The 144,179-nt window shown below is 40.4% G+C and overlaps 5 protein-coding genes across 12 annotated transcripts in view; 3 read left to right on the top strand and 2 right to left on the bottom strand.

The window, feature by feature from the left end:
* The first annotated feature begins 26,760 nt into the window (after positions 1-26,760).
* On the top strand, positions 26,761-85,788 carry LOC109412350 (pinin). Of its 8 annotated transcripts, none has more exons than XM_029856901.2 (6): positions 26,761-26,819; positions 41,284-41,828; positions 74,505-74,766; positions 83,629-83,771; positions 83,999-84,149; positions 84,211-85,788. In XM_029856901.2, exons 2-6 carry the CDS (start codon positions 41,620-41,622, stop codon positions 85,573-85,575), a joined length of 2,130 nt encoding a protein of 709 aa, XP_029712761.2. In that variant the 5' UTR covers positions 26,761-26,819; positions 41,284-41,619; the 3' UTR covers positions 85,576-85,788. The 8 variants fall into 8 exon arrangements, with proteins under 8 accessions (XP_029712761.2, XP_029712774.2, XP_029712777.2 ...); XM_029856914.2 differs by having other exon boundaries at positions 26,771-26,882; XM_029856917.2 differs by having other exon boundaries at positions 26,774-26,844.
* Positions 53,280-53,839, bottom strand: LOC109416192 (endocuticle structural glycoprotein SgAbd-2). The gene has a single exon (XM_019690180.3). The coding sequence runs from the start codon at positions 53,743-53,745 to the stop codon at positions 53,383-53,385; it is 363 nt and encodes a 120-aa protein (XP_019545725.3). The 5' UTR covers positions 53,746-53,839; the 3' UTR covers positions 53,280-53,382.
* LOC134287967 (endocuticle structural glycoprotein ABD-4-like) lies at positions 63,751-64,560 on the top strand. Its single transcript, XM_062851331.1, has one exon. It carries the CDS (start codon positions 63,985-63,987, stop codon positions 64,519-64,521), a length of 537 nt encoding a protein of 178 aa, XP_062707315.1. The 5' UTR covers positions 63,751-63,984; the 3' UTR covers positions 64,522-64,560.
* Positions 85,789-103,850: 18,062 nt separating the features above from the next.
* On the top strand, positions 103,851-122,674 carry LOC115257373 (HEAT repeat-containing protein 3-like). Its single transcript, XM_029856890.2, has 3 exons — positions 103,851-104,585; positions 108,439-109,241; positions 121,927-122,674. Exons 1-3 carry the CDS (start codon positions 103,985-103,987, stop codon positions 122,482-122,484), a joined length of 1,962 nt encoding a protein of 653 aa, XP_029712750.2. The 5' UTR covers positions 103,851-103,984; the 3' UTR covers positions 122,485-122,674.
* A 12,607-nt stretch (positions 122,675-135,281) lies between these two features.
* Positions 135,282-144,179, bottom strand: part of LOC109412353 (carbonic anhydrase) — a 105,086-nt gene continuing 96,188 nt past the window's right edge. Inside the window, exon 4 of the mRNA XM_062851333.1 lies at positions 135,282-136,707. Within this exon, the coding sequence (XP_062707317.1) occupies positions 136,399-136,707 (309 nt within the window). The 3' untranslated portion in view covers positions 135,282-136,398. The remainder of the gene's footprint in view (positions 136,708-144,179) is intronic.

The raw sequence follows: 144,179 nt of genomic DNA, 5'->3' as shown, positions 1-144,179 counted from the left end.
AATCTAGTAACCAATTATAATAAAATATAGCCTGAAGTGTGCAGGAAAAAGTTTATCGAAGACTGTAAAGTGATGTTTGGTTGTGAAATAAATTATATTTAAGCTTGTTATTATCTTGGTATTGATGGTATTCCAGTAATAGTAAAGGTGGTCACGCAGTCAACTAAGAGGTCTGACATTTTTCAGCTCTGCCTATACATTGAACATAACACCGGAAATTTGTGCCATCAGTAACTCGATGATGGCTTGGATTCTTGCTTTTATAAATAAATTGTTCACAGGATTCAGGATGCTTACGTCGACGGAAAGATCATGAGTACATATTCGACGAGAAAGGCACTATCACCACTAGGTGGATTAATCCGGGTTTTTTTACTCAGCTTTGGCGAGGAGCTGACGGTGGTGGTCAACCGCGCGAGTGATGGAAGGTTAACATCATGTGTCAAAAGTACAGGGGATGGCCAAAATGTTTGGGATAGGCAACTTTTTTTCTCCAACAAAAAAATTCAACATGCTGTAACTTTTCATAGAGTGCATCAAAAAATCTCAAATTTTGACTGTTTGTCAACCTATTATATGTGCATCTATGGTACAAAATTGGGCTCGATTGAATAATTTTTCGCGAAGTAAGAACCGTTCGGGTAAAACACTATTATTGAGACAACTAGTTTTTGAACTGTCATATCTCAGAAACCAGGGAACCGAATTTAATGATTTTTTTAACGTTCATCAACTATATATTGATACTTAATACGACGTAATAAAATGTAACATTTTCTCACGGCGAATTAAGTTACACCGGGTTGAAAATTTTACCCATATAGAGGAAAATAAGTCAAATTTACAATACCACACAAAAATTACTAAATGTGTTCTTCCTTCAATCTTAATGGGCTCCAATATATCTAATTAGAGATAACTTGAGAACAGAAGTGGAAAATCTTTGGATATCAACACTAAAATTTATTGACATTGATGTAAAAAAATACATTTTTTCGAAACAAATCTGAAAAAAATGAATCCATAACTTTTTTCTACGTCCAAAAAGTACCAATGTTTTAATAGTTTGTGAAGCATTTACATAGTGTTAGTGTACGTTCAAAATTTCATTCAATTCGGTTCACTAGTTTCCGAGATATGACAGCTCAAAAATGAGTTGTCTAAAAAATAGTGTTTTACCCAAACGGTTCTAAGTTTGTGAAACATTAATCAATCGAGCCCAAATTTGTACCATAGATGCACATATAATTGGTTGAAAAACAGTCAAAATTTGAGATTTTTTGATGCACTCTATGAAAAGTTATGGTATGTTGAACTTTTTTGTGAGAGAAAAAAAAGTTGCCTATCCCAAACATTTTGGCCATCCCCTGTATTTCGCTTTATTCAAATAAATTAACAGTTAAGAGAGCGTTTATAAATGACGTAGCATTTTAGGGGTGGGGGGGGTCTGGGATTAAGTGACGAGCCATGTATTAGGTATGAAAAAATATACTACAAGGAGGGAGGGGGAGTAAAAAGTCGGCCAAAAATGCTGCGTCATTTATGGGCGCCCTCTAATAATCATTGTATTGAGTTCATAAAGGAAGGAAAATGATCTGTAGGCAATGAAGTAAACCCCGATATTGTGCTCTTAATATGAGTAGTATCATTTTTCTTCTCAAGTTGATGTTCCAAACATGAAAGGCCCAAGGATGGGCCATGCTTCCTTGTTTGTTCATTATGTACTTTCAAAGAGAAATTTCCTTCGCCAATAGGACCACTTTTCATTCATAAATCATGCTACTGGTGCAATGATACCCGTAACTCAAGGAAGCCAAAAATGTGTCCATTAAGATAAGGTTTTGAACCCGCCATCTTCAAAATCGTCTAAATGAATACCCGCGTTTCTACCGCTTCGACTTTATCAGGCCAAACATGTCTAAAGGTCCTATCTGCAGCAGAGAGGCTCTCTTTTGTTTCTCTCTCTTTCGTTAATAGCTCAGCTGTTTATTTGAATTATGATTGTCTCCTTGCAAAGAACGATGGTCAAAACAATCGTCTTTTGATTTGTACTGCAAAAGTAGTGCAAAAAGTGCAAAAGTGCAAAAAGTGTACCATTACATTGCATTGCAATAAATAAAAGAGAAAGTGAACAAAGAGAGCCTCTCAAATGCAGATAGGACCTATTGAAATGTTTGTCCTGAATATGGACTCTCGAAAAGAAAATGGGTAAAATAATAACAATAAATGTTCCTTTAAATTGTTATTCTTTGAGATAAAATAAGATTCTCTTCCCTGACTACTATTATTAGGGGGTTGATTTATTACATTTGATGAGCTTCACTATTTCAACCACTGAGCTGTGTGTCATTACATACATTACAAATGATGAGCTCAAAATCTTTTATTACCTAAAGCTGTGTAACAGAACAAAACCGATATCGAATCACCACCCACTTACTCATACAGTATTCATTTATCAGTTTTGCCGCAACAACGCATGAACCCGTTACACCTAGTTAGTATTTGAGTATTGATTGATAAATGTATCACACAGAGCGATGTCTTTCTCTTGAAGGTGCACCACCGAGCTTCTTCAGTTACCCGAAAGCGTGCTGTCAGTCAGTGTGTACCTGATACTCATTAAAACTTGATCACCCACTACATACTAACTTCGATGAATCTCGCGTGCCTCGGTCTTCGGGTAGTACTTGCTGTTATTGCCACGAGCCAATAAGTTACTCGCTAGCAATTCTCAACGCCTTAGTTTACTCTTTCTGTTTTCGCTCTCTCTCGTGAATTGAACCTAAATATTTCTTTATATCAGTGGTTTTCAGAACACGTGTTGGAGCAGCAGAAACAATTATGTAAACAAGAGTTTGTTTATTGACTGAATTTTTTAAAAACAGTTCACATGTAAAAATATACTTTTCAAATGGAGTAACAATTAAACAGAACTGCTCACCAGCACAAGTGTGATGGTTTGCCCCGAAAGGGCTATAAATCTTCTGAATCAGCTGATTTGGACTCTCAGAATCAACTTTCAACAAATAAGCGAAAACGATTAAGTCTAAGAGAGCGCTCAAGTTTGTATGAGAAAACATGGCCAAATGTATGCAGACATCTAAGTTTTCAATTTTTGCCGTTAGGTTGAGTTGTAAGCGTTCAATAATTAAAACTTGCGATACTCTTGTAGCAGGCTGTATGCTAAACAACTTTGTTGAAGACCGCAAAGCGATCCGTCGCCTGTGAAAAAAGTTACTCTGGAACCTCCTTTTATGCACGATTTGGGTGGGGTGCATAAAATCAAAATGTGCCTAAATAAAGTTTGGGCTTTAAGAACAGACTTGTTTTAATCTCAAATTCCCCGACTTTGACGCCTTCTCACGATTTTGAACGCACAAATCTCTTCGTAGACAAAACTAGCGCATCTGATATTTCTATTTTAAGCTTCTAACAAGTGAGCAGGAACAAAATAAAAAATGCACAAAAAACATTTTAATAGCGTTTCTAGAAGTTTTGAAGGCATTTCAGGGGCGTTTCAATGGATTTTGAGGCGCGTTTCAGAGGGTTCCGGGAGTCTATTAACCCTAGTAGGATTTTGGGGTCAATACGACCCAGACAGCCACGCTGAACGTGCACTACGCCATTGTAGTGCGAAAAACCTAATATCTTAGGAGGGTTAACGGCTTCCAAAGAGATTTCGGAGGCATTTAAAATTGATTATGATAATTTCAAGGGCGTTTCAATGGGATTACGGAGGTTAAGAGCATTTCGAGTCATTTTAGGTCAAGACCGTATCAGGGTTTTCAAGAACACCCTTAAATTATAGGCCATTTCAGGGGCGTTTCAAAAGATTGTGATGGGCTCTGAAATCCTCTGAAACTTCCTGAAATGCCTCACTAATCCCCCTAAAACCCACATGAACCCCATGCAACGCACTTGCGACACTCCGAAACCACCAAAAACGCCTCCGTAACACCTCTGAAACCCGCCGAAAATGCACAGAAACTTCCTGAAATGGTTCTGAAGTCACACTCAGCCCACCTTGGACCGCATGCAACGTACCTGATACCCGCCGAAACCCACGAAAATGCCTCCGTAACGTCTCTGAATCACGCCAATAATGCTCTGAAACTTCATGAAATGCCTCTAAAATCCCCCCTTAACCCACTCAGACCCTATGTAACGCATCTGAGAGCTTATGAAACCCCCGAAAATGCCATAATCCCTCCAAAAATGCTCTGAAACTTCCTGAAATACATCCGGAGTCCCCCAAAAACTCCCTCGGATCCTATGTTACGCACCGAAGACCCTCCGAAACCCCCAAAAACGCCTCTGAAACCAGACCAAAATGCTATGAGACTTCCTGAAATACCTTCGAAACTTCCATAAGACCCACTTGGACCCCATATAACGCACGTAAGAACCCCGGAAACCCCCAAAAACGTACCTGTAATGCCTTCAAAACCAAACGAAAATTTTCTGAAACTCTCTGCTGTGCTTTCGAAAACCCCCTCCGAATCCTTCTAAAACCTCTTGGGACCTCCTGAAACGTCCCTTCAACCTCCCTTTACTCTCCCCTATAAACACCCCTGGCCACCGTTGCAATAGTTACCGTCATTATTAAATTTTCTTATGCACAATATTGGTTCTGAGAAATTTTCTCTCTTTTTGTGCAGGGCACATGCATAAATTAAAAGTGTTAAAAAATAACATGCATAGAAAGAGGTTTTTGTGTATACCCTAGGCAATAAATTTCAGGTGTGCTTCAGAAGCATTAAAGGAAGAATTCAGGGAGCTTCAGGTGAAATTTATTTTGGAGGGATTAAAGCTCAGAGGCCTTAATAGAAGTATAAGGAGCATTTCAGAGAGCTCAGGGAGCTCCAGAGCAGTGTCTGTAGCCCCCTGAAACAATTCTGAAAAAAAACCTGTAAAAGCTCTGTATAGCACTTAAACACTCTTCTTGTTCCACTCGTCCGTGGGAGACTTTTCCCAGAAGAACACAAGCTTTCTTTCCCACTCCGATTTTAATTCTTGCACAAATTACTTCCCCCAGGCAATGCACAATCGGGCGGGTATAATCGAGTGGAATCGTCGCGATTTGGTAGCTTTCGGACACCACAAAACCGAAACAAGACCGGGATAGGTGTAAACGCGACGAGATGCACAATTCAATTCATTAAATTTATTTACATTTCTTATGCTACTATTTACATGTGATGTGTGTTCGGTATGCGGTATTTTGCGTGAGTCAAATTCAATAATTATTCTACATGGAAGTATTTAACAAGCTCCTAAATCCCACTGAGACCTAGACCTGTGCGCCGCCGCGCCACGCCGCCGCCGCCGACACTTTTTGCCCCACGCCGACGCCGACCGCGGTATCGGCAGCACGCCATACGCCGATGTTTGTCACGCCGCCGATTTTCATTTTTCACGCCGGTGATCAGCGCACGAACAAAATTTTGTTTACATAAAGTTGAGATAAAATACTAATTTTCTTTCGAAGATTCCTCTAAAATTCCAATCAAAGAATTCTTCAGAAGTTCCTTTAGAGATCTCTTCAGCAGTTTCTTCAAAGATGTCTCTAGTAGTTCCTTCAGAGATTCAGGTATGCCTCTAGGAGTTTCAACATGCATTTTTTTTTTCAGAAGACCTCTCAGGAAGATCTCGGCAGAAGTACCTTCAGATTTTTTTTTTCAGGAGGATTCAAGGATGCCTCCTAGCAATACATCCGAGATTCATCCAGAAGATTCATCAGGTGTTCCCATAGCAGATCGTTCAGAGATAAGTTAGAGAGTTTCTCCAGAGATTTTTTTTCCTGAAATTCCATCAGGAATTCATTCAGGAGTTCCTTCAGGAAATAGTCCAGGAGTTTCTTCAGAGATTACTCTAGGAGATCTCTCAGGAATTCCTCTAGAATTCCAACAACGGGTTCCTCCTGGCGTTCTGTGTTCTTCAGAAATCACTCCAAAAGTTCCATCAAAGGTACCTTCAGGAAATCCTAGGAGTTCCTTCAGATATTCCTACAGAAGTCCCTTACAAGGAATGATCCAGAAGTTCCTTCGGTAACCTCTTCAGGAGTTCCTTCAGGAGTTTATTAGGAATTCCTTCAGAGGTTCTCTGAGCTATTTCAACAGGAGTTCGCTCGGGTATTCTTTCAGACGTCCCTTCAGAGATTCTTTCAGGAGGATTCATAGATGCCTCCTGGAGATCCATCAAGAGTTCCGTTAGAAGTTCTTTCAGGAATTCTAACAAACGGTCCTGGATATTAGTATAGGAGTTCCTGCCGGGATTCCTTCTGAAGTTCATTTGACTTTTCCAGTCTTGACAAATTTCAAATTCAGCTATTTAATCTTGTCCGACGTTTCGATTACATTTGGTATCTTCCTCAGGGACTCAATTATTGCCGATTTTTCGTTCATTGTTGTTCTGTCGAACAATGATTGTCGAACGGACTGAGTTTTCTCTCACAGCAGTTAACGATTTTTGGATTCGACTGCGATAGAATTTAACTTTGAAATGGCTTTTCTAGTCTTGACAAAATTCGAATACAGCTATTTCATAACGTTATTTTAGAAATTCATACAGATGTTTCTTCAGAGGTTCCTCCTGCATTTCTTCAGGGATTCCTTCAGAAGTTCAGAAATCTCTCCAGGATTCCAGGAGTCCAGGAGTCCAGGAGTCTCTTCCGAGAGATCCAGGAGTTCCTTCTGAGGAGGATCTAAGGATTTCCCTAAAAGTTTGTTCAGGGATTCCTACAGAAATCCATTCAAAAATTAGTATAAGAGTTCCTTTTAAGAATTCTTCAGGATATCCAAAAGGGTTTTCTTGGAGAAGTTCATTTAGGAATTCATCCATGAGTTCTTCAAGGTATCGCTCTTGGGATTCTTTCTTAGATTTTTCCAGGAGGACTCACGGATGCTCCAGGAGTAAAATCAGAGATTTCCTACAGGAGTTCTTTCAGGGAATCTTGTTAAAGTTCCTTCAAGAATTTCCTCAGGAATATAATCAGGCATATCTCCAGGATATTATTGTGGGATCTCTTATGGAGTTTCTACAAGAATTCCACAAGCATTTCCTTCTGGAATTCCTCCAGGAATTCTTTTGGGGACTCCTCCTGACAATCTGTCGGGGATTCCTCCTGGAAATCCTGCAGGGATCCCTCTATCCAGAAAGATTCCCTCGGGAGATTCCGCTAAAAATCCTTCAAGAATTCCACCTGGAAATCGTTCGGAGATTGCTACCGGAATTCTTTCGGGGATTCCCCCTGGGATTCCTGCATCGATTTCTCCTGTAATTTCTTTGGGGATTCCTCTTGGACTTCCTTCAGAGGTTCCTCATGGGATTCCTTCGAGTATTCATCCTGAACTTCCTCCTGGAATTTATTAGGAAATTCTTCAAAGAAATCATACGGAAATTTCTCCTGGAATTATTTCGAGGATTACTCTTGGAATTCCTACGGGGACTCTTCCTAGATTTCCTTCAGAGTTTCCTCCTAGACTTCCTTGAAGAATTCCTCCTGAATTTTTTTCAAGGTTTCCTCCTGATATTCCGTCGTGGATTCTTCCTGGACTTCCTTTGGGGATTCCTCCTGAAATTCCTTCGAAAATTTCTTCGAATATACAACTTAACTTCCTTCTTGGAATTCCTCCGGGGATTCCTCGTACAATTTCTTCGTAGGTCTCTGCTAGAGTTCCTTCAGGAAATCTTCCTGAATTTCCTTTGGAGATCTTTTCTGGAATTCTGTCGAGACTTACTAGACTTACTTCATGGATTCCACCAGAAACTCTTTCAGAGATTTCATTTGATACTCGGTCGTAGATTTCTCCTGGAATTTCTTTGATGATTCCTCTTAGAACTCCTTTGGATTTACTCATGGAATTCCTTCGATAATTTCTCCTAAAATTCATTCGGGATTCCTCCTGGAATTAATTTGGAAGTAAAAAGAAAATCATGTTAAGTACTGTTTCTTTGAATTCCACTATCGAGGATTTCGGTTTGAAATCCTTTGGAGATTCCTTCTGGAGTTCTTCGGAAATTCCTCCTGGACTTTTTTCAGGGATTTCTCGTTGAAATCCTCCGGGGATTTCTCTTGCACTTCCTTTGGAGATTCCATCTAAAGTAGTTTCTGGGCTTCCTCCTGTAATTTCTTCGGCGTTTCCTCTTGAAAATCCTTTGGAGCTTTCCCTTCCAATTTCTCCGGAGATTCCTCATGGAATTCCTCCTAGAATTTCTTCAGGGTTTCCTTCTTGAATTCCTTCGGTGAGTCCTCCTATAATTCCTTCGGGGATTCCTCTTTCCTGAGTTCTTTCGGGAATTCCTCTTGTAATTACTTCGGTCCTATTAGATTTTCCCCCGGAATTTATGCAAAGATTCCTCCTGTCGAGCCTCATGTATATATTTCGTTAATTCGTCCTCAAAATTCTTTGGGGATTATTTCTAGAATTCTCCTTGGAATTCTCACTGAAATTATTTTAAGGATTTTTGATGAAATTTCTTTGGTGTGCCGCTTGAGTTCCTTTGAGATACGCGCTGGTATTCTTTCGTGATTTTCTCTTGGAATTGCTGCGGGAATTCCTTACAGAGTTCTTTCGGGGATGTTGTCACGTCGGAGTAGCAGTAAAGAAATCACGATTCTTTCAGCAGTTCTGTTTATTCGAAAACGCTATAAAGCTAGAAAAACAAATGTAACTTTAGTCTAGAATACAAAATCCGCAATCTATAGTGTTCTTACATTATCGGTGAACTTTCTCACTCTCTGCTACCCCTGGTCGATCAACAAATGGGCAAATATTATTATACTCCTAGAAACATGGTCGAATTCATTATGTTTGTTGTAAATATAATGTAGAAACTACTCACTCTATCCACGATTTTATGAACAGAGGATAATTACAATTAACGGTGCAATGAGCAATTATTTTCGTAACCTATAAGTGATACATAACGCGTTAGAGTATTATATTTCATGTTTCAAACTAAATATTATAAGAAACTCACTATACAAGTATGCGAACTACAATTATGTGTTAAAGAAATTCTATTAATTGCCCAATATGTCCGTAAATATAATGATTTTACTAAATTCAACAAGCTAAGGTGGTTCACTGTTCAACTGTTATGCTTTCCCGTTTGTGCCAAATCATCGCTGTCATTCCCATCACCTCTCATTGTTCGATGCTGTTTGGAACAGTTTAGCCTTCTCGCAACCGGGTGACCGTTTCTCCACACATCGTGTTAAGCAGGGTATAGCACGTTCGGGTTAACATTCCCCGCCCCGTAAAGCTGCCCTGAATCTGCAGCATTACTCTTCGGAAGAACGTCCATGACTGCTAACTTTGCGACTGATCTTCGTAGCGTTCCAGAAGTAGTTCGGACCTCCGCTCGCCTAATACGCCCGTCCTTCCCTGGGAACACTGCTGTCACCACTCCTCGAGTCCAGCTATTCCTAACATTTCCGTCCACAATGAAAACTACATCACCTACCTCTATCGTCTTCGTTTCCGTAAACCATTTGGTTCTTCGCGTTAATGTAGGCAGATACTCACGGATCCATCTGCGCCAGAATTGATCCAAAATGTGCTGACAGAGTTTCCAGTTGCAGCGTAGAGTTTCTCTTTCCTCCGTTGACGATTTCTCAGTCTGCGTCACTCCCACTGAATTCAGAAGGAGAAAATGGTTTGGTGTAAGAGCCTCCTGATCCGAACCTTCCAGCGGCATGTATGTTAATGGTCTCGAGTTGACCATAGATTCGGCTTCGCATAAAACGGTGTGAAACACTTCCTCTGTAGGAGTCCGGGGGTGGTTCATGGTGCTCATAGCCGTTTTTACAGCCCTGACCATCCTCTCCCACGCACCGCCCATGTGCGGAGAGGCTGGTGGAATGAAATTCCACCTGGTGTTTGCGTTCGTGAAGCTCTCAGACATCTTCTGGTTCACGTCCTGTAATTGCCTCGCCAACTCCCTTTCGGTACCGACGAAGTTGGTCCCGTTGTCGGTGTAAATCTGCTGCGGCGCTCCACGTCTGGCTATGAATCTGCGAAGCGCCAGCATACACGACTCGGTTGATAAGGATGCTGCTATCTCTAAGTGGACCGCCCTTATAGTGAGACAAGTATATAGGACAACCCACCGTTTCACCAAACTTCTGCCAATTTTGATCAAATAAGGACCAAAATAATCTATCCCGATCATCGTGAACGGTCTGACAAACGGTGTCACGCGCTCTTCCGGCAGTGGCGCCATCCTTGGAATCTGCGGTTGAACTTTGTAGGTGCGGCACCATTGGCAACGTTTAGCAGCCTTGCGCACTTCCGCTCGCATGTTGGAGATGTAATATTTTTGTCTCAATTCGTTTACCACAGTTTCTCCGTTCTGGTGCCCAAACAATCTGTGGTAGCTGTCGATGACAAGTTCGGTAATACGGTGTCCTTTCGGCAGGATCACTGGATACTTCGCATCGTACGCAGTGAAGGGTGAAGCACCGATGCGACCTCCCAAGCGAAGTTCTCCATGTTCTCCGATAAACGGAGACAGCTTCCTTAAGGGACTGTTCCTTTTTACTTCACTTTCGTTTTCAGCTCTTATTTGCTTCAGCTCTTCTGCGTATTCGTCCTCTTGCGCCAATCGCCACAAGGCGCATTCCGCACGTTTGAAATCTTGCTGATCCAATCCTTCTGACATCTGAGATGATCCCGGTATGTTGCGACATCGCCTAATGAACTTAAAGATGAACGAAGCCGACCGTAAGAGACGTTCCCATTTAGAAAACCGTTGAACATCGATGAAGCTGACACTAGTAATTTCTCGGTGAAAATGAACTGCGCGTAATTCTTCTGGAATTTCGACGTACTGCACTTTCTGCTGTGGCCACTGATTCTCCGGTTCATACAAAAAATCTGGACCAGAGAACCAACGGTTGGTTGGCCGTAGATCCGGAGCTCCCTTCCATTTGGTCGCATCGTCCGCCACATTTAGCCCCGACGGCACGTATCTCCATTCCTGCACCTTGGTCTCGTCCAGAATTTCGCCTACACGCACAGCAACGTATTGTCGGTACTTTCTAGCGTCCGACCGAATCCACAGTAGAACAGTGTTGGAATCGGTCCAGATGAATCTCCTCTGGATTTTTATCGAATGACTGTCGGCAATGGTCTTCATTAAGCGGCTTCCCATAACAGCCGCTTGCAACTCTAAACGCGGAACTGACAGTGGTTTCAACGGAGCAACCTTCGCTTTCGAAGCCACCAACGCACATCGTGCTTGTCCACGGTCGATTACACGGAAGAAAGCCGCACAAGCCATAGCAGACAAGCTCGCATCCACAAACATGTGCAGCTCCAACGTTTCATAGATGCCATTTTCGTAGTCTGGAAAGTAGCAGCGGGGTACTTGAACCTGATGCAGCTCGCCGAACACGCTGACAAATCTTCTCCATGTTTCGTTGACTTCTTCGGGGATTGGATCGTCCCATCCAACTCCACATCTCCACAGATCTTGAATGATGGTTTTCCCATGTATCAGCACATGAGAGATTAGTCCAATCGGATCATATAGGCTCATAATAAACCGCAAGATCTTCCTCTTCGTAGGCACTGAATCTCCTGATACTAATCGCTGCAGATCCTCCGACACAGATATTCTGAAGGTGAATACATCTTCCTTGGGAAGCCAGGCCATCCCTAGCACACGTTCAATGAGACTAGCTTTATCGCTAGTGAACTCCTTACTTTGAGATGTATGCTGTTCCCCAAGATGCGCCAACACCTGTCCCGAATTCGACTGCCAATTTCTTATTTCGAACCGTGCTTTCGCGTGCACCGTTCGAACATCTGTCGCCAATTTTGCCATTTCTTCTGCTGTGTCCCTGCTATCTAAGTAGTCATCCACGTAGTGGTTTTCTACTAGTGCTACTGCTGCTTCCGGAAATTCATTCGCCCAGCTTTTCGCATTCATGTTCTTAATGAACTGTGCCTGACACGGAGAACAGGTGGAGCCGAAGGTCGCTGCATCCATGATGAATACTTCCGGCGGTTGAGAGGGCTCCGGGCTCCACAGGAAGCATTGAGCGGAACGATCTGCGTCACGGATGAAGAACTGGTGGTACATTTCACGCACATCTCCAACAACTGCAATTTGTCGCTGGCGAAACTGAAACAATACCTTCGGCAATGGCGTCAACAGGTCCGGCCCCTTCAACATCATGCTATTAAACGATACGCTGTTGACTTTCGCAGCGGCGTCCCAAATCATGCGGACCTTTCCAGGTTTTCTTGGATTGGTCACAACCCCTAACGGTAAAAACCATGTCTGCTTGGGATTGAATTCCTCGATCTCTTGCTTTGTAGCCTTGTGCGCATATCCTTTGATCTGGTATTCAGCTATTTGGGTTTCCAGGTTCGCTAGCAGCTCCGGGTTGGCTTTCAGTCGACGATGAAGGCAAGCTAGTCTCCTTTCAGCCATAGCGTAGCTTGGAGGAAACTCCACGACGTCGTTGCGCCACAGTAAACCAGTCTCAAAACGCCCATCTTCTCGCTGTACGGTGGTAGTTTCTAGGATCTCTCTTGCGCGGCGATCTTCGTTTCCTTCCAGCGTACGTGCTGCTGCAATACCCAGACATTCCTCGGAGAAAAAACTTTCAACCAGCTGATGGATTCCATTCAGCTCCACGCATTCGCAAATGTGAAACGAAGGTGAAACAGAGACTTTCGAAGGATCACCAACGCAGCCGAACACCGTCCAACCTAATCTTGTCTTCGCTGCAATTGGTTCTCGTGTTCCTCGTTCCCTTCTTCTCAACGGAACAGACAAATGAACGTTGTCCATGCCTATCAAAATCCTCGGAACCGCTTGCTCGTAGTCCTTGATCGGAAGTCCTTCCAAGTGTGGGTACCGTCTGGCTAGTTCTCCATACTGAAGAGTTTGCGTTGGGAGAGCTAAGCCTTCCACTGTGCGAACGTCGCCCAATACGAATTTGGTGTCGTTCGATGAACCCGAGATTTGCAGACTAACTTGTCGTGATGTTGCCTCCCGCCGCTCAATGTTCGCTGTCCATGTAAGACACAATGGATGCACTTCGCCGCTGATGTTCAGTTGATCCGCGATATCGGCGTCCATCAGAGTCAAGGATGACCCCTCATCCAGAAAGGCGAAGGTTGTTATCTGCGTCCCTTTCCCATAGAGCGTCACTGGGATAATGCGGAACAAAATGGGATTCTGAAGCTGGCGATGCACAGAAACGACTGCCGGCGCACTGGTTCCGGAACGTGGAAACTCGTCAGGATGGCCCGGGTGGAGTAACGTGTTATGCCCCTTAGAACAGCCCCCCACTTCACACACTTTATTGGATTTACATGGCCACTTACCGTGCGGCACCAAACAAATTTTACACAGTTGGTGTGCACTAACTGCTTTCCAGCGATCTCCCATAGGCAATGTCTTAAATCTAGAGCAATCTCTTATTCTATGCTTTAGACTTTGGCAAATATAGCACGGTCTTGCTAAACTTTCTGGCTTACCTCTAAAACTATCAGACTTACGAACATCTGCCGAAGAGTGGGTGTTCATATACGCCTTCTCCTTGGGACGCTGTCTCTCGATGCGGTTGGCTCGATGGGCATCGTGGTCGCTGAACTGCGTGACATCACTGGCCGCCGAAGTTATCGCCATCATATACTCGCTGAAGGTGCCCAAGTCGACGAAGCCGGCGCGCTGCTTGTGTAGTGCCCAGTCCAATCGAATATTAGCCGGTAGCTTTTCCACCAGTTCGCTCAGCAACGATGGATTCATCAGATGTGCCTGCTGGTTTGCGCCTTTCAGATGCCCCACGAGGTTCTGAACGGTGATGCCAAAATTGACCAAAGTCTCCAGCCGGTCTGCTTTTGGCGCTGGAACATTACGGACCTTGTTCAACATGGTCTGTAGCAGTCGATCTGGACTGCCAAAGAGCGTTTCTAACGTAGCCAGCACTTGAGGAACGGACGACGGCAGCAGTAGGTTGCTGCGGACAGCTTCCAACGCGCTGCCTCTGAGGCACCTCTGCAGCCTCATGAGGTTTTCCGCATCTGAGTAGCCGCACATCACTGTCGAATTCCTGTAGCTACTCACGAATAATGGCCAGTCCTCCGGGTTCCCGGTAAACACCGGAAGTTCCTTTGGGACCACCTGTCTGGCGGCCAGCTGCTGCTGAAACTGACCCCACGCTGCTTGAGATTGATCGGGTTGGAACGATTGCGTACCGTTTAGTTGGTTTGGATTAATCGTGGAATGGTGAAACCCCGGTGGCGGTCGAGAATGATTCACCGCTGGTGCACGCTGGTGATCGGGCCGTGGGCCAAACGCAGGATTCTGCATTTGCGGACACACTTGTTGTTGCTCCGTCGGAAACGAACCAGAATGGTGATTCGGTGGCCAGACTGTCGGCAACGGAACCTGCTGCTGGATCTCTCGAGGTACCGTTAGCCCTCTGACAACTGGTTGGGAAGTCGATTGACGGGGTTGATCGAAAACCAGTTTTGAGTTTGGTCGCTCGGCTATCGTTTGCATCTGCAAAAACGATTCTGGTGGTCCTACATGGTCTTTCTGGGTCGGAGTCGACGTCTGTGTGGCCGGTTTGATCGAAACGACTTCTTTTGGTACTGCGCCTAGTGGTTTACCAACTTTGTCGCCCAACGATGTTAGTGGTGTTTCGTGATTCTTCGCGCCATTCGCATTCACATCCGATGATGGCTTAGCGGGAAGCTCTTCAACCAGATCAGGCTGACCGTCTCCCTCGGACAGAATACCTGCGTGGTCCTTTATCCACCTATTGACCTTGTCCTTGCTGCTCACTCGACTCCTACGGCTTTTGACGCTTTCACCGTCGTCTTCGCTCGCTTCCGCCATCAACAGCGCGTACTTTTCTTCACGGTACCTCTTCTCCATGGACGCTTTCTCGAGCAGAGCTTTTTCCTGGCGCTCCTTTTCAAGCTCTTGCCGTTGCAACATGAGCTTCTCTTCGGCCTTACGCTCCTCCTCAATCTTCATTAGCTGAAGCTTAATCCTCAACGACCGACTGCTTTTACTGGACTTGCTGGATTGACCGGATCTCGACACTTCATCCACGAGTATGGCAGAAGCACACCTGCTGCATGACCAGCATCTATCTCGGACGCCGTCGTCCACCGAAGCGCATGAGAAATGGTACCGATCCTTACAGGCATCACAGGCTACCAAATTCTCTTCCCGATCCGGCTTGTTACAGGCAATGCAGTTCTGCCAATCCGTGCTGGTTGCCATCGTGAACTATCTCTCCAGTGTTCGTTCTGAAGCCTGGACACAATCGATGTTTTGACGATAATCTTTATAGATTTTGTTGTCACGTCGGAGTAGCAGTAAAGAAATCACGATTCTTTCAGCAGTTCTGTTTATTCGAAAACGCTATAAAGCTAGAAAAACAAATGTAACTTTAGTCTAGAATACAAAATCCGCAATCTATAGTGTTCTTACATTATCGGTGAACTTTCTCACTCTCTGCTACCCCTGGTCGATCAACAAATGGGCAAATATTATTATACTCCTAGAAACATGGTCGAATTCATTATGTTTGTTGTAAATATAATGTAGAAACTACTCACTCTATCCACGATTTTATGAACAGAGGATAATTACAATTAACGGTGCAATGAGCAATTATTTTCGTAACCTATAAGTGATACATAACGCGTTAGAGTATTATATTTCATGTTTCAAACTAAATATTATAAGAAACTCACTATACAAGTATGCGAACTACAATTATGTGTTAAAGAAATTCTATTAATTGCCCAATATGTCCGTAAATATAATGATTTTACTAAATTCAACAAGCTAAGGTGGTTCACTGTTCAACTGTTATGCTTTCCCGTTTGTGCCAAATCATCGCTGTCATTCCCATCACCTCTCATTGTTCGATGCTGTTTGGAACAGTTTAGCCTTCTCGCAACCGGGTGACCGTTTCTCCACACATCGTGTTAAGCAGGGTATAGCACGTTCGGGTTAACAGGGGATTTCTTCAGGGATTCCTCCTCTTGAAACTCGTTCCAGCATTCAGCTTGGAGTTCTTTCGGAGATTCCTCCCGGAATTCCTTAAGGGGGTTCCCCCCTGGAATTTCTGCAGGGATTTCTTCTGGAATTCCGTCGGGTATACCTCCTGAACTTCGTTCGGGGATTTCTTCTGGCATTCCTTCTGGAAATGCTTCGGGGATTTCTCCTGAATTTCCTTCGAGTATTCCTCCTGGAGATCCTGGACTTTTTTCAGGAATTCCTCCTGGACTTCAACGAGGATTCCTCCTGATTTTTTTTCCAGAGATTTCTTCTGGAATTCTTTTGAGGTTTCCTCCTAGAATTCCTTTTGGGGTCTCACTTCAAATTTCTTCGGGAATCCTCCTAGAATTCCTTCTAGGATTCCTCTTGGAATTCTTTCGGTAATTCATCCAAGAAATCCCTCAGGTTTTTCTCCTGGAATTCCTTCCGAGATTCCTCTTGGATATTTTTCGTTGATTCCTCCTAGAAATCCTTAGGGGATTCTTTCTCGAATTCACTTTGAAATTCCCACTTGAATACTTTCGAGGATTCTTTCTGAAATTCTTTGGAGATTACTGCTGGAAATTGCTTGGAACTCGTGCTGGAATTCTTTTGGGATTTCCTTGTGCAAATTCTGCGGGAATTTCATTTGGACTTCTTTCACGGCTCCCTCATGGAATTCCTACGAGCATTCCTCCTGGAACTCCTTCCGGGATTACTCCTAAAATTTCATTGGGGATTCCTTCTGAAATTCCTCCCGAGATTCCTGTTGGAATTCTCTTGAGGAATCCTTTAGGAATTCCTTAGGGAATTCTTCATAAGTTTTTCCAGGGATCTCTCTAAAAGAAATTCTTGAACTACATATGAGTGATTCCAGCAGAAGTTCTTTAAGGGTTTCATACAGCAGTTCTTGCAGGAATTATTCCAGAAGTTTCTTCATGGATTCCTCCAAGCTCCTTCTGGAATTCTTTTGAAGAATATTCCCGGAAACCTAAGGTTCTAAGAAAACAAAACGAAAACTGTAGCAAAACTATATTTTTGCCCTTAACCTTCCAGGACGCGTGCCATCAAGCAACCGAAACTGCACCGCGCTCACGCTGTATATGAAAAGCGAGGTTTTTTGGTAGTGTTGTACTTTTTACAACAGCGCGCGCGCTGCTGAAGGGTTAATTTGCAATGGAGTAATGCAACATGCACTAATACGGATACGGGCATAGGTCTAATTACTGGCCACAGTGACGGACCCGAACAGGAATAAAACGGTGTTCATTCAATCGTAAGGGTTATAAGTACACAGGCTCAAATATTTGACAAATGAACTGAAGAAAAAACATCTGAAAAAAAAACTAATGAAAATTAGATCGAGTCAAACAAGATGTTTGAGCATTGGTTTCTTTTTGGTCAAATACTTCATCCTGTGTACTGACACAATAATAATTCATGTCATCAATGGTTATGAAAAAGCAAAGATTGGACTACAAATTCTACAGCGTAAAGACAACTTCTTCGTTTCGCCAATGTTGACATTACGGTCAAATTTTGGTCACGCCGATTCACGCCGCCGCCGCCGCCGCCGAAAGCTGCCACCGGCGTGACGCCGATGACGCCGCCGCCGCCGGCCAGAAATGGCCCTCACGCCGCCGCCGAGCAAAATAAAGTCGGCGCACAGGTCTACTGAGACCTCCTGAAACGCCTCTGAAAGCCACTGAGAAATGCCCCTCAGACTCCCTGAAACACCCCTGAAACCCTTTGGTACGTCGTGAGATTCCTTGAAACGCCTCTGAAACCCCCTAATACCTCTCTGAAACCCAGAGACTCCCTGAAATACCCATGAGACCAAACTGCTCCTGAGACTCCCTGAACCCCCTGGAATTCCTTGAGACTGAAACGCTTCTGATGTTCCCTAAAATGCCCGGAAACTCCCTGCTGGAACTTCCAAACATCCTCTGAACTATCCATCAAACGCCTCTGAGATCGCCTGGAATCACCTAAGTTCTTGTGCGACCTCCTGAAACGCACCTGCGACCCCAAGGGCGCGTAGCCCGTCATCAGCATCATTGAAATCTCGCTTGAAATTTCAAAGTGATAAAACTCAGTCACCAAAGCACATATTTGTATGAAAATGTATCATCCCATATGCTCACTCGTGGTGAATGTGATGATACCTTTTCAGTTGCTAGATTGCAGAATTGCCCGTTTTTTTATCACTTCAAAAACGCGAGGAGAACAATCATTGAAATCCGATAAGTCGATGATTCCTATGAAAATTCTGTGATGCACCAAGTCACCTTAAAACACCTCTGATCCACCTAAAATCCCCCAAAACACCCTTGAATCTCCTTGATATCTCCCTGAATTGCTCTTGAAACCCCTCTGGAATTTTTCGGTACTCCTGAAACGCCTATAAGACCCCCTGGAATGCGTTGGAATCCTCTGGAATCTTCTGAGTCCTCCTGAAACGCCCCTGAGATCCCCTTAACCCATCTTTAGAGCTTCTGAGACCCTTTCAAACGCCCCTGAATATTCCTGAGACCCCATAAAACTCTCTGAATCCTGAAATCTCCCGAAAGCAATGTAAAATCCTATCTAAAACACTCTATTACTCCTCTTTAAGATCCACGTGCCCCATTCTCCCTTAGATTTTCCTGATGCCTGTTTCGCTCTCCCCTATAAACTCCCCCAACCGCCTTTACTATAGATACCGTCATTGAAGAGACCTCACTTTTTTTATTCCCTTAAAAGGTGCGAAAATTAGGTTTACATAAAAATCATCTTTATACAGGGTTTTTGTGTTTTCGGGAACATGCTTCAGCATTAATATCGCCAAATTTTGAGCGGTAGAGTAATTCGCCTAATTCTTCAGCAGTTAGGCAGCATTTTTTTGTTTTTATTTCTTTTTCAGGGAAATAAAACAAAATAATAATGAAGCAAAGCATTTCAAGGACGTAACTAGGCGTTTCAGGAGCTGCAGAGTATTGTGTTGTTCCTTGCTGTGCATGCATCGCTCCTGTATGGGGTGAGTATCTTAGCATTTTCGATCGCGTTCGCTATTGTCTCGCGCGAAAATGAAAACAATAGATGCGCAGACGTTTAGTGTTTAGTATTGTGTTGTCCCATGTTGAATATGTATGGTTTGGATTATTAATGTGACCTTTGTTGCGTTCAGTTTATTCCTGCGTGGAATGGGCTAAAAGTTTCTGCTCCCAGATGGGGCGGAGACGCGTGACAGGATTGCTTTTATTAGATATGTTTCGTATATAAAAGTGGTCTATTGTGCGCGAAATTTAGTGTTTATTGATCCGTTGTCAAATCATATCACCAATCATAGGTGACTCCCAGACTAACAATGTACCCTACCCGATTAACAAAAAATCCTTCCTGAGACAAACGTGGAGATGCAGCGATTCGCGGTCTTTATAACAACGCTTGTCTTACTTACATTCCTTCCCTTCCTCGATGGCCGTAAGGACGTGGCCGGCGCCGTTATTGACCTTACTAAAGTTGAGAGCTCTCGAACTGTGTACATTGAGAATAGTAAGCTAGTCCCAAGCCCTATTCATTGGTTCCTTGTGCAATTTTGATTACTCTGGTCAATCACGGAGTAGCAACTACGAATTGTGCGGTCATGTATGTATGCTCATTAGGCCGTCCCTTAGTTTGCAAAAAATGGAAATGTTATAAGTTCGTTAGTGGAAAATGATCGTTTTAGCTAAGAAATGATCGTGTCAAAATTTGAAGTCTATATCTCAAGGCTAAGTGGTCCCTGAAGGGGCCTAAATTTGTCAAAAATGGTATGGGACCAAAAAAACATTGAACAAAATAGGGTGGGTTTCCTTCGGGATCTAAAAAAATGGTCAAAAATGCTGATCGTTCGGTTGTTTTTTGTCAATAACTCAGAAACGAGTAAAGATATCGCAATTCTAAGCATATTTTCGGCCCTTTGGGGTCCTAAAATGGTCCTAAAATCACCGGTTTTAGTAGAATAGCGTATTTTTTCGTCGAAAAAAAATTCATGTTTTTTGGTCCCATACAATTTTTTGACAACTTTAGGCCCCTTGAGGGACCACTCAGCCTTGAGATATGGACTTCAAATTTCGACACGATCATTTCTTAGCTAAAACGATCATTTTCCACTAACGAACTTATAACATTTCTATTTTTTGCAAAATAAGGGGCGGCCTTATGCTCATGCTCATGCTCTGGATGTTTCAGGAGCTGCAGGAACTTATAGGCCACTTGGGGACTCAAGGGGGCTTCAGTGATTCCAGGTTACTCCAGTGAGGGCGTTCCATGGGGTTTGGTTAGATAACTGTGCGATTCATGCTGGAAAAAATCTACTTTCTGCAAATCGTCACATTAATACACGGAAACAAATCTGATCCTGATGATTCAAGTCGAGTCAAGTACAAGACACTGAAGACGACCTTACAGTTGAGGTCGAAATACGTATCTGTCAAAGGATGCAAATTCTTAGTGGAATTCAAAGGAACAGTACTTAACGCGATTTTCTTTTATTTAAATCTGATCCTGTTTTTATAATTCACAAATCATAAAACATAAAGATTTGTCATTTTATGAAATCATGATCACGAATCATAATTTCATAATCTGAGCAACTAATATCATGAATCGTTGCAACCATATTTATGAGCTTAAACTCATGAAAATTATCAAGCGTTACACACTTAATTCAGATTGCCGGGATATCAGCATTTTTCCATTCTTTTGCCGAGATTTGCACAGCCGAGTAATCAGCAAACAACAATTTTGCTGAGATCTCAGCAACTTTGACAGCTCATTGCTGAGCTTCGGCAATTGTTTTGCTGAGAGTCAGCTAACAAATGTCACTTTTTGCTGGGATATCAGCTGATAGTTTTAGGTGCCAGCCAGAGTGGACGCGTCACGCGGCGCGGCGCGGTGCAATGCGGCATTTGACAGGTCGCACGTCGACGCGCGGCAGAACTCCGTTCATTAGAATATAGGGAAAACAATCATAACATGCCAGAGTGCGCGCGGAACGATGCGAAGCGGAAAGCGTTTAGCCGCGCGACGCACGACAAAACAGTGCATGCACTGTTTTTGATGCGGAAGTCACGCGGTTCGCGCGGAGAATTTTGTATTTTTGTGTGAATTTCGTTCGTTTTTATCAAATCATGGCGCTAATTTCACGAAATTGTTTTTCAAATGCATTCAAATGTGAATGTAAAAAATATTAACATGAATAATACCACATGTTTATTATCCGGTGGCGTATCGTAACCTCACTTTTCACCTATTCTGCGAATCAAAATCAGTAATTCTTTCAAATTTATGACTAAAGAATTAACGGAAATAATCAAAATCTCTGTCATTCTACATCCATTACAAGCAGAGCTTTCACATTACCCTTATCCATGTTTCATGCACAAAAACGTTTGGCACCCTCTCGTTTATTTTACTTTCTCAAAGTATTCTACTATAGCCTCTATAGGGCTATTCTACTATAGCCCTATAGGGCTGTAAGCATAAAAAAGTTTCAAAATAAAAATATACTATTTTTGAGTTAACAAACTTGTTCCATTGCATTGCTGTTTAAAAATAAACGAAGGGGTGCCATTTTTTTACGTATACAACCCTGTGGTAGCTCTGACTACAAGCTCACTTGTCCACAAAATTTCAAAATTTGTACCTGCAGGACGGGTAGATTTGAGGTTTGGGAATCATCATTGTCACAAATGTATACCTCTTCCGAATCATCTGAAATAAATAGCTGTTGAAGGTAAATTTAGATAAATGGTTCATTTTTAATTTTAGGTTGAGCACAATAATCACATATCTCCTAGAAATTTTTCATCAGATAACTCTAGACAACTGTTGAAATGTTATGGCTTTTAAACCGATAGAGAGGAGACAGTTATTGACAGTTATTGACGCTTTGATTGTGTGCTACTGGTTGTCAAGGCAAACCTGTCACAAACTATCTCTGCAACCCGAGTTGGAAATTATACATTGATGGTGTGAAGTGATCCAATATACAAAAAATCTTATCAAAACTTCTCACCGTGTGTTGTAATTTGAAAGATAAAATAATTATGGTGAATTTAATAAAATAATTAATAAATAAAATAGTTATGGTCAGTATTCATGTGCAACGATGGAGGAAATTATGAAAACTTTTAAGTTTGCTTTACGAATAGACGCGTTGCACCGCGTTCACTGTGGCTATCAAGCCGCGTTGGAAGCCGCGTCAAAAACGCGCCGCACCGCGTCGCGTCGCGCGACGCGTCCACTCTGGCCGCAGCCTTACTGAGCAGACGGCTGTGCGCGTTTTTGCCGAGCCCGCAAATCTGTTTTGAGTGTGTACGCGCACTCCGTACACCTGTCGAAACGTGGTAATTCAGTGTGTGGTATTGTTGGTGATTGGTAGAAAAAATAAAGAAAGCCGTTATTTTAATTGAAATATAGTTTTAAATACGATAATTTTGTCACTTTTTTGTGTTATTAGTTGTTTTAGTGTGTTCTTCGTGAAACTTAAAGAAACTGGTAAGTAAAATGTACCGAAAATGTTTTCTTACGTTGTTTTTACTACGTTTGTTTGTTCCAGTTCCGGCACCGTCAAACGACACCAGCCCCATCCCGACTGCATAGTTTCGGCTGCATAAAAAACGACGCAGGAACCGTCCCGGCAGTGTCCGATATTCCTGTACCGGCTCCGTTTAGCGACGCGTGAGTAAAAAAAAGCGTGTTGAAATTTCTTCCTAATGATTGAAAAAATAATTTCTAAGTAACATCCGATTGCACACCATCATTCTCATTCCAGCTCAACCGGCTGCGGCTGTCATTCATCGCCCCGGATCCATTCGATCCCGTTATGGCTTCGTTCCTGTTCCGGTCAAATGACACCAGCACCATCCCAATCGCATCTTTCTGTGCTATTGAAAATGCTTCATAGTATTTACTACAGAAACATATTTTGCTTTTGGGCCATCATTAAATGACCTCAGAAATGGCTGCAAATGTTTTTATTTAAATACACCAGACTCATAAGCGATGCGCACCCGGAACCATGATTCGAAATCTCAATAACATGATATAGCTTCATGGTCCTCAGATTCATAAGCGATGCGCACCCGAAACCATGATTCGAAATTTCCAAAACATGATTTAGCTTCATGGTCCTAAAGAATCTATGAGATTCATAAACGATGCGCACCCAAAACCATGATTCGAAATCTCAATGTCATGATTTAGCTTAATGGTCCTAGAAAACCTGTCAGATTCATAAGCGATGCGCACCCGAAACCATGATTCGAAATCTCCAAAACATGCTTTAGCTTCATGGTCCAAGAAAATCTATGAGATTCATAAACGATGCGCACCCGAAACTATGATTCGAAAACTCAATATCATGATTTAGCTTCATGGTCCTCAGATTCATAAGCGATGCGCACCCTAAACCATGATTCGAAACCTCCAAAACATGATTTAGCTTCATGGTCCTTGAAAATCTGTCAGATCCATAAGCGATGCGCACCAGAAAACAATGTTTCGAAATCTCAATAACATGATTTAGCTTCATGGTCCTCAGATTCATAAGTGATGCGCACCCGAAACCATGATTCAAAATATCAAAAATATGATTCACCTTTATGATTTCAGGAAAAAAGTAACGCATTGGTAGCGTTACGAGACAATGGATCATACTATCATGATTATAAATCATGGTGTATTTTTATAAAACGAAAATGTACTAGGCTCATGAAATCATGAGTGGTTTTTATGATTTTTGGGAACAGAATTATACCCGTGTAACTATTATGCAATGATTTTTTTATTATACAATTCATTTGAGTTGCATAATGTCCATAATGCAACTCAAATGAGTTGCGCAATGAGTATTGTGCAACTATTTTGCATTATGTAACAATTTCAGTTGCATAATATACCAGTTCAGTAAAAATAATCATTATGATACCGAAATAAGTCATATAAAACAGAAATTAAGATACCGTAAACCGGTGACAAATTGATCTCATAGTTGAAATTGATCAGTCGTTAGATAAAGTATGTTAAGTATGTGTATGTGTAAGTTAGTGTTTAGTTTGGTTCCGTTCTACATTTGACCACTTCCGGCGGAGCACCTGGAACCGGTTTCGGCACGGTATTGGTTTTTCAAAGTGTGGTCTATGATTGTTTCTCTTATTAACCGTTCATCAGGTTACCAAAACAGCTATTTATGGGGTTGGTTCTCCTTTACATTTGACCACTTCCGATGGGGCACCCTTAATCGGTGAGCAATACTACCGGTTGTTCCAAATATGGCCGGAAACTTTTTTTTTTTGCCAAATCAAGATACCTAAAAATCCGCGATTTGATTTGTCGCATGGGTTTGGTTCACTTTTTTGTTTGGCCATTTCCGGTGGGACACCCGGAACCGGATCCGGATCACTACCGGTTCAGATACATATGGTCTGAGAATATTTTCCTGCTGACTGTTCATCAGGATATCGAAAAAGCCACTATTGGATATGTCGCATGTATGGGTTTGCTTAACTTTTAAACTTGGCCACCTCTGGCGGGACATCTGGAACCGGTTCCGGAACACTACTAGTTCCTATATGTTCTGAGAATGCTTTCCTGCATACTTTTCATCAGGTTATCAAAAAAGCCGCGGTTTGATAAGTCGCATGCATGGTTTTAGTTCAAATTTATATTTGGCCACTTCCGGCGGGACACCCAGAACCGGTCCCGGAACACAACCGGTTCAAATATGGTCTGAGAATATTTTCCTGCTTACCTTTCATCAGGATGTCAAAAAAGCCACTATTTGATATGTCGCATTGGTTAACTTTTATACTTGGCCACCTCTAGTGGGACATCTGGAACCGGTTCCGGAATACTACCGGTTCCGATATGGTCTGAGAATGTATTCCTTCTTACTGTTCATCAGGGTATCGAAAAAGCTGCGGTTTGATATGTCGCATGCATGGGTTTGGTTCACTTTTATATTTGGCCACTTTTGGCGGGACACCCGGAACCGGTTCCGGAACACTACTGGTTCAGATATGGTCTGAGACTATTTTCCTGCTTACCGTTCATCAGGTTATCGAAAATCCCGTGGTTTGATGTGTCGCATGCATGTGTTAAATGCATTTTCATATCTGGCCCCTTCCTGTGGTACCTGTCCGGAACACCTAAATGGCCATAATTCCGGAACGGCTGGACCGATCCAAACCATTTTCAATAGGAAACAATGGGACCAGATTCCCCGTCGAATGAACCGTCGGTCATTAAAATCGGTTCAGGTTTACTTAGCTTAGCTTAGCTTAGACTGACTGCACATATCTATGGTTGCTACTCTGTGATTGACCCGAGCCAATGACAGTTGCACAATGAATCAACTGAATAATTGACTGGGAGTGGTCAAAATTCTCACTGTGCACGCTTCAGAGACTCTATTTAACGGTACAATAACGGCGCCGGCCACGTCCTTGCAGTCAGGTTGGAAGAGAGAAGGAATATTAGTATCAACCTTTGTTATGTGAAAGTTGGCGTTTACCGCACGTCTCCACCAAAGGTTAAAGTAAGGAAGGTATCGTTGGGTCTGGATTCACTTTGATAAGTAATATGACCTTTTGTATTTGAATCATGCCATGCAGACTGTCGCGCTATTGTTCGCTTTACGCGGAAAGCAAACAATCGACTACCCACGTCAGGTGGTCTCATAATAAATTTATACTACACAAAACGGGACAAAATATGCAATCTGACGCGCTATAGTTTGCTTCACGCCATAAGCAAACAATCAATAATTCACGTTGGGTGATTGTTCAATATATACTACAAACCACGCGACAAAACATACAAACTGATTCGCTATTGTTCGCTTCACGCGGGAAACAAACAATCAACCACCCGTACGGGTGGTCGCTCAATGTTTACTACATGAGATGTAACAAAACTACTCCGGCACACGCGAATGACATTACGACGAAAAACAACAACAAAAACTCATTAAAATCGGTTCAGGTTTACTGCCAAAAAGTGATGTGAGTTTTTTTGTACACACACATACACACACAATACACACACACTCACACACACACACACACACACACACACACACACACACACACACACACACACACACACACACACACACACACACACACACACACACACACACACACACACACACACCCACACACACACACACACACACACACACACACACACACACACACACACACACACACACACACACACGCACACACACACACACACACACACACACACACACACACACACACACACACACACACACACACACACACACACACACACACACATACATCACCTCAATTCGTCGAGCTGAGTTGATTGGTATATGTGACTCGACCCTCCGGGCCTTCTATCGAAAAGTCATTTTTGGAGTGAACATATAGCCTTTCCAGTACACTTAGTGTACGAGAAAGGCAAAAACATGGGAAGTTCAATAACTACGTAACGGTTGAGATTTGACCATATGCGTAGAACATTTTTTTCACCATTTATGGTCCTGTATCACCCTTTGAAAAGTTTGCACTCACGAACCTAACACCCTGTATATCAAATAAAACACTTAATCCTCCGCCGAAAAAAGTCGCACAGAGAGCTATTTTGCTCCATCACTCAAACAGCATGGCAACCTCTGTCCAATACGATTTACAGTTCTCGATTGAGCCAACTTAATACCGTTTCGCATCCACCCAGCCAGTCGACTTGAGAACGCGAAACGATCGAGTTTGACCAATCCATCGGACCGGACTAACGAGGTAGTTACCCGAACGAGCTAACTGGGTGAGGGTTCGAACGCGAACGCGTGAAGCTGCTCTGTAGTGAGTCACGAGGCTTCCCAAATTATCCGCCTGCGCCTCGCTTTCTTTGCAGTTTTGTCGAACGGGCGCTGTTCAGAATTTGTGTTTTGCAGTGTGGCGATGGTGATCGGATATTGTGTACGTCGCCGAGCGCGCGGGTGTTATGACGCGTCCACATAACCGTGTCACAATCACACAACATTAATTGACCGATGATGACGGAGCGGTGTGAGGCGTGATGCGCGCCGCTAAAATAACACCTCCAGCGCGGTAGCTGCTAAGTGAATGGGCAAACAGGGAAGAAATTTGATTTCGAGACCGTCGTCGATGGAAAGGCTCTCGGAAATTGCAAATGCAAATCGTTTGTGGCGAAAAATAGCAGTGACGTGAGATGGTGAAAAATTTTCCTGTGGCCGGCCAGTCAGTGGAAAGCCGATCTCCGAGTGGCGCGGAAAAATCGTGCAATGAGAGCGAGAGTGAGCACGGCTCAAGCAGCGAAAATTATAAAGCTAAACAGATTTCAGTGCCCGCTAAAAATAAATATTCTATATTTTGCGTAGACTTTTTTCGTTGATTTTGGGTATGAAAACAACTTTCCGTCTTCGCGCGCGTACAGATGTTTCCAGTCGAGGCGAGGCGTATACAGGAAAAGTACAATCCACACGTACCGACGAAAGTGTTCGAACGTGACTGCGATTGTGTCCTCCAGTATCAAACCACAATGTCAATATAATTAAAATTTAAAATTCTTATAAGTGCACCGGCGCGACACGGCGCGGCAATGTTCGTAGCAGACGGGGCCTGACAAAATGACCTCCCACCTGATCGCGCGCCCGCTAGCGAGGCGGTTGGGTTAGAAGGCGCAATATGGATATGATCCGGCGAAATCACGAGGCGGTACCGGTTTCACCGAACAACGAAACGCAAGCTGGTGATGACAAACTGTGACAACGACGAACTCTTTGAGTTGGCGGTGTTTGAATCACAAGAATGGAACAATGATCTGTGTTATGGATGGGTGTTTATTTATTCGTTAGAAATGATGCCAACGGTTGTGCCTTTTCTTGACTTATTTTTGTTATTTCTGTACAAAGTGAAGCTGTCTAGCGTATATACAAGGATAGGAGGATAGGAACACAAGGATAGCTGCATATTAGATGAAAATACTCGTTTGTCTAAGAACGCTGTTGCAAACTTTTGCTTATATTTCTGAAGATTGAATTAGCACGCGTGAGCCAAGACTTTTCTTAATTGAGGGGGTTAGAAGCAAAGGGGTGTAAGTGACAAAAACCCACTTTCGAGTAAATTAGGTTTAAAGTTTTTGACCAATTTTTCATGCCATACAAAATGTATGGAGTTTCAAAATCAACCTAATTTTCTCTGATTTATTGTAATTTTTCGAATCATCGTAGAAACAATCTTAAAAAAGTTCCTGAAAGCTTGAAATCTGAAGAATTTTATGATATGCTCAGCTCAAAATCGACAAAATGGTCACTTACACCCCTTTGATTCTGGGCCCCTCAATTACCAACTCCCATTCCAGCATTAGAATATTCACTGAATCACTATAATTTGTGAATTTTTAAACAGTAAATGAATAATAGGAATAAAACCCAAAATAAACAGATGTTTGGATCCAGAGCCAAAGTGAAATAACAGTTCTCAGGTAACTTTGTCTAGGGTGTATTTTTTCCCAAGCGTAGATCACTTTGCGGTCTTCAACAATGTTGTTTGGCACATAGCCACCAACAAGACCAAAGGTTTTGATCATTGAACGCTTACAGTGCCACCTTTCAGCAAAAATCAAAAACTTAAGATTTCTGCGTATAATTCGTCAAGTTTTGCCATACAAACTTCAAGCTCGTTGAGCGGCCCCTTAGACTTGTTTGATTTCACTCAAATTTTCCAAGGTATCCAAAACAAATGATTCAGGAAGTAAAGAATTATATGTTAAATATCGCGATGGGATTGGATGGGATAGATTTCACTCGCTCGCTCTTTGGTAGCATTTTTTTTTACTCAACCGTAGGTTGCAAACAATCAACTTTGGCGTATTACGCCATCTTACTCAACTTTGGCTTTCTGTCACAAATTTTCAGTTTTGGACTTCCTTCCATATGCAAATGCCGGGAATATCCAGAGGATTAGTCACCGGATGTCATTTACCGTGGCACCGCTCCATAAAATCTTCATCTTTCGGTATAATCGTTAAGCAAATCAATGCAACCAATCCAGCGTACGACACCATATAATCCCAGCTATGAGAAGAAATATTAAGAATTTTGAGCATTCCATCTGAATGGTGGCTTTTTTTTAGTAGTGGGGTTTCCCGTGGATGTTGGATTTGTTGTGGTCAAACTGTTAGTGGATGATGTCATATGCGGCCCAGAGATACATCCGACATGGAGTAGTTTAAACTGATTGCAACTCGATAACACATGCTTCAGGTATTTTTATATGGTAATTTTTTTAATACTTTGTGCTCAAGTAGCTCGTGTCTCTGTATATCGTCACTTGGACGATGTCCCGAATAGTTTTAGTTTCTTGTGCATTTTAATGGAAATTGTGTTTGTAAACTATTGTTGTAAACTAGAAGTTTTCTGGAACTAACAATAGGGGATCATTTTAAAGTCTATACAGTAGCTATTGAACATTAGTAAACACGAATAAATTTGATTAACCCGTTTAAAAAATTTACTAAATTAACCATGAATTGGGCTCAATTTCTGACACAGAGCTACCAATATACTGAATTCTTCGTATACGAAGTACCAAATTTGTTCGGGCAGTGGTACCCCTTTGATTTACACGTGTGACACCTTTCAAACACTTCTGCACATTTTGAACGCCTTTTCACGCCCAGACCTGTGAACGGAAATATTTGATACTTCGTTTACGCAAAATTCATCATATTTTTAGTACCGTGTCAAAAATTGAGGTCAATACATGTCGAAGCAAACCATTTTTTTTTTCTCTCTCTCTCGCTCTCTTTATTTAAAGAGATTTTCAGCCCAAGTCTGGTTCATCTTCGAAAATCAAACCACAGTCACAGCATCTCAAAGTTGATCATTTTGTATGAAAATCATTTGTCCGATCAATTATGCACCACAGTATGCATATAAAAATACCTAAAGCAAGTTTCATTGAGTTGCAATCAACTTAAACTACTTCAAGTCAAATGGATCTCTTGAGTGCGTCTGACAACATCCACTAACAATTTGATCGCAGCAAATCTAGCAGCCACCTACAGTGACAGGCTCAAAAAAAGATCCACCATAATTGCATAAAAATTGGGTATGACAGAAAAAAAGATCCACTCACCATTTAACTCTGAAACTACAAAATTTCAAAAGTTCAAAAGTTTTGCTTCTTGGTGTATGTTATTGTGATGTTTTCGACATATGAAATTTATTTTGACATGAGTTTTATCAATTTTAGGGTGATATGGGTCGAGTTTATTTTTCATGGTTAATACAGTGCGAGAAATAAGTAGGGGTGGTGTGGGTAAAATGGGCAGGGTACAGCTTCATGACTTTTATTGTTTTTCAAAATGTTTCAACGATTGAAGCTGCCTACCCAAGCAACACACATGTCATATTAAAGTTACGGCAGCGCAACTTTTGGTTGTATAAAAGTTATTTTGACGTTATTTTAACATTATGTTAAAATTACGTCAAATTTACTTCTATACATCCAAAACTTGCGCTGCCGTAACTATTATATGACATGTGTGTTACTTGGGCAAGCATGAATCATTATACTTTTGCTGATCTTGAACATTAAAATCAAATATACCTCTTCAAGATGTCAAAAACTTTAAAAATCACGTGAAAAATTGGAAATGATGTAAAATTTGCTTATAATTGCTAAGGTTTTTTCGTAAGTTTTTTTCAAATTATTACAAGTTTTACACCCTATAAAGTCCACGTAGAAGAATATATTTGATCAGAAAAAAATTTAAGTTTTATAAAAAAAAAAGTTTTGGAAATAATTTTGAATCATCAGCCATCATACCTATCGTGAGAAATTCGAAGTGAAAAGATATAAAAAAATATTTTATATCAACAAAATATAATTTTCATCCAAAACAGTGCTTGTTTTTTTTACACTATTTTTACAATAATTATTAAGGTGTGTTTCAAAGTTTGTATTAAAAGTTTGAAAAGAACAAAATAAAGGAATCGTATGAAATTTGATAGTTTGTATTTAAAAACATAGAAACAAAATGCTGTTATATAACTTTTAACGACTTGTTCATCGATGACCCCATCGATTGTCCATTTTACCCCCACCAATTTTTTTCACGCTATTTTGAAGCACGATTTGATGGAGAAAATAATCAAAGAAAACAATATTTTTTAAATGCATCCCCTTACAAGATTTGCAGAGTATATCATTACCTTCCATGTTACTCGGAAAAGCAGATGGATTTGACCGCACTTCCGCGGGAAACGACCAAAATGCTTAAGTTGTCCACTTTACCCCCACCACCCCCATTAGTCTGGCCCATATACAAAAATGTCGAAAAATTCCACGGGGCACCCTCTAGAATCGTGCTTTTGGATGAGAAGAACAATCTGTGAAAGATTCAGCGCAATCGGTTAAAAACTGAGCTGGCGCAAATGAGTTGAAGGTTTGTATGGGATGTTCAGTCAAAATATATGGGAAATTGGATGACCTCCAGTCTCTCATTCAGCACGCCGGTTGGCGAGTTTGATTTGGCTCAGAATTGAAAAAATGGTAGTTGAGACCCTAAGGAACATCTTTGTAGAAGACCATATCATGATAAAACTTAATTTAAATAGTTGTGGTTTCAGCTAACGAAAGCAGGGTGATGACATCTTCCCCCGTTTAACCTCGGTTGTTATATACTGCACGTGTTTGTCGGTCGAAGCTTGCGCGCTACATCATAGGCAGCTATGTAATTCTTCAGTGTCTCGATACCCACCCACGTTCGTGAGCAATGGAAATAATGAAGGACAACATAGCCGCCTATGATGTAGTGTGCAGGTTTCGAATGGCAAACACATGCTACATCTAGTGCTGCATCTAACATCCGAAGAGTAAACGGGAGAAGATGTCCTTACCCTGCTTTCGTTAGCTGCAACCGTAACTAAATTAAGCTTTATCATTGTATGGTCTTCTGCAAAGTTGATCCTTAGGGTCTCAACTACCATTCTTTCAATTCCAAGTCAAATCGAACTCGCCAAACCGGCGTGCTGAATGAGAGACTGAAGCTCATCCAATTTCCCATATATTTCGACTGAACATTCCATACAAACCTTCAACTCATTTGCGCCAGCTCAGTTTTTAACCGATTCCACTGAATCTTTCACAGAGTGTTCTTCTCATCCAAAAGCACGATTCTAGAGGGTGCCCCGTGAATTTTGAAAACTTTTTTTCATCTCATACAAATGTGGGCCGGTCTAACCCCCATAAAGACTGAGCCGTTTTCCATACAAAATAATCATGTTTAGGTATCAAAATCTCTTTTTCTAGCGATTCGATTGTTATTGAATTTTGGCTGCAACCTCAAAATAACTAGAATTTTGGCTAGAAATATAAATCATCATCCAGGAAATCGTTTATATCGACTTTTCAGATTCAAATAAATATAAAGACACTATTTCCATATAAAAATGTGTCTTCATATTTATTAGAATCTGAATAGTCGATATAAACGTTTTCATGGATGATGATTTATATTCTATTTATAATTCTAGTTATTTTAAGGTTGCAGTAAAAATTCCATAACAATCGAATCGCTAGAAGAAGAGATTTTGATCTCTTAACATGATTATTTTGTATGGAAAACGGCTCTGTCTTTATACGTATTTTTCGCACTGTATAAAGGGTAAAATTTCCCTAAACTGTAGAAACTATCTTTAAGCAAGAAATAATGCTATTTATCTACAATATAACGATAATTCAGCTTGCAGACATACACGGATGAGTTTTTTTTGGACAATTTTTATGAGTTTTCGTCGATTAATGCAATGAAATGCAAATGTTGTGAAGATTATTAAGGATTTTTTTTATATTATTTGATAACTTAAAACACTCTCACGTTTGTGTATCGCAACGATCGTCTCCATCTGCTTATACTAAAGCTTGCTGGAGGTATATTCTATCAGATGCGCTTTAATAATTACAAATGTTCAATATACTACAAGTGGTACACATGGTGCTCACTTATAATGTAAACTTGCAAAATAAAATCACACTGGTGTTAGATTATGGGCACGCATGATATGAATGATTGCAAGATAGATTTACGTTAAATCACGATGATGCCTTCAGCACATATATTCTTTGCATTCCAACAGCAGAAGAAAGCTAGATGATCTGACGCTTTATTTTTTGTAAACTTTTGATTCTAAGAATGAGTGTATTGCAACGACAGTGGAATTTGATGTTAATAGTTAACATTATGCACATAATATAAGTGGAACTCTGGCTCAAAAAGTTGATGCCTTTTCGAGTTCGTACGCTGGTATACAGGGCATCGAAATGTCAAATGCATTATAACATTATTGCCATACCATTTTTCAGCATGTATACCATTTTTCATTGCTGTGAAGTAAAACAAAGACTTCATAGATCTAGACTGGCAGCACGTGGAGATCTAAAATAGGGCATAAATAGTGATGAAACTTTGTAAATTCAAGTCAAACATACATTTTCTAGCTTTAAATATAAAAGGAGATCGATATGTGAAACAGGGATGTGCTATTTCTAAGATTTCAATTATTTTTGATTAAATGAATAAGTAGATTTCCAGCAGCTAGTTTTGCGCATATCTCAAGTGGAAATCTTCGTTTCTGCATTCTTTGCCAAAACTGGAATACTTGTTGGATCAGATGTTTTTTGTTTACCAAAATAAATGACAGTTCGACGCCTTTTCTAAAAGATATAACAGTTTCGCGTGTTGGAAAAGGATACAACTTTTTCCTTCGCTCTGACTATGGAGTTCCACTTACGTTATGTGCATTATGGTTGAACACCCGTGTGTACCACTTAAAATACACTGAAATTTTGTAATTATCCAAGTGTTTATGATAGAATATACCTCCATCAAGCTTAAGTACAAGCAGATGGAGATGATCGTTGCGATACACAAACATGAGAGTGTTTTGAGTTATCAAATAATATCAAATAATCCTTAATAATTTTCAATACATCTGGATTTCTTTGAATTAGTCGAAAAAACTCATAAAAATGCCTAAAAAGCTCATCCCTGTATATCTGCAAGCTGAGTTATCGTTACATTGTAGATTAATAGCATTCATGCTTGCTTACAGATAATTTCTCTAGTTTAGGGAAAATATTACCCAGTATATTAAATATGGAAAATAAACTCGCCCCATATCACCCTAAAATTGATAAAACTCATGTCAAAATAAATTTCACGTGTCGAAAACATCGCAATAACATACACCAAGAAACAACACTTTTGAAAATCTGGTGAAATTTTGGAAGTTTCGGAACTAATTGGTAAGTGGATCTTTTTTTCTGTCACACCCAATTTTTAAGCAATTTTCACAATCTTATCAGAAATCACTTTTTTCCTCAAAAACCAAATATTTTTTCAACAGAGATTACTAAAACAATGGATGTAGTGCATCCATTGAAAGGTATATTTTATAATTTTTGCATGTAGTTTTCATTAGAATCTGAAACCACCATATGGATCTTTTTTTGTGCTGGTCACTGTAAAGACCCACTGCTAAAACAAAACACTATTCAGACGGAATTCCCAAATTTTATAATATGTATTCTCATGACTGGGGTTATATGTTGCCGTACGCTGGATTGGTTGCATTCATTTGCATATCGATGACGCCAAAAGATGAAGATATCATGGAGCGGCACCACGGTAAATGTCAGACGATGACTAATTCTCTGGATGTTTCCTACATTTGAACAAGGAAGCAGTCCAAAGCTGGAAATTTGGGGCAGGAAGTCAAAGATGAGCGAGATGGCGTAATACTAAAAAGTTGAATGTTCGAAACCTACGATTGAGTAAAAAAAAACTTGTTCGAAAAATAAGAGCTAGTGGAATCCATCCCACTCAAATCCATCTTTGGTTTAATTAGACACTCATTAGAATAACAATGTTTCAAGCTGTCTTGAAAAGCAACAAAACCTACCTTACTCAAAGTGAAAAGTTTTGGTATAGCAATCCGTGTGATCAATTATAACTTTTAATTAACTCAACGTACGTAGTGCAGATCGATAAAATGTGGGTGAATATATGAAAAAAAAACATCCACAGTTCAGCCGAGATTTGTACTCACGGCCTCATCTGCGAGAAGACTTTCGCGATGAGCAAATAAAAGGTTAGAGTTTTACACTATTTTCGTTTAAGATCAGTAGGGTTCAGAGATCCGTAACTATTTTCCTTTGGACAAATTGCATTCAACTTCTGCTGCTCAAAATTGATCGATGAATCATGTCTGACATCATCCGGTCATCAGAAAACTCCACCATTCAAATAGAAATCCCAAATGGCATGATAATATTCGTATGGTACGGATTATGGCTTTTATTGGCCGCATTCGACGTTCTTATTTCCATATTGATGATACCGAACGATGAAGATGTTACGTAGTGGCCACCGAAGTAGAAAGAATGCCAAGTGACGCCGATCGTCAAATATTCGGCATTTACGGTACTGTTTATTCAGGGCTCGTGCTATTTAGCTAGTGATCGATATATAAGATCGATGCCGTGGGTCTCTTTACTTATTGATACCTGAATGAATGTTATTATTATTATTGATTTTTAATTAAAAATTTAGAAAGAGGGAAAACCCCCTTGAGCGATTCTGAATGAATGTTAAGTTTTGTGATGTATTTTATCAAATTGCAATTACATGTAATGATTATAAATAATTTCTTGCAGAATTCCAGCAGACAAGCCCCTTCACGAATCAAAAAGAAATTTAGTAAATTGTTGGTATTTTTGTTTTTTTTTTTTTGAAATTCTAAATGCTGAACTTGGTGTGTAAATCTAGTTGAAACTGTAAGTGCAAACGGCAAGCAACAACTTGAACTCATTTTTCTAAGAACGCAAGAAAAATTTAAAATTTAACTAGATCCTTACCTTCAGAATCGATTTCAGAACGCAGACTGTAGTTCGAATATACAATATACTCCAGATCAAGACTTCAATACAAAAGTTTGAAAATAATTAAAGAGTAATCTCATTACTATTTTGTAGCGACTGATAGTTTGAGAAATGCTTTTCTTAGAATATCAGGAAAAAATCACGCTGGATTCTCTCAGGAATTCCTATCAGGATTTCTTCAAGAATTCTAGCTGGTATCTGTTAAGCATTTCCATTTCGGATTTCTCCAGTAATTATTCTTGGGAGTCATCCAAGGCTTCCTGGTGTATTCCACCAGATATTCCTTAATGTATCTTAACAGTATTCCTAGAGTTCTTTAAAGAATCTCATGGGGATTTTCAGCAGGATTTATTACTTGGAAATTTGCAAAAAAAAAATTCTGGTTGCATCCCTATTAAATTCCTGAACGAACCGCAGCTGGAATTTTTACTGTAATCTCAACTGTAATTGCAAGGGAAGTCCAAGCAATAGTTTGTGCAAGAGTCCTTGGATCCATACAGGCATTCCAAAAAAACCTCCTGTGATTCGGTTCTCTCAGGGATTTCTCCATGAACTCCACCAATAATATATGTTTAGTCAGTAAAATTGAGATTGACACGCTGTTCCACTTGGAATTTCATCTCAAGAAGATAATAATAAAACAGAAGAAGGTATAAGTATTCCTCACAAGGAACAACTTTGTAAAACACACGAAAAGCGCCAAAAATCCTTAAAACAGTTATAATGAAAAAAAAATTCTCAACGATACATTTTCAAAAACAAACAAAAAGTCACCGATTCTCTAGAGGCACCAGAACATCCCTGAAAGTGGCCAGTTTTCATATGTTCACATATGTCATAAAAGATTATATTTGTTGCAAGCTAGGATTAAAAACCGGTAAACAAGTGGCCCCTGAGAGCACCAGGCTTTCGGAACATCCTGGAGAAGTGGACAGTGTACTCAAAATCTCTTGAAACACGTACATATCAGTAGTATTGTTTTTAAAATCATGAAGTTTAATATGTCGCTAGCTATGTTTCAGAACCGGTAAAAAAAGTGGCCAAATGTGGGCAACAGGTTTCCGGAACATCCCGGAGAAGTGCTCAGTGTACTCAAAGTCTCTTGAAACATGTATCAACAGTTTTGTTTTGCAAAATCACGAAGTTTGAAGTTTGATTTGCAACTCTCTGTATATATAGCCGATAGATTTGGGCGAATTTACGATATCTCGAACATATGTTGACATCTGGAAATTTAGTATTGAATTTCTAACGTCAAGAACTCGATGATAGATATTAAGAACCCTTAACTACTCCAAATCAGTTCATTCTACTGACTAATTAAACTAAAATAAAGCATCGAGTTTCAGGAGCCAGCAGGTTCAATCGAGTTACTTACTATTATCAGTATTATTCATATTATGGCAGCAGAACCAGCGGCCAAAAGTAAATATTGTCTGTACGTCGTTTGACAGGAGAAAACGTAAGCAGCGTCTGACGTTAGCTCAAAGTAGTCGAACAAAATAAACCAATGTTACCTTTGCTGACTGGGGCAAAACTAAACATAGATTAATTATATTGAAACGCCTCTATATTGAGTCTGGATGCCACATGTATGCAGGGCTTTTCTTTACAGAAGTGAGAAGTTGTTAACCAAACCTCGACTGTGAAGAGTGATGAAATAAAAAAAGACCTAGCGTACCGAGCCATTTGTCCAGTGTCTGGTATTTTGGTTAGTTTTCCGCTGTAGCTCAGCCAATTTAAAACCAATTGACTTAAATTTTGGTACACGGCTAGATACTCTACGTATCCCATTGCGTTCCAAAAATTGTGTCAATTGGTTCAAAATTAACTGAGTTTCAACAAAAAAATTTTCAAAGTAGAAGCCCTGCCGAAATGATTCCACTTCCATAGTTAAATTCGGCAGACAATTAAACGTTCCATAATAAAAACACAATTTACCATAAATAATTCGAAAAGTCCCAGTGAAGAAACAGGGGTGTAAGCAGTAATAAATAACAAAAGTTCCATAAACAAATAAAAAATAAAAAAAAATGCATGAATAAATCAAAAGTTTCCATAAATAATTGATTTTTGAGCAATTAAAAACGTCAAAAATGCAATGAATAAATCAACTGTTGCGATAAAAAAAAGCCATTTTTCCCACCAAATAACTCCGAATTTTCCATAAATAAATCCGATTTTTCCATAATAAATTAGAAAATTCACAATAAAAAAATATCGAAAAAGCAATAAAAAATTCAAAAATGCAATAAAAAATGACTAAATTACCCATACAAAACAAATGCAGGAAAGTATGAGACAGTGAAACGCTGAATCGCACTTATATGACGGAAACGACTGAAAAGCCTGCGTAACTATGATTGCAATTTACCGAGCAATTGCTTGCTGTCCGAACTCGCTATCGCTCGTCGGACCTAACAAAAGGTATAACATCTATGTTTGCATTATACCGGGCAAATTCTTGGATCTGTGGTTTGCCTAGAACCGAAACGATGCAGTTGCGGTGCATCGGATATCGGAAACTTCGGCGGCCTTCTGCCGTCTCAGTTCCTCCATCCTCTATGCGGCTTCGCCGCATGGTCTATCTAATTTTATGGCTCAAAATGCATTTACGTTTATTGCTCGTTTTTTGACATTTATTGATAATTTATATTTTCGTTTATTGTACTTTTTGAATTATTTACTGCTTTTTGGATATTTTTTATTGTCAATTTTCTAATTTATTATGGAAAAAATCGGATTTATTTATGGAAAAATCGAAGTTTTTTGGTGGGGAAAATGGCTTTTTTATTGCAACAGTTGATTTATTCGTTGCATTTTTGACGTTTTTAATTGCTCAAAAATCAATTATTTATGGAAACTTTTGTTTTAATTATGCATTTTTTATGTTTATTTGTTTATGGAACTTTTATAATTTATTACTGCTTACACCCCTGTTTCTTCACTGGGACTTTTGAAATTATTTATAGAGAATGACCACTTTCTTATGTGTCGTTAATATTTCAGCCGTTAAATTCAAATAATTTCAAACCATTGATTTATTGTCGCTAATTGTGATTCAGTAAGAAATGCGGAGTGCGTAGGTGCACGGAACAGTTGAAGCTCCGTTCAATAAGATTGTAACTAAAATGCATTTTTCTCGGTATCTTGAAACTCCAAAATTTCCACAGAAAATATTATAATCTGCATAGAATCTAAAGCAAGGAAATTGGCGATTTAGGTCCATTTACTTTTTATAATGCTGGTTTCAAAGACAGCGTCTTACAAACTTAAACTTTGTCAAAAGCAAATCATTACTATGCGTATAGTAAATGGCAAACAAATCGCAACCAACTTGAAGCACTGCAAACCACCTTCAAGTTTACAGACCCCTTCGAAGCACTTCCAGCCAGTCATTGCGCGAACGGCGCGGCGTGCACGCGTCATTCATCCGCAGCCTCAAGGTCGATGACGAAGCGAGGGTGAAGCCCCCTGTTGATTCAGTTTGCCAACTAACTTTGTGATGATGTATTGAGCAGAAAAAAATATCGCAAATTAAGTCACGAGAGAAAGAGAAGCACGATGCACCTGGCCTAAGTTAACGAGACCAACATCAACACCGCGCGGTTGAACTACTAGGTAGATCTGCTCGAGTGGAACACTGAATGTGAAATGAGCTGAGGTGAAATAAAATAACAAATTGCATTTAGGTATCTGTGTTACTGAGAAACGAGCTAAGAAAAAAATCTCATCACTACACGTGTGTTGTTGTGAGGCGGCGGCAGGTTAGCGTAAAGTTAATTGCCGATGAAACCGGTGAAGATGTTGCTCGTGAGGTGATCTGCTTTAAGTTATTCGAAGGCTTAGTGCGCTTTCGATGCAAGTCGATTATTCAATAAGTGAGGCGAGGAACTATCACACCATTATGAAAGATTTGCAAAATACATATTGACATGCATGAGTTTATCTTCTATAAATATTTGAATTTTGACTTAGATCTTCTGGTTTCAGCATTCCAGCGTGCTTTTGCAAAGTTTGTGTGGTGTTGTAGTTTGCGATTGAAAGTCAAGATTTTCATATTCTTACACTGAACATTTGCAGAATTCTATTGGGAGAACAGTTTCAGTGTAGCTAAATCCTCTACCTACCGTGATACCTCATTGGCTTCAAAGTAACTACTCCAGCACGAAGCGTATGGTAGTGCAGCATTTTCGTCGGTCCCCGAGCAAAAGGCAATACCTTACAAATACCATGCAAAGAACAATCTATAGTTTAAGGCGTGAAATTATTATTGCTTTGTTGTTCTAAGAAATGTTAGAAGAACATCACAATAATATTTGGTAGTAATTGTGCTGTTTGGTATTGATGTGGCATTTGTTGATTTGCAGTGAAAATAACTGAAGAACAAGTTTTGGTATTACATCATAAAACTTTCGAACAAAGATACAGTTGCATAACAAGACAGCCCTTCAAATTTTCGGTATGCATAAATTATTGAAATAACAAGACTTGTTATTTAAAAAGTGTTTTTAATACAAAGTTATGGTATTTGTTTTTATTATTTTGCCTCTTATTACCACCTAACGAAGGGCATATCGACGTATAACGGTATTTATACTTATACTTTTGTTATACTTTTCTGCTCAGGCGATGTTCCTCAAGTCATGTGTAGAGTTCCCAGATCTCCTTCAACCACATGCAGCCAACGCATTCGCGGCCACCCACGAAGTTGCCGACCACTACTTTGTTCCCTGCTGAATATTGGTTTCGCAATTCTTTCTTCCGAAATTCGCACAACGTGTCCAGCCCACAGAAGTCTTCCGTGTATTATTCGTAGCATAATCTTCATTTCTTTTTAAGGGTATGCGGTATGGGATGTTTTCTTCTGTATTCTTATGTTTAATATAATAAACACTATTTTGCCTTTCTAAACTTGATACAAAGGCGATAAACGACGGGAACTTATACATATTTCAGAAAATTGAATCAGCTCGTTCAAGAATAGCATCCCCTCCACTCAGTGACAGACATTTTCCAGAAACAGACATCGCAGGAAAAAAAATAACAGTACAAAGCTCATCGTCAGCAAGCAACCCATTCAAACATCGCCCAAACTTAGATAAGATAAAACTAACCGACTGATAGCAGATAACAACGATGGTGTTACATCGGAACGCAGGTACTGCCTCGTGATTTCGATTCGCGAATTCCATCGTATAGTGAAAGCTAGACTGGTGATCATCTTTGTTCGGCATTCGAATCAGATTCAAAAGTGTAGTTTTTTAATGCTTCCTTGTTATTATCCCCCTAGTGCTTCAGAATGTTCCGTAAATGATGACAACAGCGCCGTGCGGAGCAAATTTCGACGAATTATCATCCTGATGTTAATAAGTTGATCAGAAAACAACGGCGAAGCTCCAACCAAGATACACACGCCTCATGAGTGCAATTTAAACATCACAACCGTTCGCCAGTGTGGTAGCGAGAACAGATTAAGAAAAAAAAATAACCTGTACGGATACACCCATCTCGACGGTGTGGGGTTTCGTAACGGAGTGCGCAGCAAGAAGAAAAAGTGCAAACTGGTGACCTAAAGTTTTTTTTTGAAAGGTGGTGAAGTCATTGGCTATAAGTGCTTACGGTGAAGATGTCTTACGGCGCCGGGTACGCCACAACCGGTCGAACGGCCAGTACCAGTTCGATCTACGACTATCCGGAACATCTGAATCCGTTCTACGAAGATGAGAACCACAAGCGATTACGGTTCTGGAACTTTGGCAGTATGCGGCGCGATAAGCCCCGCTCGGAACGGCGCGGCAGTTTGGTCAGCTTGAGAGATGGCCTCCGAAATATGTGGTAAGTGCACTTGAAGATCAAACCGCGAGCAAGTACATACGGCGGGCGTATAGAGGAAGCTCGCTAATTGGGTTATTTATTGTGGACTTTTGTCATGAGCAAACTTATTCATGGCACGTTTCGTTGCCGGCTTCGTGTTAAGTGAGACGAATTACCGTGGAACGTGTCTGTTTGGGATCGGCGGCGCAAGTACCTAAGCCTGGTGGAGCGAAAAGGCAATGATAGAGATGTAGACACAGACTGCCGAATTCAATGAAACAGTACACAGCACATCGCGTCATGCTGTATTTGACACCCACGGCTGCATTAGTGGGAAGGGAAATAGTGAATAAATAGTTCAACTAGATGCAAAATGGGAACTGTACTTCAAATTTGGAAAGTTGTTCGACTATTGATTGTGAATATCAATGACAGATCGGTTTCCAGCTGAGAAATAACCATTTATAAACAAACTCAAAATTGGAGACGGTTTCCGCTCACACCTGTAGATCATTAGACGTTGAATAATAATCTGACCAATTATTTAAATTATTTTTGTTGGTCACATGTTTTGCTTGTTCAGGTATTCCAGATATTCAGATTTGGTTTAGAAAAAATATATGAAGCTTGAGAACATCAAATCTATCATAAATCTATAAAAATCATATATCTTTGGACCTGACATAAAGTCCCTGGAGAACATAATGCGATACAGTTATAAAAAACTCAAAGTTGGAAAAGAAACAATTCGCAGTAAAATTCGAAACATTGAAAACATCAAGTTTTAATCCATGCTCCCACTTTAGGCAGTAAGATTGAAACTTGATGTAGTAGATCTTACGCCGTAACGCACCGTTCTAAGGTGATCTGCCACAAAAATTCAGCTTATTGGACGCAGCGGCTTAATTTCCCCAACAAAGGAGGGAAAAAAAGGTGATCTATCCACATTACGGGACATGTTTTGCTTCCCCATATTGTTAGAAAAACCTCTTTTTTCAGTATGCAGAAAATTTGTATTCCACCCTCCTGGATATAATGAAATGGTTCTACGAACTATTCTTCGCTCTCTCTAATGCTGAGTAATAATATGACAATGATTTTTCATTAGGGCCTAACTGATTTGATCAATTTTTCTTCGTCGATTCTCTATTTCGCTAAAAGCTTGAACAGAATAAACTAAATCGACATTCTTCTTGCTTCCATTGCAAGAGGACTACTTCCAAGGACTTCAACAGAAACATATTCGAATAAAATAAATGTTCAAGGGATTCAAAAGTTCATCGTACTTTGTCTTCAGAAATACTTCTTGATATTTTTTTTAGAAATTCCTTCGATTGTTTTTTCATAGTTTCCCCCATGTATGTTTAAGAAAATCATGCAAGGTTGCTTTGGAATATCCTCCATGAATTTTATCAGAAATCGTTTGATTTTTTTTCTATTTGTTTATCTTAATAGACGGGCTTAGTGGTCTAGTGGCTACCGCTTCTGATTCGCATGCAGAAGATCTTGTGTTCAATCCCTGGTCAGTACTTTCTCCCTCCCCGCTACATATACAACTCATGTACATTCATATGTTCGTTCATTGCCATTGCCAGAACCAGAAACGGGTTGAAAAAAATTCGTTACTCTTCCTTCCAACTTTCACTGTACAGTAGGTAACCTGTACAGTAAGGTAACCTGGGGTAATACGCACCCCCGGGGCAAAACGCCCTCACGCTATTTCATTATATAAGTAAAGTTCCATTTGATGCAAGCAAACTAAATGCAAAACTGAGCCGGACAAGCCCAAGAATGCAAAGAATATTCGAATGAAAAGCGTGGAAAACGATGATTTTCCACATTTGGAAAGATTGTCTAATTTGTAGCGCACGCAATTTAAGCAATTGCACGCTGATTATATGAAATCAACCTATTAACTACCATCCGCCTCCTACTCCTTCCATTTGCTACCGTAAATAGTAAGATGGAGACGCCTGGTATATCATTAGAATTCAAAGCGGAAAATGCCAGAGGTCGTATTGCCCCACCACAAGGTGCGTTTTACCCCCAATAGTTTTTCAGCACCCAAAACGTAACACTTTTTTAAATTGTTAATTTGATTCGATAAAATTGATGTCACGCGGACCAAAAGTTGGCGTCTCTTAGTAAAATAAGTAAACTAGCTTTCAAAACGCAAGACACCCATAAAATCATCTTAATCTTTGTTATAGGGCCACGTTTGCTTAGGGGGTGCATATTACCCCACCTTCCCCTATCTATCAGATAACGCCTACGAGTTATGCAATCATGCAAACTGTTCCCCACATCTTCAGAATAATAAAACACACAGTTCTATCACCTTACGTCTGGCATCCACGCATAATTGGCCATGCATCGGAAACCTAGCATCACCCTTGTTTACCGCTAAATTCTCTCCAGTAAGAGGATCCGGGTTTTAACATTAACAACAATACCATTACAATAATGGAACATGAGTTCAGTAATAAGGATTCTAGCATGTTCCTTGCGTACTAGCACTTTCCTCGAAGAGTTAGTACATACATGGATCCCTAACCCAATTTGATTTCCTTTGCATTGAGTTTAGCCTCAGATGGCGAGGTTTTTAACTATATGCAAAGTAAAGTTGGTAAACTTAGTTTTATTCAAAGACTGGAAGTCATCACAACACCAGTAGCAAGGACTAAATACTATAATGCCTACCAGAACACATATTCCAAAATTGAAAAATTGGACGACACTAGATTTCGGTTTGGTAGATCTTTCACCGCAACGCAACTCAAAAAGGCGATCTACTCACGCTACGGGCTCCGTTAAAGATCAAGCATATTTTAAACCCCCTCAACCATTCATCCCTCAGCACGGGTCGCCTGACACCTTGAATTGGGGTTTCCTGTTTGGTGGACTTTTACCCCCGGAACAGATGGTCCGTAGTGCGTCCCTTATGTGGCCGACAGGGTACCCGGGTACCCAGTGCCCATTTTAAAAGCACGGTGTAGAAAAAAGCAACTACACGGACTACGAATTAGTTTGAGAACTAAAATCGTGCTTTTTTGCATTTGGTTCAATCAGAAAATTTAAACAAAATATTAAGTACGATCCCACATACCGCAAGTGTTGAAAACATATCTATTCAGCAAGATCTTGATAGTAGGTCCAAGATATGAAATATATTCGAGATTGCTTCTGCCTTTATTATAGAACCAGAGAGAGGTTTGTCGAGATGTTTTTAAACACTTTTCAGAAACTTGAGATTACCAAGATCTTTGATAGATGATATGGTCATTTACACTATTTAGGTATTTGTTTTCGAAATTTATTAGTCATTCCGCAGAATTCCGTTTGATTTCGTCAAAATCCATTTTCGATCACGATCAAAGATCATCAAATGATCAAATCTGACTATACATGTCAATGGTTGCATCTCCGTGATTGATCTGAGCTGGTACCAATGGCACTGAGATCCAAATGAATAAGGGCTGGGACACTCCACTTATTCTCAAAGATTCTATAAGCATTTTTTTTTTTGTTTTTTTTTGTGTATTTTAACTTATGCTAATTCTACACTCATTCTATAAGCAGCTCATACATTCATGATCAATAACGACGCCGGCCACGTCCCAATAATCAGTTGGGAAGGGAAAGGAATGTTAGAGTATACAGGTTGTTGCCACTAAAGATCGAGAGCACCTCTGCATCCCCAGAACCAGCACGGACTGTGGTATTTGTTAGACGGAAAGGATGGGAGATCTGCGTGTCGTTGGGTTGGTGATGCGATCCATGGATTGTAATTATTTATAGTGTTCGTGATAGATTGTGTGGTGAATAAGGTGAATAAGGTCAAGCGGCACAGCACGCTTTTCTTGCATGAGGGGCTGCCCATAAACCACGTGGTCTATTTTTCCGGAACTTTAGACCCCCCCTCCCCCACCGTAGTCTTGCGTGGTTTCAGGCTGTCAGAATGTCTTGGAAAATTTTCATTATCCTGTATTTTGCACAACCCGTTGACAAAACCTCGTTTTTTGTACTCAGCATTAGCCTGGTGCTGGCGTTGGTCGACAACCGCACGACTGTCGGAAGTTTAACGAGCAGTAAATATCTTTGTTCTCAATGCTTGACCTTTTCTTATGTTATTTATTTTCCAAGATACAGGTTGTTTGTATGGACTCTAAAGGTACATCATAATTTTTCATGCTGTGGACAGAAAAAATCTATTTAGTCAGTTGAATCAAAATTATTTTTATGCTTTGGAACAGACAGAAAAAAAAACAATCAAATAAAAAAACACGTGGTATGGTCGTAGCCACCAAACGCAAACCCCCTCCCCCCCAACACACCCCTCGGTGGCTTTTCGTGGTCTTTTGCCAGAACACCCCCCCCCCCTCCCTTAGTGACCACGTGGTTTATGGATGGCCCCTAACTTGTAGGCGTTATATATACACTGTGCTGTGAGTAGAATTTGGAAGGGAGGGAAACGACTTGTTTTTTCAATTCGTTTCTGGTTCTAGCGATGGCTATGAGCATACAGGGGATGGCCAAAATGTTTGGGATAGGCAACTTTTTTTTCTCTCACAAAAATGTTCAACATGCTGTAACTTCATAGAGTGCATTAAAAATTTTCAAATTTTGACTGTTTGTTCACCTACTATATGTGCATGATTGGTACAAATTTGAGCTCGATTGGTTAAGCTTTCGCGAAGTTAGAATCGTTCTGGCAAAACACTATTTTTCACACAACTAATTTTTGAACGGTCATATCTCGGAAACCAGTGAACCGAATTGAATGAAATTTTTAACGTTTATCAACATTATATTGATACTCGATGTGACGCTATAAAATGTATTATTTTCTCAAGATGAATAAAATTATACCGGTTTGATATTTTCACCCATATGGAGGAAAATAAGTCAAATTTACAATATCATACAAAAATTACTAAATGTGTTATTCTTTCAATCCAAATAGGCTCTAAAACATCTTTTCAGAGAAACCTTGAGAACAGAAGCAGAAAATTTTTGAACATCAACACTAAAATTTAATGACAATGATGTAAAAAAATTACATTTTTTTCAAGAAAGATCCAAAAAGTTTCAATCCATGATAACTTTTTTCAACGTTCAAAAAGTACCTATGTTTAAGGACATGAGAAGCATCAATGTATTGTTGATAAACGTTCAAAAGTTCATTAAATTCGGTTCACTGGTTTCCGAGATATGACAGTTAAAAAAAAAGTTGTCTAAAAAATAGTGCTTTACGAAGACGATTCTAGCTCCGCGAAAGATCAACAAATCGAGCTTAAAATTGTACCAATGATGCACTTACAGTAGGTCAACAAACAGTCAAAATTTGAGAATTTTTAATGCACTCTATGAAAAGTTACATCGTTTTGAAATTTTCTGTGAGAGAAAAAAAAGTTGCCTATCCCCTAACATTTTGGCCATCCCCTGTATGAATATACATGAGTTGTATATGTAGAGAGAAGAGAGAGCGAGAGTAAGTGGATAGAAAGATACAAAGTAGGATGAAAGGGACGGGCCTGGGATTGAACACATGACCTTCTGCATACGCATCAGAAGCGGTAGCCACTAGACCACCAAGCCCGTCTTAGATGTCGTCAAAATCTATTTTTTGGAGACGAAATTTTAAGAATTTGGCGAAACGAAACGAAATACAAAATCATAAATTTCGCCTAGCTGAATTCCGTGGAATTTCGCGGAATTTCGTTTCGAGGTGCATTTGGTGAAGTCATTCAGTATACCGCATACCCTTATACATTTTCCCAGAAGAATACCTGTAGGGTTTTTTTCCACGGGCTCAGGCAGTTCTCCAGAAATGTTTCTTAGGTTTTTTTACAGCAATGCAATCGAAAATTTCACAAGAAATTTTTCGGATTCCTCTAAGATTTCTTTAAGAAAATCCTCCTGGTTGTTCCTGGTTGTAGCCCAAAATGCCAAGATGGGGTAAAATGGCCCGACTCATAAAATCATTCCTGAATGTGATTTGATCAGTACTATAGGTGAATGGTGTCAGGATATGTTGTCATAAAACATTTTTCTAGAAGTCTGGCCGCCAAACCCACCGAAAATCTTTTAATTTCCATTAAAAATTGGCAACTTCCGGTTTTTTGTGCTTGCAGTTAAGCTTTTTGGTGATTTTATTACCTGCCATGTGTTTCCAAGGAGATTGAGACACACATGGAGGCGCATGGTTGTTGATGTCTACGCTATCCATGTTAGGGGTCATTCAAATATGATGACCATCGTTCCACGGGAAAAGGGGTATCGCTCCATGTATTGAGTATATGATAAAAGTGGACAGAAGGGGGAAAAGGAGTCGGAAATGCTCGAAAAATGTAGGGCGTAATTTTTGAATGCTTTCATGAAGTGGCATCTTACCCCATGGCAGGCGGCTTTTTTGCACCACTTCCGTTTTACGAACCAGTATTTCAAATAGCTGAAAATTGATGAAAATGCACTATTTTAGTGAATATTTTTGCTTAAATATCAAGCAAATTTTGTCTAGTTGCTGTTACCACTTTGAATGCTTACGAAATAAGGCTATTTGTCATTGAAAACGATGAAAGTTTGAAAAATGGCATATTGCCCCACTTTCCCCTACTTTGAAAGATTTTGCCTGGAACTCTGGTAAAGTTTCCCAATAACTTTTCTCACCCAGACAACCAGTAATCGAGTAAGATGTTGCATAAGATGATAAAATGGAGGCCATATGCGAGCATGCCTTCATTTAGGAGCAAGTGAAATGTACGCATGTCGCATCCACTTTAACATCTTATTCAACATCTTATACGATGACTGGTTGACTGGGTGGAGCTCCGTCAATCGTTTCCCAAAAAGTTTACATTTTTTTCAGAAATTCTTTTTTATCTTTATTAATGAGAGTTTTAACCCGGAACTATTTCATCTCGGGACGCACGCTTTTCTTCCCTTCCGAAGGAAAAACTCACACTCATCTCCCAGGAAGTATCAATGACTTTTTTCGGAAATTCCTTCTGAGATTCCTAACGGAATTTCCCTAGGATTCCTTCAAAAACACCTTCAGAGATGTTTACAGAAATAAGACTGGAGGTTTCTTTTGAAAAAAAAAAATAGGAATTCTTCCATGAATAAATTCTATTTTTTATTTCACTGATTTCTCTAGAAATATCCTCATGGACCCTTTTAGCATTTTAAGGATTTTTAGGAATTTCAGAAGCTCTTCCATGGATTTTTTTAAATACCTTTAAAAATGCTGCGAAATTTTTCCAAATGCTCCACCAGGAATTCTTTAAGGAAATCTTTCGGGGATTCCTGCAGGAATTTCTACGAAAACTATTCTTGAAATTGCTCCAGGGATTTTTTCAAAGATTCCACCACTTTTTCAGCAGTTCTTCCAGAAATTGACCAAAAAATACTGGAGACGTTTAAGAATTTCCTAAGAAATTCCTTAACCCTCTAATACCCAACCCCGCCTTTAGACGGGGAATAGTTTGAGCATTTTTGTAATTTTTGTTTCGTGGACAATCAAATTTTTCATATTTGTGGCTGATATTTAGGACTGTTCTGTATATCTCAAAATAGTTTTTGATGTCTTTTAAAGCGTATTTAATTTTTTTTAAAACTTTGAAAAAATGATGTTTTAGTCACCTTTCAGAAGTCATTGTTTATTTTGTATTAAATCGCTACAATTAACATATTTAAAAATTTTCTCAAATCAGCATATCATAGTGTTATAGTTTAAGGGAGTCGAAGGCACTCTAAAAAATTTTTTCTCAAAATTACACTGAAAATAAAATATTCCATGTAAAACAATAAAAATAAAAATATTTCAACAACAATCATAAACTCTCAAAATGTTTTCGTCTCAAAAAATCTGTTTCCCATCCAGGCTTCCAGGAAAAATATAAAAGTGTGGAGGTATTCAAAAATAAAAATAAGAAAAATCAAAAACCAAAATTCATAAAATCGAGAATTAAAAACAATCATCATCCAAAACATGTTTGAATCGATTTTAGAAGACGAAAAATGATATTAAGATCAATATTAAAAATTTGGGTATTAGAGGGTAAAAGATTTTCTGAATGAATCTCTGGAAAAGCTGCTGAAGATTTCTAGGAGAAATTCTAGAAAAAAAAGGATTGCTGGACCAAAATTTCTGAAGCAATTTCTTAAGTGAGAAATTCACAATCCTTGGCAAAATTTCATGAGGAATTTGAAAAAAAAATCATGAAAACTTCTTTAATTTCAAGAAAAAAAAATCGTGGAGAATTTCTGAAGCAATTTTTTAAAGGTATTTCTTGAGTAGCTACTGAGGAAATTCCCGAAGAGAATGCTTACGAACACCTTTCGAACATTTTGGGGAGCTATGCTTCGAGAAAATGCTCAGGAGAAATACTTCGAAGAAATTTTCGTAATCCTAAAGTTAAGAAAACATAAGTTTTACAAAAATTCTTCAAGAAATCACGAAGGAAACTTCTGAAGGTGAGGATTTTTTTGAAGGAATCTTCGATAGCTTACTTGGAAGAACAAATGAGAGGCACAGGCCCTGCTAAAGGCCCGTTTAGACTATCTGATTTGTCGGTCTGATTTGAGTGACTGCTCGAAAAAAATGTATGAAATCGTAAACAAAGGTCACTCAAATCGCTCGAATCAGACCGAAAAATCAGATAGTCTAAACGGGCCTTAAAACTATTTCTTGAAAACATCCTTGAAAAATGTCAGGCTCTAAAACAACACCAGCAGGACCAGCAATAACATGTCTGAAAGAATTCCTGAAGAAAAGTCTAAACATTTCCTCAAATGAACGTTTGAGTCAGTCCTTGAACGAATACTTGGATGAATTTTCGGAGAAATCCCTGGAGATTCTACAAGATTTTTTCTAGAGAAATGCCAAGAATATTTTGTAGAGGATTGTTAGAAGGAATGCTCGAAAAAAATCTCTGGATGGTATCCTAGGAGAATATATGGACCTGAAAGAAAAACCTCTGGAGAGATTCCAGTAAGAATTTCCGAAATAGTTCCCAACAAAAAATCTAAAGGAATTCATAGATGAATTCTTGCAAGAATCTCTGAATGAATCTCTCAAGAAATTGCTCCCACATCAACATTTTCAAGGAATCTCTGGAGGAACACCTAGAGGAATTCCAACAAGAATTTCTCGAGAACTTTCTAGAAAGATTTCTGGAGAAATCCCTGGTGGAGGAAATTTTAACAGAATCCCTTAACCCTAGTAGGATTTTGGGATCAATATGCCCCAGATCGGCTTGCTGTACGCGCACTAGCGCCACATCTTATGAGAGTTAAACAAATCCTTCCGGAATTGCTGATGCAATCTATGAAGAAATTTCTGAAAAACCTCTGAGAGAACTCTTAAAGGAGGACATGGAAAAAAATCCTGGAGCAATCCGTTAACTACACAGTGCGAAAAAAAACCTGTAAAATTATGATGGATCGAATGTAACAAATGGACCCGACCCCGTCATATATGATGGGAATTTTTGTGCGATCTTAAAATTACATTGCAGATATTTGTTAGAAAATATAAAGTAAAATTGTGCTCCGAGCGAGAATTGAACTCAGATGCATGGAAGGTGTGAGTAGCACGGCCGAGCTCTCTCGGCTATCTCAGCTCGTTGATTAGCAGGCAGCCAAACTTAAACTGCTTCTACCATAATGCACGCATTCCCGACATGCTCCGGCTGCTGCAGAGAGTACTGAGAGAGACAACGGGGAAACCGCCACAGCTGCGAGCAGCCGTTCATTTAGCTGATGACGAAGAGTGGCTGGCATGATTTATAGCAGATGCATGTAAATTTTAAGCGAATATGCTTCAAAATCTGTAAACAAGCCGTCTGACCAGCAGCGGGCTGCTCGGCTGACGTTAGCTGTTGGTGATTTACATTTTTCTGCCGCAAATTTCAGTTGATCTTAAATTTACGTGCTGTTTAACTTTCATATTTTCTTGCTGTGTAGTTTCAAGAAAAATGTATTTAGAAATTCCTTGTGAAACTTCCTGGAGGAGTCCCTGGATGAACATAACGCGTAATATTGAAGTAATTTCAACGACTACGTACCAGTGTAGGTGGCGCTGAAATTCGGAGACCATGAGTAACCATGGTTCCTTCCGAAGCATTGATTTAACCATGACAGGGCTGAACCAATCATTTTTAAGTCGAGAGTAATTGCTATTTTGTATGACGATAAATGTCAATGTCATCAAGTTCAATAGCTTTAACATTAGTCTCGTGAAAAAAATAAGTTTAGCTTTAGAAGAATTTCATGGTAATATTTTTAGCTTTATCTTAAACCATTGCCATAAGGGAGGGAAATTCATCTGTTATCGAATAAACAATAATATGATGCAATTAGTTGAAATTTTATGTGTGACCTTTCAAATATTTTTGATGACAAACTCAAAGTCACACATCTTTCAAAAACAGGATAAATATTAAAACCAATTGAAATGATTCGAAACATATGTTTTATGCAATTCAGTATCATGGCCGGAACAAATCTCATTTTCTTCTTTTGTCACTTTACTCATAGACTCGTCAAGGGGGAGGAGAGGGTGATAAATAATAAATGTTTTTGGTGAAAAAATACCCAAACAATTAGGCAAAATCATTAAACTCACCGGATTTGTTAAGAAATTTTCTCGATAACTCTAATTTCACTTTAAATTTTTAATTTTTTTGAATAATTTATTTTTGTCCCCCCTCAAAAAGTGGAATTCTGACCAAAATTTTCCAAGAGACATAAGAAAAAATCGAAATTTGTGTCAGCCTAATTTCAACTTCATATTACTCGTTTCAGTATCATAATGGCCTACTTATCCGTATTAGATAATTATGCAACTGAAATGAGCTGCAGAAAGAAAAATAGTTGGATAATGTTCATAATGCAGCCCATTTGAGTTGCATTATGAACATTATGCAACTCAAATGAGTTGTATAATGAAAAAATCATTGCATAAAACTTTGTATTCAACTCGTTGCAAAACTCGATTTTTTGAGCACTTTTCGTATTTATCCAACTCGGCAAGCCTCGTTGGTTAAATGTACGACTCGTGCTGAAAAAAATCATCTTTTTGCAACTCATTGCATAATTAACTAGGTTTTTTTATAATAATAAAACACCCTTCTTTGAAATCAAATCGACTACCAGTGTTTTAAAATAACGCTCCTATTAGAATTTTCATAGAGCTAGTAGCTCTACTAATTGAAGGGATTTTAGTACTAAATGTTCCTTGAATTTAAATAATAGTCTTTTTAAAGACGAGCATAATGATGTTTTAGAGTAGACTAAAAATGCACCCGGAAAGATCTTCAATTCAATCGCAAGTCAAATACGCCAACTTCGAATTGATCACTATTGTCTTTTCAAAAATGGCATTCTAAGTAATCGTATAAGTACCACTGCAACTTGGTGTTTCTTTCCATTGCTTTGTTGATTTAAAAGATTTCTCAAAATATAACACTTTCAATCATATTAGGAAACATCCAGTTTTATTTGCATTCAAAACTTAACATAACAATATCATTTCCAATCATCACACCCTTCGCAATCAACCTCGAACTACCTCCTAAGGGTTAGCAACCGGGGCAACTGGCAAATGATCACCAGTGGCGTGGAATCCATTCTCATCGGCCGTCCACTGCAGCGTAATTGGCGTTCCATCGGGAGCGTTGTACGAGTAGCTTCCCTTCTGGACCGAAACCTGAGCCTGCTGGGTTCCCGTACCGTCCTCCTTGGGCACTTCAACGACCTTCAGCTCACCCTGGTCTTCCACCTTGATGCCGTTGCCCGATTCGTAGGAATACTGGAAACTGCCATCCGGGTTCAGGTTCGAGGTCTGCGACACAATCGGAACCGGCGTTGCGTTCGGATCCTGAGGGGCACATGACACGGCGGCCACCAAAAGAACTACTGCGAAGAACACTTTCATTTTGACTAGATGGGTGGGAGTGATTGTCTCCTGCGCTGACTTGGCACTGTCTGACTCGAGTTAGAAACGAATATGTTAGACTTTTGAGTATCAAATCATCTCTTTATACGGGAGTCCCCACCCAAAACTTTGCCTACCCTTCTGTGTGGATCTAGCTCTGGAGGCGCTAATTGCCCGTAGAGGTTACCATGATCGTTGAACGATGACACCATGAAAGTGATGGGCGTTAGTTGGGATGCAGCTAAAAAGCAATGATGCGATCTGCCGGCCGGTGGCCTTGAGGACTCGTTAGATCAGCTGTGGTTAGCAAGTCCGACGGCGGCGGTTGCTGCAGTTGATAAGGTGTAACGCGAATGTGTTAAAAATAAGATATCCTTGGCTCCCGTTAGTTTTCTGTGAATGTATCAATGTAAATACATGTACTAAGGGGTAGGATGATTTATTTTTATTGGCAAACAGGTTTATCATAAATACATGAATTAGGTAACAAGCTGCTTGGTAAGACAGAAATTAATCAACCATATGTCTGTTTTAGTGATTTAACCCTTTAAAGCCTATTTTTGATGCCTTTTATTAAACATTTCTATTTGGTGTTTGAAAATATAAAAATGGCAAAATATTGCTGACTGCACCCCAAATTGGACTGACACAATAGTGTGCACACACCTTCAAAGTGTGATTGCAGCGCAGGGCCACGTCGGATCGAGTTGAGGTATTCGGTGCACTTATTCCTTGTAAATGGAGGAATAAGTGCACCGAAGACGTCGAGACGACCCGAGGCAAATGTGCACTTTTATCACACTTTTAAGGCGTGCCAATAAAAGTGTGACAGTCCAATTTGAGATGTAGTCTGCAATATAATGAAACATATTCTTTTCGAATGAGTTAGGTCATCCAAACTGCCTTGAGTTTCCATAATGAAATCTACGAGCATAATTGCATCTTTTAACATCTTACCAAGCTGCGATATGTAATTTACCATGTCCAGAGATTCTCAGAAAGTTAACATTTAAAAGATCAGTTGGGATGTGGGGATTTTTTTATTACCGTACGGGTTTGGGCTGAAGGGTCTCAGATTTTCATGAAACTTTTTCCACAGGCAGGATTTATGGATATATGAATAAAAAAAAAGAGAAAAATTCAGGGTCATCTATTTTCCCGGAAAACTCAGGTAAAATTTTTGTGTTTTCCCCTGAAACTACTTACATATATGGCACATTTGGACATTTTTCACAAAATTGGCCATAACTCAAAAACGAAAAATAAGTGCATTCCAAAAATTTCAGCGATAAAAGCTTATGAAATTACCTCCTCAAAAATATTTTTCTGAAAATTTTCCACGAGTTCGGGCATAGTTTTTCCGGTTTTTCTTTACAAATTTTCTCAACGGTGAAAAAAGTGGAAAAAGTTTCTTGAAAATCTGAGACCCTTCGGCCCAAACCCGTACGGTAATAAACGAGCGACGTTTTACCTTATCTGCATGTATATGCAGATTTAACAATGGATAAAGTATTTAATTTTTGTTCACAATTTACTAAAATTTTGATGTTGATGTCGCTTAGGGGTGGAATGAACACCTGTAACTACAAGAGGGTGTAAACGCATTGCAAACTGTTAGGCGTTTTAGAAAGTTTTGAAAAAACAAATTTAATTGTTATTGCTTGAAATTGTTATAATGAATTAAGGTTTTATGAAAAATTTGTCTAAGATAGAGTATCACCGTGCAATGTGCCAAAACCCGTGTTTGTGCATATCAGTTTAAATGTGTTGTACCCCCAAATGCATATGTATATATATGGAATGATCAGATAATAAAATCAGTACGCATTTTACCATTGCAATGGAAAGATGTTCCGTGTTCCGTCCAGTTTATTTGCACGTCGGTTAATCGACCCGCCCTTGCGCGAACAACCCGTTATATATTATCAAATAAAAATGTTCACCAAAATGGCACCCGGCATTCTAAAGATATACTATTCTAGTATCTCCTCTGAGTATTTGAAAATGTCTTATCGAGGGAAACTAAAGTTTTTGCTATTTGAAGATTTTGATGAGTAAATATGCCCACATGGTGTGCCTGAAATCGTTACCCAAGCAACACACATGTTATAATAGAGTTACGACAGCGCAAATTTTGGTTGTATAAAAGTTTATTTTACGTAATCCCAACATTGTGTTGAAATAACGTAAAATAAACTTCTATACAACCAAAACTTGCGCTGTCGTAACTTTTATATAACATATGTGTTACTTGGGTATTAACAAATTAAAATGTACACCAAACTGACACAAGGCATTCCAAAGATATACTATTATAGCATCACCTCCGAATTTTTTTTATCGATGGAAACCAAAGTTTTTACTGTTTGAAGATTTTCCTCTAGTTTCATAGAATTACCTCATATTTGGAAATATTGTTATACAGTGCTCTTAATATCATGAACAAATAATAACTCTGCTTGACAAAACTTTAAAAAAGTTCGTTTGGGATGAGAAAAAAAGAACAGGGTTCTGAAACCCTCAAAGTGCCATAGTGAGAAAAATTTTCGAAATATATTGGAACGGGACTTCACAGTTTATGACCGAAGTTTTACACCGCTTATTTACTCATATGAGAAAATTCTATATAAATGGCTCAAAATCTTCAAATCACAAAAACTTAAGTTTCCCTCGTTGAAACATTTTCAAATTCTCAGTGGAGATACTAGAATACTATATCTTTCGAATGCCGGGTCTCATTTGGGTGGACATTTTTATTTGTTAATAACGGTTTTTTGGCACACCGTAATTTGTAGTATTGATCTCCGTAGGCAAATCACGATGCTGGGTCATTAGGCCGAATGGTCATTAGGCCGAATGGTCATTAGGCCGAATGGTCGTTAGGCCGAATGGTCATCAGGACGAAGTGAAAGTTAGCCGTTGTTTTTATCTTTTCCAACATTTTTTGCCAATTTTTTGCCTAGTTTAACAATAAAACTAGAAAGAATAGCCTATGTTTCAAAGAAGGAAAAATTTATGAATTGAATATTAGCAGTTTCAGCGCCAAAAACTATTTTAGCAATGATACTAGAAAGAACAGCCTATATTTAAAGAAAGAAAAATTCATGGGTAAAATATCAGTACATTCAGCATCAATAAAGTATCTTCGTGCCTGTCACACGATACACACATGCAAAATGGTCATTTGCAGAGGAAGCTCTCAGTTAATAACTGTGGCTGAGAAAGCAGGCTGAGAAGCAGGCTTTGTCTCAGTGGGGACGTAACGGCAAGAAGAAGACCCAATGGACCATTTGGCCTGATGACCATTCGGCCTAATGACCATTCGGCCTAATGACCTTCGGCCGAATGGCCTGACACCGCAAATCACTTAACTGGTTGATGTAATCAAAGGTGTAACACAAAATATGCAGGGGTGTCCATTATGCCCCGATGGGTGTCCATTTCGCCCGCACCTTTCCTGCCAGCTCTGAAAGACACACGGCTTACAATTCATTATTTCGACAATGATTTTTCATAAGGGCCTAACTGACTTGATCTTTTTCTCTTCGTCGACTCTCTCTTTCGCTAATAAATTGATCAAAACAAACAAAATCATTATTCTTTTTGTTTCTATAGCAACGTGTACCGTCAAATGGGGTAACTTGCAACACTTTTCGACTTTGAAGCAATATCATTGAAAATCTAAACATTTGAACCATTTCGTAAAGCATCGTGTACGCTAATTACCCAGAGTAGAATACTATGTAGCAATTGATTTATCAAAATATGTTTTCACCTAATCAGGAGGTGCCAAATACATGCTTGTTGCAAGTTTCCCCATCTGTGGGGTAATTTGCAACACAGGACATGAAGTTAAGTTAGCTATCATTAAACAGCACTAAAATTCTGGTGCTTAGTCGTATTGTAAATTTCTGATGTAATGCATGAAAAATACATTGTTAAGATGTACACTAACCAAGTGACAAATATTTTTTCATGAAAGGGTTAATAGTTATTGCTAAGTGAGAGTATATCGTTTAACAACAGGTCTCACGTCCCCCAAATATAAAATATATATGGATTTCGTGACGTAGTACTCGTAACAAAATGTCAACAATGATAATTTTCATTTCTTGAAAAGGTAGAGTGAGTCATCTTTAAGTAGTTTTCAGTTTGAAGTGGTGTTTGACAATTTCAGCTAAAATAACATGATTGAAACACATCTATTGAACTTTGTAAATATCAAAGTCGTTAATTTGGATACTCAGCTGAAATAATTTAGCCCATGTGGAGCCTCGTAGCCGTGCGGTTAGGGTCACCAAGCTTATAATCGCACCATGCTATGGGGTGAGGGTTCGATTCCCGCTTCGGGCGTTGAAACTTTTCAAGAGAATAGTTTCTTCCCCGTTTCCACTGGTGCATGTTCCGTTGTCCGTTGTCTAATGTTAAGTTTAAAACAGTCTGTACAGCCGAAAGCTGAAGACGTTGTCCGTGTCTTTTTTTTAATCTCGGTTCAGAATTGATGTTAGTGATTGTTTTAAAGCGCCCATAAACTAAATTAAACTTTTAACAAGATGTAACATGAATAAAACCCCATAATATGGTATTTCCTAACAATGTTTGAAAATCACGTTAAAAAAATGTAAAAAAAGAGTTGTCGTTTGAAAATGAACTCGTTACGTAATCAAGAAATGATCCGTTTCGATTATTTCTGTCAAAATTATCGTGAAATGAAGATAAATAATAGAAGGTTTTGTCAAATTTAACTGTTGCAAGTTACCCCATAGTGGTTGACGAATATAATAATCATTTTTTACATTACTCAGTCGATAAGTTTATTAAACTTTTATCGTTTAGCTAAGCTTACTATTAGGTACCCTAACTGCAACCAAGGTCATCAGACTTATCGCACTTACCATAGAGGAGAGGTGAAGCACGATTTTCATACTAGTTTCTATGACATAAAATGAGCAAACCGTTCATACAGTGTAGCTATATAATAAACAAAGAAACAAAACTAATTTTTTCACTATATCGATCTTTGGTGTATATAATCTCTATAACCGAAATAGAAGGGCATACTAGTTTTCATTACAGGTCGGACTCGATTATCCGGAGACTCGATTATCCGGTGACTCGATTATCCGGAATTCGATTATCCGGAATTTTAGACTCTCCGGAGTATTTTTATTGCGATATTTTTTTTTTTTATTTTAATGATAAAATTTGACAGAATTAAGTATTGTAACATTGTGCTGACACGATTTTGGAAGCCCCCGATTCCATTTTCCTCCGATTTTGTCGGCTTTTTGACCAGATTATGTAAGCCTCTTTTAACGAGAAAATTAAAATGTTATATACTCAGCATTAACATTTTACATTTCCAGTATTTTACAATGTTTAATTCAGTTGATAGTTTTTGGCGTCATATACAAATTACGTAAAAAAAGAATCTCGTGTTATATTTGAAAAGGGCCAAACAATTTTAAATCTCTTCTCAGCGGGAAAACGCTAAATTTTGCATCTGTTTTCAAAACATGCCGTGAATCATCCAGGAAATATTCAAAGAATGATTGCTGGCATTTTTTCAGAAAATGTTTCTCTGCTGAGGAATTCCACGGAGTCATGTCAGTCGATCCTGAGCGACCATTTCAAAAATATCTGAAACTTTGCACAGTTTTTCAATTTCATCTAAATCGTCATTTTTCGATATCAAACCTTCATATTCACTCACGACTAACTTTTCAGAAGGGTGTATGCTAAAACAGCTCAAAAATATTCTAAAAGCTGTACAGCAAAAACGGACTTTTCGATTGTTATGAATTTTTCAGCAAAGTTAGATAACTAAATGATGATTCCTTAGAAAATATACACTGTAAAAAATTTATTTTTTTACTTACAAAAAATTTGATTTTTGTCACAAAAACTCAAATATCTCAAAACCCTATCTTTTTACCAACGTTAATTTTTTAGGGGAAATGGCCCTTTATATCAGCTATCTACCATACAATTTTGGTGATGGTAAACTGATAAACAAAAAAGTTATGACATTTCAAACATTTCACAATTTTTACATTTAGTAACAAAAAAAATTTTTTTTCTGTGTAAATTATTTTGAGAATTATTTTTTGATGCTGATTTTATTGTAAAGGCTACCGCCTGAATTAAACAAGTTGTTTTCATGATACTTTTGTTTGATTATTCATAATTTCTATAGTATCTATTTGAAACTTAGACGCGATCCAGTGTTTTGATCAAAAATATTGAGAGTGTCATACTTTTTATTGTACGTGACTGGTGAAAAAATCCATTGATAGTGTTGAAAAGCTGTTGATTATAAGAAAAATGGAATTAAACTTATTTTTAAGACAAAAGCTGTATAATAAAAGTTTTATATACGCGTATACGTCTAGTTTATCTTCAGAAAAATACCTCTTAGAGAACAGACTTTATGATCGGAAGAATGCGAGTAACTTCAACAACAACAACTGCATGAGAGTTACCTACCACGTGAAAATCCATCGCCCAGTTCACACTACCCCCACCTGGTGGAAATGTTTCACGAAATACTGCGATGTGCAATATCGTCATCAGAAGGCGCTAGTGTGAAACGTCAAACGCAAAGAAAAATGATGGGCACTCTTCTGGTTATGAAAGCCACAACCAAGATTCAAAATGATCGTTAAAGGCGTGGTCAATGAAAATTTCGTCAGTGTTACGTTTGTTTGTCTGTATACATACCATGACAATGCTCACGAAAAAGCAAAAAAAAAATACTTCCGCTATGGATATTAAATAGTAAATTTTTTCTTCAGCCAAGCAAACAACACCAAACTAGTCAGTTAAAACTAATAAGTGATTTTGTTTATTATAATCTAACGAACAACACGAACTCAACTCTCTCTTGTAGACCGTTTGATGAAAAAAAAAAATGATCAAAGGAGTTACGAAATCTCACCGAAAGCACCATAGATAATCTGAAAGAGACTGGTTATGCCCAAATTGAATCCAAATTTACGCATTTGCACGTCCTGCCGTCTAGACTTTGACAAACGAGCCATCTGTATATCATCGGTAAAGCAGGGCGTAGGAAGTTCGAAAACGACAACAACTGAGAAATTGCCAGAAGTTCTAAGTGCAGAGAGTCATGTCACCGTACCATCAGCGACATCAGTTTAAACAATTAATCACGCCCCTTTTCAAAAATACTTTGATATATACTTCAACATCTATACCCATTTCAATATTTTTAACGTTGCAAAACACGCTTTCAACATTCATTTTGAAGAAGAGGGAAAACACTTGTCCTCAAATGTAACAGCAAATAATGAATAAACGACTAATGCGCGGAGGGCGTGATAAAATCGGAACATTACTGTACATATAATATACATAATACATAATAAAAACAGCTTGTTTTACTCACGCAAGGCCATTAACAATAAAATCAGCATCAAGCTGCGATTTCCGGCCGAAATAAAGGCAGGAACAAATCTCATTTTCTTCTTTTGTCACAGCGCTCGTTAAGGGGGAGGATGATAAATAATAAATGTATTCGATGGAAAAATATCCAAACAATTAGGCAACATAGATAAACTCATCGGATTTATTAAGAAAGTTTCTGTGGAACTCGAATTACACCTTAAATTTGTTGATTTTCTTGAACATTTTATTTGTGCCCCCCTCAAAATGTTGAATTCCGACCAAAATTTTCCGAGGGGGCGGTGACATAAGAGAAAATCGAAATTTGTATTAGCCTAATTTACACTAAAAAAAAATTATTACTAAATGTGACAATTGTGAAATGTTTGAATTGTCATAACTTTTTTGTTTATTAGTTTATCATCACCAAATTTTTATGGTAGATTGCTAATACAATGGACCGTTTTTCCTAAAAAAATTGCAGTGGTAAAAAGATAGGGTTTTGAAATATTTGAGTTTTTCTGACAAAAATGATATTTTTTAATGTTAAAAGAGATTTTTTTTCACAGTGTATATTTTCTTAGGAATCACCATTTAGTTATCTAACTTTGCTAAACAATAAAATCAGCATCAAACTGCGATTTCTGACCGAAATAATTTACACAGAAAAAAATATTTACCAAATGTGAAAATTGTGAAATGTTTGAAATGTTATAACTTTTTTGTTTATTAGTTTACCATCACCAAATTTTTATGGTAGATTGCTAATACAATGGACCGTCTTCCCTAAAAAAATTGCGTTGGTAAAAAGATAGGGTTTTGAGATATTTGAGTTTTTGTGACAAAAATGATATTTTTAATGTTAAAAAAGATGTTTTTTTCACAGTGTATATTTTCATAGGAATCACCATTTAGTTATCTAACTTTGCTGAAAAATTCATAGCAATCGAACGAACCATTTTGGCTGTACAGATTTTTGAATATTATTGAACCATTTTCACATACACCCTTTCGAAAAGTTAGTCGTGATTCAAAATAAAAATTTGATTTCGAAAAATGGCGATTTAGATGGAACTGAAAAACTGTGCAAAGTTTCAGTTCAATAGAAAATCATGAATTAAAAAATTTCCTTAATTTTGATGCTGTTGCTTGGAATCGCTCAGCTTTGTGAGGAGGTGTCTCCAAATTAGATCACCGATTTTGTGAGTAGTTCTATTTTGCATGTGTATGTTTGTTCTAATAAATGTATTATTTTAGCATTTTAGCTTACCGAAGACAAATCCAATGTCGGGTTTGATGTGAGAAACGGTAGAAAAACGGCAGCCCCAGCAACAAACCTAAAAATGGAACTGTAGCAAATGAAGTCTTGAAGATGAGACTAAACTGAAACACCGCCACGCCAACGCTAGAAAAAAATCAAACACGCAGCATCCATTTCCTGATAAATTTAATATAACTGCAAAATTCCGCGGAACTTTTTCGAAAATTTCGTTTCGTTTCGAAAAATACCGAGTGAATTCGAATTTCGTATCGATCTCACGAAACATTTTGGAATTTCGTTTCGTTTCGTACCGCATTGCGTCAGAAATTTCACATATCGTTTCGTTTCGTTTCGCTTTGAAAAAATCCCATACCGCATACCCTTAGAAATAAAAATCGATACTCCGGATAATCGAGTCCGACCTGTATAATTAGAAAATACTTCACATTCAGTGTATGTCATCGTGTTGCAAGTTACACCGCTGTTGCAAGTAACCCCGTTTGACTGTAGTCATCTTCTTCGCATTTCAACCAAAAAATCTTTGGAAAACTCAATACACATTCTATGATAACACAAAGAGAGGATCGATGAAGAGAACTCGAAAATGTCAGTTAGGCCCAAATGAAAAATCAGTAAGAAATTCTCTTCAAAATAAACACATTCTAGCTGCTGCAAATGATTGGAATACGTAGGTAATAAGTTAAAGTTGTAAGCCAACTAATAATATGTTGAGTTTTTCTCTGTTGTACAGGCCTAACGTACTCATTTTCTAAGGGTATCCATTATGCCCCTAATCCCCCTAAAAGATAAACTGTCAATTTAAGTAATAATTAACGAATATTTAAATAATTTTCTCACATTTTTGGAAATGTTGTCAAAAAAGAAACCCTTTGCTGTCAAATTCGAGGAATGCCTAAACCGGAATTGCAACCTGTGCTGTGTATACGCGGACGTCGCCTTAAAGCTAAATACGGTTGTATATAGATACTTAGCAAACAGAAGTAACATCCAAATGATCTCTAGAGGAGCTTGTCACCAGCTACATATTTCCAAAAACAATAAATTAGTCTCAGTTAGTTACTGCCTGTTTAAGGTGAAACATCAAGAAATCCCATTGCAATTTTGCATACAAACTTTAGAGGCACAAATCTGACGAACGAAGCATCGAGCCAAGCTGCACTTGTTTATCCTGGCTTTGCTCACTTGCAAAAAGAGGCAGCTTTTCCAAATCGAGCGCAATTGTTTACGATTATTTAAGATTGGTGCTCTTAAAATCGTGAGTAGGGGTTCAAGTCAGCCATTGTGGCAGCCATATTTGTATCCTCTGAAGTTTCTCCTTAAGAAACCCTCAAGCCTAGTATACGTACTGACATGCCTTATTGGGTGTAAATTGAACAATCGACATTCATTCATGGATGAACCTATGTACTAGCTACTGAGAGAACTTCTGCTGCAGCCCACCAAAGTGTGAAATTCCTTCCAAAATCAATTGCACAGAGGTCATTGCCGGCTGTAGTTAGCAAGATGTGCAGTGTTTTGAATGTGCTGTGACTAACTTCTACACTTTTTAACTATAAATGTGTACTTCAGCAGAACTTTTCGCGCAGTATTGTTCCACGCGTCTTCGGCGCGATTTCATCTCCCGGAAATTAGTGAATATGCGCCAAATCGCAGTTCTATCGTTGGTGCTGTTGGGTGCCATTTGCGTAACTTCCCAAGGCTTCATTCCACAAGGATTCGGATTGAATCAGGTGCCAATCCTGAGTTCCTACGCAGAGCAACAGCTGGATGGAAGTTTCCAGTATGGATACGAAACCGGCAACGGAATCCAGGTGCAAACGCAGGGAGTGCTGAAACCAGTTCCGGTGATTCGACCTGATGGCGTTGGAAGCAGTTTGGCATTGGTGCAAAGTGGGAGCTACTCGTATCCTTCCCCCGATGGAACGATAATCGAAGTTAGGTGGACTGCAGACGAAAATGGATTCCATCCTCAAGTAACTCGTTTGCCTGCAGCACCGGTTCCTATTGTGCCGCCGACTATTCCGCTGGACCCAGGATTACCCGGAAGATTTAGATTTAGGCGATTAGCGAAAAATAGAAGATCGAGATCTTGAAATATGGTATAACAAGCAATAAATAAGTTAACTTTCATAGCAGATTGTTTCATTAAGATCATCAATAATCGTAAACCTACAAACCGAATCAGTGAATCAATCACCCTTCACTTGCTGAAAATTCAACACCCGGTAGCACCTCATTTAGCATAACGACCAATTTGAGTCTGTTCCGCCGCAATACTTTTACTGGTTTGTCCCGTCCTTTTAAGTGGCTGCAGACCTTCGCATGCAATATTTACATCTATAAAATGCGTTCGGCGGCAGTGCTCACAGGCGACGGCGGCGGCGGCCAGCTTTCTTCCGTTTGAATTTAAACAAGTGGCAATCTGCTCGTAAAGATTCTGCTGCTTTGCGCAATCAACCGCGCTGTGCAATGATTTGCTCCATCAGAGAACCAGAGTCTCAATACCGTCTCGGACATAGAACATAGATGCTTGCTAGACTCAAGTGTGTAGCATACAACTCCACACAATTCACGTCGGATGAGGTTATGGTAGTCGTCAGACTAGAGAAGCTCTTGAGATTTTGTTCTTTTGAATGGCAGCCTTTTTGCGTGCGATGTTCTTCAAAACTTGTGATGCCATTTAGGGTATCCGAATCAAGCGAAAGATTTATATTGTTCTATGAATAATCAATGATGGCATTCTAGATTTCCTCACCTACGCACATGGTATTTTTTTCACGGCCAGAAACCTCTTATTTTTGCATGATTCGTCGAAATATCATGTTACTTTTTTGCACGGTTTTTCGAATTTAGAATCAATAACATTTTTGCACGGTGCGGATCTCCCGTGCAAAAAAAAAGAATCGGGTGTAATACATTTTTCTGCAATAGCCCTGAAAACCACAAAAGCAGAAATCGAACACGTTCTCTATCAGTTTAAGACATATTTCAAATTGGAGTGAAATTTTCAAGTTAACTTGTAAATTTAGCTCCAATTTGGAAGTCTACCATTGGATTCATACCATGTTTTCTCCAGAAGTTCTCTCCGTGATTGCTTGAGAAGTTCCTTCCAGACATTTTTTAGAAATTCCAAGAATTCATCCAGGTAAAACTTCTTGGGGGATTCCTTCTAGAACTTATTCCGGAATTATTTTAGGAAATCCTTCCGTAATTACTTAAGGATCGCAACCCGGCGTTCTTCCTCCATTCCCCAATTTTCTTGGTGGAGCATCTCTAGCAATTTTGTATAGATTCCTTCAGATGTTCGTTCATTCAAAAAGAACTTCTTAAGGAATGCCTGAAGCAATTCTTGGAGGATCATCATTCTGCAGCAGGTGAATTCACTGGTATTTTGTACTAACTGAAACTCACCCTTGAGTGCATATATAAAAATAATGAATAGAATAAATGGAAAATTTAAAGTGATGGAGACGCATGGTCATTTCATACGTAAATAGGCACAAAACTTGAAGGTTAAAAAAAAAGCCCTTATTAATCCACCTAGCGGTGATGGTGCCTTTCTCGTGCCTTCGAAAAACCACCAAACTCAAGAAACATGTTAATAAATATCGCACTTCAATTCATTTGACAAAAATCCTATTCATGGTACAAGCAATTATGTCGTTTTTAACTGGTACCTTTTTTCGTTGATATTCTTTAACATTATCACAGGCACCTAAAAATTGTCCATGGAATGATTTTTTTTTCGATTTCATCGATTGGTATAGTAAAATATTAAGTTTATGCTGCTTCTTTAAATCCAACAAGATCCAATTCAATTACTTCTGGCATTGGTCAGTTTTTAAGTCGTATGTGTTTTTCTGTTTATTCGACCTGAAGCAGCTGTGTAAGTATTTACAGTCCACTTTTGTCCACTAGACTTTAACATTGTACAACATCTCCACGCGTTTTCAATACTTTCAGTGCTGCAAATCACGATTTGAATATTCATCTTAAAGATAAGAACGGCCCGAGCAGAGGAGAATAGCCAGTTTATAACTATGAAATCTTATAACCTGTTTTTATATCTTGTTTTGTTATTATTAAATTATCTCATTTTGTTATAATCAAGCTATTGATATGCATTAACTAAATTACATTTAAATAACATGTTTTGTTGAAGTACAAGTCGGCACCAACATTTCAAAAGGGCGTAACTGCATTTGGAAGTAATACCTTTTTTCAAAGCTGTAGGTCGTACTGCCTCCCTTACACTCAAACCACCGTGGTTGTCGGAAAGAGGAGAGTTTTCCCCATCTGGTACTTGTTGTGAAAAACATGGAAATCATAACACATGATCCACAGCTTTAAAAGAAGGTGATGATTCCAAAAGCAGTTACGCCCTTTTGAAATGTAGGTGTCGAAGTTTAGTTATTGTTGTACTATTGATCAACTTATCAGCAATAGCACACCCGATCAGAAAGGCATAACAAAAATGTAACAAATTTATATCAGCGGTTGATAGATATATCAACGTTTGTTATATTTAGATATATTTGACAAAAAGGATTTGAAACCCAGATTTAATTATATCAGAACTATAACAAAGTCAGTTATAATACAAATAAATTCATTTTGATCATCTTTATATGAACATTATAACAAACTCAGTTATAGTTTTGAAAATGCAGTTTATATCAAATGAACATTTTACAAGTGGTGTTTGGTACGCAGTTACGCCGCTGTGTGGTGCTACTGTGCTTGTAAAATACAGGATTTTTGACAAGTTTGAATCATGATCCAGACCTTTAAGAAAATTCGGGTTACTCATTAAATTTATTTATTGACATACTTGTAGATTGAGGATTATCCCTTATTGGAAGTTCAAAATCGATTTCTTGATTATCTAGGTTCAAATTCACTAACACAAATTGAAATTTAAACCTTAAATAAACTAATGTAGTATTTTTGACATGTTTGAATCATGATCTAAACCTTTAAGAAAGCTCAGATAGATATTGCCGCGTTAACCTTGGATTCTCAGCCAGCTGCGTTCGAAACGCGCAGTATTAGATCGCGCTAGACCGCGTACCTATGGTTTGTATACGGTGTGCACCTTGTCTAAAACTGTTTTTGCAGCCGCCGGGTGGGAGCTGTCACGTATAATCAGCCGCCTTGTACAAATCAAACGGGCGCAATGTTTCCGCGATAAACTGCGGCTGGTTAACGTTGAACAATTCGTCATTAAAGTGTAGAATTAGCTTAGTGTTAAAATACACATTAGTAAAAACAACAAAAAAATCGTGATTGAAATCATCGTCATCATCAAATATTTGAAAGCAGTTTTTTCGATCAAAACAAAAGTCTTTGCTATGAAAATATATTCACTGCACTCTATGAAAGTTTTTATTCTGAAATTGGAAGTTTTATTTTGTTATTGAATTAACATGATACAACTGGATCAATTAGTCGTCTGCAAATGAAAATCACCTTAGTTTTTGAAGAATTGATTGATTACAAATTATTTGTGGAGCTTTGAAATTTATTTCTAGTTGAGACACGTTTCATTGCCATGCAATTAACGTCCATATTAATTCAGTAGAAATACAGCTTCCTATGATCTGCAAACATGTGGTGTGGGTATTACATACTTTCAAAGATGAAAGAAGGCTGTTGATAAATAAGGCTAACATCAATGGTCCTGAAACCGATCCTTGTAGCTCTCCCGATAGAGTACCGATCAGGCTTCAAGGATTTCCTTTAACTTCCACAATTTGAAAGCGGTTATTCAAATAGGATTTACTCAATAAAACAGAATCTCAACTGAAATCAAATAGATGTGATAACCTGTGCAGTAGTTCAAAATAAGAAACTCTATTAAAAGCTTTTGGAAAACCAACCAATAGCAGAAGGCTATTTCTTTTTTACCGATATGGACATCGTCATGCATTTTGAGCAAATGCCGAAGCAAATGCAGAACAGGTGTTTTCAACTAGTGTTTAAACTCTTTTTTGCTGAAAATGAAAACATTATATGAGGTCACGAGGCAAAGCAAACGCCACAGAATTGCATCAGTATGTCAATTCTTGTACCATGTAATGTTAAAATTGTGCATTAAATACTTCATTTTTTAATTCACAAGCCATCTAAATCTGACAATCTCACAGAAATGCACACTAACGCCACAAAGCAGTGAAATTTCTAACCACCAGACTACTGCATAACTTTGCCATAGGCAAGAAGTTCCTTGATGGTGAGGAACATTAGATAATTATTTAATAACATATGTCAAAATCTTCTAATTTATTTGCTCGCAAGCACCAAGAGAAGGTGAAATAGTATGCCACTCTTTCCACTGTTTAAGAGCCATTAACTATCTCTACAACTTTGATGAAGATACGACATTTATTTCTGGTCTGAATCATGAGGTAAAGCATGCCAAAATGCAGAGCAAATTCTTGAGTTACAATTATAACTAAATTATATCCACTTTTGTTATTATATCCTTAGATGACGTAATTGCGATAAAATGTATCAAGAACACTTTCATGTGACGTCATATTTTCTCTCCCCTGTACGTTGGACAAATAAGTCTATTTATAGACCAGCCGCCAAAACGAAGAACCACTTGATCATATACCGCCCTTCACTTCAAGTGCTGCAATGGCCTCATTGATAAAGGCGCCGGATTGCAGGTGAAGGTTGGCGTCCTTGGTTCGATTCCCGTCTGGGTGTGGGTTTTTTATATACTACGTGGGGCAAGTTTTTTTTATACAAAAAACTTTGCACTTAAAATAAATAACACTCTTAATAAAAATTACCCAAAAATGAGTTAAATTTTACCCAACTTAATTTTTACCCAATATATTTATATCTAATTTATAATAAAATGTGTTATAATTTATTGATCATTCCAATATTTTTTATATCTCACTTTGTTATAAATTTGTTAAAATTGTATCAACACCTGTTATAATTATGTTATGGCTAGAGCAATTTCAGTTAAAATTTTTGTTATTTTAACACCTAACCGGCGATTTTTATAACTCATTCTGTTATGAAAAATCTTTGAAATAAATAACTCAATCGGTTATAATTTTGTTATGCCTTTCTGATCGGGCAACAGTAACAAGTTTTGAAATCACAGCAACAATTCGACAATTATGACCTGTCCCTTTGTGTTGTTCTATTTTTGTATTCAGTTAAAAAGGAAATTCCTGAACGACTCTTTTTAAGAATTCCTTAAATAATTTTCGGATAAGCACTTGGAAGTTATGGGGGACCTTTCGATGAATCCCTGGAGAAGTCTTCAAGAGAACTACTGGCGTAATTTTCTTAGAAATTCCGAAGTTAATTCTTCTGAGCAATTATTAGGATTCTTGACAGAATCTTTTGAAAAACTCCTGGAGAGTCCGGAAAAACTCATGATGAAATCCTCAAAGAAATTTTCAGAGAAATCTTGAGATGAACTTCAGCACTAATGATCACAGGAAATTCTGAAAAAAAAACCTTGAAGGGATTCTATGCAGGATTCTGGAGGAATTTCTAGAAGATTCTTTGAAAATCCATGAAATATAACGTCAAAGAACTCTCTGAGAAATTTCTGGAAGATTTTTGGAGTCATATATGGAAAAGTTTATGACCAAATTATTGGAAGAATTTTATGACAAAGTCATTTGATAAACATAAAAGGAGTGTTTGACGGAATCCTTAGAGAAATGAATAGAGGAATTTTAGAAAAAATATTGCAAAAATTTCTGGTGAAAGTCCTCTAGGAATCATCAGAGGAAGTTCAGGAGAAATTAATAGCAACATTTTTGAAGGAATTCTTGTAGAATCCAGGAGAAATATTGGACATAACTCTTGAATCCAGGGAATAATCGGAGGAATTAAAACAATCTTTCCAGGAAAATTGTAATAATCTGTACAATATTATCAATATTCCAACAATTTTCTGCGAAACTGTTGAGCATTCTAAAAATTCTTCACTTTCTATGCTGAAAAAAAAACAAAGGTCACACGTGCTCCGAAAACAACTAAAGTATAACAGTTTATAAATTACAGGTGGAAATCGAAGCTTGTCGTATTTGATAATATAGAAATTACTAAAGTTTGATTATCTTGCGACTTCAAATCTCTTAGAATTAATTGAAAGCTGAATATAGTATTTTTCGATCATTTGAAAATATTTCTTACGTCAGAGTGATGAACCTCATGTTATTGGCGGGTTTGTGAGACAAAGCGAATAATTTTATACAATAAGTATTATAACTTATTTAGTAACGAGTTTGATATCATAGCAAAGTCTGCTCTCCGATTATAATCAATAACATATTAATATCAAAATTTGCTATTGAAATATTTTGCGAATTCACTGTTATTAAGTTATTATTGAAACTAACAAAACAAGTTATTGAAATGGTTTTCCAGGAACATTTTTTTTTGTTATGGAATTTGTTATTTTGCCGCTTATGACAGACAAGTTTATAACACAATATGTTTGGGTAATTACTTAAAAATAATCGATTTTATCATTCAGTTATTTTGCCCAAATAACACAGCTCCTTATGCTGCTGTTATTCCCTTCTGCTCGGGGGAGAATTGCTCTTAAATGTATGAAAATTATTTAAAAATTAAGGTCTAACACGCAAAAACAATGATGAAATCGAAACATTACTGTGTACTCATACCCACAATACATGGTAGTAGACCCTAAAATTCCTCAAAATAGCCACCATTTTGTATATGTATTTTGGCCACCATCTTGGATACTCTGGTCGCCATTTTTGGACTCTATACGTTTTCCTCATACCAAATTATCCCTATACTGCTTGAATTTAGAGCCTTAAACTCTTTGAAACAGTCACTATTTTGGAATTTGGGCCACCATCTTGGATATTATGGTCGCCATTTTTGGACTCCGAAAATCTTATCTATGCCAAATATAGCCATATTGCATGGTTTTAGAACCTAAACCCGAAACAGCTGCCATCTTGAATTTTAAGCCGCCATCTTTGCTATTCTGGTCACCATTAGATTCTGAATAGATTCTGAACATCTTTCCTATACCAAATATACCCATATTGCATGGCATAAGAGCCAAAAACTCCTTTAAACAACTGCCATCTTGAACTTTGGGCCACCATTTTGAGTTTTGAGCCGCCATCTTGTATATTATGGTCAATGTTTTTTAAATCTGGAAACCAAATATACCCATATTGCATGGTTTTAGAGCCTCAACTCCTCTTCTAGTTGTAGGCCGCCATCTTGAATTTTAGGTCGCCATCTTGATTTTTTTGCCGACATCGTGGTTTTGTGATTTCCATTGATGATTTTGCATAAAATTCGGTAACCATGCTAAACTCTACAAAATTCGGAGCAGTTTGAAGTGTCGCATGACAGAATTTGGTTCAGTTTTATATATGCTCAGTTCACCGGTACTATCCGGATTACTAATATGGTCATAACTCCGGAACGCCTTGACCGATCCGCACCATTTTCAATAGCAAACAATGCGGTGAAATTCCGGTTTTGTGTACAAAAAACTCACTTTTTGGCAGTAAACCTCAATCGATTTTAACGACCGACGGTTCATTCTACGCGGATGGGCCAGATATGAAAATGCTACAAGCCCATACATGCGACACATCATACCGCGGAGTTTTCGATAACCTGATAAACGGTAAGCATGAAAATACTCTCAGACCATATCTGAACCAATAGTGTTCCGGAACCGGTTCCGGGTGTCCCACAGATAGTGGCCAAATATAAAAGTGAACCAAACCTATGATCAAAGATTTTTAATTTATTATATTTGCTATGAATGCAACACATCAAATAGCGGCTTTTCTGATAACAACCTAATGAAAAGCAAGCTAGAAAATTAGTTCTAGAGTCTAAAATTTAGAGTCTAAATTTAGACCATATCTGAACCGTTCCGGAACCGGTTTCGGGTATCCCGCTGAAAGGCGCCAAATGTAAAAGTGAACGAAACCCATGCATGAGGCGCATCAAATAACGCTGTACCTCATAAACAGTATACAGGAAAATAGTTTCAGACCATATATGAACCGGTTGTGTTCGGAAATCGGTTCCAGGTGTCCCACCGGAAGTAACCAAATATGAAAGTGATCCAAAATTATGCATGCAACACACCAAATAATGGCTTTCTCGATAACCTGATGAACGATTAGCAGGAAAACAGTTTCAGACCATATCAGAACCGTTCCGGAATCGCTTTCGGGTGTCCCACTAAAACTGATCAAATATACCGTTTATTCCCGTTGGTTTGAACGACTTCTTATGCAAACCAACGGGGTTCATTTTAAACTGGAACCTCTAGTAAATCTATAGACGTCGAAAAACAAACTGAAGGTAACCTTTTTTGCTGTTTTGTTTAGGTAGTGTGTTCCATTTCACTCCGTTCCATGAGTAGAATGACGTTTGAACCGTTTTAAGATTGAACGATGTGCATATTAGCAGGGTTCAAACTAAAAAGTGTTCAGATTAGATACGGTCCAACCAACGGGGTTAGACGGTAAAAGTGAACAAAACCTATGCAAGCGACACATCATGAGTTGATTATCGATAATCTGATGAACGATAAGCAGGGAAACAGTCTCCAACCGTATCTGAAGCGAAAGTGTTCCAGAACCAGTTCCGGGTGTACCGCTGAAAGTGGTCGAAAGTGAACCAAGCCTATGCATGCGACACATCAAATCGCAGTTTTTTTTTTCGATTACATGTCTGGTTCAGTATTGTATGGGAAATTAACTATTTAATCGCATCATAAAATTGTCCTAGAATTATGTTTACATGTTCAACTATATCCAGTTTAGTGGAGCGGACCTGGTGTGATGGTAAGAATACTTGACTATCACGCCGAGGACCTGGGATCGAATCCCACTCCCGACAAAACTCACAAAATGTGGGTTGTTCCTTCGGAAGGGAAGTAAAGCGTGGGTCCCGAGATGAACTAGCCTAGGGCTAAAAATCTCGTAAATACAGATAAAAAAATATATCCAGTTTTACGGCACTTTAATATCTCCAGAACAGAAACTCGAAATATCACATCACAACCGTATCGTCTTAATCGACCGAACTCAAGGAGACAGCGTGTAGAATTCGATTTAGCTCAATTAAAATGCAGTCTGCTGCTTATTGTGTCGCGTACGATACAGAAACAGTAAACGATTGGTAAGACAAGGCACGCCGTGCCGGTACAACTTACTAGGACGGTAATACACACGGGAGCAATGAATTGTGGTGCGGGTTCAAAGATTAAACAAACTGAATAGCTGCTGCTCTGACATCGACGGCAGTTTATACTTTGGTCCGGTAGTCCGGTAACGATCACTACACACTGGGTTGTTTGAATTTTATGTAGCTAATCAAACGCACTGCAGGACCACGTCGTCGCTCACCGCGGGGGGGAGAGGCAATTTCCGTGCAGCAATAAATTGAATTAAACCTGCCTACCGTTCGATGCACTTGCGCCGGCTCCGGCGCACACACCGACATCAAATATCAAACATCAGCAAGTCTTATCAGTTTCGATAGGAGTTACACGTTTAAGTAGGGGTAAAAGATTTTTAGATTGTTGAAAGACTGTTGGACACAATTAATTGAGAGGTGTTTCGATGAAAATTTTAACGTATTTATTGATTTTTTTTCTAGGGAAAATACAAATTGTTTCAGAAAAGAACGTTGAAATATGTTCTGTACCAGCAAGCATAAAAATTTTATGAGTTTATTAGTGAGAAAAACTCAACCGAGAAGATATTTTTGTTTTCTTTTGTAATTATTCATTACAAAATCTAATAAGACACAAGGGAAATTTTATAGTAATGCTCTTTAAGCTTCTCTTTAATTGTTTAGTTATTTTGTCTTATTAGGTGAATGTTAAAGCTCATGTTTTAATAATTCATCTTTAAACTAATAGTTCTTTCCAAATGTATATTCTGAATACTTTAGAGGCGCAATAAGTAGCCTGCCTTCCACTATATACGGCTGCCCTACCTGTCGTACCGCGCCCTAGCTACCTTACCGGCACGCACTAATGTCGATATGTTTACATTCATTTCTACTATGCTTGCAGGACATTTCGTCCGATGAAGAAACGCTCGTCGTCGCTCGGTATCAACAAGACATCGGAGAGCCCACCGCCGCTGCGGCGAGACGATCCAGACGTGCACTACCACACCTACAACAGCAGTATGGCGTCGGGCTATCGGAACACGCTCAACAGCACCGTCTCTGGATACCACCATCCCGGCCACTCGCAGTCCACCTCCAACACGCCACTTTTCCCACGAAATTCACGTGAACGCAGCTCGCTGCAATCGGGAACCATCGGAATGGTAAGACAAATCCGATCAAATGCAGCATTTTTCGTAGTGAAGAATGTTGCTTGAAATTATCGTAGTCAGTTAGTTACATGATATGGATTTAAATTTGGAAGCAAGGATTGCACACTAGTGTGGGTCATCGGAACCGTTTTCTCAGATCAAAGCTTTTTTGGTTCCGTTTCGGGTCCCGAGTATCTGTGCAAAATTTGAGCACGATCGGTTGCGTCTACACTTTGTGCATTGCAATTGAAATTTGTATGGGATTTTGTATGGAAAAGCATACTTTTTTACATTTTGGCTATATGTTGAACAAGTTTGTCTGAAACTTTTTAACCGATACTGTAAAATAATAGCCTAGGATGTTCTGAAAAACTTTGTTGAAGACTGCAAAGCGATCCGATGCTTGTGAAAATAGGTATAATCAACTAACCGCATGCATGTGTTTATGTTTTAACATGTAAAGGAATAACAATAGCAACAAAATCATGCTGTTTTGCCAAGCAATGCCAACGAAATAACTTTTTTCAAAAGCATCAGATCACTTCGCGGTCTTCGACAAAGTTTTTCAGGACACCCTAGACTATGCTTTCACTTCATCGGTTACACGGTTTTAGAAAAATTCGAGCTTGTTATGAGAGAAATGCAAAAAAGCGTGTTTTCCCATGTAAAACCCCATACAAATTTCAAACGCGATGCGCAAAACGTAAATATAACCGATCGTGCCCAAATTTTGCACACTTATTTGGGTCCTGAAATGGGATCAAAAAAGCTTTGATCTGAGGGGATACCATTGATTTTTTCATTTTTCCATATAAACGATGACCCACTCTATTGCACACTCCTAAAGAGAGGGTAACCAAAACCATGCGTCTCCATAACAAAAGACACTAAGCTTTAAGGAGAACGCATGGTTGTGAATATCATGCTGCTAAACACAGTAAAATTTACAGGTTAAAACTGCTCAACACTAAATTAAATTACCTCTACTCGCTTTTACTATTATCCAGTCCATAAATATTATTATTATCTAGATTATTAGTTTTTCGCACTTCTCAGCAAACATTGTTGAAATCTTTTACGCCGGGTAATCGGAATGGCAAAGGGATTAGGCTCTGTGGATCTCATTAGCCGGTTTACTTATATGCTAATGAGTGCTTCGGATGTCAGTTGTGATGATTCAGGAACCGCCTAGCCATACTACAGGTTCCAAGAATCACCACTTTCAGGATTCTGTTCAGGTCCTTCTTCAATTCCAGCTCGTCTAGGGAACTTAGGAGATATTTGGGGACAACTCCGGTTGACGAGAGGACAACCGGAACTATTTGGACGTCCTCCAGGTGCCACATCTGCTTCAACTCCTCCGTTAGGTCGTGGTACTTAGTTATCTTGCCCGAGAACGTTGATTGGATTTTACAGCGATGTCGATGAGCGTTACCCGCTCAGCGTTACCACAATGTCGGGCCGGTTGGTACGAATGAGCACGTCCGTAATGATCTCGCGATCCCAGTACAGCTTTATGCAACTATTTTCCAGTACCGGGTCCGGCTGGTGCTTGTGGTAGGATGCAAATCTATCGTGCTTAACCCGTAAACACAAGGGACGATCTACTTTTGGTAGAAATGCAATATCTTTTTTGATTTAAAACATTTTACCCCGGATTTTTTTATAGTCAAGGGGAATAGTTGGGCTAAGAAATGCATGGTACTTTTTCCCTTTGCACCCTCTCCCCTTTTGATGGGAGCCGAAAATACGGGGCCTTTTCGTATATAAATACTACATTTTTTGCTCAAATTTCATCGTTTTGCTCATCATCAATAGTTTTCACTGATCCTTGACATGCAATGTATTATTGTCTATCCGGTTGGAATCAAGACCGACATTCAATCAAAAATTGCCATTTTCTTGGTCCACAAGTGTCGCAACTGTTTCGCATCTAGTGCGCTGTGTTGCTGACAACAACGGGAAGGATGCGCACTACCTTTGACATGATTTAAAAACGTCGCGAGTTGGGTCGCGTCGCGACTTGATTGTGCGAAGTCCGGTTTGGTGGCGGCCCGACAATACTACCCATAATAGTATGTTGAATTTTTGATCCCAGAGCTATTCTAAGTACTCCGAAGTTTGTGACACAAATCCAACATTCTCGACTAAATTTTATACACGATGAATGATCACAGAACATAGTCTACGGTACTCAAAAAGCCTCAAAACACTCCTAGAAAACTCATGGTACATAAATTGGGTGATCTAGATCATCCAATCTACTCTGGAATTCATTTTCTTAATATCTAAAACATCTACCATCGTTTGTGTTCACTCTGCTCAAGAAATTAAGTCACGTTGAGGTCCATAAGACCTCGCAATGCTATGAGCCACTTGATACTGTGGTAGTTGGACATTCCGTGAAATACAAATGGCCTCCAATACACTTTAAAGTTTGGGTTACGATACCTTCATACTGTATCATATTTTAAATGTGGAAAAAAATCGTGGAATGTAGTATATACTACTGATGGAACCTCAGTGCACATCTAAAGACTGGACTCGAAAAAATGAGACACAAAGAATAATGTATAACTTTTTATTGCGTGCTCAAAAATAGCTGATTTTTTTTACCAAAAATAGTACATTATGTGTAGCTAAAAAATATCACATTTATCAGCTCTAACTTTTAAAATGTTTAATCAAAATGGCTGAAATTTTCACTGAGAACAGATCAACACAACGATTTTACACTGTCAAAGTTTCAAAAAAATCGGGACAGTATTGCCAATACTACAATCAAAATAATGCACACTGATTTTAAAATGTTAAAAAGTGCCCAAATTTGAAAACCCCGTTTTTTTGTTTTAATTGTTAAAAAAAAAGTACTGAACCGATTATGATGAAATTTTCACCACTTAATATGACTTACTTGAAGAACTTACAGTCAAATTTTTAGACGTTTTGATTAGCTACCAACCAAGTAATAGCCTAAACAATTTTTAAAATGGAAGCCCAAAATTTCCAAAATCACATTTTATTGTATCGACAATACTTGCGCCAATACTGAACCGATTTTGATGAAATTTTTAGGGCATTAACTACACATAACATGCTATTCCTTGTTAAAAAAAACAGCTATTTTTGTGAACGCAATCAAAAGTTATACATTGTTTTGAGTGTCTCATTTTTTCGAGTCCAGTCTTTATAATGCTTTTGGTACATTCATGGGATATTCCAGGCTTTCCAAACTATTCTGGAATTAGGATCTTCAAGGTCTACAGGCTCGACTCTTGTTCCTCTTTACTCTACCGGCATAATTCATTCACGATTGTGTCTGTTGCACCTTATTATATTACGAGTATCTTTATTTGTTGCTATTTGGGTGTCTACTGGCATACAAATGGACACAATGTATTTTGAGGTATGGGTCACAATATCTGTAAATCTTAGAATATTTTTATTGTAGCGAATGCTCGCGGAATATAATCCACAATACTCGTAGAACCTAGGCCCATATAGCCGAGGCGGTAAACGCACGGGTATTCAGCATGACCATGCTGAGGGTGACGGGTTCGATTCCCGGTCGGTCCAGGATCTTTTCGTAAAGGAAATTTCCTTGATTTCCTTGGGCATAGAGTATCTTCGTGCCTGCCACACGATATACGCATGCAAAATGGTCATTGGCAGAGGAAGCTCTCAGTTAATAACTGTGGAAGTGCTCATAGAACACTAAGCTGAGAAGCAGGCTTTTTCCCAATGAGGACGTTACGCCAAGAAGAGAGAGAGAGACTCGTAGAACCTCAGAGTGCAATTCTGTTTACTTAGCAACATTCACTTGGTGACCCAGGTCATCCAAACTATTCTGGAATTAAGACCTTCAAGCTCTACAAGCTCTACTCTTGGGTATTTTTACTTTTTCGATGTAACTCTTTCACGATTACCTCTGTTGTATCATATAATATTTTGAGTATTTCTTCGTGTTGCTTGTACATCCACTGACACACAAATGATCTTTATGATATTTATGAAGTGTCGGAAATTACCCAAGAATTCGTCCAGGCGTTCCTCGGAAATTCCTCCTGGAGTCCCTCAGATATTCATCGTAATGTTCTCCGAGAATACTTCTACGAGTTCCTAGGGAATGCCTCAGGACTTCCCGTGAAATTCTTCAAGAGTTTCGCAGCAGTTTCTCGAAAATTTCTTCAGCAGCTATGCTGAAATTCCTTCAGGAGTTCCTCAGTAATTACTTTAAGAACCTTTCGAAAAATGCTGCAGGAGTTCCTCGGGAATTCCTCCGGGAGTAAAGTTTCTCAAATTCTCCGAGGATTCCACGGGAGTATCCCAAAGATTTCTCCATGCGTTCCCTTAGAACTCCTCAAGGAAGTTTTCCCAAGAGTTCCTCCGGAAACTTCTCCTGGGATTCCTCCAGGAAGTTTACCTGGAATTCCTCCAGGAATTTTCCTAGAAATTTCTCCAGGGATTGATCCAGCGATTTCACCAGAAGTTCTTCTAGGATTTCCTCATGCGATTCCTTCAGGGATTCCTTCAGCAATACCCCTAGGGATTCCTTCGCGAGTTCCTTCATGGATTCCTTAATGGATTCCTCCATGGACTCATCAAGGAATTTATTCGGGTATTCCACCAGGAATTTCTCCAGAGCTCCTTCAGGAATTCAACCAAGATTTCCTCTAACAACTAATCCAGAGATTTCTTCAGGATTCAAAGGATTCTTCCAGAAACTCCTCCAGGGATTCTTCCAGAGTTTCTTCCAAAAATTCTTCCAGAGATTACTCCAGGAATTCGTCCAGGAAATTTCTCTGGGTAATTTTCCCGGATAATTTCTCCAGAAATTCCTCCAGGAATTCAGTCAGGAATTTCTCCATGAATAACTGCTAATTCATCTACGAATTCATCAAGGGATTCCTTCAGAAATTCCTCCACGGTGTCCTCCAGATACTCTTCCAGGAGTTCCTCCAGGAATACCTCCAGGCATTCCTCCACAAATTAATCCCGGTATACCCCCAGCAATCCCAACAGGGGTTCTTTCCGGAATTCCTCACAGAGATTCTTCTTGAAATTCTTCCACGAATTCCATCAGTTATTCCTCCACGGATTCCTCCAGGAATTATTCCTTGATATACTCCAGGATACTCAATACTCAAGGAGTTCTTTCAGGAATTTCTCCAGGAATTACTCTACGAATTTCATTTGGAATTATTACAGGAAATCGTCTAGCAATTGTTCCGGGAAAACCCCCAGGAACTCCTACAAGAAATATTCCAGGAATTCCTCCAGGAATAATTGCAGGAATTCCTACAAGAATTGCTGCAGGAATTACTACAGGAATTTCTCCAGTTATTGCGGTAAATAGTTAGGAATTACTCCATGAATTTTTACAGGAAATACTCCAGGTATTCCTCCAGAAAATAAAAATTTAAAAATAACTTCAATAATTCCTCCAGCAGTTCAATGAATTCCTCTAAGAATTTTTATGCGAAATTCTTTAAAGCAAGCTGTTGGTGCACAACCTTGGAAACTTCGTTGTGACGATCGAGGTAGGCAGATCTAGCTAACACTGAACAGCCTGCAACGATATGCTTAATCGTTTTCTCCACTGAATTGCACGTCCTACAGCGGTCCTCCACGTCTTCGTGCAATATGTACCACCGATAGTTCTTCATCGCAATCACCCGGTCGTGGATGGCTACCATGAAACCTTCTGTTTCCGAGAAGAGGTCACCACGCCCCTGCACAAGCCACGCATTCGACACCGCCTTATCGATGTGCTCGAGCTCCAGTTGATGGGGGTGCGTCCCATGCAACTCCTTGTGCTCCTTCTGCTTCCACAATCATTTCGTCCACGGCCTTGATGTCGCAGTTCAGCTAGTAATCCTCCTGCGCCAGATGCAGGGCGCTGTAACCGTGGCCAGCTTCACACACAGTGCGGTACATTCCATGACGGTTCTGGCTTTCTACGAAATATGCTTGCTACTGCTGGATCTGGGACACACATAGTGGCTGGATATTGGTGACGCCTCTTCCTCCTACTGCGCGTGGCAAGGTGACTCTCTCGATGGACGACTTTGGATAGCGCACGCGTTGCTTGGTGAACGCCACTCGTATACTGCTCGTTCTAACGCCTCGAGGTCAGTCTTGGTCCACATTACCACCCCAAAGCTGTAGGCCAACAGGGGCACAGCAAACGTGTTGATCGCCTTTACCTTGTTGCCGGCTGACAGAAAGCTCATCAGAACACAGTTGACACGATGCAATGCAAGAACTCGTCCTGCAGTTCCTTCTTGATCGCTGTGTGGCTAATACCTCCAAATTGCAGGTAGCTGAAGTATTTGTACGTTTCGCCTTCAACCGTATTCCGAATCTCCTCCTGTTCGTTGATGCGAAAACAGGTGGCGTTCACTACCCCGGCGAAGTTGGACTAACCGACATTTGTTGATTCCAAACTCCATCCGGAAATCGTTGCTGAACACCATCACAAGCTGAAACAGTTGATGCAGCCTCTGTACTGATTCCGCAAACAGCTTCAGGTTGTTCATAAAGAAGGTGTGGGTTCCCAAGTAACATTTTATAGTCAAATAGACTAGAAGAGGTTCTAAAAACCATTATAAATCTAAAATAAATGGTATTAGGTTTTATGATGGTTTTGAAAACCGTTACAAGACGAATTACATTTCAAAATGTTACTTGGGATCTTATACTTCTATCCCCACTATTCAGTTGGTAGCCATAGTTGAATCGGTTGATTGCTCTGCTGAGGGGGATCAACGCAAGGCAGAACCATAGCGGGCTAAAGGTATCGCCTTGAAATATTCCTTTTCTGAACAAAAGGCTTTCTTCGGGAACAGGCTGCCGCAGTCACCAAAATGGCACACGTAAATCCCGGGTGCAGAACTTTCCGATGTTTTTATGTCAAATTCCGAAATAATTATTTTTTGATTTCAAAAAGGAACAAAATTGACGGACGAAGAAAATTTTTCATCCACCTCCTGGCACAGCACACTTCGATCGTTGTCTGTTTTTTCAATAATTAATCAAATGCTCAAAAACTGATTTCTTTTCTCGACATTGCGTCTAGCAGTGATTAGGAAGTTGAGTGTTTGTGGATGCTCTCAAGAGGGAGTCCTGTAAACAACTTTTCATTGAATCTCGTAGCAGATACGCTATTGAGGCAACTCAATAGCAGCGGTTTCTTTCTTATTGTTTTCCTGACGACTACCTAACATTGTTTGTCGGTTTGTGCGTCATCATCCTTTTCGATCTGATGCAAAACGCCCTTCAGGTTGCATAAGATGTTAAAGTGGAGGCAATATGCGTACATTTTACATGCGTCTAAATGGAGGCATTCACGCATGCACCTCCACTTCATCGTCTTATGCAACATCTTATACGATTACTAGTTGTCTGGGCAATATGGTCTTTCGGTAAATCCGGGTAAACCTTAATGGCGCTTGACGCGTGTCTTTGATTCTGAAAGCGATTTAACTGAACAGGTAAAGAACGTAGGAGTTTTTTTTTATTCCAACCTTTCTTGGATACCTCACATTGAGTTCAGAGTAAAAAATACTTGTATGTTCGTTGGGCAATGCCGGCGAACATTTGGTAAACTTGAGATCTAGAGCCCAAGTAAGTCAAATGGATTTACACAACTGCTGTTCGACTAATATTCCCTGTGGATGTCTTGACCAAAACGTGAAGTGAGAGCAATCCAATAAAAGTTACGCCCTCTTCAAAGAATGTGCTTAACCCTCCTTGTGCATTAGGGCCATTTTTGACCCAAACCGTGCATAACGTCAGCGAGCTGTTAATGGAAGGTTAATGGAGACATCTGGAGCATTCTCTTCAACTCCCATGACAGCGCTCAAAATTCTTTTTGACGTTCTACACATTCATCTCAAACAAAAAGCAGGGTATCGCGCTACTTGGACGGTGGCTTCTATATTCGTCTGTTTTCCATTATAACTCAGTCAATTTTGAACCAATTGATTTGAAATGTTGTACACTGGTAGATACTATACCTATCTCACTGCATTCCGAAAATTGTATCAATTCGTTCAAATTTGACTGAGTTATAGTGGAAAACAGACGAAAATAGAAGCCACCGCCCAAGTGGCGCGATTACCCACTTTCTTCCACTTGATGTCTACGGGTACTCGGTGCACTAGAAGAAACTTCTTTGAACCGCTGATCAACACACACCCCGTTGTTTCCACTTTTGGTCCTTGCTCCAAATGGTCTTGCAATTGGTCGTAATTTTTCATATAGGACATTACAACCTAATTCCCATCCCGGAAATAGTGAGCATATGGTTATCTGGAGAGAAGTATTTCAGACGGCATCGTATGTTTAACTACTGATGGCTCCCTTTTCGAAGGTCGAGCAAATGCTGGTACCCACTATCGTGAGCTAAGGGCACATCAGTCTTACTCACTTGGTAGACACTGCACCGTTATTCAGGCCGAAGTCTTTGCCCTTATGTGTGGAGTACAATCAGTACTTCAGCAGCATGTAATGGGCAAAGTCATATACACTTCTGTTCAGACAGCTAGGCTGCTATTAAAGCACTTGCTTCGGCCAACTCTAGGTCAAAGTTAGTTATCGCTTGTCAAACTCAAATCGACGAGCTGAATTCAGCAAACGCTATCGGTACCTGGCCATTCTTCCATCGCTGGAAGTGACTGATGAGTTAGCTCGCAATGGAGCATCACATGGCTTCATTAGTCCTGAGTCAGCTATTCCGGCATCAAAAATTAGCGGAATGCTACTCCAGGAGGAAGATTGATTTCTCACTCACTATTTGCTGGCTCTGACTAATTTCAATGCTACTTATACCACTGCTTAAAAACTTCTTTCTTTCTTTTATTCAACCAACAGAACAACGACATTGGTTTCAATAGAAACGATCGCTACCGGAGCACATTTGCCAACGGCTCAGCGACTTATGGTGGCGGAACTATGTTCACCTCAACACCACGATCGCGATACGGCTTGCAACCGCAACGCGGAATGTCCAATGGGTAAGAATGGCCATACTTCGCCAATGGATCATTGAAGCCGACTACTCCGCTACTCACCGCATCAAAACAAAAGCGCCACCGTATATGGACGGTAACACAGTGACAGCAGTCGAGTTACGTCAAACACACAAGGCTACGGTGGCGCTATCTGTTCATTTCATAGCGGCCGTTTAAGTTATTTTAGTGATCCATACTACGCTCTAATATTTTTCAATTTTATCCAACAGGGTTTCTCAAGCTAGTCTCAAAAGCTCAAATCCGTTCGATGACGAGGGAATAGATGACAGCATTTCGCTGAATGATAGTGTGAACGATGCCAATGGAACACTTACACGACGCAAGAAGCGTAGAGCTCCACCTCCTCCGGTTCGCAATATTGTACGGTCTTTTGATACTTTTCATCAATGTAGAATGTATTGAACATCTAACTTTTTTGCAGGCAAACATCTCTGTCGACCCTTCCGATACGGTGCTTGCCACGCGGTTGAGAATTGAAGAAACGCCTCCTGTAGAGAACCAAGAAGATGTGAAAAACCTCTCCAATTTAACAGCTGAAATTGAATCGTTTGTACGTAGTAGCTCTGACGATAAGGTCAACCAAGAAAAACCCGAGCCGACCAGTCGGGTTGAGGGTATTGTCTCCCCAAGTGATAGCAACAATAATCACGTGCAAGAGCTTGTGATTGTTGAAAGAAAAACTGAAGTTGTTGAAGAATTGAGCCCAACGCATAAGGATGCAGAAGAACGTCTTGAACTCCGCGTGGAAGTTAAAGAGGTAACACCTGAAAAAAGAACCAGCGGTAACGCTGATATACCTGAACCGGTAGAGCAAATGTCGCATCTAGAAAGTCTCAAACTAGAAGAAGAACCGAGACCAATAACTCCGCCTCACCCTATACCTCGGGCCAAGCCAACACCTCCACCAATTCCGCAGACACCTCCTGTTGTTGAACCGGTAGACCTGGAAAACGTTGCACTTCCAGAAACGCCTATCCCGGCCAGGCGTCTGAACAAGAATCGCAACCAAGTACCAGCAAATGGCACCGAACTTCGAATAACCGAATCGTCAGATTCAGCTACCACAAGCACGGCTGAAGAGGAGGAAAACATGGAGTTCAGAGCAGCCAAGCCCATCAACTACGAGTTTAGATACAAGGTGGAACCTATCAAAACAGAAATCGATGAAAAGATTAACACAGCCCGTCTCAAAATTAGCGAATCTACCGGCGACATCGAATCCCTGCAAAATTCCGGCACGGAGCGGAGACGTTCCGTTCGGGACATCATCGAATCTATCAACAAAAGCCAGAGTCTGCTCAAGTTCAACCAGGAATCGTCGGGAACTCTGTACTCTGCTCAGTCGAATGATAGCGTCAATCGTAACCTGAGACAACTGAACGATAGCGAAAAAGAGATTCAACGAATGCTCCACGAGATGGAAACCAAGTACACCGGAAGCGGACAACCCCAGCCTCGCAAATGGTCCCTCACGCCACCAACGACAAATCGCAGCTCGTACTACGATAACGTTCCGGAAGGGGACGAAAACCTGGACAACCTTGACGATCGCAACAACCTTCTCAGCAAATCGGCTCTGCGGTCCAAGAAAAGTCCAACCAAGTCCCTGGGAATCGAGCAGACCGACAATGCGCAGTTTCAGGACTGCATCGACTGGAACCCGTTGCCCAAGCCACGGCGCAGTCGGCATTTTGCCGACACTCAAGTCAATCAGTCAACGTCAGGCACGGGAGATGTTTTGACGGTTATCGATCAAAATAATAATAGCAACGGAAAGCAGAGCTGAATGCTGACTGGGAAGTTTGCCGGTGCTTTCGATGAGCAAACTATAACTTACATTAGGAATTATTTATTCAATCAATATTGATGTATGGTATCACCATCGTTAAACATCATCAGGTCCAGAAATAGTGTTGCTTGTCGTATAGTAGCGAAGATGGTGTAAATTATTGATCACCTTCAAAGTTGTTTCAAATAAATGAGTAGATTTTAAAAAAGACTCGTGCGCACTTGATCATTTATTGAAAGGTATCCACTTACAGCAGACTGTGGTAGACTGACAGTTTAGATTTGCAAATTTGAACAAATAGCATGGCATAGCATATATTGGATGGAGTTGCAAACTTGAATATATACATTGACATTGTTGATTTCGGTACTGTCTACAATGTCAGCTTCACACACCTGGCCAAGTACATGGAAGCGTTTATAATCCTTAGGTCCAAGTCCAATCATCAACATAGAAAGAGCCCATACATAAGTGTAGCATGTAATCATACATACGTTGATGTACCGTATAACTAATACAGTTTCACAAAGATAATGATTTTTGATAGCTAAATTCGCGGAGTTCTTCAATCAGTATTCCACAAACTCACAGTTTTGTAAAAATTCCATGTTCTGAAATAATTGATTGAAAACAGATTGAATGATTTGATTGCCTTGATTTGATTTGCCATGACGCCCTCCTTTTATATAAAAAAAAGATACATTTAAGAAATATGGTGCGAACGTCGAAAAATTGACGCCTCGAGGGTTAATAGCATCTCATGCAGCATATTGAGAGTAATTGAATTATACACTGCCATGAAATGCAGTATACTGACATCATGCAGCTTTTTCAAGTTCCATGCACCATCTGAACATCTCATATATCATCTAAGCATTTTATTCTGATTTGAGTTTTACATGCTCCATTTTGGCATATCGTACACCAAATTGTAATCCATGTACCTGATCCATGCCTGCTTCCGTACCACATTAAATTCTATGCACCACTTATACAATTCTTGCACCTTGAATCTAACCAAACAATATTGAGAATCACTGAATTATGATGGTAATGCACCACTGACACAAATAATTGCTTAGTATCCCATGCACAACCATGATGTTCTCATGATCATCAAGGCTGATCTTACGCACCATCTTCAAACTAATAAGTAATGACAGCACCACATTTGAATAACATGCACCATTTTGGCATTTTGTATTCTAAAATGTATTCCTTGTACGTGAACCATGGTGAATTCGGCACCACATTAAATTCTAAGCACCATTTTTGTAATTTGTGCATCAGCCATACAAAATAATGGGTATCACTGAATAACTGTGACACCATCAAAGCTTCCCAAGCACCATTTCAGCGTTTGTTATATCATCTAGGCATCTGATGCACCATTGTATTGTGAGCATCACATAGAATACTTTTATTTTGTATTCTATGCACCATTTTTGCAATTCGTGTACCTAACCATGCAACATGTTGATAATCTTTGAATAACGGTTAAAACTATTACAGCATCATGCGCCTGTTTCAAAGCTTTTGATGCACCATTTTGGCATTCACTATATCATCTAGGCATCAAATTCACCATTATGATGTGGTTTACGTTTGAATTCGATGCACCATTTTGGCAATTCGCATACAAACTAGCATTCCACGTACCTGGATCATGTTGATTTCCACATTGAGCTTCCTGCACCATTGCACGAATTGCAAGTGCACCTTAATATGAAACATGTTGAGTATAACAGAATCTAAGCTAATGCTAATGAAGCTAATGCACCATCATGCAGCTTCTTTGCATTCCATGCACCACCATGATGTTCGCAGAATCATCTAGGCACCACCTCACGCACCATCTTTGAATCAGATATGTGTCTAATTATGAAATCATACACCATCTTTAAATTTCATGTACTACTAAAGCATTTCAAGCGTAATCGTGGCGTTCACTATACCATCTAGGCATCTATTGCACCATTATTATTATTATATGAAGTATTGTACCGTAAAACGGGGTAACTTTGATAGTTTTTCAGCGAATTTTCTTAATATTTTTTCATATAACAGTATTTCCCCTAGTTTTGTATTTTTAAAACAAATACTGGGGTATCAGTTATCAATTGCAATTGAAAGATCCGATTTTGGGTGACTTTTAGTTTTTCATATGTGCGAGAATCAGATTGTCATTTTGGGGTAACTTTGATAGCGCCCTGAAAGTACATTAAAGCTTTAAAAAAATACTTACAGATTCAAAGCTTAGGAGTATGAACATGATAAAAGAAGCCTTGTGGAATATACCAAATAGATTTTTATACCAAAACATTGATTTTTTGCTAAAGTTGTTTGTGAAGTACTAAGTGAAAAACACAATGAATTTAACTATCAAAAATCATTATCTTTGTAAAAATATAAGTTTATCACAGTACATCAACATATGAGTACATGCTTTTCATGATGAGTTTTTTTGTAGTTTTTGAATGTTTTATTAATAAATTTTGAACAACACATATAGTATGTAACACACATACTTTTAATCGTTTATCGGTGTATGAAAATCTATGTCCCAATTTACAAAATGTCGTAAAAACACATTTTTTAAGAGATTCAAGCCCAGATTTAGAATCTTGTATGATGCATCTATCCAAGGTTGCAACCATTCATTTGCAAAAATTTACATTCATTTGCTATTATCTCAGTTCAGAAGCATGCTATCGAAAAACAATGTATGGATGAATTTAACCTTGTAGTTTTATCTGAAAGTTTGCCGAATAACATTGGGGTCGCAAACGTATACCAAAGTCGTGAGCGAGCTTTGAAGGCAACTCTCCACGCGGTGAATATAAATTTCATTCACGCTGTGGAAAGTTGCCTTCACAGCTCGCTCACGACTTTGGAATGCGTGTGCGACCCCAATGTTATTCGGCAAACTTTCAGATAAAACTACAAGGTTAAATTCATCCATACATTGTTTTTCGATAGCATGCTTCTGAACTGAGATAATAGCAAATGAATGTAAATTTTTGCAAATGAATGGTTGCAACCTTGCATCTATCGAGAATAAGAGTCCATCAATTGAAAAAATAGTTGAAACGAAGTCGTATAGCAGATTGTTTAAAGAGGTTGACAAATGACAAAAATATCAACAATTTTTAGTTTTCGTCCAAAAAGCTGCATATAAACTAGGTTTAATGAAAATACTTCTAAGATAAACTTTCATATGTGTAGAATTGATCTACGTTTGCTTTTTTCTTAACTGGTTAAAGGAATCATAGTTATAAGATAAACTATACAATGCCTGTCACACTATCAAAGTTACCCGCATTATCAAAGATACCCCGTTTTACGGTACATAAAAATAGCATTTCATGTACCATGTCAACTCTAATGCAATATACTGACATCATGCACCGTCTTTGAATGCCATGCTCTATATCAGTATTCTCTGCACCATCCCAATGATCTCAGCATTATGTAGGGATCTTGGATAATTTTGATAATCACTCTACCACCTCGAACCTCTGAAGAATTTCCTGCAGGAATCCTTAGAAGAATGCCTGAAGGTTTCCGTGTAGGAATTCCTGCACGAACTTGTGGAAGAATGGCTGGAGGAATTTCTGCAGGAATCTCTGAGAATATTTCTGGAGGGACATTTGGAGCAGTTTCTAGAAGAATTCCTGCTGGAGTAGTTCCTTGAGGAATCCCTGAAAGAAATCCAGGATAAATCTCTGGAAGAACCCGTGGAAAAAATATGAGAATAAAACTTGCACTAATTTAGTGGAGGAATTCCTCGTAGAATACGTGGAGAAACTCCAGGAAAAATTCCTGGAGGAATCCCTGGAGGTATTCATAAACAAATCCTTGGAAGAAATACTGGAGAAAGCTCTGGGAAATTCCTGATGTAATTCCTGGAGGAATTCTGGAAGAATCCCTGGAAGAATTCCTGGAGAATTTTCTAGCGTGCTTCCTCGACAAATTTCTGAAAGAGTTCCTGAATGAATTTCTGGGGGAATTTATGAGGAATTTCTGACGAAATTCTTAGATAAATCTCTGAAAAAATTCCTGGATTAATCCATGGAGGAATCCTTGTAGAAATTTCTCGAGAAATTGTAGGAGGAATTCCTGGATGAGATCCGTGAGAAATACCTTTAGGATTATCTGGAGGAATCTGTGAAGCGATTCCTGGAGGGATTCCTGGAGGAATTCAAGCAGACATTCCTAATAAATTTTTCCAAGAAGAAATTTCAGGATGAATCTCTGGAGGAATTCTTGGAGTATTTACTGGAGGAATTTCTAGAGGAATTATTTGAGGAATTTATGGAGAAATATATAAAGTTTCCTGAAAAAATTTCTGAATGAATGTCTGGAGGAACTGCTCGTGGAGTTTCTGAAGGAATTCTCCTAGAGGAATTTCTGGAATAATTGTTTGAGGAATTTCTGAAGAAATTCATTATTGAATCCCTGGAGGAATTCCTGAAGAAATTTCTGGAAAAAAAAAACTCAGGAGAAATTCGTGGAGGATTCCCTGGAAGAGTTTTCGCGGAATTATTCGAGGAATTCCTGGAAAAGTTTCGGGAGAAACAACTTTAGGATTTTCTTTAGGAATCCGTTGTGGAATTCCTGAAAAAAATCCCTAAAGGTATCTTGGAGGAATTTCTGGAAGAATGCCTGAAGAAAATCCTCGAAGATTTTGAAGAAATTCCTGGAGGAATCCGTGGCATCGTGGAAGACCTGGACAAATTCCTTGCGGAACTTCTAGAGGAGTTCTTGGAAGAGTTCCGGGAGACATTCCCGGGGAATTCTGACAGAAATTCCTAGAGGGTTTTCTGGAGGAATTACTGGAGGAATTTCTGGAGTTCTTCGTCGACAAATTTCTGAAATAATTCCTGTATGAATTTCCGGGGAAATATTTGAGGAATTTCTTAAGGAATTCATGGATGAATCCCTTGAGAATTTCCTGGAGGAAATTGATGAACGCCAGATTGCCTTATACTCACATCACACACCTTTTTAAAATTCTATGCACCTTGTTGGTGTTCATTGTAGCATCCAGGCATCTTATACGCCGAATTTTATATATATATATATTTTTTGTGATTCGTGCATCAAAATAACCTTCCGTGGATGATTTTGATAATCACTACACCACCTCGAACCCCTGAAGAATTTCCTGCAGGAATACTTAGAAGAATGCCTGAAGGTTTCCGTGTAGGAATTCCTGCACGAACTTGTGGAAGAATGCCTGGAGAAATTTCTGCAGGAATCTCTGAGAATATTTCTGGAGGGACATTTGGAGCAGTTTCTAGAAGAATTCCTGCTGGAGTAGTTCCTTGAGAAATCCCTGAAAAAAATCCTGGATAAATCTCTGGAAGAACCCGTGGAAGAATTATGAGAATAAAACTTGCACTAATATAGTGGAGGAATTCCTGGAGGAATCCCTAGAGGTATTCATAAACAAATCCTTGGAAGAAATACTGGAGGAAGCTCTGGGAAATTCCTGATGTAATTCCTGGAGGAATTCTGGAAGAGTTTCTAGAGGAATTCGTAAAGAAAGCATTCTTAAAGGAATCCTTGGAAATCCTGGAGATAGCTTTGGAAAATTCCTGGAAAAATCCCTGCTGTAATCCTAAAAGAAATTCCTGCAGGAATCCGTGAAGGAATTCCCTGGAGAAATTTCAGGAGAAATCCCTGAAAAATTCTTAGCAAAATTTCCTGTTGAAATTCCTGGGGGAATCATGGAGCTATCCCTGAAGGAGTTCTTGAAAGAATCCCGGAAGCCATTCCTTTAGGAGGAATTCTGGCACAAATTCCTAAGGAATTTTCTGGAGGAATTCTTGGAGGTATATCAGGAGCAAATTTTGAGGAATTTCTGAAGAAATTCAAAGATAAATCGTTGAAGGAATTCCTGAAGAAGTCCTTGAGAATTTCCTGTAGAAATTTCTGGAGAAATCCATGGATGAATCCATGGATGAATCCATGCAGCAATTCCTGCAGGTATCCCTGGAGGAAATATTGGAGAAATTCCTGCAGGCATTCCTAGAGGATTTTACCTGGAAGAAATTTCAGGAGGAATCTCTGGAGGAATTCCTGGAGTATTTATTGGAGCATTTCCTGGAGGAATTATTTGAGGAAATTCTAGAGAATTATATGAAGCTTCCTGGACAAATTCCTGGAGGAATTGAAGAAATTGTTCAATGTATTCTGAAGAAATTTAACAATGAATCCCTGGAGGTATTCCTGGAGGAATTCCTGGAAGAGTTCCAGAAGACATTTCTTTAGAATTCCCTGGAGGAATTCTGGCAGAAATTCCAGAGGATTTTGTGGAGGAATCCCTGGAGGATTTCCTGGAGAATTTTCTAGCGTGCTTCCTCGACAAATTTCTGAAAGAGTTCCTGAATGAATTTCTGGGAGAATTTATGGGGAATTTCTGACGAAATTCTTAGATAAATCTCTGAAGAAATTCCTGGATTAATCCATGGAGGAATCCTTGTAGAAATTTCTCGAGAAATTGTAGGAGGAATTCCTGGATGAGATCCGTGAGAAATACCTTTAGGATTATCTGGAGGAATCCGTTAAGCGATTCCTGGAGGGATTCCTGGAGGAATTCAAGCAGACATTCCTAATAAATTTTTCCAAGAAGAAATTTCAGGAGGAATCTCTGGAGGAATTCTTGGAGTATTTACTGGAGGAATTTTTAGAGGAATTATTTGAGGAATTTATGGAGAAATATATGAAGTTTCCTGGAAAAAATTCTGAAGGAATGTCTGGAGGAACTGCTTGTGGAGTTTCTGAAGGAATTCCTGGAGGAATTTCTGGAAGAATTGTTTAAGGAATTTCTGAAGAAATTCATTATTGAATCCCTGGAGGAATTCCTGAAGAAATTTCTGGATAAAAAACTCAGGAGAAATTCGTGGAGGAATCCCTGGAAGAGTTTTCGCGGAATTATTCGAGGAATTCCTGGAATAGTTTCGGGAGAAACAACTTTAGGATTCCGTTGTGGAATTCCTGAAAGAAATCCCTAATGGTAGCTTGGAGGAATTTCTGGAAGAATGCCTGAAGGAAATCCTCGAAGATTTTGAAGAAATTCCTGGAGGAATCCGTGGCATCGTGGAAGACCTGGACAAATTCCTTGCGGAACTTCTAGAGGAGTTCTTGGAAGAGTTCCGGGAGACATTCCCGGGGAATTCTGACAGAAATTCCTAGAGGGTTTTCTGAAGGAATCGCTGATGGATTTCCTGGAGGAATTACTGGAGGAATTTCTGGAGTTCTTCGTCGACAAATTTCTGAAATAATTCCTGTATGAATTTCCGAGGAAATATTTGAGGAATTTCTTAAGGAATTCATGGATGAATCCCTTGAGAATTTCCTGGAGGAATCCTTGGAGGAATTCCTGGAAGAGTTCCGTGAGAAATTCCTTTAGATTTAGAATATAATTGAGGAATCCGTGGAGCAATTCCTAGAGGATTCCCTGGAGGATATATTGGGGGAATCCTGGCAGACATTCCTATATGATTTTTCCTAGAAAAAATTTCAGGAGGGATCTCTGGAGGAATTCTTGAGGTATTTACTGGAGGAATACATGGAGGAATTATTTGTGGAATTTCTGGAGAAATAAAAGAGGCTTCCTGGAGATATTTCTAGAGAAATTACTGGTGGAATTTCTGGAGGAATTTCATTAATGAATCCCTGGAGGAATTCCTCGCAGTCTTCTTCGAGGAATTCTTGGAAAAGTTCCAGGAGAAATTCCTGTGGGAGTTTCTGGAGGATTCCGTTTGAGAATTCCTGGAATAAATCCCTGGAGGCATCTTGAAGGAGTTTCTGGAGAAATGTCTGAAGGAACTCCTCGAGGAATTTCTGAAGGAATACCTAGAAGAATTTCTGGAGGAATTTCTTGAGAAATTTCTGAAGAAATTCATTATTGAATCGCTGGAGGAATTCCTGAAGAAATCCCTGGAAAAAATCCGGAGAAATTCCTGGAGGAATCCGTGGAGGATTCCCTGGAGAAATTCCTCGCGGAATTCCTGGAAGTGTTCCGGGAGACATTCCGTTAGGATTCTCTGGAGGAATTTTGGATTTTCTGGAGAAATCCCTGGAGGAATAGGGTCCTAAAATTAAAGACGAAATCTTGCTTATATTGAATAATACGATCAAGCGTGGAATTCTAATCGGAATTGCACCACAGAGAAACAGACAGCACACTCCTCAACGCCTCTCATCGACCACCTTTTTAACGGTTGATTCAAATATTCAGTAGTAGGTCGATTGACCACTCGCGGCGTTGGTGTTGTTTTTGCTCCTGTTTGACATTTTCTCACTACCGCCATCTGGTGGCGGCCCGGCCAAACACAGTACGTTTAACATTGGGCGATTGCGTTTCCGTGACGATTTTTTTTTAAGAAATTTGTTCTAAGTGTTACGTCTGTTTCTCTGTGATTGCACTTTACTCGAACTTGAAAAACAAAGGAATAATGAGAAAATTTGAAATAAGTTAAATGGTAAATAGTTCTACTTTGACATTTGAGGTCAACCTTGTGTGACTGAGCTCGACATTTTTCGCACTGGGATTACAAAAATCTTGAGCTCGATTTGAATAGGTCGTATGTGCTTTTGTCGATTAAAAATTCGATCAGTTGGATTCGCTTATTATAGCGAAAACCGTTGAAATTGAGCAAAGTTGATACATACAGCAGAGTCCCCACAAAACAGGCTTTCTGTTCCATCATTAAAAGTTTGCAAAATATCTGCCATATTGCTGCAATGACTAAAATAAACTGATCGAATTTTATATCGACAAAAGCACATACGACCTATTCAAATCGAGCTCCAGAAATGTTCCTATCTGACATACACGGTGATAAAAAATCACTCAAAGTATGTGTTATAAGCTAGGGACGAGACAAAAGGCTAAAAAAATAAAAATTATATATTTTCAACTACACGGAGAAACTGAAAAACTCAAAATTAGGTACTTTTAAACTCAAATTTGAGTTCTTTTTCATCTCCCTTTTCATGCGCTCTTTCTGTTGTTGTCAGAGAGTGAAGAGAGAAACAGCCCAACTTTTGCAGTTCCGTGCGTCAAGCCAAACCTGAGTTTCTAGCACAGTACTCAAATTTGAGTGAATACAACCTAGTCAAAATTTCGGTTGAGTGGAAAAAACTTAAAATTAGGTATTTTTTTCACATGGAAGCAAGCGGGAACAACCCAACAAAAACATCGATTCCATCAACTCAAAATTGGCTTGACACACGCAACCCCGAAGTTGGGTGGAAAGAACTCACTTTTGGGTAGTTTCGTCTCTCCGTGTACGGTTAATAAAAACGTCAAAAAATGAGTAAATATGTACTCTTGAACCATATATTGTGGTTTAAAACAAAAATCCCGATAGGACTTTAGGAGCCTATTCCTGGAAGAATTCCTGGAAGAATTTGTGGAGGAATTTAAGAAGGATTTCCTGAAGAAATTCATGGATGAATTTCTAGTGGAATCCCTGAAAAAAATCCTTGAGAATTTCTTGGATAGTTTTCTGGAGACATCCGTGAGAAATGCCTTTAGGATTTTCTGGAAGAATCCCTGGAGGAATTCCTGGAGCAATTTTTGGAGGAACTCCTGAAGTAATTTCTGACATTCTTCCTGAATTTCTGGACGAATTTTGAAAGGATTTTCTGAAGAAATTCATGGATGAATTCCTGGAGCAATTCCTGAAGTATCTTCTTAACCTTCCAGCGCGCGCGCCATCAAACAACCGAAACTGCACCGCGCTCGCGCTGTATACGAAAAGCGAGGTTTTTTGGTAGTGTTGTACTTTTTACAACAGCGCGCGCGCTGAAGGGTTAAGAGTTTTCTGGATAATTTTCTGGAGACATTCGTGAGATTTTTTTATAAGATTTTCTGGAGGCATCCGTGGAGCAAATCCTGTAGGATTTTTCCTAAAAGAAATTTCAAGAGGAATCTCTGGAGGAATTTCTGGAGGAATGTCTGAAGGATCTTCTCGTGGAATTTCTTAAGGAATTCCTGGAGGAATTTCTTGAGGAATAGGGTCCTAAAATTAAAGACGAAATCTCGCTTATATTAAATAATACGATCAACATGGGCGAAACTACGATTTTTTGCCAGGGGGTGCACTACAGACAAATATTCATTAGCTCATCCATTCATCATTAGTCGCCCCATATCTTACCAGCAATACATTCAAATTCTAGGGGGTGCCTGGCAACCCCGGCACCCCCGGTAGTTTCGCCTATGACGATCAAGCATGGTATTCTAATCGGAATTGTACTTTACTCGAACTTGAAAAACAAAGGAATAATGAGAAAATTCGAAATAAGTAAAATGGTAAATAGTTCTACTTTGACATTTGAGATCAACCTTGTGTGACTAAGGGTGTGAACCATTTCGCTTGTTGGTTTAACTTTTAGTTAAAATTTGACACTTCGATGGTTATTTTGAAAATAACCCTACTCGCGAGCAGGGTTAGCCTTGACAGTTCGATAGTTATTTTTTGTTCTCAATGATTTGGCTGCGTACTGTATTTTGTTCCAAATAACTACTCCTCTGTCAAATTTGAAATGGGCCACCGTCGTGGTTATTTTTTAACTTTTCGATGGCAAATAACTATCCAAGTGTCAAATTTTAACTAAAAGTTAAACGAACAAGCGAAATGGTTCACACCCTAAGCTCGACATTTTTCGCACTGGGATTTTAAAAATGTTCCTATCTGATATACACGGCGAAAAAAATCACTCAAAGTATGTGTTATAAGCTAGGGACGAGACAAAAGGCTAAATAAATAAAAATTATATATTATCAACTATGGTTAGTAAAAACGTCAAAAAATGAGTAAAGATGTACTCTTGAACCATATATTGTGGTTTAAAACAAGAATCCCGATAGGACTTTAGGAGCCTATTACTTGAGGATTTTCCGGAGAAATATATGAGGCATCCTGGATAAATTACTGGAGTAATCTTTAAAGGAACTCCCCGAGGATTTTCTAAAGGAACTCCTGGAGGATTTTCCTGGAAGATCCCTGGAAGTATTTTGGAGGAATTCCTGGAAAGATTTTTGGAGGAATTCATGCATGAATCCTTGGAGGAATCTCTGTAGATTTCAACAACGATTCCGATCGTTTTTTTTTATCTAGGAGTTCTAACTCAATCTACACGCTAAGGTCAGTTTACCCATAAATAAGTAGTTGATTTACCCATATTTGGGTTTTGCATGCATTACTCATATTATGGGTAAAAACTACCTGAAAAAATCGGTAAACTTGACTCACATTATGAACAAAGTTACTTTACCCAAATATGGGTAATGCACTTTACTCATATTTGGATGAAAAACCAAAAGTTTTACAACATCAACCGATCACGAAAACCTCGTGTAATCAAAATCAATTGTGAGGAAAAAAACCTGGGAAAAATGAATAAAAAAGAGGTTCTAGAAGGTAAGATAAACAATTTAATATAATATTGGTGAAATTAATAATGCATTGGGCATATTTGTTTTTATTTTGTTCAGTAACAGACTTCGGTCCAGCGAACTTCTGCCAGCATCCCATCGATATTCCCGGTGGCCATCCAGCGAGAACAATCATCGCCCCGGATAGCAACACCACCGAATCCCGACCAAATTAGGAACATGGGGTTCACCAACACAGCACGATTAACGAATTACCGAAGGAACATTTCCGTAACCTCGTGCGTAACGAAATCCTTCAGAGAGGACGGTGTCACACATTGCTGAGAACATGCAATACTATTCGAGAAACTTCTGCTGAAGTCGTTTCGTCGAACGACCTGGAATCCAGCTTGAAACTAGTCATCCCGTTTATTTTGTTAACAACAGCACTATCATCGGAGCAAGCTGCAATGATCTGCAAATCACCGCATAGATATCGTCCGGCATGAAGCTGCTGCAAGCTTTCAATTGGCCATATCCTGATCCATTCGGCCACACTTTGCCTCCAGGCATCCAGGATTGAGAAACAACCACATTTCAGGAACGGTTTATTTGATTTTTTCTATTTCATTCGATTAACTATCGATGCCCACAAAATAAAATTACAATGAATAAATATTTTTGTTTTTGTAAATAGAATGCTGTTTTGATATTTCTGAAGGTTCCTGACTAATTTGGCTGGAAGAGACAGCAAAAATTTACTCATATTTGGGTACTTTCATTTACCCATATTTCAATGAATGCCACTTACTCAAATATGGGTAAAGCCCCATTACCCATAAAATGAGGTTGTGCACTTTTCGGTGATTATGGGTAAACTTTACTCATATTTGGGTAAAGTGACCTTAGCGTGTATGGAGTCTACTCCAATTGGGTTCTTTACACGCAAAGAATTCCAATGATTTTCTTTATATGTTACGACACACACGCTAAGGTCAGTTTACCTTTTTTCCAAAAAGTGCACAATCGCAAATATGCGTAAATGATACTCAAATATAGGTAAACAAGACTCAAATATGGGTAATGTGTACCTAATTGTAACCCAAATATGGGTAAATATTACTCATAAATGCGAATGTGCACTTTTGCAAAATATGAGTTTTATTTACCCATATTTGCGTAAAGTTTACGCAAATTTGAGTAAAATTTACCCATATTTTAGAAAAATAGGTAAACTGACCTTAGCGTGCATACTCTTGTGGAATAGTTCATTCAGTACACTATTAGGATGACATATACCCTTAATATAACCCACACATAATATTGAAAAGTTGTTCCATTTTGAATTATGTTTAAAATCTAATAGTTGAAATCTATAACAGTTCACACATAAATTTATTGTGTGAGCAACTGGGATGAATTTCTGTTGAGAATGAACTTTGTTTTGATTTTATCAGACAAAAGATCAAACGAACTGAAAACGTGGCGCGGTATTCAAAGCAAAGTTTTATATCTTCAGAGAATGGTAAGTTAAAATGCTATTGAATAACTGAAACAAAAAGCTATCAATGCTAATCTTTCTATTAGACAAAGCTGGAAGCGGATGGACATAGGCGAAAGCTCCACTGCAAACTGTGTAACGGCTGTACAGCATAATTGATCCTATATTCGGTTGGAACCGCCACCACGCATATAGCTCTTCGGATTTGCAGAATCTTAACCTGAATCTTAGAGAATTTCACTGGAACACCATTGAATCCGAGATCAAAACTATAGGGAAGATTCAAATATTACGTCCATCGTTTTTCGGGATTTCTAGACCCCCCCTTCCCCCCTCTGTCACACAATTTTCCTATACCAAATAGGGTAGCGCACCCAGAAATCGCCCACACCCCAGTTTTCGCCCACGTAGGGTAAGAAATCAAACTTTGAACTAGTCAAATTGTAATCTTAATTTGAACCATTTCAAAATTCATTAAAACGAAGTACTTTTCAGGCAAATGTTGTCCCGAAAAAGATGTTAAACAGCTTTCCGTAATATAACCTGATAACATGGACTTTAAAAGCATTGAAAAAAGCGTTTTTGTCATGGAAAACAGGCAATTGAAAAATCACTGTGATTTCACCCATTTCCCCCAACAGAAAGCACATTTTCGGTGCACTCGTACAGCTCATGCATTATATCACACGCAATATGTGAACACGTCAAATGAAAGCTTATTTATCATAGAATCGACCAACCGAATAATATTCCGCATAATTTGTCATAAAATTATCAAATTTAAGTGATTCTTACTTGGAGAATGTTATCTTAAGTTGAACCATTTGCAATCTAAATATGAACTAGTAAACGGGGGTGAGCTTCTAGTGTTGGCCTGTAGATCGCGCTAGTGGTTACTTTGTTTACTCTTGGGGGATGGAAAATTCCAAATTTAGTTTCCAAATTCCCAGAGAATTTCGAACATTCTGAGTTGGGATTCCACTGCCTAATGAAAAATAGGTATGAGAATTAGCAGATTCATGTGATTTTTCATTGTTTAGCATGGAATTGGCTGTTTTGTGAGTTGCTCGAGCTGCTGCCGCCAGTAGTTCAAATTAAGATTAAAATTGGTTCAAATTATGATTACGATGGTTCAAATTAAGATTAAAACCATTGTTGATGAAACATCAAATATTTCAATGAAATTCGGTGCAAATACAAACTTTTTACCATTTAACAGAAAGCTTATACCCGTGGCTTTCATGTACATACGATTTTGCCGTAGTAAATCATTTCCATGTGGGAGAAAAAATCACTTAAAATTTGCACTGCTTCGGAAAGTCGCAATTTGGTTCAAATTTTGATTACCTACCCTACTGGATCTTTTTTATTTTAAATACATTAAATCTGTTTTTGAATGATTAATTCTAATGACAATACATAGTTTTACATTATTCTTAATCAAAAACCTAAAATTGTAGCATCACATTCTGAAATTGATTCGTAAATCGTATGCTTAGACAAACCATGCTAGACCAAGCCCTCAGCATATGTTAAATCACTAGAAATGCCATACATGAAAATAGGCATAAATGTATATATTGAAAGTGTTTATCGATATATTTTCGTTTATAACGTTGAATATCAATTTAATTATATTTTATAAGCTCTTTTAAACGGAAATGTTGTGATTAAATTCGCGAAATTCCATTTAAATCAGATGGCGAAAACTGGTACTCGAATTAAGACGCTGAACCATAATTCGCCCTGGGCGAATCTTCATATACTGTACTTCTCATACCCGCTGAGCCAGTTTTCGACCCTCTTGGGCGAACTTTACCGAAAAGCTGTTATTTTTATGAAAGCGGTGAGAAGGCCTAAACTTGCTTTATTCTAGTTCATAATCGTTTATCTGGTAGGTATTTTGATAAGAGGGTGGATTGGATAAAAATCTAAGAGTGGAAGGGATATATTGTTAAGCAATCCCGCAAAGAGAAATACCAATTGACATAAAGTCCAAACAAGGTTAGTTTTTCTCATGATGTTTATTGTTGAACAATGTAAAATCATATGCTGACGACCATTACTTACAATTTAGGCAAACCATATCAGATAGTGGCAATATGTTATAGTACCCAAGTATTGTTGAGCTAGATGTAGATGCAAACTCGTTTGTAATGTAAACTGTTTCGAGAAGGTAGCAAAATTCTTGGCGTTCATCCAAAATTTGTTATTTTTTGCGATAGAGTCCCGCTACCATGTGTTTCTTTGTTTCGTCTGAAGTAAAAAGACCCAATTCCTAATAAGAAAGCATGAATTGAAGCTTGTAATATTCAAATCTGATCGCTTGAAGCGCTGGTTATCATGCATTTAACAACATAACAATTTCTGAAACAAAAGTTTGATTCTCGTTCAAAACGTAACGCGTAAAATGTGTCCAATATGATGATCAGAAATAATTCCTCCTTTGGATTATTCTTCTTAAGCCTTCAGTACACGCTTTGCCAAGTGTGCAAATTTTTCCGCACGCATAACCCAGCAGGCCAAAAACGGTCGCAACATTGACAAAACATTGGAAATGTCAAGCGTTTACTTCGATGTTTTAGTGGAGCGGATGTGGAGTGATGGTTAAAGCACGTGACTATCACGCCGAGGACCTGGGATCGAATCTCACTCCCGACAAACTCGCTAAACGTGAGTTCTTCCTTCGGAAGGGAAGTAAAGCGTGGGTCCCGAGACCAAATGACATTCGGCCAAATAATATGAAACCAGGTCACTGTGTTGTGTAAGAGGCAATAAATGAAGAATGCTACAACTCAAAATTCAGACTACTTCTGATCTAGTACTCGATTGTGTCTTATTTTTGAAAAAAAAAATGCTGCACCGGTTCATTATGATAATTGTTTAATGGAAAACAAATTTCAAATCAAATTAGGCCAAAAATGATATAAACAAAAGATGGAAAATTAACGGAAATAGAAGTTATTCTATCATGTGGGAACCCATGGTACCCATGGCCGGCTATTTGTGGTGTATTTTCTTAACTGGAAACACAATAGATACATCATTTTGACGTCATACATTAATGTTTTAGTTCATCTGCAGATAAATTACATTATCCTAAGCATCAAAACATGTAAAGAATGTTAAAACAATAAGTTTTTAAAGTGAGCGAAAACTGGTTCCAATGGTGGGCGAAAATAGGATCAAGGGGGTCGAAATTAGGGACCTTGAGGTCGTTTTTAATTAAACCATTTATTAAAGATTTCACGACATTATTTATAAATTTTTGTCCCGTAATAGCAAGAACACATGCGTTTTTACATATTAACCAAAAAAATGTAGTTGACTTGTCCTAGAAGTATGATTTTCAAGCTGCGGAAGACAAATTCCCGCATAAACTGGGCGATTTCTGGGTGCGCTACCCTACATGTACTGTCACACTTTTCTAGACCCCCCCCTCCCCCAAATGTTGGACGTAATTTTTGAACGTTCCCATAGCGAGCAGGTGTGAAATCATCCAGGTGGCTCCTCGCAGCTAATCGATACGGCGGAAGTCACCGAACGCAGTACAGTAGTGATGTGGACAAATCCGACAAAAACGCTCTCCACAGCGCAGTGGAGGCAGTGCGCTGTGGATATTTACCACCATGTTTTTCATTGATGTGTTCTATGTGATTGATAATATGTATCAAGCCAGAAATGAATAAATTTTGAAAAATACAACAATTTTTGATTACATGAAATACGAAACAGTAAATAATTAGAAAACATTAAATCGAACAAATAAATCGTAACGGACCCACAATATGAGATGTATAATCGTGGATATATGATATTCAGAAAAGCCACACATATTTTCAATAACCCAAGAGTTCATCCTCATGTATGTGTCTAGCATATATGGTATATTTGTGAAATCTAATTGCAAAAATCTATATAGGCTGACACATAACATCTAAATGGATTTTTTTTCTCAGTGAGGGGTATCCGGAATATTTCATAATCGGATTCTCCGCCCAAAAATTAGTCGAAATCCAAAATTTCATAATTTTTGGAGTCTTTAAACTATTTTTAAAATGAATTTTAAGTTTGTATGGGGAATTCAAAACAAAGGTATTGGAATCTAATAAAATCACGTTATACTCAGTAAAATGAGCTCTTTTGATGAGAATATTTTTTTCACTAAACAATTCTATTCTAGCGTCACTAATTTGCCATGATTGAAATTCTTTCACCCCCACATTTTTTTTTTTCAACTGATAATTTTCTCGATATATTCCGTTGTATTCGATGCGTTTATAAAATTTTAAAAGAGTCTAGAGACTTCATATTAAAGTTTCACATTGCCTTGAAATCATCACCATTAGAAGCCTTCTCCAGAATCTCAATATGAAGTATGAAGTACTGAGCGTTGTTAGCACCACAGCATGTTGAAACCCCCTTACCCCCCCAAATATACGTAATATTTGAATGAACCCAAAGTGACTAATAATTGTGTGTGACCCATAATTGTGCAATATGAGTGTACGTCCGACGCACAGTTTGGGAGTAAAATCGATTTTCGCGTGTCAAAAATTCCAATTTTCAACTGCACGAACAATATAGGAAAAGAGCGTGACAGAGGTGGGAGGGGGGTCTGGAAATCCTTGAAAATGATGGACGTAATATTTGAATCTTCCCATTTTTGTTTTTTTTAACATGTTTTAAGCAACTTGTTTTTTCGTGTACACGGAACCGCCAAACTACCCAAAATTGAGTTCTTTTGACGCAACCCCATAGTTCGGCCCAATAAGCCAAATTTGAGTAAATCGATTAAACTCACACTAGGTAAATTGCCTTCACCTCCAGCAAAAACATTTACTTAAGAGTAGGTAAATTCAACCCAAGACCCCCCCTCATTCAACCCAAATTTGAGTAAACCTGCATTTACCCAAAATTGGCTTATTGGGCTCAAGGACCCCCGTTGGGTAGATGCATCTCTGTTTGTTTTTGACAACATCGGTGAGGAAAAGAGAGAAAACAACCTAATTTTGGGTAACTAGTTTATTCGATATACTCAGCTTTGAGTAAAATCGACCCAAAAATTAGGTAGTTTGATTTCTCCGTGTATATTTAAATTTACCGTTTCCAACATTTCAAGAAAATAACGGCGATTTGATCTTGCAACAAACTAGTCGAACAGAATTGAGTTGTCCAAAAAATGTCTCACGAAACCTAATGCAAGCCTATCCATATACGTGAGAACAAAAGATGTTTACAAAGTTCTTACAGATAGATTAACACGGGAAATCTGAACACAAACCACTACCACACAGGAATTTGGATTGGTCAATATTACAGTTCACGTTTTCGAACAGTTTGCCATTTGTGAATGACCCGCCGCAATAAAGTGACGTTTCAGTGTTGTTTTCGTTTTGCATCTTCGCGTGTGGTGCAATTTTTACGTTCGTGTCGTCGGTGTGGTACATGTGCTCTGTTTATTTTGTGGAAAATCGGTGGAAATTTAGCTTGATTTCCCGAGGTCAGTGATGGGAAAAGCCAAGAAAAGTAAGCCCCACAAGGCAAAGGTGAATCCCACCGGTTTGGTGGATGTAAATGCCCTGGTGGAACAGGAGTTGGCAAACGGGAAATCCGACTCGCCGATTCAAGCCATCGTGGACCAGTTGCAGTCGGCCAGCACGGAGGAGAAGATTTGCGGGCTTCAGACGTTGGCCACCATTTGCCAGAACGATGTGAACATTGGTGCCGTGGTGGAAAGTGACATCGTTCGGATCGCCGCCAGTCTTCTGATGGATTCGGATTGGAGCGTGCGGCATGCTACGGCGGGAGCTTTCCGGAATTTGTCCGTTCAAAGTGTGGAGATTTGCGAGTACATGGTGGACCAAGACGTGCTGACGCCGCTGTTGGCGTTGCTGAACTGTTATGCCACCAGCGCCGACTGGAAACCGACATTCGATAAGAATCTTACGGATCAGATGGACGAGAAGTCCGATACTTTTCTGCAGGCGGTGAATTTGCTTTGGAATCTGTGTGAAAGTACGTCGGTTGCGCTGGACAGCTTCAATCAATCCCATCTGCTGGAAAGCTTTGTCAAATGTCTCGATGTGGCTGTTTATGGAAAAGAGATTGGTAAGTTGACTTAATGCAATTAATGGCGTGTCATTATAAGGATCGCTATTAGTTATGCCAGATAAGCCAATCCTTTTGTTGGTGACACATTCTGGGATTCGATTTCTGAAGTAAGTTTTGGGCGGAAAAGTCAGACTTGCAAGGTGATTCAATAAACTCTTGGTAGGAAGCAAAAACTAGTAATAAATCTTAACAATTTAACGAAACGACTACGTTTACTGCACTGAATAGCAATTATAAACCTAAGTGACAATAATACTTGATGGGAACTTACATACAAGTTTAAAACTACTTTTCAATAAAGCAAAGACTAAATAACTTGTTTGACAACAGACAAACACAAAATTAAAAATAAAACTTTACTCTCACTTTTCAAATTTTCGACACAATCAACAAGAACGTTACAATAAAATAGACAATCAAATCGTTGTGCGGAAAATGAGAAAAAAAAACCCAGATCAATCCACCTAGTGGTGATAGTGCCTTTCTCGTCGAACATGTACTCATGATCTTTTCTTGGTTGGGATACGACTGGGATGATTTTGCTTCAGAATGTTGGCTTCAGCCTTTTGGGGAATCGAAAACACTAGTTTATGATTTTTTCCGACGTTTCGATCTGTATGGGGCCTTTTCAAGGGTTCAATCGGTCAAGGTTTCCTAGTCAAGATGGCCTTGCCTAACTTAAAAATGTCATACGGAAGTTTTGGTATTTATTGAGTCCGTTCGGTTTGAAACCGTCGTGATGTGGACAATCTCCTATCTATCGGGCGGTTTAGAATTCGGTCCCCGTTTTTGGAATCTTCTACTATTGTTTGTTAAGCTAGTTTCTGTGCTAGGGCCATCATTCCGAAGCATGATCTTTCCGTCGACGTAATGCGAACTGTTCCTGAATCCTGAGAATACCTTATTTAGAAAAGCAATAATTTTAATAACATTGGGAAATTTATTAATTGAACATATTCCGACGTTACGTTAAACGTATAGACTGGGCTGAAAAATATCAGAATTTTCAGTTGACTACTTGAGCACCTTCACTATCACTGAAGACCGATCAACATCAAGACGATAATTACAAGCTAAGATATCACGTCTTTCACAATCACAGATGACTTTACGGCAAGCCTGCTCAACCTTTCGTGGCCGCGGGCCACAAGTGATACTCCATACCAGTCGACGGGCCAGACATTAAATTTCGACATCAAATTTCGGAAGCACGAATGCAACAGTGAAATTTTGTACATACGATTACCCGTTCTCACGACAAATTATAACACTGACATCATTTGGGTCATAAAAATGTAAGCAAGAATTCTTGATTTTTTGCAAAAATCACCCTGAATACTTTGTTTTCTGAATTTTGTCGAACTGCAGGTTGCAGCAAACAATTTTCTAAAATTCAGCAAACTTTCCTGATTCGTTCAGTAAACTCTGCTGTTCAGCGTTTTTCTGAAATTCAGTAAATTTTGCTGAAATTCTGCTTCAAATTTGGCTGTACCTTTCAAGTTTAAAATTTTTAAATTTATGTATTTAAATTTTTTAATCTTTGAAAATTTTTAACAAAGCACTCTACCTATTTCGAGTTTATTTTTAATATTAAATTTTATTTAAATATGAAATATCTTCAAATATTTCAATCCTTGGGCCAAGTTTCATTCATCGATTCCGCGGGCCGTATGTTGGATAGCCCTGCTTTACGGTCTTCGACATAGTTTTTTCTTCATACTTTAGGCTATATTTTATTATCATAGGTTACAAAATTCATGTAAAATTTGCCAAAAAACGCAAGCAAGTGAAATTGCCCATAGTAAATCCCATAAAAAAAATTCCCAGTAGTTTTAGACGGAAAAGAGGATTGAAAAAACTTTCTCCGGGGTTAATGCGATAATTTTCTCATATAACGTTGACCTATCCTACAGTATATTTTTACACCTCAGTGATTTGATGAGATTGCTTTAGTACAGACAAACAGACATATCATTTGTAACATATTGCTATTATATTCATCGTTACGAAAAAATAATCGCCAAATGCTAATCAGGTTGCGTTTCACTGCGGCTTGATGTTGGTAGTGAGTAGACGTCAAACGAGTAACAACGATTAATATTTGTTTCAACCGTTGAAAACAAGGACGATGGAGAGTGAGTAGAGTAAGACGTCTGTATGTATGTGGCCTTAGTTCAGTCAAGATTTTGTTTTCTTACACATATTTATCGCTTGCATTGACTTTGTTCATTTTTGAAGTTCCTGCGAAGCACCCTAGGAAGCCCCCAATGCTGGTTTTGCATCGCTATCGGTAGCCTCTATTGTGGTCTGAGCCTATTTTCTTGCTAATCGTTCCTCATGGTTTAAAAAAAGACCGCGGTTCGATGTGTCGCATGCATAGGTTTGGTTCTTTTTGGCATTTGGCCACTTCCGGCTGGACACCCTAGATCGATCCTGGAACACTATCGGTAGCCTTTATTAAGATCTTCGTTGTGGTCTGAGCCTATTTTCTGACTAATCGTTCATCACGTTATTTAAAAAGCCGCTGTTTAATGTGCCGCAGGCATGGGTTTTGACATCTACTACATTTGACCACTTCCAGCGGGACACCCGGAACCGGTTCCGGAACTCTATCGGTTGATCCAAATATGATCTGAAACTATTCTCTTTTATTAACCGTTTATCAGGTTGCTTGAAGAGCTTGCGATTTGATGCGTCGCATGTAAGGGGTTGGTTAACTTCTATACTTGGCTACTTCCGGCGTGACATCTGGAACCGGTTCAGTAACACTACCGGTTCCGATATGGTCTGAGAATGTTTCCCTGTCCATGGGTTTGGTTCACTTTCATATTTAGCCACTTCCGGCGGAACATCCAGAACCGGTTCCGGCACACTACCGGTTCAGATATGGTCCGAGAATAATTTCCTGCCTACTGTTCATCAGGCTATCGAAAAAGCCGCTGTTTGATGTATCGCATGCATAGGTTTGGTTCACTTTCATATTTAGCCAGTTCCGGCGGAACACCCAGAACCGGTTCCGGAATACTACCGGTTCAGATATGGTCTGAGAATGTTTTCCTGCCTACTGTTTATCAGGTTATCGAAAAATCCGCTGTTTGATGTGTCGCATGTATAGCTTTGGTTCACATTCATATTTGGCCACATCCGGCGGATCACCCGGAACCGGTTCCGGAACACTACCGGTTCAGATATGGTCCGAGAATATTTTCCTGCCTACTGTTCATCAGGCTATCCAAAAGCCGCTGTTTGATGTATCGCATGCATGGGTTTGGTTCACTTTCATATTCGGCCACTTCCGGCGGGTTACTCGGAACCGGTTCCGGAACACTACCGGTTCAGATATGGCCCGAGACTGTTTTCCTGTTTACCGTTCATCATGTTTTCGAAAGTGCCGTGGTTTGATGTGTCGCATGAATGGGTTTGTAGCGTTTTCATATCTGGCCCCTTCCTGGGGTACCGATCCGGAACACCTAAATGGCCATAACTCCGGAACGGCTGGACCGATCCGAACCATTTTCAATAGGAAACAATGGGACCAGATTCCGCGTCGAATGAACTGTTGGTCATTAAAATCGGTTGAGGTTTACTGCCAAAAAGTGATGTGAGTTTTATTTGTACACACACATACACACACACATACATACACACACACACATACATACACACACACAGACATCACCTCAATTCGTCGAGCTGAGTTGATTGGTATATGTGACTCGACCCTCCGGGCCTTCTATCAAAAAGTCATTTTTGGAGTGAACATATAGCCTTTCCAGTACACTTAGTGTACGAGAAAGGCAAAAATACTTATGGTGACTTCGGCATTAATTATTATAATTCTGTATTCTAGGTGTTGCCGTCGCTCAATGTCTCCTGGTGATCTCTGAGGATAATGCGGCAGCTTGGAGGATCCTGTCGGACTTTGGCAATGAACTGTCCTCGTTGCTCGCCCTGGAAGGAGATTACCCCAGTGTTCTATTGCGTACTGTTGCTGCCGGAGTAATCGCCAACGTTCCGGCCCTGTCTGCCACCTATCTAAGTCAGCTGATCCAGGCGTTGTCAAAAACGCTGGAAGTAAACCATCGTGCTGCTTTGAACAGCGTTACCAGTTCGTTGCCATTGTTGACGCAAAAGGATGTCGCTGATTTGGAGGTTACAGATGATAATCAAATGGAGCAGGAGTCGCCCGAACAGTCCTTCCAGAGAAGACGACGGGCCGATATGCCCTCGGAGGTGGAAATGGAAGTCAGGAACGTAGGCTGGCTCCTACAGGCCCAAAGAATTGCGGCGGAGATTCTGACCAACATATGCTCGACCGAGGAGGACGAATGGCAGGAGGACATGGACGAGGACAACCTTTCGGAGGCCGAAAGCGTTCACGATTACGAGACCAACGGCGCCAACACCAGTGTGCAAAATACCGACAAACTGCCGGTAGAGGTACTGGAAGCGATCAAATCTCTAGGTTTGGTAGAGAAGCTGTGGCAGAAAGCGCAACCGGTAGCGGAAAACGTGGCACAAATTCTCGCCGAGAACGACAAAAACTTGCTGAAGCGGGTTAACAACTTGCGAGCTTCCTCAATGCTGTGTCTTCACAATCTATGCAACAATATTTCCGCGGATGATCTGGGCGGTGCGGAAGGAATCTATCAGGTGAGTGTTATACATTGATTGAGCAATGTTAAGCGATGTCCGTCTAACGTACGCGAATAGGTTGTATGATTTATTTTTTCCATGGAGTGTGGTACTCTGACGGGGTATCCTACTTTAGACACTTTTGGTTGTAAATTAGTCAATTTTATACCAACTGTGCTATAGGGCACTGCATTGTTTTGATTTTGTATGGGATTTTGACGCTTCTTGGCCTTGTTGTTTACAAAATTTCTGTAAGAATGAGGGAGAAGGAGAGGATTTCATGCAGTGCTCTATACTTAGAATCGATCACAAGCAGTAGGCTGTGATTTTCCTATGTAATTTGAATTAGAATAAATTGTGCGTTTGGAAGGGGAGCGGGACATTTGGCATAAAGTCATTTGGCATAAGGTCGTTTGGCATAAGGTCACTTGGCATAAAGACATTTGGCATAACGGTCATTTGGCATAATGGACATTTGGCATACAGTCATGACTCGCTGGTTGGGGGCTTAATAGTTGGGTGACTTTTTAGTTGGGGCCCCGTTAGTTGAGCTGTCAGCCAACGAAAAAGTACCTGGATGTCATAATTCAATGTCAAACTGAAAATGACAACCAATCTGTAATTCCGAGGGGCGAGCTAATGAGTTTTTGGTTTCTTTAACTTTACTGATAATCGAAAAGAATTTCTATTTCATAGTTCTTCCTAAAAAAAAAAGAATATGTACAATTACTTCGAAACAAATGCAAAACATCGGTAATCTTTATTTTGTCGATTATTGAAAGCGTTTTGTGCTTGCTTTTGGTCCGGGTGGTTTCATAAACATCTATAGTTTCACTTCACCGACTAAAAATGGGTGAAAATAATTATTTCTCGCATTGGCCATATATGCATCTTGCAAAACGTATCAATTTTGCTCTAAATGTGAAACAAATTGAAAAAATTTCCTTTTTGCTTCCAACCTAAACATGATTTAAAAAAACAATGCGCACGCCCCTTGTGCTGCTGTCACTTCACCCAACTAGCGAATCGAATTCGTTGGTTGGGTGGAGGTTGTGGCTCAACGAGCGGGTTCCGACTGTAACCGAAATGCACCCTTCTTTATTATGCTAAGTGTCCATTATGCCAAATGACCGTTATGCCAAATGACTTTATGCCAAGTGACCTTATGCCAAACGGCCTTATGCCAAATGACTTTATGCCAAATGACACAGACCCGTTTGGAAGTGTATGACGTGTGGGTGAATCAGTGTTGAATCTTCTACGATAATCATCCGAATCCGTAATTATTCCAATTACGAATCTGCCCAATAATCGGTATCTGGATTACCACATCTGGCGACGAGAAAGTGAAACGTTCCCTCACACCCTCACACCGTAAAGGTAAGAAAAAAACATGCTTAAGAAAATTTGAAGCGAGAAAAAAAAATTGAATTCAATTTTTCACGTGTTAGCACTTCGACAGGTGAAAGCACGTGGAAACAGGCAAAAGCCGCTGCGTTGTGCAGAAACAGATCATTTCCGCTGCCGTAGAGCAGGGACAGGCACTGAGCCGCTTCGAGAAACCTAGGCGTGAAGCCGCTGCGTAAGGGCAGGAAAAGGCGTGCAGCCGCTGCAAGGAAGCAGAAAGTATATCCGTTGCGCAAGGCGAAGACAGGCGAGAAGCCGCTACGCAGAGTAGAAATAGGCACGAGCCGGAGAAAAATAGCCAGAAACTGCATCAAAAAGGTAAAAAAAAAACAAAATAATAACCTATGTAGACATCGCCGTTACTATGGTTACGACAATGACGTGAAAATTTAAAATTTTTCAGTTCAAAGTTCACCGCCTACCGTGATGGAAAACTGGAACATCAGTCCATTCAAATTTCACCACCTTCCAGATACCCAAGTGCGTAACGGCGGTGACATAGTAGAGAGTTGCGTGAAGCGAAGCGCAGTGCGACGCGTTTGCGTTCGAACAGTTTTGTAAGCGCCAGTGCAAAACGCATGATGAGACGCGTTGACCAGTCAGAGTGAACGCGAATCACAGCGTCGGCAGCTGCGTCAAACCATTCCGTCGAGTGCTTTCACGCGCGTGCATGCACAAGTTGCTGTACGGAGAACTGATGGTTGCTAGGACCGTCTCATGATTCTGTGCGCCTGGTGTGTGGTGTGTGCTATTTGAGTGAATTCGTCATGACGGGGTTGAATCAGGTGTGAGTTTGGTCGTGGTTTGAGAGTTCTCATTATGCTGATGGTTGTGATTATGGTGCTGGGCATCGGTAATTTTGCTTCGGATACGCGTCACAAGGCGCGTCACTGTGTCATGCTTCGCGTTGCTCGACGCGTGTATGAAAGCTGATCGACAAACGCGTTGCGCATCGCTTCACGCGCCGCCTTACTATGTCATCGGCCTAAGGAATGGTTGCGTTGGAAAAGGAATTTTGAAGTGATTGTAGCGGCCAGTGAGGAGAAAAATACCATCAAGTTAAAAAACATTTTGTTGGCCAAAGGTGGACTGGAACTGCAGGATTTGTTTTACTCGATCGATGGAGCGGACGTTGGAGAGGATGCCGAAATCGATCCGTTCAAAACAGCGATTGGTAAGCTGGACGAGCATTTTTCACCGAAGCAGCATGATTCGTATGAACGGAATGAATTCTGCAAAATGGTACCGGCAACAACGTCTGATGGAAACCGTGAACCGTTGACCAAGTTTTTAATGCGGTGCAACGAACAAGCGAAGAAATGTGATTTCGGTAAGACAGAAGCGGAAAGTCGAGATTTGCGTGTCATCGACAAAATCATTTACCATGCGCCGGCGGAGTTGAGAGAAAAATTACTTCACGAAGAAACTCTCACGCTGTCGCAAGTATCCAGAATTGTGAATTCGTTCGAATCAATTAAGCAGCAAGTACAGGCAATCGCTGGGAACAGCAATGGCGAAACATCGATAAAGGGACCTCCACGTGCGGATCAGGATAACGTTTATCGTGTGACAGGAAATGGCAAATCAACAAGTGGTTCTTGTTATCGATGTGGACAGAAAAACCATTACGGAAATGATCAACAGTGCCCCGCTCGGAACAAGCAGTGTGAGAAATGTAGTAAGTTTGGTCATTTCGCTCGTGTTTGCCGTTCGATGACGAAACGCAAGTTCGACGGGCCAACTCCATATCAAGCTGGTAAGAAGATGAGAACTGACAATGTGAGATCAATATCATCTACAGCGGCCGAGTCCAGTTCAAATTTTATTTGTAACATTGGAGATGGCGACGGATTTATCTGGGTCGATGTCGGGGGTGTACTGATCAGAATGTTGATTGACTCTGGCAGTAACCAAAACATTATCGATGATGACACTTGGAGAAACATGCTCAGTCAAGGGGTCAAATGCTGGAAACCGAAACATGTAGCGGCCACGATTTTGCGAGGATACGGCCGTTATGCGGAGCCTTTTTTTTGTTCTTGAGACAACATTCAGCATCGAGAAGGAAGCCGACTATCGTCAGGAAACAACAATCTTCTATGTCATCGATGGAGGATCTCAACCACTGTTGGGAAAGGATACAGCGAAGCGTTTGGGTGTTTTGAAGGTTGGACTTTCTGTCAACAACGTTGTTCCCGTTGGGAATAGGCCATTTCCAAAGATGAAGAATGTCCAGCTGAGTATTCCAATCAACAGAAACGTTACTCCAATAGCTCAACGAGTCAGGCGCCCACCGATAGCACTTCTCAGTCGGATTGAAGAGAAGCTGAATCAGCTACTTGTGGCGGATATCATCGAGCCTGTATCTGGAGCAGTACCCTGGGTTTCGCCGTTAGTAACAATAGTCAAGGACAATGGAGACCTTCGCCTTTGCGTGGACATGCGTCGTGCCAATCAGGCTATCATGCGAGAACATCACATGATGCCTACGTTTGAAAGTTTCCTTCCTCGGTTGAAATCCGCCAAATACTTCAGTCGTCTGGACATCAAAGACGCATTTCACCAGGTAAGCCGGAAAACCTAAAAATATATGTGTTTTATAAGGATATTGATTCACATTAATTCTGTTGAAATTTTATTATCAAAATATAGATTGCATTGGCTGAGCAAAGTCGATATGTACATCACAACATTTATTTGCCATAAAGGACTGTATAGGTATAAAAGGCTGATGTTCGGCATTTCTTGTGCCCCAGAAATGTTCCAAAAAACAATGGAACAAATTTTAGCGGGATGCGATAATGTCATTAACTACATTGATGACACATTTGTTTTTGGAGAAACTGAAGAAGAGCACAATGTAGCGTTAGCCAAAGTACTTTGTGTCTTGAAGGAAAACAATATCATGTTAAACCAAGATAAATGCATCTTCAAGACACAACAGCTTGATTTTCTGGGACATGTCGTTTCATCTGACGGAATAAGGCCGACTGAACAAAAAATTCAAGCCTTACAAAAGTTTCGCGAGCCTCGTTCTTCAGACGAAGTAAGAAGTTTTCTTGGCTTGGTAACATACGTTGGAAAATTTATTCCTGACTTAGCTAGCAGTTGCGTGAACTGATTTGCAGTGCTAATCCATTTAGGTGGACAAATGAGCATCAACGAAGTTTTGAGAAATTGAAGCACTTGATATCGCAGGCACATACGCTGGCTTTCTTCGATAATTCTTTCCGTACCCGGGTTATAGCTGATGCCTCACCGGTCGCTTTGGGTGCAGTTCTTGTACAATTTGCAGATGATTCTGACGATTCGCCCCGCATAATCAGCTATGCCAGTAAGAGCCTAACAGTCACTGAAAAACGTTATTGCCAAACCGAAAAAGAGGCCTTGGCATTGGTATGGGCAGTTGAAAAATTTTCCGAATATTTGGTCGGTAGAGAGTTTGAATTGGAGACAGATCACAAACCACTTGAAGTTATTTTCAGCCCATCATCAACACCCTGTGCAAGAATCGAACGATGGGTCTTGAGACTACAGTCGTTTAGATTTACCGTGAAATACCGTAAAGGAAGCGGAAATATTGCAGACTCTCTGTCTCGATTATATCAATAGATGTTATCGAAATCGAGGAAGCCTCCCGAGATGATCCTGAGATATCCGCCGTCAAAGAGTGTATTCGAGGAGGCCACTGGAAAAAATCGTTGGCAAAGCATTACGTGTAGGACAAACAGAGTCACGACGGACAGATTCGGGCAGCGGAATTACCAGGAAGATCACTACCGGCGGGGACAGAACTATTACCCGGGGTACTTTCGGAGACCGCGTAAATCAGTGGCAAACGGAGCGATACAATTATACTCTATATTCACGGACGTTTTACAGTGGACTGGGGAACAATATATTGATACAAATTTCTCTCCTCTCTCATGGCCGCCCATAGACATGGGAACAGATGTCGTACTGCCGACACTCCTCCTCGACATTGTCAGCGGCCACTGCCACCGATGAGACCCAACATTGCTGCGAACTGTTGTTGCTTGATGGATCCTAGGGGTTTGGTCAGGATATCGGCGACCATAGATTCGGACGGGCAATAACGAATGCTCACCAAACCTTTTTCCGATAAATCCTTGGCGAAGAATCTCCGGGTATCGATGTGCTTGGAGCGCCTTGATGTTCGATCTATAGTGACGAAATCGATGCAACTGATGTTGTCCTCGAACACAATCGTGGGCTCCTGTTGGTTGAACCCGAAGTCCTCCAGAAGTTTTCGGAGCCACAGAAGCTCCCTGCAGGCTTCGGACAGCGCTACGTATTCCGCCTCCATGCTAGACAACGCCACACCCGTTTGTTTGCGGCTCGCCCAGCAGATAGTCGCTCCTCCTATTTGAAACACGAAGCCGGTATTGGACTTCCGGTCCGTTGTATCGCTACTCCAATCGGCGTCGCTGTAGCCGATCAGTTTGAAGGGGTTTTCACTACTACAGGAAAGCTTTAGTTTGTAGTCCATGGTTTTCACCAAGTAGCGCACTACCCGCTTCAATTCCGACCAATCCGTTTCAGTTGGTTCGCTGACTTTTCGGCTGAGGATTGACACGCTTGCAGAAACGTCAGGCCGCGTGTTGACTGCTACGTAGAGTAGCGCTCCGACCAGGCAATGGTACTCCATATTGTTGGGTAGTGGCTTGCTTCCTTCTCTGCTTCGGTAGTACCCGACATCCAATGGAAAGCTTGATCCTTTCGCGCGGTCCAGACCAAATTTCGTGGCAATCTTCGCTATGTAGCTCTGTTGATCCAAAGCATAATATCCGTCTTCATCTCTGCTGACACGAATCCCAAGGAAGTAATTGACCTCACCAAGCGACGATAACTTCACTTTCTTCTTCAACTGGCTCTCGATTTGGTCAATCTCCTCCTCAACTTCACTTGCAACGATGATGTCGTCAACATAGATCAGCAGGTAGATCTGTCTTCCGGAAACACTTTTGGAAAACAAGCACGGATCTGCCCGCGACTGGTGGAATCCTATTTCTCCGAGAATAGCACAAATCGTATCGTTCCACACCTTGGCACCTTGCTTCAGTCCGTACAAGCTTCGTTGAAGTCGACAGACTAACTTTTCTTCACCGCGGCGCACAAATCCTTTCGGTTGCTGCATATACAGCTCCTCCTTCAACTGGCCATGCAAATAAGCACTCTTCACATCCAGATGGCGTACTTTCATCTTCTTCTTTCCAGCAACACTTAACAGGGTCCTCAGCGTTGTTTGTGCAGCGACGGGAGCGAAGACGCTGTCATAGTCCACACCGAACTGCTGGGAGAAACCTTGCGCAACTAGTCGAGCTTTGAATTTGCAAACGTTTCCGGCACTATCTTCTTTCTTCTTAAACACCCACTTGCTGCCAATCGCCTTTCGTCCAGCAGGTAGTTCAGCCAGAACCCACGTTCCATTCTCCATCAGCGAGTCGTATTCTTCTTGCATTGCTGCTTTCCACAGATCACTCTCCGAGCTCCGAACTGCTTCTTCGTAGGACGACGGCTCCTCTTCAACGGTCATCGCCATATCCACCACAAAATCGTCGAATCGCCGTGGGCGAACTCCTCTGGTCGACCTCTTCTCTCTTCGCTGTGTTGTATTTTCTTCTGCTGCTTGATCGTCCCAGCCGTAGAATTCCTCTTCTGACTCATCTTGTTCGTCGACGGTCGGCTGCTGTTGTTGCTTTCGTGGCGAAACTTCCTGTTCGTGATCCTGTTCAGGTAGCTCCTCGTGCCCAGTCGGCTCCTCCTGTCCGGAACTTCCAGCTGTCGTCCATCCGCCATCCCCAATGTCATCGCTTTCTTCCGGTTCTAATTCGTGGGAACCATTGCGCTGCTCAATGAATTTGGCATCGCGACTGACAGTCACCGTATCGGTTTCCGGATCTAAGAACCGGTAGGCTTTCCGGTCTTCACAATAGCCGACGAAGATCAACTTCGCTGCCTTGGGATCGAACTTAGACCTTTTCACAGAAGGAATGTGGACGTAGGCCGGACTTCCAAATATACGGAAATGGTTTACAGCTGGTGCTACTCCAAACCACTTCTCGTACGGAGTTTTGTCGATTACGCGAGAAGGTAGACGATTCTGCACGTATGCAGCGGTCATTACCGCCTCACCCCAGTACTTTTTCGGCAGATTAGCATCGAGCAGCATGCACGAGGCCATCTCTTGCAGCGTGCGGTTTTTACGCTCCGCAACGCCGTTCTGTTGGGGCGAATATGCTGTTGTACACTGTGCTTGAATGCCTTCAGTCGCGTAGAATGCTTGCAGTTCCTTGTTGACGTATTCACCGCCTCCATCGGACCTGATGACACACGGAGCTCGGCCGAATCGAGTCTTGACATGCGCGACGTAACGCTTAACGCAGTTGGTTACATCCGACTTTTTCGTCAGCAGACATACAACCGTGTATCGGCTGAAGTCATCAATTAATGTCATCAGGTACCGATTTCCACCAGGAGTGACGTTGGACATCGGACCACACACATCGGTATGGATCAAATCTAGGATACGAGTGGTTCTGCTGTTGGAAACATTGGGAAATGGGCAACGAGGGAGCTTACCTTCTAAACAGGTCTCGCAGACTTGACGCAATCCACAATCCTGCAACTGGAAACCTTGTACGACGCCGTCCTGCTGCAGTCGGTTGAACACGGCAGGGTCTCGGTGCCCAAGGCGTCGATGCCACACATGTTGACAATTCTTCATATGGTGCGCCTCCTTGCTCAGCCTTGCGAACTCCACAGTTTTCAGGATGAACAAGCTTCCGTGTATTTCACCCAACGCTACAGTCTTACCACCTTCACTCACGATTGAACAGCTCGACCCCAAGAAATTCACAGCGAAACCTTTCTGGGTCAATTTCCGGACAGATATAAGTCCACTATCCAAAGCGGGGATGTACAACACTTCCGTGAGCTTCACTTCCACTGCGTTTCCTTCCTGATCCACACACTTCACAATACCTTCACCCATTCCATGGGACTTTGACACTGAACCGTCTGCTAGTACCACTTCGACACACTTGCTATCGTCCAGGTCCGTGAAAAAGGCTCGGTTGTTCGTCATGTGACACGAGCAGCCACTATCGATGTACCAGCAGTCTTTCCTACGACCGCCACCGATGGTGAAACAGATCGGATTGACCTTTTCAGCGGCCTGCTTCACATTCGCCCCGTCCTTCTTCACATTCACTTTGTCAGCTCTTCCACTTCTATGATTGTCATCACTTTTCTTCGATCGCAACTCACGGCAATCTCTTCTGAAGTGTCCTGGCTTCTTACAATGATAGCACACTTTCTGCTTCTGTTGCCCTTTCCACTGTAGTTTCATAGCCGACTCACTAGAACCCCCACTACGCTCAGCTCGCCGCTGGTATTCGTCCAGCAACTTCTGCTTCACTAATGCCATCGTCAAATCTGCCTCCGGCCGACTTTCCAGTGCCGTCACGAGGCCATTGTAGGACTCAGGCAAACTTCTTAATAGCATAGCGATCTTCATCGGTTCTTCAAGAGCTTGGCCGGCACATGAAAGGCAGTCGTACAGTTCTTCCAGTTCAAACAAATGTTTTTCTACATCTGCACCTTCTGCCATGTTCAAACCACAGAGTTTCTTTAATAAGGACACACGCGAAGTTAAAGATGTTTTCTCGTGGTAACTTTTCAGCAGAGTCCACACGTCCTTCGCACTTGTCGCATTTTTCACCATGTTCAGTTGGCTATCCTCCACGTACAACACAATTGTGGCGTGGCACTTTTGGTCACTTTTTTCCCACACGGCTGTGACCGGAACCGGCGGCGCTCCACTAATTACATGCCATAGATCTTCCCTTTTCAATAGCATTTCCATCCGGGTCTTCCACACGGAATAGTTCTGATTGCTCAGCCGAGGAAACATATATTTCTCAGCCATTTCAATATCACAACCAGTACACGATAGCACCACCGAACGGTATCCACTCTTCACCACCAGCAGCAGCAGCAACAACAACGTTTATCTCGTCGTCTCTGCCGTCGAACACTCACGCCAACGACGGACGCTTTCAATCTCACTTCACTGTGTAACGACGGACGGCGGTGTAAACAACAGCCACCCAATAACTCCCAGCGACGACGACGCTACTCTGGCGGTTATCACACAGCCAACAGACGCCACCCACGGAGAACAATGCAAACGCACTCGTACCGCGAATCGAATCACTTTTTCGTAATTTGCCACTTTCCTGGGCCCATGACCTGTAGGACAAACAGAGTCACGACGGACAGATTCGGGCAGCGGAATTACCAGGAAGATCACTACCGGCGGGGACAGAACTATTACCCGGGGTACTTTCGGAGACCGCGTAAATCAGTGGCAAACGGAGCGATACAATTATACTCTATATTCACGGACGTTTTACAGTGGACTGGGGAACAATATATTGATACAAATTTCTCTCCTCTCTCATGGCCGCCCATAGACATGGGAACAGATGTCGTACTGCCGACATTACGAACCTTTCCAAAATGAACTTGGCTTTATCGGAGACACCTTGGTTCGAGGTAATAAGTTGGTGATTCCCAAAAAGCTACGTGAACGAATAGTCCAGCTGGCACATGAAGGTCACCCTGGAGAATCCGTTATGAAGCGTCGGCTGCGGGATAGAGCATGGTGGCCTTCCATGGACAGAGAAACTAAGGAATACTGCACAGCGTGTGAAGGTTGTCAATTAGTTGGACTTCCGAGTCGACCAGTGCCGATGAGTAGAAGAGATTTACCTACAAATCCATGGATTGATATTGCTATCGACTTCATGGGTCCTCTTCCCACTGGCGAGTATCTACTGGTAGTCATAGATTACTATAGTAGGTACAAGGAAGTTGAAATAATGATTCGCATTACTGCATCTGAAACTGTCGAACGCCTCAGTAAAATTTTCACCAGTCTAGGATATCCTAGGACTATTACACTCGACAATGCCAAGCAGTTCGTTGGAAGAGAATTTGAAGAGTACTGTAAAATTCACGGCATTACTCTCAATCATACGGCCCCATATTGGCCACAGGAAAACGGTTTGGTTGAAAGACAAAACCGATCGTTGTTGAAGAGACTGCAAATCAGTCATGGGCTAGGCAGAGACTGGAAAAGAGACCTCAAAGACTATTTAATTATGTACTACACAACACCGCACTCTACAACCGGCAGGACTCCGACAGAATTGTGTTATGGAAGAACAATTAGATCCAAATTGGCAACAATCCAGGACATCGAATCAATTCCACCACGGTCAGAATTCCGAGATCAAGATTTATTGAACAAACAAAGAGGAAAAGAACGCGAGGATATTCGACGACATGCGAAGGATTCCGACATCAACGAAGGAGATACGGTACTCATGAGGAACCTTACACCGAAGAACAAACTATCGGCTGCTTTCAACAAAACTAGGTATACTGTGGTGGATCGCTCGGGCCCCAGAGCAACTATTGAAGAGACAGGCACCGGAGTGGCGTATGAAAGAAACGTTGCTCACCTAAAGAAGGTCAACGGTACACCAAGAATTGTGGAAGAACAGCGTACGGATGAAATTACGATTGATGACACGAATGACACGACTATGAATTCAGAAGAAAACTTTGCTGGATTTCCACTTGAAGATGACGAAGCTTTGAATCCTGGGTTTACCGATGGCGATGAACACCAGCGTAAAGGACGAAAAATTCCTGAGAAATATAAAGATTTTGTCATGTAGATTGTAATTCATTGAATTGTATAAAAAAGGAGATGTGCTATAAGGAGTGTATCGGAAAGTAGTTGAAAATGTTCAGAATGCTCTATCTCGAAGCTGGGTTGGTCTTTTCATTTCGGGTCTTCTATGAAATCTTCACAATATAGTTAAGTTTAGAATACTTTGGAAACATTTGGAAAATGTTTTGTATTATTGAAAATATGGTTAAATGAATACACCTCACAAAATAAAAATCTGCACAAAATGCAATTTTGTTAAGCTTTTTCAACATTTCAAAAATCTGTAGCGAGTAAAATTTGTACGATAAAAAATCTAAAAAATATTGGTGCTTGTTAACAGTTATGTACACGTAACATATCATTCAACATCGATTTTAAAAAATCATATTTTCGATAGAAAAATCTCCTATATCTACAAAATGGTCCACTCCAAAAAAAACGTCTATTTTTTAATCAAACTTTAAAGTTCTGCTTTTAATATCTTAAAAGGTTATAAAATTCTATTTTTTGCTCTAACTTACTCGTCCATAAATTAAAAAACATACCCTATTTAAAAAATGCGAATTTTTCATTTTATGTATTTTTTATTTGCGTAAACATGATTTGGAGGAGCATAGAAAAAAGGGGTTCCTCAAAAATAGCCTTTTTTGATTTTTAAGAATTGCGCTTAAATGCAGTGGAGATTTATCTTAAAAAAAATAATTTGCCTATATCATGAGGATTCTGGAGCTTATTCTATTTGCACAAAAAAGTTAATAATTTTCGAACATTATCGAACTTTTTTCGCAATTTCAATTTTTTAGAAGGTGTGCAAAAATTTAAAAACATGCGTTCAGTAATCTAGGTTAAAAACCCAGTTAAATGAACATTTTAAAAAATCAAAAAAGCCATTTCTTTTTTCAAGGATTTATACAGTATCTCCAAAAATAAAATTACTCAAAAGTTGTATTAAACTATTTTTGAGGCTAGTTTAAACATTTTCAACTACTTTACGATACACTCCTTACTTAGAATCGATCACAAGCAGTAGGCTGTGATTTTCCTATGTAATTTGAATTAGAATAAATTGTGCGTTTGGAAGTGTATGACGTGTGGGTGAATCAGTGTTGAATCTTCTACGATAATCATCCGAATCCGTAATTATTCCAATTACGAATCTGCCCAATAATCGGTATCTGGATTACCACACCAACAGATGAATCTTTGTGCTCGGCTGGATACGTACCTATTTCAAAAGGTTCAAAAATATGAAACATAACGGATGGACACCGTGCAATAACATTTATCAAATCGGCTTACAAAATCTCAGTGCTGGGCAATATCACGAAGCTCATTCTGCGGAGTACAAGCCTTGCAAATCGCACTATCGTGTGCAGCATAGTTGTCCTATGTTGCTTTTTGACTATTTTATATTTTTAACAGTAGAGACGAACCAGCCAAGGGCTGAAAGTCTCTATAATAAAGATAAATCAATCAATTTTTAACGCTAAACGGTCTATTTATCTGTCTATCCTATTTTTCCTTCCTCAGGTATGGCTGGAATTGGGACAGCAAGTTTTCCAAGGCCATCAGAATCCCAAACTGTTGGAAGCGTCCACTTCGCTCATGCGTGCCACATTGGAGCATCTCCGTAAAAATCCGGAGCTATTCAAGCAGATGACCGAAAGCGATCTCCAACTGATGCTGAACGGAGTGACGGAGTGCCAAGATGCGGAAATCCGTGCCAATTGGCTGCGGATGCTCGGAATCCTCGGCTGCTTGCTGCCGGAACCCCTAATCAAGCTGATCATAGATTTCATTCTCACCACCTGTCTGGCCGAGCAAGACCTCTGGACCGTTTCGGAAGCAATGGATTCAATGATGGACATCTTCGCAGACAACGATTGGAATCAAATCGTGCACGATCTGGGCATGGTGGCCAAATGCAAGCAACTGGATCAACGGATGAAATCCAAGCTGAAGCAAAGCAAACGCGAGTTGAACGAACGCTACCCGGCCGTGAGCACCGTACGGACCAACCTGGCACGGTTCTGTAAGTATCTGGAAACCGAAATGAAGAAATTCAAACCATCTTCCATGGAAGCTTGAAGTGGGCTTGACACTCTGTTGTAATACCATTATGAATGCCTCTACTGTGCTACCTATCAGAACTCACAAACATATTTGACGTAGGGTTGAATCCAGATTTATAGTTTATCATTTGCCTCTTTAGTCGTTATAGCTGTGTAATAGAGAAGCAATCTGAATAAACTTTTCATTTTTTCTTTGGTAGAAACATGGTGAAGCTTCCGTAATTTATAAGAGAAATCCCTAGATTATTACATAAATAGTTAAACAAATGTCTTAAAGCGAGCTAGTGGTGTGTAAACGCAATTCATCGGTAATGCATTCATTCATTACCTAATTCATTTAGTCCTGCATCTTCGCATAGATAAGGCTAAGTCCACGATAATACGCCACACATTTCGATACGCTGCTGCTTCTCTCCATCGTCGGAAACGTACTAGATTCACCCTAGGACTCACCAAATCACTCTCGAATAGTTAGCCCACATTGTCCTCTGTGCTCCACGCCGTCTTGTACCTACCATCCGGCTTTCTTGCGAACACAATCTTTGCAGGGTTGCTATCCAGCATTGATACATGGTCTGTCCACCCTATCGTTCCAGCTATGGCATCCTTCTGAATACTGGGTTCGTCGTAGAGCTTAGTGAGCTCGTGGTTCACGAATGTATGCCTTGCGAGCGTACGACCGCCGAAGGAGTCTAATAAAAGATAAGCGCGACAGGCGACAATACTTTCCCATGCGCTCGCAACCCTCAGGCACATTAGCCTATAAATACTTTCCAGCTTACCAAGGTAGCTTTTGGTACTTAGCGCCGTGCCCTAAGCTGGGCCGCCATACCATAGTATGGACGAGGCGACACTAGTCAGAAGCTTGCGCTTAGGCAGCATCCATTTATTACGTAACGCTAAAATCGACATTTTCGACCCCCCCCCTCCTCTTCCTCCCTCCGTAACGCTTTTTGAAAACCCGAATATTTTTGTATGGGCCGTAACGCTCGGTCATACCCCCCCCCCCTTAGAGCGTTACGTAATTTGTGGACGGCACCTTACTGGCATACTCTGCAGAGCTGGTGTAAAAATAACCCTGTGGTATACCTGCTGTATTAGAATGCAAGATCTAGTCGTAATCTATCATCCATGGAAAGACACTTAGAGGATGAGCAAGAGTTTTATGCATAATAACCAAAACTTGGGCCAAAACTCTCAATGTCGCTTACGTCACTTTGCAGAATTACGGCAGTATAGCTGTGGAGGCTCCTTGGCAGGCATAATCAACGTCGCTACCGAAGGTAAGGTTATAGACAATGATCCCTCCCAAGTTTTTGACGGAGCGCCTCGAAGTAATAGTGCAATCGTGTACACTGATCACCGCTCCGATTTTCGATTGTTCACAAACACTATCCTGCCGTTCTACGCCCGATTCTCCCATGTTATAAGGGAATCCCATATAACATGGGACAACTATGCGTAGAACGGCAGTACCTCAGTCTTGTGGTGAGCCAATTCCAGTTTCCTGGATGTAATCCACTTCTCTTGAACTGCGATCGAGTGGGCAGCAGTCAATTCCGCTTCTTCGATCGATTCACTGTAGACCCTCAGCGTAATGCCATCAGCGATGTCGACGATTGCCACTTTCACCGTGAACTGTAACCTCAATACCTCGTCGTACATGACATTCCATAACACCGGATCCAGGATAAAACCTTGCGGGACACTTGAGGTTATGTGAAAGCACTTCCCACCTCTGTGTCGTAAACTAGAACTCGATTTTGGAAGTAACTTCCGAGAATCTTGTACAGGTATCGGGTATCCCCAGACGCAGGAACTCATCACACGGCTCATCTGCAATAGCCGCCCAACTGGCACTAAAGAACGCGTTCCTCACATCCAATGCTACTACTGCAAACTAGCGAAACCCTATCCTCTTACGCTAGAGCGGTATCTCGACGGTCCATGTAACCGATAAGATGGCGTTTTGCTCTTCCTCAGTTCATGCTCGCTACTTTATTATCGACCTTTGCACCTGCTTTACATGGATTCGCATTGGCATTCTGATAGAGACCCTCAAAACAAATATCTTTACTTGTCCTTAGTCTGAAGTATGAAGTATGATGTCTCCCAGCATCGAGGGCTTGGCCTTCCCTTAGTCGCACCTTCCTAAGCTCGCTTCCTGCTGTTATGTTAGTCGATACTGTCGCGAAACGCCCGGTGGTCGCAATGAGAGTAGGCATAATCTCCACTTTGAACTATTTATTAGGCCAGGACTACCAAAAGTAACGTCGACGATCGACTCAGCTCCGTTCCGGCTGAAAGTAGTTTTGGAACCAACATTAGCCAGATCGACATCGAGAATGGCTAGTGTCTATAGTAAGATCCTACCCCGGCTGCGCTGATTCGTTAAACGGCTTCCCCATCTCACAGCCCAGGCGATGCATTGAAGTCACCCGTTATTACTGCCTTCGCCCTGTCAGAGCGGCCTTCATACAGTCCAGCATCTGCGTGAACACGATCTTCGCGAAGGAGCATAGCAACTACAAAAGAACATTCCGTTGACCTTGGCGACCACGAAGCTCTCGTACAATGTAGACACCAATTGGGGCTGTTCATAAACCACGTAGACCAACATTTGGCTATCTCAGACCCCTCTCTCCCCTCTCGTAGACTGTTGTCCATACAAAAATTTTGAAATTAGTATGAAGCGTAGACTTTGGCCAGAACCACCACCCTCCTCCAAAATTTACGTGGCTTATGAATGGCCCCTTATTGGTTTGGGTCCATCAGTCATCCTGGAATTGTATTTTAGTTGACAGAGTCGTTGCTGCTGGTTTCATAGCTTGTTTTTATCTAGGAAAACTAATCCTAACAGTTATTCGAAGATTGCGAGAAGGAGCAAAATGTGTGCTATAACTACCTTGAAACCTTGTTGGCTACAAAGTAACTTTACTCCTACGTAGACCATAGAGCACCACCATCCTCGTCGGTTCCCCGAACGTGTAGGGATCGCAGATCCTCTTCAACCAAAGTCAACCGCGTGCAGTCAGCGCGTTCGCGGACGTCCACGAAGTCGCTGACCTCTACCTGATTCCCTGCTGAATATTGTTTTCGCTATTCTTTCTTCCGACATTCGCACTACTTCCAGCCCACTGAAGTCTGCCGTATTTTTTACGTTTCACAATATTCGCATCTTTGTACACTTGGCGCAACTGGTGATTCATGCGTATGCGCCCCACATTTTTTTTTCTTGTTTCCCACCGAGAATTGTCCGTAGCACTTTGCGGTAAAAAAATCCGAAAGCATTTCGGTCTATCTCATTTAACGTTCACGCCTCGTGAGCGTATAGGGCAACTGGAAGAATCAACTTCTTATATAGAGTGAATTTCGTTCGCGTTTGCATGTTACGGGTCCGAATCTGGTTACGCAATTCGTAAAAGGCCCTTTTCGCAGCTGCAATACGCCCTTTCACTTTTCACTTCACGGGTTACAAGTGTTCCAAGATAAACAAATTCTTCAACAAATTCAAACACATTCCCATCAATCACTACCTCAGCACTAACACCACTAGACCTGCCTCTGTCGCTATCAGCTATCATGCACTTCGTCTTGATATAGTTAATCATCAAGCCTATCCTCGCTGTCTCTCCCTTCAAAGGAGCATAATTTTCTTCCACTGCCCTACGATCGATGCCGGTGAGATCAATGTCGTCCGCAAAGCCGAGGAGCATATGCGACCGTGTGATGATAATGACATTCATCTCCACGCCAGACCTCCATTGCTCTTTCGAGTGTAATATCCAATGTTGAACAGCAAATTTGGAAGAACATCATTCTGCTTCAATCCATCCAAGGTCACGAACGAGGTAGTGACTTTGTCTGCGATCCCAATACTTCCCGATTCTTTTTTTTTTTACACGGGGGATGCGTATCGTGCAAAAATAAGAGTTTGAAATTTATTTTGTATGGAAATTTTTTCTGCACGGTCGTGCAAAACAAATCCGTGCAAATTAAGAATCGGGTGTATTTGATTTTGATCCATCTAGCATTGTGCGTATCAGCCTAATTAGTTTCGCCGGAAAACCATGTTGGCTATCCAACCAGCTGGTAGGCAATTCTTCATGCTCCCAAATATTTACAATAATCTAGTGGATTGATTGATGTAGCTGTTCGCTTCCGTTCTAAAGTTCGACCGGGATCTCGTCCTTCCTAGCAGCCTTGCTGTTTTTCAGCTATTTAAAAGCCTTCTTAATCTCATCTAGTGTGATTCCACTGCTTGACCGTCATCCATTGTAATACTTTTCCTGGGTGTCCCTTCACTGCTACCATCCAACAAATATTCGAAGTGCTCCTTCCACCTGGCTGCCACCATTGTTTTGTCTGTCATTAAATTTTCTTACCGGTCATTGCACATGGTGGTCACTGACATAGTCTTGTTGCATAAAACCTCCGCATATCGTTCCTATCCATACTTTTCTGCGCTTCAGCAATCTCATTCCCTTCGTGCTGCCGTTTTTTTCAGCTGCAGTGGATTCGTTTCTCTGCTGCTCTTGCCACCCTTTACCGCTACCTGTTGAGCCGGGTACCGGTCACTAGCATGCGACTTCTGGCGGTATTATTTCCGTTCCTCATTCGCAGACACTCCGCATTGAACCAACCATTACGTTGGCGTCGCTGAGCGGTACCTATCACCTCTTGCGATGTTATTGTCACTGGTTAATGGATAAACGATAAACTGTTGACATCTCCTGATCCGTTGGTTTCTCCTATCCTCTCGTCCAGCTTCTGATGGTACTATGCAGCAAACCCTTCGGCAGACAAGCGTTGGATCTTGAAACGCATCGTTCCATTGTTTCTTGAACTCGTGACGTTGGATAATCGAGCCCGGGTTTTTGCGACTACAAGATAATGATCTGAGTCAATGTTCGGGCCTCTGTAGGACCTCACATCTATGATGTGCTATAACCATTGGCGTAAATACGGGGGGTCTAGGGAGGGCTTAGACCCCCTAGAATCCGATTAGCCCCACCTAGAACATCTTCAAATTACACTGCGAAGCCTCCCTGGATATTCAATTGGCTCTTAAGCCAACGCCACCCCCCCCCCCCCCCCTTTTAAATTTCACGTAGTGACACCTAGTGACGCCAATAACCTAGTGGAAATCGAATTCAGTGCACGCCTACACAGGCGAGAAATGCATTCAAGTGACTTTATAACTCGGAGGAAAAGAAGCGCTCATCTCGCCCAACGTGGGTTCGATTCCTACAGGTGCGTTTATTTTCGTAATCTGGCCCTGGTCTAAATGTTATTCCTAAGACTTTATTTTCTAGCGTTGTCCTCAGCTAGTTCTAAATACAATATGTTTCTTCAACCGCTCTTTGTCGTACAAAGGCGACCATCGATACCAGACATTGTTGATGACAAGAATTGGGTGCAGATTAGTCAACCTCAAGTAGGGCAGTGGAGGTATTTTGGCCCACCTAGGGAGTTCTATGATATTTATCACATAATCTCTACTAAATCTTGGTAATTTTTTATTGGAACACGAAAAGTATTCAACTAGGTATTTTGGATGTCAGTTAAATATGCTGTTCAGTATCAAAAATAGAGAAAATGTTTTTACTTCCAATGAAACGCACGAAAAAGCACCAAAAACAAATAAGGTGCCAAATTCGTAGTCGGCTTCGAAGAGGTATTAAATTTTTTGCAACTTCTCATCGTAATAGGCCATTTTACCTCACGCAAATCTGCCAGGAAAAGGCCTACTTTCCCACACCAAATTAACAGTGCTGTAATGGTTCATTACAGCACTGATTTGCGTTGCGTAATGAACCATTACAGCACTGTTTTCAGTTTTGATCACTTGTTGATGCTTTCTGGACGAAGGTTCGAAAAATTGTGACAACTGTTCTGTATAACCTGCTATGATCAGATTTCCTTAATCATGGCTATGAACAGGGCCGAGTTTACAAATGTGGGGGCCCGGGGCCACAGTTTTGTGGAGGCCTTTTAGAGGATATTTTTTTTCATTGTAGAAAAATCCAGAAAATATGGGTAAATTCTTCCAAAAATAAGGGTTGTTATTGAAGAAATGATAATCTAGCTTAACAAGCGTAACCATAATTAAGGCATCTACTATTAACTAAGCATAACAGAGATCCAGATATGAAAATCTAGTCTGAAGACGATTGTAAAAGAAATTTTATCAAGTAAATAACGCTTTATCCGAGCGTGTTCATAGTATTAGATTCCATTGATCAAGTAGAAATTCATGGGAAAGTCCTTTAAGAAATTTAAAAATAGATTTCTTAGAATTTTCGATTAATTTCAGATAAAATTTATAGCGCTATCTTTGGGGCCAACCTTCAAACAGAATTTCTGGCGGAATCATTGATGACATCCATAGAGTTGCTGACCGATTACCAGGTTTCTTTTTTTTGTGGAACTTAAGCATAAACATTCCTAACGCGAGTTCGAGAGGAGTTTCTGGTGAACGTGCAGAATAATTGTTAAGAACTCCTAGTGAAACTTCAAGAAACAAAAAATCCATAGTGGTATTTTAGCGGAAATTCTACTAAAAGCTGTTGAAAAAAAATCATCGGAAATCCATAATGAGTTCCTGATGGAATTTCAGTTTTACTTTGAATAGAAATATAAGTAAAATTTCATAATAATCTTCGGCGGACGAATTTATAGCCAACTAGCTGTCCCGGCAAACTTTGCCTTGCCGTCTTGTGGTGGTTTGACAACTGTTGAGCTCAAAATAGCACCGCACTCTAGATTGGTTTGATTTCGATCATGTTGATTTTCTTCCCAGCTCACGAAAATCAGTATTTTATCAATTTTCATACTTTTCTAGTTTATTTTCATAACTTTTTATACATATAAACACAGCCACCATGAATACGAATCAAACCATGCAAGAGTCATCCCGATCGGTTCAGCCGTTCATGAGTTTTGTTGCCTCAAAGGGACTTCAAACTCATTTTTATATATATAGATTTAAACAAACATTGTTTGGAAAACTTTAAATATTTCAGGATATTTCAATAATTTCTCCACAAATATCTACTGCAATTTTCATATGGATTTGTTAAGAGTTCGCCTTAAATTACACATTCAAGCCAGGAAGAAAAATTCGTCATGGATTTAATCATATTGAAGAAAATCGGATCTGATCTCTGCCTAAATCCGACCTAAAATTTTGCTTGTTCCTTCAAAGAAATATTTAAACAATTCTGGAGTTCGATTTGAATAATTTATAAGTTTGGTAAGCGAAATCAAACTCTACAATGAAAACTTTTTTTTATTCTGATGGGAACACTTGCAAATCTTAAGGCTCAATTGAGGATGGTAAAGGCTCCAGAACTAAAAAGCACTTTTCCCAAAATGATTCACAAATCGAAGAAAATAAGAATATCCGATTGATTATATAGTCAATTATGACAATCGGACACGCTGGTTTTGTTCGCTTTTTCGTCATTCTGGTGAAAAGTGCTTTTTCAGTTTTTTTTTAATAACACCAATAATTTTCGACAGAAATAAACACGAATTTTCAGCAGAAACTTTTTGACGTTTAGCGTTTAAGATTTCATTTAGAAATCAGGTGAAGATTTTCTCATATATTTTCGTTAAAATTACTTGTGTAATTCACAAGAGTCATCAATTCAAACCATAAAAATCTTAACTACTTTCTGGAAAAGTTTGAAATTTCATTAAAAGGCAGACATCTGCTTCTTTCTAATTTGAAGCACAATATTTCACTCACACCTTGAGAGTAGAAGTACTTGTGATAAAAATTAAATCAAGATGTTTCTAGCACTACTTTTTTTCGGTTCCCATTTGAAGTAACATTTTGTGGGGGCCCCTGAAATGTGGAGGCCCGGGGCCATGGCCCCCCTGCCCCCCCCCCCCCCTTAAATCCGGCCCTGGCTATGAACATCAGTTTGAAACAGTTATGTTAAAAACTATCCTCAAGTGGTAATTTATGAAGCTGCAAAAAACGTTGTACGCAACTCGGCACTGAAATAAATTTTGTTGTAGTTTCTACCGAAACCATGGTAAAATTAAGAACTGCACCAACAATTTTCAACCAAATGCAAAATTCTGTTAATTGTACTGAAACATTGTCAATATTACCCCTGATATTACCATGCGTGCGGTACCGTTGACTGAAAACATTCTTGATGCTACTATTTTAGCATTGTCATTTCGACCATGTCGACTTGAACGTTGCGCGTCTTGGATAAACATGGTCAAAAATACAACGTGAAAATAGTAGCATCAAGAATGTTTTCAGTCAACGGTACCGCACGCATGGTAATATTGACAATGTTTCAGTACAATTAACAGAATTTTGCATTCGGTTGAAAATTGTTGGTACAGTTCTTAATTTTACCATGGTTTCGGTAGAAACTACAACAAAATTTATTTCAGTGGGTGCAGAACCCGATTTTTACAGCACTCGTAATTATCAAACTCGGCAAGCCTCGTTGGATAAATGTACGACTCGTGCTGTAAAAATCTTCATTCTGCAACTTGTTGCGTAAACTACTATTACAAATAAATATTTATTTGATGTGAATGTTGTTAGGGCCTTGTAAGAACTCAAAATAAACTGTTTTTAACCTCAGTGGTGCGATAATATTTACTAAAATGGTGGTTTGAGGTGAAACGGGACGCCGTGTTATTTTTCCTATCTTGCCTCTCTTTCTAACAATTTGCCTCGCGATTTTGAAGATGGTAATCTCGAGTTCTATCGTACTGAAGATGCTGAAAAACAATCAGCATATGCACTGCAAGTGAGCATACACAATGATAGATTTTTGTTGCAAAATATGAAGTAGAATCTGAGATTACCATCTTAGTAGCAACAGAGCAATGGCGGATATTTCCCCGACCGTCCCGTTCGTCCTTGAGGTAGGGCCAAAATATGTTTAACAAAATCAGATGTGGACATATTTTGGACCTCCTGTCAGATCCATCTCTTCAGTTCCTTCTTAAGGGATAAAATATTCATGCCAATGTAATGTACTCTAAAAACATATAAATAGAATAAGTTGGGACCTCCCGTGATCTGGGTTGTTATACGTTTATTTTACAATGAAATTGTTGTGGGTTCGATTTGTTCTAACAACTTCTCGCCATGTTAAAATTTCGATTCGATTTGTGTCCTAACAACTTTTCGACAAGTTGAAATTTTCAGGTGTTCAGTCATCCAGTTTAGAAAAGTTGTCCTTCTCGGCAACTAGTTGATGACTGAGACAATGTGTTATCTTATGTATGTTTGACAAATTACTTTATATTTGATGGCCTTTCCACTCATTTCAATATGTGTGGAACGCCTTTATATTTAGCAAAATCACTAGACTTTCATACTTCCTATGAAGCGTTACGTAATTTATGCATGGTGACTTACATCATGCAATCTATATATATAAAAATGCAGTGGCATACGTGGGACCGCGCATAACTTGCGAACGGATGGTCCGATTTGGGTCATCTAAGTTTTGTTCTGTTAGTTTTCATCCAAGGAAGGTTTATGAGGCCTAATGGGGAACCGTTTCTATTAGCCGTCTATTACAATCCCCCTGAGACTGATTGCTTAGATATTTTGAAAGATCATCTCGAGGAGTTCACAATTAAATACAACCACACTTTTTTTATCGGTGACTTTAATACGGACCTCTTGAAAACTACTTCGAAGTCAACAAGGTTTAAAGATACATTATCTGCGATGTCTTATTCTTGTGTTAATAATGAGCCAACCTACTTTCACACGAATGGCTGTTCATTGCTGGATCTTCTAATAACTGACTCACCTGATTTGATTTTTAATTTAAATCAAGTTTCTATGCCATTTGCCTCAATGCACGATTTGATCTTTGCGTCTTTAAACATTATGAAAGGTAAACCTAAAGCAGTTGCGTATAGAGATTACAAAAATTTTGATGCAAATCGTTTGAAGGATGCATTTCTAAATATGGACTGGAATGGCATGTTGAGTATATCTGATCCTGACATGTTCCTCGAAATTTTTAACAGTCGTTTGAAGTTCTTACATGATACATTTATACCTATTCGAAATAGTAAGCCTAAAGATAATCCTTGGTACAACCATGAAATTGAAGTAGCGACTTTTGACCGTGATATAGCATATTCGAATTGGAAGCGTAGCCGAAGTGAATCAGATTCCGCTCATTTTAAACGTCTTAGAAATAGGGTAAATTTGTTAATTAGAGATGCCAAGCAACATTATGATTGTGAAAGATTTAACGTGAATTTGCCTAGTAAAAAATTGTGGAGTAACATTAAAAAGTTAGGAGTTACTAAATCTCGGTCCTCAGACTGTAGTTCTAACTTCAGCGTTGATGAAATAAACAGCTATTTTGCTGATAATTTCACCGTCGATAACACTTCTAGTTCTCCTACTTTGGGAAGAACTAATGGCTTTAACTTTCGTTCAATTGAAGATTATGAAATAGTAAATGCAGTTCACGAAATCAAATCCAACGCCATGGGTTTGGATGATGTTTCGATTGTATTCATTAAAATTATGTTGCCACTTATTTTACCGTACGTCAAACATTTGTTTAATATTATTATTTCTAACTCCAAGTTCCCGCAAGCATGGAAGGTAGTTAAAATAATACCAATTCAGAAAAATTTAGGTAAAGATGAAATTAGTAATCTTCGTCCTATAAGCATTTTATGTGCGCTCTCTAAAGTTTTAGAGAAGCTTCTAAAAACCCAAATTTCAGCTTTCGTTTCTGATATGAATTTCTTGCATCCTTTTCAATCTGGTTTTCGCAAACACCATGGAACAAATACAGCTCTTTTGAAAGTGCACGATGATATTGCTGGTGTTATTGACAAGAAAGGAGTTGCTATTCTACTGCTGATTGATTTTGCGAAAGCCTTCGATCGTGTGTCACATAAGAAGCTATTAATGAAATTGAATGATTTTTATCAATTTTCTTCTAGTGCTAATCAATTGATACATTCTTATTTAACAAATCGTTCACAAGCAGTTTATTGTAACGGTAAACTATCGAGTTTCAAACGCATTGAGTCTGGTGTTCCTCAGGGATCAGTGTTAGGTCCATTATTATTTTCATTCATAAATGATCTGCCATTATCTTTAAGATATTGCTCCATACACCTGTTCGCTGACGACTTTCAAATTTACTTGTGTGAAGCACATGATTTTCACGGTATGGCCGATAAAATCAATCGTGATCTCCATAGTATTCTTTTGTGGTCACGTGCTAATTTGTTGCCAATTAATCCAACTAAAACGAAGGCCTTATTGATATGCAGAAATAGAAACCCAATATCTTATCCTGATATATACATGGACGGAGAAGTAATTGAATTTGTTAATCAAGCCAACAACTTAGGGATAATTTTTACATCAAACTTAAATTGGGACGTCCATATCAATGCTCAATGCGGTAAGATTTACGGCTCTTTGAAAAGATTAAATTTAACAACAAGACATTTTAGTACTCAAGCCAAATTAAAACTGCTTAAAACATTAATTCTTCCACATTTCATATATGGCGATTTTATATTCTCAAATGCCTTGGTTTCATCGGTTGATAAGTTAAGACTAGCTCTTAATGCTTGTGTTAGGTACGTTTATAAATTAATTAGGTTTTCTAGAGTTTCTCATCGGCACAAGGATCTGATTGGCTGTAACTTTTCGAATTTTTATAAGTTCAATGTATGTGTCACCCTATTTAAAATAATGTTAACCAAAAAGCCTGATTATTTGTTTAGGAAGCTAAATCCAATGCGAAGTGACAGAAATCGCAATTATCTTATTCCGCAACATCAATCGGTTTACTACAGCCAATCGCTATTTGCACGAGGCGTTGTATATTGGAACCAGTTACCACTTAGTATAAAAACCAATAATTCTATATATGGCTTCAAAAGGGACCTAAAGCAGCATTTGGCAGAGTAGGTTGGATAAATGGTAGGAAACATTTAAAATATTTAGACATTTAAGAACATGGTTTGATATCTTCAAAATACCTGGTATGACGATAAAAAAGGCTTTTAGCCTTATGTTATACGATTATAGACAATAAATAAATAAATAAATAAAACATGGGAAACTTGAGAGTTTTTGTAAATCGGGTTTTCATACATTTTGAACGGGGACTTGGGCGCTTGGCTAGGGACTTGAAACGTCAAAAAACGTAGTAGGCTAGACAAAGTTTGCCGGGGACAGCTAGTAGTTAATAAATACACGTTTTGCGTAACATTTTTTTTATGAAACATCATACTACAATGCGTAAAAACTTACAATTGCAACAAAATTTCATCTTCTTTTACCGTTACGTAATTTTTAAACGTTCCCTGCCTCAAAAAATGAATAGAAAATATCTAAACTTCACGTAGTTTTAACCATGTTTAAGTTTTTGCTGAGGTGGCTTTCATTTCATCAATCAATTGAAGTTTAATTTGGTGGACCAACATATGTGCACTTGGTGGTCCAAAATAGAAGCCCGAGATCCTTCAGGAGTTTTGATATTTCTTGTATTTACTACAACAATTTTGAGTTCTGTTTGGCATTTTTCGATAGAAAACATGTTGCTCTACGTAATGCCTACTGAAATTATTCATATTTTGAAGTGGAAACCTTCTTTTTTCGCTGAATTGTTCATCCACTTCCTAAAGGGGTCCAAAATACCTCCCTTACCCTAGCAGTTGCATTCGATGTTATTACCACGAAAAGTATCGTTGTCAATAATGTCGGAAAAGTGCTGGGAATATAGCTTAAGGGGATATAGGAAGTGATATGGTTTAATTAAAACTACGTTGTTTGCTACAACTACGTGTTGGTTCAAATACATGTTTCTCAATAAATGGTCACAATATAATGATTTCTAACATTCTTGTCTTGCTGCTCTCAATAGAGCGTGTTATTCGTACTTGCTAGGGTGCTAAAAGAGCAGCACTTACTAGATAAGTGGCACAAAGACGATACAATATTAGGGAATTGCTAGATTAAACGTCCTACTTTCAGTTGCTATTTTGTCCTATTCTGTTAGCCGGGCGATCGTTGTCACGCGAGGATTCGATTAATTGACTACCAATTTCCCTGAAATACTGTTTACGGTTTGTTTCCTCGTGTGTTAACTTGCTGACTGCTGTAATCCTTTCTTTAATTTTGTATTTTCAATGTTATTTTAGGCACTTTCTACAATATTTTTCATCAGTGTTGTACTTGACATGTTTTTAATGTGATAAAAGAAAATGGTCCTGACTGAAGCGATACAATACGAAATATTTTTTTAACCTAATCACATTTTTACATAACGATAATTGATAAATGGCCAACTGAATTTCTCCGATTTTATACTACAGTAACACTGGAATATTAATATAATATCGTGTGTTTACCAACTCAGCATGTAAGAATCAAGGTAATGAATAAAAACGAAATTCCAATGGTACTTCTGGATTGCACTGCACCTGGCTCTTGATGAAGCTATGCTACTCAGCTAAGGCGGCCGTAACCTAAACCTGTCTGTCCCATGAGTGCGTTGCAATTAACGTTGCAGAAAACGCCTATTGGTCATATGTTATAACTTAAAATTTAAGGAAATCAACTCCTCCGAAACGTACTTAAAAGTGGCGGACCCGTCTCGTATCTCGCATATCTCTTGACTAAATCACACAGAAGAATTGTCCTTTTGATCTGTTCACATTTGACAATCGTGTTGAAACAGACACACTTGACAACGTGCATGCACAAGTGGTGTAATATTGGTGTTATTGCTTTTCAATCGTTGAACAACGACAAAACTCAATCGCACTCGGCGCAATGTAAGGGTTCTTTACAAAAAGGTGTAACAACAACAACAACGGGGGGTCCAATATCGGTTTGCTAGGTTTTCGGGTCGTCCGGAATCGTCCGATCGTTGGCCGAAGCTCAGTGGCCTCCGAACTCGCGCAGCTCGCGGTTTCCCAGCTCCAGTGGGGGCCGGTAGTTGTTGACCACCTTGCCGTACTCGAACGTCTTGTGCAGCGAATCGTCACAGGGACAGTCCTCGCGGGCGTCGTAGCAACGCATCTCACGGAACAGCTCCAGCTGCCCTTGGCTCACCTCGATGGGTTCCTTGAACAGAATCCAGGTGACCGACTCCGAGCACGGCGGAGTGGTCAACGAACCGTGGTAGGTCCAGTAGGCCTTGGACTCCGGCAGGAGATTGGCCGGATCCATTGGCTTGTTGATGGTAACCTGGGGGGGAGAGAAGCGGATAGAAATACTATTAAATACTGTGTTAAAGTAGAGAGGATTTGTATTTATGACCTTTGGGTACACTAAGAAGGTATAATCTGCGACCTGCATCGTAACGTAGTGCTGAAAGCCACAGCTAAGAACTTTAAAATCATATCAGGCCAAACATGTCTAAAGGTCCTATCTGCAAAAGAGAGGCTCTCTTTGGTTTCCCTCTCTTTCGTTAATATCTCAGCTGTTTCATTTGTATTATGATTGTCTCCTTGCATTGAACGATGGTCAAAACAATCGTCTTTTGATTTGTACTGCAAAAATAGTTGAAAAGTGTACCATTACCTTGCAATAATTCAAAGAGAAAGTCAATAAAAAGAGCTTCTCAAATGCAGATAGGACCTATTGAAATGTTTGGCCTGATATGAAGAGGTTGAAACTTTGCGAGTGCCAAGATTTGGGACACAGTCTTCTGTGTCTTCACGTTGCTAAAATTTGAATGATCGAATTGCGGTGACAACCATAAGTAACATTTTTGGGATTGTTCAAAACACAAAACAATTGCTGAATCACGTGCCCGGCAGATAAACCGAAACTTTAATCGTAATTGGATAATCGCAAATAAATAGTTGCATTTTAAAATGTTTTCATGTAGTTAGAAGAAAATAAGGACCTCTCACTTTACCCCACATCCCCCTAAATCCCCACAATCCCAGTATTAGTCACTTGAGGTGTGACAGATTAGCATTCGAATCGTAATTTATTTCACACAACAATTGTCTGCAGGACGGAGCCGTTGCACTCAGTCCCATTGCAAGTCCGTCCAGCGTGCAAGCACTCTGAATAATTTGCATTCACTGGATGATGTAAATTTTCTCCCGTTGGCATTTGAGGAATTAATTGCCTACCACGGGACAGCTTCAAGGGTTTACCCCACTTTGGAAGAATGCCTAGCGCGTGAAAAAGATAGATTTCTGCTTTTGATCAGATTCTTTTTCGGAAAGATTATTGGGTATTCAATTGGCTCCAATAAGGAGATAATCGCACCCTTACGGAGGGCGGGAAGGAACTGGAAATGGGTGCTTCATTTGCGTAATATACAGACCATATAGCCATTCGGGTGCCTCTTCCATTTCTATGATTACTTTAGATGACAAGCACAAGCCGGGCGTTTATTTGCTTCCAAGTCGTTACCATTTTTATGGCGGGGAAATGCTTTAGTAATTGACACTGACGGCACAGGTAATGGAGAAGCGTGATGCACCTTACAAGTGGCGCGTGTTGCGCTTCTACGGACTACGGTCCCTTCTTTTAATAGTTATCTATATCAAGTGGCGCAGTGACAGGTCATGGTGGCGTATCAAATTTGTTTATTTTATGTCCGACTAGCTCTCGAATATCTATTCTAGGCAGAGACACATCATCTTAAAAGACAATACACACCGTCTTCAGCCAGAGGCTGCACAGACTGAACACATTACTTACACTAGACAATGGACAACACAGAACACCCAGTGGCCCAGTGATGAATTTTTCGTTTGACGAAAAGTTTCCACCGACTGGAGCGGGAATCGAACCCACACTCCCTGGCTTATGATACGCCTAGACGACTGCCGCCGCTAACCGCACGGCCACGAAGCCCACGAATGCCATTTTTTCATTCGTATGTTGTGTGATAGACAGGACTACAAAATGTAATGTCAATAATCGATTCCGCACCGTTCCGACTAAAGGTACTTTTGGTACCGACATCAGCCAGACCGACATCTAGTATAACTAGTGTCTATAGCAGGATCTGACCCCGCTGGTTCGTGAAACGGCTTTTTTATTACACGGTCCTGGCATTAAAGCCGCCCGATATTACCACCGGCCTTCGCCCTGTCAGAACGGTCGTCATGCAGTCCACCGTCTGCGTGACCTGTTCGATCGTCCACCGCGGAGGCGCATAACAGCTGCAAAAGAAGACCCCATTTACTTTGGCAATCACGAAATCCTCAGAAGTAGTTGACAGCAACTCCTGGATCGGGGATATTTACCAATCGTCCAAATCACCGCCATGGACCCATCCGCGAACCAAATGCCGTTGCCGGTGGGTACTCGGTATTAGTCCGCTATGATGGCGATATCCGTCCTCCACTCAGAAACCGCCTGACAAAGCAGATGCTGAACTGCGTCATAGTGGTTCAGGTTCAGCTGCGTTACCAGCACTGTGATTTGTTCACTGCGGCTTTCTTGAAGGCCGGGCACGTACCTTGAACCACCTGTTGGGTGCCTGTTGTTCACGGATTTTCCGGTACAAATCAGATAAATGGGTGGACTCGTGCAGCCTTGTGCCTAATGGCCCTCGATGACGCATCTCATACACAGTGTGCTCGTGGAAGGTCAGATTACATACGAACCGCCACAGGTATCTGAACCAAGGCTACCTGTGTCCTTGTCGCCCCCTCCCGTAGCCGAATGGCTGCGGTGACCACCGCACCTCCCACTGTTGCCGCACTGTTGCCTGTTGTTGATGAGCCCTTCCGCTTAGGTGACCTCGTCTCCAGGGTATTCACCTCCAGAGTCGCCTCTGTTGTAAGAGCTTTCACCTCTACCCCTTCGCCAAGGTCCTCTACCGCCAAACTTTTGTAGGCGGCGCCCTTGTGTTCCTTGTCGCGCTTGAGCTCTTGGATCATTTCACCCGTACGAGTACGTATAATACTGCGCACGTCGGCTCCCAGATCAACGAGCTTGGCGTCACTTCGCATCGCCTTCAAGACGTCCGAGTACTTAGTGTTGGAAGTTAGGTAGCGTTGAACGCTCGGGTAGCGTCGAACCTTCAGGTACGTGAATGGCTGCAGTATTGTTGGTAGGTACAATTGTTGGAGAGATGGCAGAGGTATGAAGTTTAGAAGAAAAATGTTGAATTGTATATACCTGAATGGAATAAAGAGTGTTTTTTTTTTTTTTTTTTTTCCTTCTAAACCATAGGGGGATAAATCTGCTCATCAGACACCCTAACAGGAAGGTTAGGGTAGTGTGGGGATGAGGCCGTCTTCTACAATGCCGGTAGAAGCCAGGACTACTCTCTCCTCGACCCACTAAAACACATTCCTATGGTCGCCAAACCCTACGTCTCTCCGGAACCACCAAGAAGGTATTGCTTCAGAGAGGGGCTAGTGCATATCGCACCCTCAAGGTTAGCTGCCGTAGCCTAGCAGCAACGAACATCGATGACTCGCACTGGAGAGTCCATCACGATAGCATGCTGGCGCTTAGCCAGTTTCCCGAGTGGTCCTCGCCACTCCCTTTGTCCACGGAAGGCGGGCAGGGTCAACCCCGCCCGCGCCCTACTGCTGAGCGGACATCAAGAACTGATGCCCACATGCAACCCGATCTGACCTGCTGAAGGCAAGGGTATCACTACCCTTCAGGCCTTATCAGCTGCATCCGTAGGTTGCAGACAGCAGGGTCTCACCTACCCCGACCCTTGCCGGGGACCCCTTTCCAACCGCGGGCTCAGATCCAACCCAGTAGACCGACGCCACGACAGCACCGCTACCGGGACTTCCTCTCCGCGGCCACTTAATCGCTGTAAGGGTCGATCTCGACCGCAGGGCACCGGTATGACCTACGAAGCCGACTTCGAACCCCTGGACCACCTCTTGTACTGCATCTGGACTAGCCATTCTCCGAGTCCACGCGCCACCTCCTTTGTAGCTCCCAGACGATATGGGTGATAGCCGTTGAAACGGCATTCCAGCTAATCTCGTCCCTACACATTCTCTGGACCAAGTTGTCCGGAGTTGTGTCCTCCCCGCATGTGGCAAGCATGCGGTCACGCATTGTGCGAAAACGCGGGCACACGAACAAAACGTGTTCCGCCGTTTCCTCTAAACCATTGCACACTGGGCATTCGGGAGAATCCGCATGCCCGAAACGGTGTAGATACTGTCGGAAGCAACCATGGCCTGTAAGGACCTGTGTCAGGTGGAATGAAACTTCCCCATGGCGCCTATTAATCCAACTATCTACCCTCGGTATCAACCTATGGGTCCACCTTCCTTTGGTGGAACTGTCCCACGCGCGCTGCCATTTGACCATAGAGGCCATCCTGACAGTCTTGCGTATGCCTCTTGTGCCGCGCATTTCGAAGCACTCCATATCCTCACTGATAAGAATGCTGATGGGCACCATACCAGTAATGACACAGAGAGCGTCGTGTGACACGGTACGGTACGCGCTTGCAACCCTCAGACACATAAGCCTGTAAGTACTTTCCAGCTTCCGTCGGTAGCATTCAGTACTTAGCGCGGTACCCCACGCCGGGCCGCCATACCTAAGTATGGACGTAGCAACACTAGCCAGAAGCTTGCGCTTACTGGCGTACACCGCTGAGCTATTGGACATCATCCGGGACAGTGCCGCAATAGCTGTGGAGGCTCTTTTACAGGCATAATCGACGTGGCTACCGAAGGTAAGCTTATCGTCGATCATCACGCCCAAGTGCTTGACAGAGCGCTTCGACAGGATAGTGCACTCTCCTACACTGATCTCCGTCTGCTGCGCCGACTGCATGTTGTTCACAACCGTCACCTCTGTCTTGTGGTGAGCCAGCTCCAGTTTTCTGGACCGCATCCACGCCTCCACAACCTTGATCGAGTGGTCGGTAGTCAACTTCACCTCCTCGATCGTTTCACCGTAGACTTCGAGCGTAATATCGTCGGCAAATCCGACAATCACCACTCCCACTGGGTACTCTAACCTCAACACCTCGTCGTACATGACATTCCATAACACCGGACCCAGGATGGAACCTTGCGGGACTCCTGAGGTTATGTGAAAGCACTTCCGACCCACTTCCGTGTCGTATACTAGTACGCGATTCTGGAAGTAGCTTCCGAAAATCTTGTACAAGTACTCCGGTATCCCCAGACGCAAGAGCGCATCAGCAATAGCAGCCCAACTGGCGCTATTAAATGCATTCCTTACATCCAGAGTCACTACCCCGCAAAAGCGAATTCCCCTCCTCTTAGGCTCGAGTGCTTTCTCGGCGGTTTTTGTAACCGACAAGATAGCGTCTACGGTGGACCTCCCCTTCCGGAAGCCATACTGGTTGCTCGAGAGACCATTTACGCCCTCAGTGAACTTCAACATTCGATTGAGGATGATCTTTTCGAGCACCTTCCCCGCCGTGTCAATCAAGCATATTGGTCTATATGCCGACGGGTCTCCGGGTGGTTTCCCCGCCTTTGGCAATAGTACCAGGCTCTGCCTCTTCCAAGCTTCTGGGAAAACTCCCTCGTCCAGGCATTTCTGCATAGCAGACCTGAACATCTCGGGAGCTTCTGCAATAGCTACTTTTAAGGCCAGGTTCGGAACTCCGTCCGGACCTGGGGCCTTACCTACGCTAAGGGACTTAGCTATCCCCGCAAGTTCCACATCGGTGACCCTTTCCTCATCGCCAGCCCCAGTCCCCGGCTGTCCTACGAAAGGAGGCCAAGGACTAGGATCATGACGCGGAAAAAGTCCTCCAATGATCCCCTCCAACATCTCTGGAGATTGCTCTGTAGGAGCCATCACACCTCTCGTCTTGGCCATAACGATCCTGTAGGCATCACCCCACGGGGTCGTATTGGCACTCTGACAGAGACCCTCAAAGCAGGCCTTCTTGCTTGCTCTTATCTCGGTCTTGAGCGCGGCTTTTGCAGCGGCGAACACCACCCGCCGTTCGTTTCGCTCTTCCTCTGATCGTGCTCGCTGCATCCGCCGCCTAGCCCGTAGGCAGGCGCGGCGCAGGTCCGCAATCGCGTCGGTCCACCAGTAAGCCGGTGGCCTCCCATTTCTAGGGTGGACTCTCCTAGGCATGGTCGCATCACACGCACGTGAGAGCACCGCTACCAGCTCGTCGCCGTCTAAACCGAGTAAGTTTCGCTCGCGGCGGAGCGCTTCCCTAAATACCTCTTCGTCGAAGTATGATGTCTTCCACCTACGAGGGCTTGGCCTTGGCCTAGCCGCCTCTTCTTCTATCCGCTGTCTGCTGTTGTTGTAGTCGATACTGTAGCGAACCGCCAGGTGGTCGCTGTGAGTGTAGCCATCATCTACTCTCCAGTTCGAACTACTTGTTAGGCCAGGACTACAAAAGGTCACGTCAATAATTGACTCCGCTCCATTTCGACTATAGGTACTCTTGGTACCGACGTTAGCCAAGTCGACATCTAAGATGGCCAGTGTTTCTAGCAGGATCTGACCCCGCTGGTTCGTGAAACGGCTTCCCCATTCCACAGCCCAGGCATTAAAGTCACCCGCTATTACCACCGGCCTTCGCCCTGTTAGCACGGTCGTTAAGCGGTCCAGCATTTGCGTGAACCGCTCGATCGGCCACCGCGGAGGCGCATAACAGCTACAGAAGAAGACCCCGTTTACTTTGGCGACCACGAAGCCCTCATAGGTAGTAGACACCAACTCCTGCACGGGGTATTTACCCGTCGTCCATATCGCCGCCATTTTCCTGGTCCCATCCGAGGCCCAGTTGCCGTTGCCGGCGGGTACTCGGTATGGATCCGAAATGATGGCGATATCCGTCTCCCACTCAGAAACCGCCTGACAAAGCAGTTGCTGAGCCGCATCACAGTGGTTCAGGTTCAGCTGCGTTACCTGCACTGTGATTTGTTGCTCACTGCGGCTTTCTTAAAGGCCGGGCACCCTGGACCACCCATCGCATGTCTGTTTTTCGAGGTTTTCCCGGTACAGATCATGCAGATGGGCGGACTCGTGCAGCTTTGGGCCTTATGACCTTCAGCGCCGCATCGCCTACACAGTTTGCGCCTGTCGGGGCCTTTGCAGTCCCACGACTTGTGTCCTGGTTCCAGACACCTGAAGCAAACCTCAGGTGGCTCGTGGAATGTCAGGTGACAAACACACCAGCCCACCTTAATACTCCCTACTTTAACGGATTTTTTAACATCCGCCACAGGTAGCTGAACCAGAGCTATCTGTGTCCCTGCTGGCCCCTTCCGCAGCCTGACGGCTGTGGCGGCCACCTGAACATCGCACTGTTGCCGCAGTGCCGTGACGAGCTCTTCCGCTTCGGTGATCTCGTCTAGGTCTTTGACCTTCAGAGTCGCCTCATGCGTAAGAGCCCTCACCTCCACTCCATCACCAAGGACCTCTTCTGCCAGCCTCTTGTAGGCGGCGCCCTTGTGATCCTTCTGGCGCTTAAGCTCCAGGATCATTTCGCCCGTACGAGTACGTCTGATACTGCGTACATCGGCTCCAAGACCCTCGAGCTTGGCGTCGCACCTCATCGCCTTCAAGACGTCCGAGTATTTCGACTGTTCGGTCTTGATGACGATTGCGTCACCTTTTTCGCGCCTGGCACCTGCCTTCCTACGCCTTGGCTTGGCGACCTGCGCTTCTACCTGCGGAATCACCTTCTTCTTCTTCTTCCGCTCTACCTTTGTCCAAGGAGGGTCTTCTCCTTGGACCGCCCTGCTCTGTGG

This window comes from Aedes albopictus, chromosome 2, assembly GCF_035046485.1.
Source record: "Aedes albopictus strain Foshan chromosome 2, AalbF5, whole genome shotgun sequence".
Classification (NCBI taxonomy): Eukaryota; Metazoa; Arthropoda; class Insecta; order Diptera; family Culicidae; genus Aedes; species Aedes albopictus.
This window is presented reverse-complemented; position numbering and strand designations above follow the sequence as displayed.

Coding starts and splice junctions, on each gene's coding strand:
- LOC109412350 (XM_029856901.2), top strand. CDS start 41,620: ATGTCTTACGGCGCCGGGTACGCCACAACCGGTCGAACGGCCAGTACC. Junction 74,767..83,628: donor AATCGGGAACCATCGGAATG/GTAAGACAAATC, acceptor TTCAACCAACAG/AACAACGACATTGGTTTCAA. Junction 84,150..84,210: donor CTCCTCCGGTTCGCAATATT/GTACGGTCTTTT, acceptor ACTTTTTTGCAG/GCAAACATCTCTGTCGACCC.
- LOC134287967 (XM_062851331.1), top strand. CDS start 63,985: ATGTGTACTTCAGCAGAACTTTTCGCGCAGTATTGTTCCACGCGTCTT.
- LOC115257373 (XM_029856890.2), top strand. CDS start 103,985: ATGGGAAAAGCCAAGAAAAGTAAGCCCCACAAGGCAAAGGTGAATCCC. Junction 104,586..108,438: donor TGTTTATGGAAAAGAGATTG/GTAAGTTGACTT, acceptor TCTGTATTCTAG/GTGTTGCCGTCGCTCAATGT. Junction 109,242..121,926: donor GTGCGGAAGGAATCTATCAG/GTGAGTGTTATA, acceptor TTCCTTCCTCAG/GTATGGCTGGAATTGGGACA.
- LOC109416192 (XM_019690180.3), bottom strand. CDS start 53,745: ATGAAAGTGTTCTTCGCAGTAGTTCTTTTGGTGGCCGCCGTGTCATGT.